Source organism: Scyliorhinus canicula, chromosome 4, assembly GCF_902713615.1.
Source record: "Scyliorhinus canicula chromosome 4, sScyCan1.1, whole genome shotgun sequence".
Lineage (NCBI taxonomy): Eukaryota > Metazoa > Chordata > Chondrichthyes > Carcharhiniformes > Scyliorhinidae > Scyliorhinus > Scyliorhinus canicula.
Genome location: NC_052149.1, coordinates 76,413,313 through 76,557,491, shown reverse-complemented (window position 1 = coordinate 76,557,491; position 144,179 = coordinate 76,413,313). Strand labels below are relative to the sequence as shown.

At 44.8% G+C, this 144,179-nt stretch overlaps 2 protein-coding genes across 5 annotated transcripts; both read left to right on the top strand.

The window, feature by feature from the left end:
• Positions 1–74,108: 74,108 nt before the first annotated feature.
• On the top strand, positions 74,109–76,026 carry foxd3 (forkhead box D3). Its single transcript, XM_038794503.1, has one exon. It carries the CDS (start codon positions 74,422–74,424, stop codon positions 75,553–75,555), a length of 1,134 nt encoding a protein of 377 aa, XP_038650431.1. The 5' UTR covers positions 74,109–74,421; the 3' UTR covers positions 75,556–76,026.
• A 5,177-nt stretch (positions 76,027–81,203) lies between these two features.
• alg6 (ALG6 alpha-1,3-glucosyltransferase) lies at positions 81,204–142,315 on the top strand. Of its 4 annotated transcripts, none has more exons than XM_038794499.1 (14): positions 81,204–81,348; positions 82,981–83,065; positions 83,912–84,001; positions 87,771–87,859; positions 93,254–93,333; positions 99,766–99,830; positions 100,823–101,008; positions 105,281–105,416; positions 115,496–115,581; positions 118,034–118,118; positions 127,152–127,222; positions 139,122–139,190; positions 140,452–140,650; positions 142,047–142,315. In XM_038794499.1, exons 1-14 carry the CDS (start codon positions 81,213–81,215, stop codon positions 142,242–142,244), a joined length of 1,575 nt encoding a protein of 524 aa, XP_038650427.1. In that variant the 5' UTR covers positions 81,204–81,212; the 3' UTR covers positions 142,245–142,315. The 4 variants fall into 4 exon arrangements, with proteins under 4 accessions (XP_038650427.1, XP_038650430.1, XP_038650429.1 ...); XM_038794500.1 differs by having other exon boundaries at positions 81,244–81,302; XM_038794502.1 differs by lacking the exons at positions 115,496–115,581; positions 118,034–118,118.
• Positions 142,316–144,179: the final 1,864 nt, after the last annotated feature.

The window sequence follows — 144,179 nt, the reverse complement described above, 5'->3', positions numbered from 1 at the left end:
TTGTAGCCAGTGCCCCCTCAGTGCTCCCTAATAGCCTTTTTTGAGACATTCTCAAAAATCTACCTCTGTGACCAAGGTTTTGGCCATTTGTCCCAGAGTTCCTCTTTGTGCCTGTGATTCACATTTTGTTTTATAATAGCCATGTGAAGCACCTGGGGAAGTTTTATTATGTCAAAGGTGCTATATAAGTACAAGCTTTTGTTGTAACTCCGGGTTCTAGGAATGAAATAATATACAGTGTGTAAATAAATCTCCACCTATTCATATGATAATATTCCCCTATTTCCCATCCCCAGTGATTTTAGTTTTCTCTCTTGTACGATGATTGACAACAAATGAGTACAATATTAATACATTAATCAGAATAGAAATTTTGCTTATGGAGACACCTTAGCCTTCATTGGAACTTTTTATTTTGCTTCTTTGAGCTTCTTTTAGTTAGAGTGGACTATATGTTTCTTTCTTATAATAGTGGTACTTGTGCCTGTTCTTGTTTGGTAACACCAGGGCAGCCCAGTGTCACCCTACTGGTTCATCAAAATAGGCCCAATTCCTGGTCTGTTCTGAGCTAACAGATATCTGCCTAGACAACATTAAGACTCTACAATTGATTTCAGTGTCATTGGAATATGCAATGGCAAAACAATGCAGATTATTGACATGCAGTCAGTAACTTCTCCTAAAAAGCAGATTTGACACTGCTGTCTCACGGCGCCGATGTCCCAGATTCGATCCCGGCTCTGCGTCACTCTCCGTGTGGAGTTTGCACATTCTCCCCGTGTTTGCGTGGGTTTCACCCCCAAAATCCAAAGATGTGCAGGGTAGATGGATTGGCCACGCTAAATTGCTCCTTAATTGGAAAAAATTAATTGGGTACTCTAAATTTATTTTTTTTAAAGCAGACGTGTGTGCACATCAAGTGAAGGGAGAATTGGATTCATCTGTGAAACCCCTGTTGCCCCAAAACGGAATTGCTGGCTGACCATCACTGCCCAAGCTGGCAAAGGATTTGTAATCCAGCCATTTTTTTTAAATCTTGAGAATCAAAAGGCGGCAGCTACTTAAATGACCCTGAAATGTGGCCAGATTTTCACAGAATCTCCAGAGATTATTAAAAATTGCTGCAGGACCTGGATATCCTGCCTCCATTTCTGACAGATCCCATTTCTGCCGCATTGATCACAGGTGGGTAACCCAAACTCAGCAGAGTCATTAGACATTTGTGCTGAGTTCAAACAAACCCTATTTTCACTATTCCAGAGGCCTTAAGTGTAGAAGTCACAAGTTTATGGAATGGATGTAAATGCTTACAAAGGGCAGATAAGGTCTAATAACCTGCCATGATCTGAAGCCTTTTAAAATCCCCAGCCTTTTAAACTTAAAAAAAAGACCGCAGGTGCAAGATAGAGTTTTAAAAAACCCTTCTGCTGGACTGCTTCGATTGATATGCCATCCAGTGAAGGTTATAAAAAAAATACCATCTGTTCCTCCAATTTAAATAGCTCTTTATTGCTGAGTTTATTATGAATGCCTGGCTGAGTTTCAAAAGTTTAAAAAAAACCTATCTAAATTGGTGGGGTGCAGGGGCTGAGTTCAGATTTTGATTGACTATTTAAAGAGGCTATTAAATGATTAGCTTTATTTTCTGTAATTACTGAATAGAACTTTGTTTATGTAACAGATTAAATACCTGAAGGGATTAAAAAATTTTGAATGGATTTCATGAATGTCATTTTTCTTCAATCTCAAGTGTTTGTGAGTGAGAAGTTATTTTCATCTCCTTATAGCTCCTGTGTGTGCCATAGTGGATACTGGGTGAGTGATATGGCGGAATGAGGTGGGATGGGGTTATGAGTTGACCTGGAGGCATGAGATGTATGATGGAGTGTGGACAACACTAACATTTCCTATAGAAATTCCAACAGAGAAATACACATATTTGTTACACCTACACCTTTTTCCAGTAACCCTTGCATACTTTCTTCAAAGCCATTTTTAATTATAAAATGTTCATCAGAGTGCTACAATTGGTCTTAATAAGTGAAGGAAGCAAAAAATATCAGCTAGGTTTCTTACTCCTGATTGCTATCTCGTGATCAGTGCAGGAAGGTACAAGATTAAATAGTCTTCTAACATTCGGCAGCATGGTGGCACAGTTGTTAGCACTGCTGCATCACAGCACCAAGAACCCGGGTTCAATTCTGACCTTGGGTGACTGTGTGGAGTTTGCACTTTCTCCCTGTGTCTGTGTGGGTTTCCTCTGGATGCCTAGGTTCACCCCACAGTCCAAAGATGTGTTGGCTAAGTGGATTTGCCATGCTAATTTACCACTTAGTGTCCAAAAGGTTAGGTTGGGTTGCAGGGATAGGTTGGAGGCTCTTTCGGAGGGTCAGTGCAGACGCGGTGGACCGAATGGCCTCCTTCTGCACAGTATCGATTCTATGCGATTCACTAAATTTACATAATAGTGATCACTTGGATGATTTACTGAGAGAGTCTCCCATCAAATGAGATGAGTCTCGGATCTTGCAAACTTAAAACCTCAAATTGATACAAATCGATCTGGCATACATGATATGGCCATGCTTGTTAGTGGCTGTGTCTTTCAGGTGTCAGGATTAACATTGCAACATTTTAAAATGGCTTTTGATGTGTCTTTAAAGAAACTTATCTGCTTCCATCTGTAAGAATATCCAGGCTGCAGTTCACCGTAAAATCGGCTTGAGGAATTCTACAAATCAGGCATGCAAGTGTGATGTCCAGACTAATGCAACTGGATCTGATTGATTGTGGCCTCCGTTCCAGTTACATTGCAGTGCTTGAGTGTGGAGCACTGTGTCCTGTTAGTTGGTGTCAATGGTACTTTGTAAATAATGCAAGTGGAAGTGGTCAAGTTGCTTGCTGTGGCACTGAAGGAGATCCATACAACATTATGTGGCAAAGTGGTCAGGATAGCAACTTGGTAAACTGGAGAGCTGCCGGCGTTGCGGAATGCATGTCTTCAGACGAAAAGGGGAAAAGGAGAGACGGTTTACAAAAAAACCGATAGGTCAGCACCGGAGTACCAATACCATAATGACATGAATGACTTTCTCCATGGTCTATAAACTTCTGGGAAAATTGCAGCAAGTTGAAGGAAAGTAGGCCTCACTTGTCAAAATGCTCTCATTATTGTTTCTTCAATGTCCTCTGATTAACTTTGCTAAGAACAGGCTCTTTGTTTACTGGAGAAGCTCAAGATATTGTTATAGGAGCAGAGGTTTCTTAGAAAGCCATTGGGATTATAAATCAAAACTGCGTTGGACTTTGACAGTTTATACTATTGTCAATTGAGCTGTGTTTCAGAGGCCTTTACATATGCAAACACAAACTATCCCCCCAGGGTAATTCTCCGTATTGCAGTTTAGCAGCTACAGTTGTTTCAATGCTGACACAGTAATGACCATTGATTCAGGTCATGTATTGCCCAGAATTGCCTTCTTCAGAGAGAGCAGACAAATTAACAAACTATGAAAAAAGGCTCCAGTGAAGCAGCAACAGACACTGAAATTCACTCTGACTCTTGTCCTTGTAAGACTCTCATTTCATGGTGGAGGTCAAAGTTAGTGACTGACATTTCAAAGAAAACAGAACAAGAATGAATTGTGTGCAATCTTAACGTAGGGTGCCTGTTGTGCTTTACACAAGAAAACCGAAAAAGGCTGTGTCTGGGCTCCTTTTTCAGGCTGAGGACAATGCAGAAAAAATTTAACTGCGATAAAAATGCTTAAGTACTTGAAATAGAGATATTATGCTTTGTGAGTGCCTCTTGATTTTCTTTTCTCCATCACTTTCCACCCAATTTTCCTTCATTCTTTCATGAAAGCTTGATACATTGGTTTTCTTCTGAATTAACACCCATTTTGAGGTTGCAAATGGAGTAAAGTAGGGCAGTGATGCCGACCGCCACAAATCTGTCAGGCTAACAGTGTGCCTGAACATTTTTGCCAAAGAATCATGAGGTCCCTTTATAATCAATAAGGAACCTGTCTTGCTGCATTTAAATTAGAACAAATGGGTACAGTTTCTGATCCATTGACCCCAACTCTTCCTGGTGTCCTTGGGTGGGATTCTCTGACCCCCCCCCCCCCCCCCCCCCCCCCCGCCGGTTCGGAGAATCGCCGGAGGGTGGCATGAATCCCGCCCTGCCGCCCCGAATCCGGCTGCTGAATTCTCCGGCGCTGGGGTTTTGGTGGGGGCGGGAATCGTGCCACGCCTGTTGGCGGCCGCTGACAGCGGCCCTCCAGCGATTCTCCGGCCCTTTCCTGCGACGTAGATCAAACCAGGTCCGTACCGGTGGGACCTGGCTCTACGGGCGGCCTGCAGAGTCCTCGGGGGGGGGGGGGGGGGGGGGGGGGCACGGGGGGTTTGGCCCTGGGGGGTGACCCCACACTGGCCTGGTCCGCGATCGGGGCCCACCGATCCATGGGGGGGGGGGCAGTGCCGTGGGGGCACTCTTTCCCTCCGCGCCGGCTGCTGTCAACCTCCGCCATGGCTGGTGCGGAGAAGAACCCCCCTGCGCATGCGCTGGCATGAAGCCAGCACATGCTGGCGCTCCCGCGCATGGGCCAACTCGCGCCAACTCACACCGGCTGGCGGAGGCCCTTCGGTGCCGGTTGGCATGGCGCCAACCCCACCTGCGCCGACCTAGCCCCTGAAGGTGCGGAGGATTCCGCACCTTCCGGGCGGTCCGACGCCGGAGTTGTTCACGCCACTCCTCAGCACCGGTACGGCACAGCCAGCCGGGTAGGGAAGAATCCCGCCCCTTATCTTTTTTAAATAAATTATAATTACAAATTCTTTTTTTTCCAATTAAGGGTCAATTTAGGGTGGCCAACCCACGTACCTTCCACATCTTTGGATTGTGGAAGTGGCATCCATGCAGACACGAGGAGAATGTGAAAACTCCACATGGATAGTGACCTCGGGCTGGGTTCGAACCCGGGTGCTCGATGCCGTGAGGCAGCAGTGCTAACCATTGCACCACTGTGCTGCCCCCTTTTTTCCTGGTGTCCTTATCTTGACTATCACATTCTGAAATGTCTTCTGCAGATATGTGGCAATATGTTGCAGATGTGGGTTAGTGGACTCCTCTCCCTTGTCTATCATATCAAAAAGATGCAAGGGAACCATTTTCACTACTTCTGCAAAAGGTCCATACCCCTAATCACAGTGCTTTTGAAAAGTGGGTCTTTGATAAATGATATTCAGCCTTCTCAGTCAAAGATTAAATTCTTCCATCCTCTGTGAAAGAACAGAAGCTCTCCCTCTTCCTCTCACAGGTCCTCTTTTGTGCATCACTCGGTGAAAACCCTTTCAGTTATTTAACTGCTTCTCAAAGTGCATGTCTCTGGGCTGCTGCTGCTGAAATTGATGGAGTTGGTGAAGATGGGACTGTGTTTGTGGGTATCAATGTGTTAGTTTGAATGGGCACCCGAATGATTATCTTCGTCTTCTAAGGCATCCCCAATAATGTGCAAAATAGAAAAGCTTGTTTAGCTGCACACAGCAACATTTGCCCTTGAAGCAATAACGGTTGGATGCTGGAGCATTGAAAAATTTGAGGTTTTATATTAGAGGAGAATCTGCACTTCTAGATTACTGGCCCGATGATGAAGAATAAATCCACCCAGCAGACATTACAATTGAGTCCACTGTTTTTTTTATTCGTTCATGGGACGTGGGTGTTGCAGGCTGTGCCAGCATTTATTGCCCTTCCCTAATTGCCCTTGAGGGCACAGTTAAGAATCACTATGCCACCCCTCCCATACTGTTGCCCAAACATGGTTGTGGGGGGGGAATTTTATGCCCTCTTTCGTGGTGTGTTTGTAAGTGGAACGGAAGGTGGGAGGGTGACGTACAAGTACCCCGCTGCATTCCCTCCTTTGCCAAAATTAAGTGAGGGGCAGGAAGGCCTGTGGTTGAACTGCCCACTCAGTCACCAATTTAAGCTCTAACGTGGCCATTTAAGAACCACCTAGGGGCCTCATTCTGCTGCCACTGCCAAGAAGTCAGCTGCAGTAGGCCTCTAACCATGCGGCATGCACAGCAGGGTACTTGTGGCCCCCTCCATGATGGAGGGGTTAGGGGGGACTGTCCTTCACTCAAAGACACTCAGTATCTGTTTGAGGGACCTGCCTGGCATCAGGAAGGGGAGGGCTAATTGAGAGGCACACCCCTGCCCTTTCAACCAACCACTCCTTCTCTATCTCCCCTCCAGTTAAAATCAGCTAACTCAGCGGAGAACGGGGATTAAATCATCTGAAAGTTCCTAGAGATAGATATTGTGGAGTCCGCTGGAGTGGGCAAGGTGGTGGGTGGACATGGAGAATTGTTCAGACATCAGACCTCCAGCAGAGGGAAACCTGTAAGTGATCAAGTTAGCGTTGGAAAGTTAACAAATCATTAGCAGCAGAAAGTTCATTGATATACTTAATTGACCACTTATATATCACTTAAATGCAATTCAATGTGATTTAATGAAACCCACACATATCTCTCATGACTTCAGTAACCCACTGAAGCTGGCAACTTAAATGTGGCTTCCTTGACTCAGTATTGAGGGTCCTTTGGACATCCAGGAGACTGAGTCACAGGGCATTAGACTGATCTTGGAGATGTTTTCTCGGTAAAAAAAAATGCTCAGCTGACACGCTGAGGGGGCGGAGCCTCGGGCAGGTAATTTGGAATCCAGAAGTCCTGTTGAATCTGCACTAAGTAAAACGCATAGACAAAAGTAGAAATTAATAAACAAGGTTTATTATAATAAAATTCTAATACTCCTCCACTCCCCTAAGGGTCACCTTCCCTGACCTGCACCCAGGCCGGGGATTTTAAACAGCTGGGACTCTCCTTGAAGTCCGCTTATAGGGGACGTTTATATTGGGGGGAGGTCATGGGAAACCGAATCGTGCTGATCCCAGAATGTCCATTGGGTTATAACACACTTTCTTGCCTAAGTCTGGAGCAACATCCACATAAGACCATAAGACATAGGAGAAGAATTAGGCCACTCGGCCCATCGAGTCTGCTCCGCCATTCAATCATGGCTGATATTTTCTCATCCCCATTCTCCTGCATGCTCCCCATAACCCCTGATCCCCTTATTAATCAAGATCCATGGGTAAGTGTGCCGGGTCTTTTGACCGTTTTGTCTATGGTCGCCGTTCAGGCGACGTGTATTGGACCAGGGAACGCCGGTTGTGTGACAAGCGTCCGGGTGATGGCGGCATTGCTGGTACAGTTACAGAGCCAGCACAGGTGCCTCCAGCACTGGCAGAACGTCCATCTCGTTTTTAGGCTGGTCTTCGTCCAGCATTTCAGTGTCCTCAAAAATGACCTCTGGATCCTCGACAACCAGCGAAGCCAGGGGAAGCGGCAGTAACAGGGATGGCAGGGGCAGTGGTGAAGATGGCAGAGCTGGCACGCCCGAATCAGTGGCTGGTGCTGCTGGCGTATCCAGTGAGTAGCTTCGGTGATTAGACTCATGGCCCTATAGGAAACTGGTCAACATGCACCCGGGATCCAAATGGTCCCATCACCAAAGTTCCAAACATGTATAGCGTCTCCTGGGACAAACTCACACAGTGGCCTGCGGCGGCCTGCGTCCGCCTCCATTCGGTCTTAAGCGTGGTGGACTTTCTCGGCAATATCCGGTGCGAAGGTGACAACCAATCAACATGGCATGCGGTGTTGTCCAGTAGCAGAATAAGAACCTGGCTAAGTGGGTCTCCCAGATGTTTGCTTTTTCATTCCAAGCTTAGAAGTTTGCAGCACCCTCTCCGCCAATCCAATCGAAGCCGGGTGGTACAGGGCTGGATCCTATTGGCGGACACAAATGCCGCAAATTCCGCACTCGTAAACGCCATATCATTGTCTGATACCAGCACCTCGGATATGCCGTGCATGTTGAAAATCTACCGGAGTTTCTCTATGGTGGCCTGGTCCATTGTCGCCTGTGTCTTGACAATCTCCATCCACTTGGAGTGGACATCGACGAGGATGAGGAACATTGTGTCTGTAAAGTCTATATGGAGATGAGACCACGGATATTTCCACAGGTGAAGCAGGGTTGCAGGAAGCAACTTCGGTTGTGCCTGACACTGGACGCAGCGCTGGGCCATCTGCTCGATGTCCGCATCGATGCCAAGCCACCAACATTAGCTGCAAGCAAACATTTTCATCTTGGACACGCCTGAGTGTCCATTGTGGAGGTCCATCAGGAGCGGGCTGCATCCACGTTTGGGGACCACCACGTGGGTCCCCAAAGGAGCACGCCATCCTCTGTGCGAAGCTCATGCATCTTTGTGGAGTAGGTCTTCAGATCCTGCAGTAAATCTCTATGCTGAGCCCCATACAGCACCATGTAGCGGACGTGAGATAGCTGAGTGTCAATCTGGGTCCACCTGCGGATGTGGGATGCCATGACCGGTAATGTGTCCATAAATGGAGGACAGCAATGACCTTGCTGGCTGCTGCTGGCGTAGGTGGCCTGGTCGGCAGAGGCAGACAGCTTAGCATGTCAGCATGGGGAATCTTGGCCACGGAGCGGTGCTCCAAAACATAATCATATGCTGCGAGCAGCAATGCCCATCACTGAATCTGAGCGGAAACAATGGGGGAAAAAAACATTGCTCGACCTTCCTTGAAGAGCCCTACAAGAGGCTTGTAGCTCATGAGAACAGTGAAGCGACGCCGTAGACACATTGGCAAAATGTTCTGACCCCAAACTCGACGGCCAAATGCTACTTCTCAATCTGATCATCTTGCTTCTCTGCGTCTGCCAATGTTCTTGAGGCCAATGCGATGGGACATTGAAATCCATCACCCATGCTGTAGGCCAACCCGGCCCCAAGAAGCATCGCAGGTCAACAGGAGTGGTCGGGGTGGGTTAAAATGTGTTAGCAGTCTTGATGAGGAGATCTGTTGTTTCACCTTGGCGAAAGCCGCCTGCTGTTCTCAGGCCCACCCCCAGTGTTGCCCCTTCTTTAATAGGTGGTGTAAGGGGCCTAAAGTGATGGCCGGGTTTGGGAGGAACTTGCCATAGTAGTTTACCATGTCCAGGAAGAAATGGAGTTCTGTCGGGCCACCTGGTACGGAGGCCTGCTGAATTACCAGTGCTTCTCTTCCGCTGGGTGCAAGCCATGGCGGTGTACACAGTAGCTGAGGTATGTTACTTCAGCGGCGTTGAAAACACATTTCTCTTGTCAAAAGCCGATGCTGGCTTCCTCAGCACCGCGGCCAGCTTTTGTCAGTGCTCTTGGTCTGACGAACACATGATCAGGATAGACGTCGTCAACATAGACTGCCACACGAGGTTAGCCTCACAGGATGTTCTCCATTACGTACTGGAACGTTGCGCACGCGGAGGAAACCCCAAAGGGAAGACAAGTGTATTCATAGAAACCCCTGTGTGTGTTCACAGTTATGAAAAGTCTGGACTCGGGGGCCAGCACCAAGCATGTCGAGTTTTGTAATTGTGTGACCTCCGCTGAGCTCCACATGAAGATCATTGATCCTAGGGACTGGATAGCGTTCCAGCTGAGACACAGAGTTGACCATCATCTTATAGTTACCACAGAAACGTACTGATCCATCCGCTTTCATGACCAGGATGGCTGTCGGAGAATTACAATGGGCGTACGATGCCCAAATTCTCCATCCAGTCCAATTCAATGTCCACCTTGGGTCATAAGGCATACGAGACAGGTCGGGCGTGGAAGTAGTCAGTTCAGCCATCGGATCCACGCTTCTTCGGGCCACAGCCCCTTTTCCATCCTGGAACACTGATGGAAACCTTGTCAGAACCCCGCTGCCAATCCAGCAGCAGCAGGTTTATTTTTTGATTGGTTCATGGCTGTGCTAGCATTTATTGCTCATCCATAATTGCCCTTGAGTAGGCAGTTAAAAGTCACCCACCTTGTCTGGGTCTGGAGTCATTTGTAGGCCAGACCAGGTCAGGATGGCAGATTTCCTTCCCTAAAGGACATTAGTGAAACAGGTGGGATTTTACAACAATCGACAATGATTTCACGATCATCATTAGATTTTTAATTCCTGATTTTTACTGAATTCAAATTTCACCACCTTGGTTATCCTGGGTTTCTGGTTTACTAGCCCATTGACAATACCACTATGCCACCGCCTCCCTTTGTTGTTGTCTGGTCATCTTAGAAAGCGCTGGGAGTCTTACTCTTAGTAAGAAGTCTGGCTTGGGGGGGGGGGGGGGTGCAGCACGGTGGCACAGTGGCTAGCACTGCTGCCTCACGGCGCCGAGGAACCAGGTTCGACCTCGTTCCCAGGTCAACTATCCATGTGGACTTTGCATATTCTCTCCTAGTCTGCACATTCTCCCCATGTCAGCCCCACAACCCAAAGATGTGCAGGAAAGGTGGATTGGCGATGCTAAATTGCCCCTTAATTGCAAAAAAATAATTGGGCACTCTTAAATTATTTTTTTAAAAAGCCAAAGATCCTTTTCAAATTGACCTTTATTTGCAGACTTAACTATGTACCGGATGACAAAGCACGAGGACAAAGCCACTGCTCATTTCTCAGATTCCCCTCAGTATGTCAGAATTATTACATAGATCCCTGTGTACATGCTTGGTAACTGGTGTTAGAGTTAACCCTTTATTCTACATCTCCAATCTCTACCTTACATAGATCCTTGTGTACATGCTTGGTAACTGGTGTTAGAGTTAACCCTTTATTCTACATCTCCAATCTCTACATGCTATCCTCACATCCTCCTATCAATGATGCTGATGTGGTGATGTTGGTCAAAGTATTTCCTCAGGACAGGGTTACTGGGAATATAGTCTGACCATCCATCAAGGCAATGTGTTCTTCATCTCACGTTTGAGCCTCCCAAAATTCTTGTAACTTCCATTGAAAAGATTGAGCAGTTAAGATCGTGAGGGCCTCGACCTGCTTGAAAATGTTCTTATCGTGTTATTCTGAGTAGTTTGTGGGTATCCATGATAGGGTGTCAGCAATAATTTGATATTTTCCCTCCACATATTCTTGAATAGTATTGAATCACATTCGCCTCAACCTCTGGATTTCGAGTGGCACCTCTGCTATTTTCCTGGTATTTAGTAAAGTTATCAGTGGTTTGTGATCAGTTTCAATCTTAAACTGTAGGCCTAAAAACGGTCAGAAAATATTTTAGTGAGCTGAGGGGCGGGATCCTCCTTTCCCTGATAGCGATTTTGTAATCGGCGAGTGGGTGGAGAAACCCTTTTTACGACCGAATCGGGGGCGGCGCCTGTTTGCGGATGCTCAGCCCCCTTCAAAACAGCATCATCGAGGAGTACGCCAATGAGATGGCCTCAGGACATTACCTGAAGTCCCTCCCCCAATGCTCCGCCCCCGATAGGCCGAATTCCGACCACTCGATTGACTCATGGTCTCAGCGGTCGGGAATCTGGCCTGGCGATGGCGGACTATGTCCAGCGCCATCAACAGTCGGGCGGGAGCTGTACTCCTGGCTGGGGGGTGCTAGTGGGGGTGGCGAGGGGGTGTCAAGGGGGAGCACTGTCTGGCATGCCGGGTCCACTCGCGGCCAGCACCATGTTGGACTGCAGGTAGTCGCCGTGCGCATGCGCGACCACGCACCCGGAAATTCTCCAGGCATTTATATCAGGAAGGCCGTGGCGCTGCTGCTAGCCCTACACCGGTTGGAGGATCGGTGCTGGGGCCTCACCGATTTTTCCCACGTAAAATGCCACGGATCCTCCGGACATAGCCTCAAATTCAGAGATATCAACAACTTTTTGATTTGCTCAAGTGATTGCTGTTGACACTCAGTCCTGCACCAGCCTGGTCTTGTCACAAAAATTGATTTAGAGATTTGTTTACTTGAGTAAATGGGGGAGGAATTTTCCCAGTTGGGTCACCAGACTTATCAGCCTTTGGAGTTCAGTGATATTCTCTTCTGCCTCTTTCTTCTGCGGGTCCATTGTGGGCCTTCTGTGTTTCCTGGATAATATGACCTAAGAATTTTATTGTGAGTTTTGAAAAGTCATCATTAATCCAGCCTGTTTCTGTGTTTTTAATCATTCTCTTACTCTTTTGTCATGTTCTTCCTTTGTTAAAACATGGATTAAAATGTCATCTGTGTGGCATATGAGGCCAACCATATCTTCTAATATCTTGGACATTGTCCTTTGGAAAATCTCTGGTGTGAAAGTGATGCCAAAAGGTATGCGGTTGAAACAATCATGTCAAACAGTGTTATGAAGATGATCAGAGGTTTTAACTTCTGAATCACCGGTATCTGCCAGACTCCACTGTTTGGAATGAGCTTAGTAACAATTACAATCTTTATGAGTTTTGCAAGGTTTTTGTCTACAGATACCATAAGATGTATCTCCCATTCTACCACCCTGTTTGATTGTGTTTGATTGACACATTTGTCTTTTTCTGTCTTTCTACCTTAATGTTGCATCAAGTTGTCCTTTCACTTTTAACCTGATTGCTCCTGGACTTGAAGTTGGATTGATGATGGTTGCAGAGTAAACTTTAACAGCCACTTAACTCCATCACTCAGAACTGAGTTTCCAGCTCCTGTATCCAATTTAAATTCTGTATGTCCATTGACTTCAATATTAGAGCCCCAGTATTGGCTTTTGTTCTCTTTGATTTTGCGGGGGAAAATGATTTCCTGGCCATTTGTATTTCTTATCTACAGCTTCCTTTTTTTCAAAAAATATCTTTATTCTCCTCCTTTTCCACATTTCCCCTCAAATTTACACCCAACAATAATCAGTAACAAATGTAATGTCAATCCCCATATCAATAACAACAATCCCACACCCCCCCCCCCCCCCCCAACCACCAAACCCCAAACATTAGCCCGCATGTTAACATAAACAAATGACATAGAGCTTCCTTTTAAGGATTTTTTTTTTCTGTTTTGCCAACAGGCTTTTTTGAATGATACACTGTTTTAAATTGACCATCTTTGCCATGTCCGTGACATTCTACGGTTTGGTTGAGACATTCTTCACACTTGTGGACCTTCCGTTGTAAAATGACAATTGCCGCCTTTTCTGCACGTGGTTGCTGCTGTGATGCACCGAATAAACCAAATTGTACCGAATAAACCAAATGGCTTCAAATGGTTTTCCGCACAGGATTTCTTGCTCACCCCTTAGGAACACTCAATTTTGCTTTCACCATTTGGTTTGCCGAGCCAGTCGTACTGCCTTGTTCAGTTTCAAATCTTCTCTAGATTGTGGTCTGACAGGGTTTCTTCCAAAACATTGACAACTTTTCTGTATCTTATTTAAATCATCTTTTGATGTTCTGTACTCACAATTGATCTAGTTGGCCTGAATGAGATACGTGAACAAGACAGAATTGTCCTCAGGAGAGAGAACACTACATGGGGCAGAAACCAATCCTCAGTCCCACCATATCAGGTCATAGAAATGCAGGGACCTTCCAAGTCAATGAAATAAATTCCTGAACTACCCAGTGAAGCGACCTTGCCAGCCCTCACAATATAGGTCCTGTGAGCACTGCCCAATGCTTCCACTGCAACAGGCAAGGACCCTCTGGCAAACTGGGCAGGCTAAAATGCCAGCACTGCACAGACATCCCAAAGGTAATCCATGAGTTTGAGACCAAAAGTCCTGAAGACAGGCAATCATGCTTCTTGGGTGATATCAGAGAATGCGGTCCTTCATTTGGGAATGCTGACATCCTGATAAATGATTGTCCAACAAATGTTAAATTAGATTCCGATTACTTCCAGCTACAGAGAGGAACAAGCCAGGGGGCTGCCCCCTGTCCCCACTCTTGTTCGCGCTAGCGATCGAACCCCTGGCGATGGCCCTGCGGGACACAAAGCGGGAAGGGAATCCGGAGAGGAGACAGAGAGCACAGAGACTGACTTTATGCAGGTGACCTGCTCCTCTATGTCTCGAAGGCACAGGAGGAACTGAAGGCAATGCTGCAAATACTGAAAGAGTTTGGAACGTTCTCGGGCTACAATCTTAACCTGGGCAAAAGCGAGACATTCCCAGTGAGCCCAAAAGGGGGAGGGACAGAGCTGAAGGGGCTCCCGTTCAAAACAGCCCAGAACAGATTCTGTTACCTGGGGATCCAAATAGTCAGAAACCAGACACGGATCCAAAAGTGGAACCTGACCAGCCTGGTGGAGGAAGTAAGAAAAGGCCTTCAACGGTGGGGCTCACTTCCACTCTCCCTGGCGGGAAGAGTGCAGACGATCAAGATGAACATACTGCTAAGGCTTCTCTTCCTGTTCAGATCCATCCAAATCTTCATCCCCAAGGCCTTTTTCCAAAACACAGACAGTCTAATCATGGCATTTGTGTGTGAGGGGGGTAAGAACCCGAGAATTCCCAAACCGACACTGCAAAGAGGGAAAATCAGAGGGGGCCTGGCTCTACCAAACCTACAATACTACCACTGGGCAGCGACGGCAGAAAAAGTGAGGGGATGGGTACAAGAACCCGACGCAGATTGGGTACAAATGGAGGAGACCTCCTGCAAAGGAACAACCCACTGGGCCCTGGCACCAGCAGCACTCCCATCCTCCTCAACAAGGTACACAACAGGGCAGCACGGTGGCCTAATGGTTAGCACAACCGCCTCACGGCGCTGAGGTCCCAGGTTCGATCCCGGCTCTGGGTCACTGTCTGTGTGGAGTTTGCACATTCTCCCCGTGTCTGCGTGGGTTTCGCCCCCACAACCCAAAAATGTGCAGAGTAGATGGATTGGCCACGCTAAATTGCCCCTTAATTGGAAAAAATAATTGGGTAATCTAAATTTATATTAAAAAAAACAAGGTACACAACGCGCCCAGTGATAGCGGCCACGCTGAGAACGTGGACCCAGTTGAGACAGCACTTTGGGATAACCAAAATATCCCCTATGGCCCCCATCTGCAGCAATCACAGATTCCCCCCAGCCATGCTAGATACCAACTTCAAAAGATGGAGGCAGGACGGGGGGCATACTGACGGCCGGGGACTTTTACGTAAGGTGCAGACTGGCGACACTGGACGAACTGACGAGGAAGTGGAAACTATCAAGAGGACAGGAATTAAGACATCTCCAAATAAAGCACTTCCTCCGCAAAGAGACAGTAGGGTACACCGGGGCCCCAGAAAGCACACTACTAGAGGACCTAATAGGCACAAGCAGAGAGAGAGGGGGGGGGGGGGCTATGTGGGAAAACATACGGACAGCTACTAGACAAAGCCCGAACACCACTGGACGGGACCAGACATAAATAGGAGGACGAACTGGGGACGGTAGAATAGGGACTCTGGAGCGAAGCACTGAGCAGGGTGAGCTCCACCTCCTCCTGTACAAGGCTAAGCCTAATGCAGCTCAAAATGGTTCACAGAGCACACCGGACCAGAACCCGAATGAGCAGGTTCTTCCTGGAGGTGGAGGACAAATGTGAATAACGCTAGAGGGGCACAGCCAACCACACCCACCTGTATTGGGCTTGCCCCAAGCTTGCTGGGTTCTGGACAGCCTTCTCCAAGGCAGTGTTCTGGACAGCCTTCTGCGAGGCAATGTCCAAGTTTGTGGGGGTGAGGGTGAAGCCATGCTCAATAGTGGCAACCTTTGGGGTATCGGAGCAGCCAGAGTTACACATGGGGAAGGGGGCTAACGGCCTTGCTTTCGCTTCCCTAATCGCACGCCAGAGAATCCTGCTCGGCTGGCGATCGGCAGCACCACCCACAGCTGCAGACTGTCTCGCTGACCTCTCGGAATTTCTCCACCTGGAGAAGATTAAGTATGCTACCCGAGGGTCAGAGGAAGGCTTCCTGGATACTTGGGGGCAGTTCGTCGGCCTGTTCCGAAACCTGTTCAAAGCCAGCAACGAGGAGTAAGCCAGGGGGAAAAAAAAGATGAAGAATCAAAGGACTGCGCAGCCCGGGAGAGCGGGGGGTGGGGGGGGGAATGGGGAAACCACAAGAGACGAGGAAGTGTGTTGAAACCAATGGGGGGGGGGAGGGAGGAGGAAAGGGGGATTTCATAGACCGATCCAGAGGGCAGCAAAATGTACATACAGTTAGTCAAATGAAGGACAAAACAAACCTCTGTAAAATAAAGCAAATTAGCGCGGGCAAGAAAAACGTAATGTATATAAGTAACAACTGTTTATAAATATGAGAAAAGCCAATAAAAAGATTTTCCAAAAACAATTGAGATTCAAATGTCAGCATGACATTTTAGCATGAAGCTAGGGTCCTCCTCCAACCAACCCCACAGCACAACACCTCTCCTCATCGCTGAAGATGAACAGTAAGGCTCCGGAACAAGTGCTGGAAAATGGGATGAGAATAGGCAGAAGTTTGAAGACCCACTCAGAAATGATGGGGCAAAGGGCCTCTTTCTGTGCTGTAAAACTCTATGATTCTATGGGTAAGACCCTGGACAATGCGGGCCATTTTCTGTATCCTGGGAACTTTCTCTTAATGAAGGCAGACATTGATGATAAAGTTCATCATTGCCTCCAATGTGTCAGCTTAGCCTTTGGCCGAGTGAGGAAAGAGTATCTGATGACCAGGATCTCAAACCTGAGACTAGCATTACCAGGCAGCAGTGATCCCCACTTTCCTAAATGGTTTGAAGACTTGGACAACCTACAAGAGACATCCCAAAGTACTGGAGATGATGCCCCAAATCCCATTTTTCACTCATTAAAATCGCCACTCCCCTTGATTTCTAATCAAACCCTGAGTGAAAAACCTGCCCGACCCACCCCTTCCTTTACACTAACCTGGTCCTTCACACAGAGGTGCGTCTCCTGCAGAAACACCAAGCCCGCTTTCAAGCTCCTGAGGCGCGCAAACACCCGCGACCTTTAAGTCCCTGGACATTCCACGTTACCAACCTTACCGGGGGGTTACGACGCCAATCCCCTCTACCGTCCGTCATCTTCCCCACTTAACTCCTGCCCCCTTAATTCCCTCTATACTTAGTCCATCCCAGATGGCCCCCTTCTCCACCCTGACCATGTCCTCTCTCATCCCCTGCCACATCGCAACAACTCTCACCCCCAACCTGATCTACCACCGGTACCACACCACCCTTGGCCTTGTTGAACCCTGCCCGCCTGTTTGCCAACTCGGCTCCAATGTCCTGATAAATTTGTACCTTGTTCCCCTCGCATTTGCAGGTACGCTTCCCCCTCACCCAACGCAAAATCTTTTCTTTCTCCACAAATTTGTGGAGTCTCACGATCACCACCTGCGGCGGCTCCCCAGCTCTAGGCTTCTGCCTCAGGGATCTCTGCGTTTGGTCCACTTCAGGGTTCTTATCTAGCACCCCTTCTACCACCAGTCCTACCAGCATTTTTGAGACGTTCCTCGTAACACTCACACCTTCCACTCCTTCAGGCAGGCCCACTATTCGCTGGTTCTGCCTCCTCGAGGTATTCTCCTGCTCTTCCACCTTTGCCTTCCACTTTTTACACAGGTCCCCTCGGAGCCCCACCTCCACCTTCAAAGCAACCACATGATCGCTGTGGTCCGCGATCACTCCTTCAATCTCCCAAATCTGTAATCCCTGCATCTCCAAACTCCTCTCCATCCGTTCCATTGAACTCTTCAGCAGTGCCACAGCTCCTTCCATGGCCTTCGAGTGATCCTCCCGCATTTCCTTCCTCTGCTGGCAGAATTCCTCTTTAATAAAGGCCGTCAACTGCTCCAGCTGGGGCCTTCCACCTTGCACCAGCCCTTCTTCCGCAACGATCCTTACACTGGCTGCTGCAGCACAGGTTTCCTCTAACTCTTTGCCCGGGTTTCTCACCGTCTTCTGCTGGGTTTGGTAAGCGGCAAACATGCCACTCCCGGGAGAAAACTACTACTCCAACCTTCACCGACGCCTTTTCATCAAAATTCCACCCAGAATCAGGTAAAAAGAGCGCTTTTCTGTACCTTCCAGCAGGAGCTGCCTGTGTATGACCACTCACATCATGGCCGCCACTGGAAGCCACTGGTGAACAACCATGTGTTCCATCTATAAGATGCGCAGGAATATAACAACGTTCCTTAGGGAGCATCTTCCAAGCTCACGATCACGACTATCTAGAAGGGCAAGAGCAGCAGGTGCATTGGAACCCCGCCACCTGGAGGTTCCCCTCCAAGTCACTCACCATCCTGACTTGGAAATATATCGCTGCTCCTTCGCTGTCATTCAGTCAAAATCATGGAATTCCCTCCCTAACAGCACTGTGGGTGTATCTACAGCTCAGGGCGGCAGCAGTTTAAGAAGACAGCTCACTACCATCTTCTCAAGAGCAAGTAGGCATGGCCAATAAATACTTGTCCAGCCAGTGACACCCACATCCTATAAAATGAACTTTAAAAAATGTTTGCACATTATTCACTATGGGATGCGGCTCCTCAGATGATTAAGCAGTGAATGTCTGCATTGTAATAACGCCTGGACAACATTCATTGGGATGATAAATGGTAAGCAACATGCACAAGTGCCAGGTAATAACCATCTCCAATAAGATAGAATCTCCCATGGAAATCCAATGGCACTACAATTTCTGTAATTCCAGCAAGCTGGAGTTAACATTAACTGGACCAGCCAAATGAGTGCTGTGCCTACAAGAGGCGGTCAAAGGATTGAAATTCTGCAGCAAGAAACTCACCTCCTAACTCTCCAAAGCCTGTTCACCATCTACAAGGCATAAGTCAGGAGAACACTCTCAACTTCCCTGGATGAGTGCAACTCCATCAACAAAAATCTTGACACCATTCAGGACAAAGCAGCCAGCACAGAGTGGCTCCAGTGTGTACCGTCTACAAGGTGCACTGCAATTACTCACCATGGCTACTTCAACTACATCATCCAAACCACAACCTCTACCTTCGAGAAGGCCAAGTGCAGCAGTTGCAATGGGAAAACACAACCACCTTCAAATTGCCCCCAGGTTCGATTCCCGGCTTGGGTCACTGTCTGTGCGGAGTCTGCACGTTCTCCTCGTGTCTGCATGGGTTTCCTCCGGGTGCTCCGGTTTCCTCCCACAAATTCCAAAAGACGTGCTGTTAGGTGAATTGGACATTCTGAATTCTCCCTCTCTGTACCCAAACAGGCGCGGAGTGTGTCCACCAGGGGATTTTCACAGTAACTTTGTTGCAGTGTTAATGTAAGCCTACTAGGGGCGCTAATAAAGATTATTTAAAAAAATAAAGATTATTAAGTTACAAACCATCCTGACTTGGAATTATATCACCATTTCTTCACTGTTACTGCGGCAAAAACCTGGAATTTCCACCTTTTTTTGTTTTTTTCTAATTTAGAGTAATCGATTCATTTTTTCCAATTAAGGGGCGATTTAGCATGGCCAATCCACCTACCCTGCACATCTTTTGGGTTGTGGAGGCAAAGCCTACGCAAACACGGGGAGAATGTGCAAATGCCACATGGACAGTGACCCAGAGCCAGGATCAAACATGGGACCTCGCCGCCGTGAGGCAGTAGTGCTAACCACTGCACTAACTGGAACTCCCTCCTTAACAGCACCATGGGCGTACCTACACCTCAGGGACTGCAGTTGTTCAATGGCAAGTAAGAATGGGTAATAAATGCTGGCTTTGCCACCGACGTCCACATCCCATGAATAAATAGAAATAAAAGAAAGGTTTAATTGTGTGTTCCTGCATTGCAATTAGCTTGCTTGAGATGTGACACAACTGGTCATGTGCTGGCATGATTTTTCCAGAGATGTGGGTACATAAATAATCAAGGCACTTAATGATACCAATTCACACCTTTAACAAAATAATCTGGATGAATATGTGGTTAGGTCTGATAAGGACAGGTCAGGTAAATACAGATAAGATTATTTTACTTTTAACCTTGTTAAAATTGTTAAAATTCTGGTTCAGTTTAGCTTCTCTTGTGGACTTCACTTCCACTTTTGAGATATAGGTTGAAATAGTCTCTGTAACGTTGTTGGGCTCTGTGTACACACCCAATAGCAAAGAACCGCAGAGTAACCTCTAATCTACCCACAGTCATAAATGGACATTTTAACCCATCCTATCCAGCAAGAATGAGCAAGTGGGAGTCTTTAAAATGGAGCATTCAGCCTTAATGCCTTTTTCCCACTGCAGCCACCATTTTAATTCTCACTTATATTCCAATGCCTGTGACACCTGTCCGAAGCAGGCAGGAGCCTTGCAAATCTATGCAAATCCGTGACCCATTATGTCGGGATCTCCTATTTGAATTTTAACCAGGGCCTGATTTGGGATAAAGTTGTGGCTTTTCCACCAGGAGGAGGTGGGTCAGCAGCAGTCAGGATGTCAAAGGAACTGCCCAAGGTAAGTCAAAATCATTGCTGTTTTCATTCAGGAGGAACTGATTCAAGAAAGCAACTGATTCAGGAAGTATAGAGAATATATAATATAAAATCAGACACATGTTCTGAAGCTTTTCTTGCATTACCTTGAGGAAGCAGGGACAAATTTGACAGAACTTTCCCTTAGGAAATTAAATGGGTTGAATAGAATCCGTGATGGAACAAATTGTGCATGATCTGTGGAAGAAGTAATTGGCAAATTCTTTTTTCTTGGTCCATGTTTCTTTCTATTCTCCAGTGTCAATGTTTTGATTGCTACAAGTTAAAGTACATTCACACATCATTAAATAATTCCTACTGTTGTATGCAGCTAATTGACAGGAACAACATACCACTGTGATAGAGAAGAAGCAACTGATAGTCGAAGAACATGCTTTGCAAGGAAGATGTTATACACCAGCTGGGAGGCTGAAGTTACCCAACACTGAAAAGTTAGAGGGAATAGTTCATTTGCAGTACGAGAAAATATTATGGTTAGACGTTTGCACGTATGAGTACCATATGCCTGAAGATTGGTATTCCCAGGAGGTGATGGAATGGATGCCACTGGAAAGATTTTAGTGGAATGCCAAAACTGAATGGGTGGAAGCACTCCAATTAAGGCCTAAACTGGTGAGAGATGGCAGAGAAGGATAACATGATCATTTAGCATCAGCACACAACCTGGTTGTTACAATTGACTGAATATTCTTTCACCAGGTAATAACGTCAAAAATATTTGGCCTTTAATCACTGGAGCAATAAAATGTCTTAAACCTTGAAATTATTATTGTGAATACTTGCAAATAAATGCACAACCCACATTTGTTAACTAATGGAGGCATTGCCCCTTTAAAATAAATAAGCTAATTTCTGCATTAAAATAGAACTCAAAGTAATGACAAGCACCTTTGTTAAATATTCTTTCTTTATTAATTCAGATTGTAATATTTATGCTGTAGTTTAACCAACAACACCAAATACTGTCCCCTAAATATTAGTTTTGACTTTCAAATGAATGGGATGAATTACATTCCTTGTTTTGAATCTACAGTCAGGTTTACTGCAAATAATAAACGTAACTTTCAGATTTAATTACTTTTTAGGTTGATCTGTTAATGTAGGTTAACAGAGTTCATACTACATTTGATCCAATGCTTTTCAAAAATTATATTGGAGGTTCAACATACACATTGCATTGCTCGAAGTGTATGTTTTAAAATCTCACCACTATTTTCCTCCCTTGAAGCATCTCTCCTGAAGATTCAAGCTGTGCTCACAATTAATTTAAACCTGCATAGTGAATGCAGCCAGCCTATTTGCCTCGCATAATTGGCTCCAATGTTGCCTTTACCACATATCCATATTACGAGCAGGGATTGATGGATAGAAATAATTTTTCTGTCCTTCCCTGAGCCAGAGCATTGAGGACATTCTGTAACTATCCCTGCTGACATTAATGTATACCACAGTAGCACACCACGTGGCACATTTGTTTACTAAGCCCTTGGAAGAGTTTTGCATTAGTGTTTCATGGTAATGGCTTACATTTAGCTGCGGTTAGAAAATCACATGGATCTGAAAAACGTTGTTCAGTCAGGTTTTGTGGTCCTCATTGCCCAGTGATTGATACTTGACATATGTTGGATGAAGGAAAGATGTGGCTCAGCAATTATATTCCTCAAAGGTGAATTGTCTGCTGACAGATAGGGGATTAAATTAGATAACCCCTGAAAACAGGGGCGAGGATCATGATGGCCGAAACTAGGAGAGGTGTCCTGTATCTTTATTTAAATTCATTTTTGTGGGGTGTGGGATTCACTGGTTAGGCCAGCATTTACTGCCCATCCCAAATTGTCCTTGAGAAGGCGTGAAAATAGGTAAGTCCCCTGGGCCGGATGGGATTTATCCCAGGATTCTCTGGGAAGCTAGGGAGGAGATTGCTGAGCCTTTGGCTTTGATCTTTAAGTCATCTTTGTCGACAGGAATAGTGCCAGAAAACTGGAGGATAGTTAATGTTGTCCCCTTGTTCAAGAAGGGGAGTAGAGACAACCCCGGTAACTATAGACCAGTGAGCCTTACTTCTGTTGTGGCCAAAGTCTTGGAAAGGTTTATAAGAGATAGGATGTATAATCATCTGAAAAGGAAAAATTTGATTAGGGATAGTCAACACGGTTTTGTGAAGGGTAGGTCGTGCCTCACAAACCTTATTGAGTTCTTTAAGAAGGTGACCAAACAGGTAGATGAGGGTAAAACAGTTGATGTGGTGTATATGGATTTCAGTAAAGCGTTTGATAAGGTTCCGCATGGTAGGCTATTGCAGAAAATACGGAGGCATGGGATTCAGGGTGATTTAGCAGTTTGGATCAGAAATTGGCTCGCTGGAAGAAGACAAAGGGTGGTGGTTGATGGGAAATGTTCAGATTGGAGTCCAGTTACTAGTGGTGTACCACAAGGATCTGTTTTGGGGCCACTGCTGTTTGTCATTTTTATAAATGACCTGGAGGAGGGCGTAGAAGGATGGGTGAGTAAATTTGCAGATGACACTAAAGTCGGTGGAGTTGTGGACAGTGCGGAAGGATGTTACAAGTTACAGAGGGACATAGATAAGCTGCAGAGCTGGGCTGAGAGGTGGCAAAGGAGTTTAATGCAGAAAAGTGTGAGGTGATTCATTTTGGAAGGAATAACAGGAAGACAGAGTACTGGGCTAATGGTAAGATTCTTGGTAGTGAGGGTGAGCAGGGAGATCTCGGTGTCCATGTACATATATCCCTGAAAGTTGCCACCCAGGTTGAGAGGGTTGTTAAGAAGACGTACGGTGTGTTAGCTTTTATTGGTAGAGGGATTGAGTTTCGGAGCCATGAGGTCATGTTGCAGCTGTACAAAACTCTGGTGCGGCTGCATTTGGAGTATTGCGTGCATTTCTGGTTGCCGCATTATAGGAAGGATGTGGAAGCATTGGAAAGGGTGCACAGGAGATTTACCAGAATGTTGCCTGGTATGGAGGGAAGGTCTTATGAGGAAAGGCTGAGGGACTTGAGGCTGTTTTCGTTAGAGAGAAGAAAATTAAGAGGTGACTTAATTGAGGCATACAAGATGATCAGAGGATTAGATAGGGTGGACAGTGAGAGCCTTTTTCCTCGGATGGTGATGTCTAGCACGAGGGGACATAGCTTTAAATTGAGGGGAGATAGATATAGGACAGATGTCAGAGGTAGGTTCTTTATGCAGAGAGTAGTAAGGGCGTGGAATGCCCTGCCTGCAACAGTAGTGGACTCGCCAACATTAAGGGCATTCAAATGGTCATTGAATAGACATATGGATGATAAGGGAATAGTGTAGATGGGCTTGAGTGGTTTCACACGTCGGTGCAACATCGAGGGCCGAAGGGCCTGCACTGCGCTGTAATGTTCTATGTTCTAAGGTGTTGGTGAGCTACCTTCCTGAACCGCTGCATTCCCTGTGATGTATATACACCCACTGTGCTATTAAGGAGAGAGTTCCATGATTTTGACCCAGTGAAGGAACAGCGATATTTTTCCAAGTCAGGATGGTGAGTGACTTTGAGGGGAACTTCCAGCTTAGGGTTCCCATATATCTGCTGTCTTTGCCCTGCTAGATGGTAGTGATCATGGGCTTGGAAGGTGCTGCCTAGGGACCGTTGGTGAGTTCTTGCAGTGCATCTTATAGATGGTACATACTACTGCTACTATCCACTCGTTCTGGAGGGAATGAATGCTTATGGAAGGGGTGGTAGTCAAGCAGGCTGTTTCATTCTGGATAATGTCGAGCTTCTTGCATGCTGTTGGAACTGTACTCATCCAAGCAAGTGGGGAGTATTCCATTACACTCTTTACTTGTGCCTTGTAGACGATGGACAGGCTTTGGGGAGTCAGGAGGTGAGTTACTCGTCTTAGGATTCCTAGCCTCTGACCTGCTCTTTTAGCCACAGTATGTATATGGCTAGTCCAGTTCAGTTTCTGGTCAATCGTAACCCCCAAGATGTTGATAGTGGAGGACTCAGTGTTGGCAATGCCGTTGAATCTCAAGGGGCAATGGTTTGATTCTCTTTTATTGGAGATGGTCATTACCTGACTCTTGTGTGGCACGAATGTTACTTGCCATTTGTCAGCCAAAGCCTGAATTAATGACATGGTCTTGCAGCATTTGCACACGGACCTCTTCAGTCTCTGAAGAGTCGCGAATGGGCTGAACATTGTTCAATCGTCAGTGAACATCCCCACATTATGTTGGAAGGAAGGTAATTAATGAAGCAGCTGAAGATTTAAAAAAAATAAATTTAGAGTACTCAATTATTTTTTTCCAATTAAGGGGCAATTTAGGATGGCTAATGCACTTAACCAGCACATCTTTGGGTTGTGGGGATGAAACCCAAGCAGACACGGGGAGAATGTGCAAACTCCACACAGACAGAGACCCGGATCTGGGATCAAACCTGAGTCCTCAGCGCTGTAGGCAGCGCTAACCACTGTGCCACCGTGCTGCCCCAAAGCAGCTGAAGATGGTTGGTCCTAGGACACTACCCTGAGGAACTCCGACAGTGATGTCCTGGGACTGGGACGACTGACCTCCAACGACCACAACCATCTCCCTTTGAGCTAGGTATGGCTCCAACCAGTGGAGAGTTTTCCCCCTGATTCCCACTGACCCAAGTTTTGCCAGAGTTCCTTGATGCCATACTCGGTCCAATGCTGGCTTGATGTCAAGGGCAGTCACTCACCTCTGGCATTCAGCTGTTTTGCCCATGTTTGAACCAAGGCTCTAATGACGTCAGGAGCTGAGTGACTGGCAGAACCCAAACTGAGCTTCTGTTAGCAGGTTATTGCTGAGGAAATGCCACTTGATAGCGCTGTTGATGATCTTTTCCATCACTTTACTGAGGATTGAGATAGACTGATAAGCTGTAATTAGCAGATCCGGATTTGTCCAGGCTTTTTGTGTACCAGACATAGCTGGGAAACTTCCCACTTTGCCAGAGTAGTTGCCATTGTTGGAGCTGTCCTGGAACAACTTGGCTAGATGTGCGGCAAGTGCTGGAGTACAAGTCTTCAGTACTATTGCCAGAATATTGTCAGGGCCCATCGCCTTTGTAGTATCCAGTGAGGTTGTATAAACTTGGTTTGTTCTCACTGGAATGACGGAGGTTGAGGGGCGACCTGATAGAGGTCTACAAAATTATGAGAGGCATAGACAGAGTGGATAGTCAGAGACTTTTTCCCAGGGTAGAAGGGTCAATTACTAGGGGGCATAGGTTTAAGGTGCGAGGGGCAAGTTTTAGAGGAGATGTACGAGGCAAGTTTTTTCCACAGAGGGCGGTGGGTGCCTGGAACTCGTTGCCGGAGGAGGTGGTGGAAGCAGGGACAATAGTGATGTTTAAGGGGCATCTTGACAAATGCATGAATAGGATGGGAATCGAGGGATACGGACCCCGGAAGTGTAGAAGATTTTAGTTTAGACAGGCAGCACGGTCGGCGCAGGCTTGGAGGGCCGAAGGGCCTGTTCCTGTGCTGTACTTTTCTTTGTTCTTTGTTCTTTGCCTTCAGCCATTTCTTGATATCACCGGGGGGGGGGGGGGGGGGGGGGGGGGGAATCAAATTGGCTGAAGACTGACATCTGTGTAGCTGGGATCCTTTGGAGGAGACCTAGATCGATCTTCAACTCGGCACTTCTGACTGGAAATTATTGGAAATATATTTTGCATTGATGTGCTGGGCTCCTCCATCAATGGGGATATTTGTGCAGCCTCCTCCTCCAGTGAGGCCAAATCACGGAATATATTTAAAAAGGAAATAGATAGATTTCTAGACTCCAAATGTGTGAAGGGGCATGGGGGGAGCGCAGGGGTATGATGTTGAGTTAGACGATCAAACATGAGAATGTTTCTATTTGCTTATTTGATTATTGTATGCAATATGGAAAGATTTAACTTGTAGGTTTGGTTTGGAATGTTTGTTTTGTGGTGGCTTTCATTTTCGCACTGTGACCAAGAGGTTGTGATGGTCAGTGCCAGAGGGATGGGGTTTAAGGCTCTTGGAGAATGAGGAATTGGGGTTGTGGTACCTGGTATTGCACTCGGATGTGCAGCATGTTGCAGAGTACACATATCTTACACTCAGCCCACCAGGCACTGCAAGGCAATGACCCCTGGCAAAATTAACAGTCAGACAAAAGTGGATTCATTAAGGAAAGGCAAACAAACTTGTTAAATATAAAAGCAAAGTACTCTGTGGCTGCTGGAAATCTGAAACAAAAAACAAAAAGTCTGAAAAAACTAAGTAGATCAGGCAGGATCTGGTGTGAGAGAAACAGAGTTAACATTTCAGGTTGATGACTTCATGTCTGACCTGATACTCAGACTGTAGTGAAGCTGCTGAGAGTGGGAAGTGAGGCGGGCAGGGGAACCTAACTATATCAGAGGCAAGATGTCAGCTTGCCAATGGTGGGGTGAAAGTTAGGAAGTAAATTGACAGCAAATTAAAGACAGATCTTGGTTCCCAACAGAAAGCAGCTAGAATCTATTTTTAGTGCTTCAGCATATCATGCATACACATAGTCACCAGATTAAATTGTATCTTTGCAATTAAATTGGCAACAAAGGAGAAATACGTGTCTTCCAATACACAACTTGTTGAAGATGATGTGCAGCAGGTCAGGTAAACATCATCGTAGATTTGGAGTGAGTAGAAGCTACTTTTTTTGTACTGTATGGAGAACTTTGTTAGTCTAGGGGAGAGGAGGCTGAGATGTTGCATTGACCTCAGGTGGCAGCTGTCCAGGGAGGTCAGGGGCACAGCTGTCTGAGGGAGGGAGGTCGGATTGTGGGGACCCTGAGAAGGGCTTTGGGGAACGAAGAGGGGAGCTTAATGGTAGAGAGAAGGTCAATCTCTACTGTAGGCAACACAAGCATGAAAGAGGGAAGAAATAGTGTTATTGAGGAAAGGTCAGTGGTGAGGCTGGGAGACTCAAGGATAACCGAGGGCAGGTTAAGGATGATCGGGAGGGTGATGGTGATGGTGAATGGTGATGAGCAGTTTTATGATGCTGGGATGGAAGCTTTAGGTTGGCAGATAGTTGATGGTGAGTGGCTCAAGGGTCACAGAAGGCAGGGCCAGGATATAATGGAGGGAAGGTCATAAGTTTTTTTTTTTAAATTTAGAATACCCAATTCATTTTTCCAATTAAGGGGCAATTTAGCATGGCCAATCCACCTACTCTGCACATCTTTGGGTTGTGGGGGCGAAACCCATGCAGACACGGGGAGAATGTGCAAACTCCACACAGACAGTGACCCAGAGCCGGGATTCGAACCTGGGACCTCGGCGCCGTGAGGCAACAGGGCTAACCCACTGCGCCACCGTGCTGCCCTGGAAGGTCATAAGTGATGGAAGGAAGGTCAATGGCGACTGAGGGATGGAGAAGGCTTGCAGCTTCAGTGATTAAGTGTCGCAGGTGGGGAATCTTTAAATTCTGGAAAAGTCCCAGAGGATGGAAAAACTGACAATGTAACACCATTATTCAAAAAAGGAGGGAGTCAAAAAAACAAGTAACTATAAGCCACGCTTAACTTCTGTCATTGTGAAAATGTTAGAGCCCATTATAAAGGATATAAGAACAGAACATTTAGAAATGTATAATATAATCCCTTCATGAAGGGAAAATCTGCCTGACAAATCTATTAGAATTCTTTGAGGTGGTAACAAGTGGGATAGATGAAGAAGAACCAGTCGATGTAATATACTTGAATTTTCAAGAAGTTGATGATAAAGTACCACACAAAAGGCCACTTAATTAGATAAGAGTCCATGGTATTGTGAGTAGTATATTAGCATGGATAGAGGATTGGCTAATTGATAGAAGACAGAGTTGGGAGAAGAGACGCATTTTCAGGATGGCAGCTAACTAGTGTAGTACCACAGGGATCCATGCTGGGGCTACAAATGCCTACAAATGTATATTAATGACTTGGACGAGGGAAATGAATGCTATTTCCAAGTTTGCAGATGACATAAAAATAAGTGGGAAGGCAAGTGATGCGGATGACACAAAGAGTCTACAGAGGGATATAGACAGGTTAGGTGAGTGGGGAAAATCTTGGCAGATGGAATATAATGCAGGAAAATGTGAAGTTATGCACTTTGGTAGGAAGAATAAATGAGCTGAATATTTTTCAATGGAGAAAAACTGCAGAAAATTGCGGCACAGAGAAATTCGGGATCCTCATGCATTATTCACAAATAGCTAGCATGCAAGTTCAGCAGGTAATTGGGAAGACAAATGGAATGTTCACCTTCATTTCAAAGGGAATGGAGTATAAAAATAGGAAATTCCTGTTAAAACTATACAAGGCACTAGTTAGACCATGCCTGGAATACTGTGAACAGTTTGGTCCCCTTATCTAAGGAAAGACATACTGACATTGGAGGCAATCCAGAGAAATCACAACTCGGTTGATTCCAGGTATGGAGGGATTTTTCTTTTTTTTGGTGCACCGTTCCTGGAGATACTGCAATACCAGGTCGATAGAAGGAAACGGTGAATAGTTTTGGCCTGTACTCATTGGAGTTCAGAAGAATGAAAGATGACCTTATTGAGACATACAGGCTGGGATTCTCCGAGCTTCCGTGGCGAAATCGTGCTCGGCGCGGGGATGGAGAATGGGGCGTTAGACACGCGATCGGGTCCAACGCCTTCCCACGATTCTCCATGGACCAGAGAATCGCCGCCAGTCGCACGAGCGTGGTCAACGCAGCGCCAGACGGGGGCCATTGAAAGGGGCAGTGGCCTTTTTAGTGGCGACCGGCTTGCTGTGTGGGTCAGCCGTTTCGGAGAATCCCGGCCTATATAGGATTTTCAGGGCAGATGCTGAAAGGATGTTCCTTCTTGTAGGAAATTCCAGGACCAGAGAGCATAACCTCAGAGTAAGGAGTTGCACATCTAAGACGGAAATGAGGAAGAATTTCTTCTCTCAGAGAGTAGTGAATCTGTGGAATTTGTTACCGCTGAGCGCTATAGAGGCTGGATCATGAAGTATGTTTAAGGCTGAATAGACAAGTTTTAAAAATAAATTTAGAGTGCCCAATTTTGTTTTTCAATTAAGAGGCAATTTAGTGTGACCAATTCACCTATCCTGCACATCTTTTTGGGTTGTGGTGATGAGACCCATGCAGACACGGGGAGAATGTGCAAACTCCACATGGACAGTGACTCGGGGGCATGATCGAACCCAGGTCCTCAGCACCGTGAGGCACCAGTCTTAACCACTGTGCCACCATGCTGCCCAGACAAATTTTTAATCAGTAAGGGAATCAAGGGTTATGGGTATAAGGCGGGAAAGAGGAGTTGAGGATTACATCAGATTAGTCACAATCTCATTGGATGGCAGAGCAGAGTCGATGGCTGAAAAACCTACTTCTGTTCCTACGTCTTATGATTATGGTCTTACGGACCCAGAGCCTGAAAGGTGGAGTGAACTGCGTGGAAGACAGTGATAGATTTCATGAAAGTATAGACAGATTGGTGGAATGGGTGGACGCACAGCAAATTAAATTTAATGGAATCTAATTGTCCTGATACCATGACCACTTTGGAGGTTCTAACACACAGCAAGTGGTAAGGATCTGTAAAGCACTACCTCAGAGTTTGGTGGAGGTCGCTTCAAAATGAAATTGCATAATCACAGGAAGAGAAGAAGATTTGTTGGGAATAGGACGGGGGAGTGGGACAAGCAAAATTGTTCTTCCAGAGAACCAACGTAGACATGAGGCCAAGTGGCCTCTTTCTGTGTTGTAGCTATGATTCTGTGATTCCTCTAAAGCAGTCCAGCTAGTGGAAGCATTGCTTCAACACATCTATAGCCTGCTCTATCAAATTTAGTGCTGCAGCAAAGCTGTGGTTGAATGCGTGTTGCACAGATGTAAGGGAAGTGCATGGTGACCAGAGTCATCAGTGGATCACCTTGTCACCCAGTAACGACCCTATACTTTGCTGTGTTGACACAAATGCAGCTGGCACAGTGGACCTCCACAGAATTAATGCACAATGATGGCTACCAGGATATTGTGCATTGATTCATTGTGTATGGTCACCAACCAGGAGCACCCTAGGGGAGTGGAATTCCTTTCAGCTTCACTATTGGCAGAGTTGACATGTGGTGCATGCAGAGCGAAATGTCTGCAGTATTTAACATTGAACACCATGGGGGACCCTGCAATCAGAGTAAAGTTACATGCTCGCTCCATCCGTTTCTTTCTGGCAAGAGAGAATGAAATGTAATTAACTCTCTGTCCACCTACTTCTCACCTACATGCTTCCCCCTCAGCAACGAGCACAGCGTTAGTTTTTGTCTGTGCTGACAACACCCATCTCTACCTCACCTCTCCAATTCAATAACTTGCCTGTGCTGAATTACCTGAATTCAACTTGAGCTGCAATTTTGGTGCTTCAACTGGCCTTGATACTCCGAGGCGAGGGAGAAAAATGTTGCTGTTTCTGACTACCATTTGCAAAACCCTTCAGGGAATAGCAAGTCTGATGAGAGCTTGATCAGACTCAGCCATGATATCCTCCATAGTCAAATGTCATGTCAATGCTCATTATCTAGGCTCACATTGGAGAATGGTCACTTAGGTGAGGCACTAGAGGACTGCAGGAGAGGCAAAACATGCAAATGAGTTTACATTTACTTAAGCAAAGATTAAGAATTCCGGAAAACATATAAGGCCTTCAGAATAACTATTGTTTAAAGAGAGCCCATGATAGGTGTTGAAAATTAATGACTGCACTGGGGACAGAACCAAAAAAATCATTAAATCTCTCCATGTTCATTCTGTCGAGAATATATTTACACAGAAATTATTATTGATTTTCTTTGATTAGTTTGTATATACAAAAGAAAACCACGCTGTTTTGAGGAAAATTAATTTCAGAGGCAGGCATTTTCAAGCTGCTTTTGACAAAAATTTATTTTCCTGCTCAGTTTACATGATGCAGTTTATTGATTATCTGGTTGGCCATGTCACTTAGAAAGCAAACTCCACCATAGACCCATTCATAAAATGAAAGACCAGTTGCTCAGGTGAAAAGGTGAAAAAAATAATAAATGGGACATTTCAAGGAATTTTAATGCCCTTACTTTTGGAAACCAATTTAGGAATTGAGTGCTTATGAAGTGTCATGGCACTTTCTTAAATTTTTTGTGGCTCTGATACGTTGTATGTATATTCATCAGTGATGATCATTAAAGTGAGATTTTATATTATGAGTGAGGAGCAGTAATTTATGGAAATGAAATCATTATATGGAAACAGTGGGGTTAAGTTATGGAAGCCACGACATGAGAGATTTCATTCCATAATCCAAATTCCTAATCTGAATACCAATTTGTACAAAAATCACCTTAAAAAGGGCCTCCTGCAGCTAGTGTCTTAGGTCACACAAACCAGGATGATCTCAAGTTCATGGTCCGATTTTTGCTAACTACCTGGGTACCGATAGATGGCGGTGTTGTGGTCATGTGACTGAACTAGTAATCCAGAGGCCCAGTCTAATGCTTTGGGGACTTTGATTCAAATCTCACTTTGGCAGCTGGTGGAATTTAAATTCAGTTAATAAATCTGGAATATAAAAGTTATTCTCAGTAATAGTGACCATGAAACTATCATTGATCGTCATAAAAAGCCATCTGTTTCACTAATGTCCTTTCGAGAAGAAAATCTGCCGCCCTTAACTGGTCTCGCCTACATGTTACTCCAGATCCATAGCAATGTGGTTGGCTCTTAACTGCCCCTTGCATTGGCCTAGCAGGCCAATCTGTTCACAAGCATTTGGGGATGTCAGTGGTGCCCACATCCCATGAAAGATTATAATGCAGCATTCCTGCTTTATGAACTCCCATCCCGATTTACCTCTACAAGAAAATGCGCATAAGTACGGGCAGCACGACAGCACAGGTGGATAGCACTGCGGCTTCACAGTGTTCGATTCCCTGCTGGGTCACTGTCTGTGCAGAGTCTGCACATTGTCCCCGTGTCTGCATGGGTTTTCTCCGGGTGCTCCGGTTTCCTCCCACAGTCCAAAGGTGTGCAGGTTAGGTGGATTGGCCATGATAAATTGCCCTTAGTGACCAAAAAAAGGTTAGGCGGGGTTATTGGATTACGGGGATAAGGTGGAAGTGAGGGATTAAGTGGGTCGGTGCACACTCGATGGGCCGAATGGCCTCCTTCTGCACTGTATCTTCTATGCTCTAAGTAGATATTCGGAGAGAACTGTTGGGTTTGGCTGGAGTAGTGTTGAGCCTCCTACCAGCAATTAATATTTAGGCTTATGTATGAGAAATGATCAAATGGGTGAGGAACTAACTGTGGCCAGCTGACATGAAACTTCCTTCACCAGATTTGTTGAGAAAACTGAGAATTTTGGTTGAAAGGATTATGTTTTTTTTATAAATTTAGAGTGTCCAATCATTTGTTTTCCAATTAAGGGGCAATTTAGTGTGGCTAATGCACCTACCCTGCACATCTTTGGTTGTGGGGGTGAAACCCACGCAGACACGGGGAGAATGTGCAAACTCCACACAGACTGTGACCCGGGACCGGAATCGAACCCGGGTTCTCAGCGCTGTGAGGCAGCAGTGCTAACCACTGCGCCCCCATGCCACCCTTGGCTGGCAGATTCATGAAGAAGCTGCAGAATGATGAGGTTAATTTAGCATTCCAATCAGTGTGTTGCTTGATGGACTCGAGCCACCAACTTGATTCTATAACCCGTACTTCCTTTCATAGAATCCCTACATTGCAGAAGGAGGCCATTCAGCCCATCAAGTTTGCACCGACCCTTTGAATGAGCACTTTACCCATACCCACTCCCCTATCCCAGTAGCCCATAGCCTAACCTAAGCACCCCTGGACACTAACGGGCAATTTAACATGGCCAATCCACCTAACCTTTTTTTTTACAACAGTTAAACTAAGCCTGCCTTCATTTACTATAATTAATCCTCAATGGTGAAGGAATAATCATAACGCACTGAACATAAAATAATCTACATTCAATCTAGCTTAATTAGTTTGTGCAAACTTATAAACACCCTTTTAAACAATCCATTGATATTCTAAAGTTACCAATCCACCTAAGCTGCACAGCTTTGGACTGTGGGAAGAAACCGGAGCAACAAGAAGAAACCCACACAGACATGGGCAGAACGTACAAACTCCACACAGACTGTCACCCAAAGCCGGAATTGAACCCGGGTCCCTGGGGCTGTGAGACAGCACTGCTGACCACTCTGCCGCGTGAAGCTCCCTTCGTGACTGCAAGAAATGTAAATTTCCTCAACAGTATGCATAATGAAATCATGTAAAAAAAGACTACAATCAGTAAATAATATTCAAATTAATTTTAATTTCTATTTTTATGTTCTAAATAATAAAGGAAAAAACATTGAGCTCATGGTATAACCAACAACTCATTTCACACTTTGTGACTCACATCCTTATACCACTGTTTCCTAAACGATTTCCACCCCCATTGATCCTTCCCTTACCCCATTTCTCCCAACACCCAAAAGAAGTTCAACAACTTCAGACCATGAACTCTGTCTTCCATTTTGGATTTTGTCCCCCCCCCAAGAACCAATCTGCACTTTATTTTGATGTTTTTGCTTTCAGGCAGCGTTGACCCTTTTCTGCCATTAACATATTCTACTATTTTGCTTTCAGACAGTGCTGACTTTTATTCTGCTATTAACATCTACTCTGTACCAAAGCTTTAGAGTTTAATACTTTCATTACCAGTCCTTTTGACTTGTGCTCCATGACAGGAGAGATTAAATGACAGTGACCCGGGGTCAGGATTGAACCTGAGACCTCAGCATCATGAGGCAGCAGTGCTAACCACTGCGCCACCATGCCGCCGTGAAAGGATAATGTTACATTGTTTAGAACATAGAACAGTACAGCACAGAACAGGCCCTTCGGCCCTCGATGTTGTGCCAAGCCATGATCACCCTACTCAAACCCACCCTATACCCGTAACCCAACAACCCCCCCCCCCCCCCAACCTTACTTTTTAGGACACTACGGGCAATTTAGCATGGCCAATCCACCTAACCCGCACATCTTTGGACTGTGGGAGGAAACCGGAGCACCCGGAGGAAACCCACGCACACACGGGGAGGATGTGCAGACTCCGCACAGACAGTGTCCCAGCCAGGAATCGAACCTGGGACCCTGGAGCTGTGAAGCATTTATGCTAACCACCATGCTACCGTGCTACCCACCTTCTCGCTGGCAGAATGATAAGGTTAATTTATCATTCCAACCAGTGTGAAGTCACAGTTGAAAAGTATGTTGCTTGGTGTACCAGAGCCACCATATTAATTCTCTAACCTGTACTTCCTTTCATAGAATCCCTACAATGCAGAAGGAGGCCACTCAGCCCATTGAGTTTGCACCAACCCTTTGCCATTTGTCATTTAATCTCTCCTGCACTCCAACCTATCCCTGACCTTCTATTTTTCTCCACTGGCCGCTAACCGTCTTTTACAGCAGCAATAAGCCCCCAAACTATGTTTTGACACCCTAGGCCAGTGCACAATCAATTCCAGCCCTACTTGATCTGAAGTCGCAACACAACTTTTATTTTAAAATAGCCAAGTTGTTGGCTGCCCAATAACTACAGTCACCAGGTTTTTTAAATTTAAGCACAATTCATTTTTATTGTTAACAGTAACTATAACTAAATTGGCAACAAATACATCTGGTTAACTAATATCTAATCTCTAAACCCCCCCCCCCCCCTTTAACTCATCCCACCCTTTACACACACACAACACACACACTAGACAGACAAACAAACACAGAGGGGAAAGGGGGGGGGGGGGAAATAATGCTAAAAGTAAAAGGATAACAGCCTTTGTTTCAGACTGACATCTTCCAGTTAGTTTCTTTCTTCATCTGTAGACAGGGGAGAGAAAGGCGGATTGATCCGAATGCAGCTGCAGCTGTCTGGAGGCTAGGCTGTTGTTCGTTTGCTGCCACCCCTTTGCGTTTGTGACCTGGAGTAAGGAAAGGGGGGATGTAAGATGACCTGTTGCCAGGGCTGGAAAAGGAGAGGGGAGCTCTTCTCTCTTCTGGTGTGCTCTGTGCAGTGTATTTTTTCCCTTGCTGAGGACTATACTGCTAAAAGCTGCATGAGGGAGAGAGCGCGGCAAATTGATCTGAATGAGCAATTTGATGAAGATGTTGAAGAAATGCTTTTGCAGATTGCTGGTGACTTTTTTGTATTGTTGACTATTTCATGATTAATGCTTGAAGGCTGTGTGTTTGTTTGCTGCCACCTCTTTTGCTTCTGTGGCCTGGAGCATGGCATAGGGGGATGTATGATGACCTTCCAGCACCGGAGAAGGGGAAGGGATGCTCTTTCTCTCTTCTGCCGTGCTCTGCGTCGGTGTCATTGTCAGGTATGACTTTCCACTGTTGCTAGTCTACTGTTGGGAGCTGCGGGGGTTGGGGGGAGGGGGCAGTGAGAGAGAGGTGGATTTATCCGAATGAGCAACTTGATGAACGTATAGAAGAAATGTGTTTGCAAATTTCTGATTACATTATTGTACCGGTGACTGTTTCATATTTAATGACTGGAAGCCACGTGTTTGTTTGCTGCCGCTTCTTTTGCTTCTGTGGGGTGGAGCAAGGAAAGGGAGGATGCATGATGTCCTGCTGCCAGTGCTGGAGAAGGGGACGGAATGGTATTTCTCTCTTCTGGTGTGCTCTGCATCGGTGTGACTTTCCAGTGTGATTTTCCATTGTTGAGACTCTACTGCTGGGTGTTGCAGGAGGGGGAGTGAGAGTCGGCTTGATTCAAATGAGCAACTTGATAAACGTGTTGAAGAAATGCTCTTGCAGATTGCTGCTGACTTTATTGTACTGTTGACTGTTTATTTGTTATTCTTTGTATAAATGAACTGTTGAGGTTTTGTGTTTGTACTGATATTCTGAAGTGAAAGGGTACTTGTGTGTGTATGGCACAGTGCCTTTTCCTTGTTGATAAATGGTTTGTGTGATTTATGGACTGTTACGTAGCTTGTTTTCATCTTTTTGTATAAAGGTAATGTTCACTATTTAATAAACAAAATATTCTCAAATGGCTTCTCGTGGGTGCACGTGCCATGTCTCAGACAATGATTATTGCATCGCATTTCAATCAAACTTTGAAGCCTAAACAGTTTGTCTGAACTTTAGAAATGTCAGCACCATAGATGCAACAGCTAACAATAAAATACTCCTCGTGACTATAGGGTGAGTGTGTGGATCAGGGGAGAGCATGTAAGCATGGTCTCCCTAATGTTCCCAGAAGGGGTCTGGGGTCTAGAGGCTCCTGATGTGGCAGGAGGTGAGGTTCTCCAGCACAACTGGCTCGGTGGATGACATTCTGAGAGAAGACGGGAAACGTAAGGGTGGCGAAGGCTTGGTGGATTTGAGGGACCCGGGATGGAGGCCCTAACTGATTATCGGTTTCTCTCCTTTTCCAGTTCCTTACAGATATAACAATATGGCTGATTATGTTGGTCCCGCAGAGGCTGCCTTTGTGGTCCTGGTGGAAGCCCAGGCAGCCAGACGCTGGAGAAGGGAGCAGCATTGATGCAGGCTGGAGATGGCACCCCATGTGCAGGGGACCACCGCAGACCTGAAGACCCAGCTGCCCATCAAGCCAAGGAGGAACCCAGAGGATGATGCCAGCGACGGCCCAAGGTGTTTAGGCATTGTTGGTGTTTCGAGGAGATGACGAACAGCATGTGAAGCAGGGGACTCCATCTGAACAAATAGACAGTGCGGCAGCTATGCCACATCCTCGCGGACTTGGCATCCTGTGGAGGAGGAGTACACAGGCTCCTGGTGGCCATGAAGGTCACCGCAGCCCTGAACCTTTATGCAACCACCTGGGACTTGTGCAGCATTTCCCAATCTACTGCCCACAAGTGAGGTCATGGAAGCCCTTTGTGCCCAGGCAGCTGACTATATCAACTTTGAGCAGCACCAAGTCCACCAGGATGCCCGGGGCTTCAAGATTCTCCACCATCACCAGGATGCCCCAAGTCCAGGGGTAATGATGGCACGCATGTGGCCTTGCATGCACCAGGGCATCAGAGCATGCCCTTCATTAAAAATTGCCCGTAGTGTCCTAATAAAAGTAAGGTTAAGGGGGGGTTGTTGGGTTACGGGTATAGGGTGGATACGTGGGTTTGAGTAGGGTGATCATGGCTCGGCACAACATTGAGGGCCGAAGGGCCTGTTCTGTGCTGTACTGTTCTATGTTCTATGTTCACTTCCTGAACGTTGCATTCATGTACACCCACCAACTCCAGATCATGCACGTATGTGCGCGCTTCTCATAAAGCGTGCATGACTGCTACGTCCTGGGACACTCGGAGATTGCCAGAGTCTTTGAGGACCAGCCCAGGGTGACGGGTTGGCTGTTGGGGGATAAGGGACACCAGTGACGTCCTGGCTGATGGCACCAGTGTGGAGGCCAGAGACTGAGACGGAGATCCAATATATCAAAGCCTATGTTGCCACCTGTGCTGTCATTGAGCGATGCATCGCACTGCTCAAAATGCAGTTCCAATAGCTGAACTGCTCTGATGGTGCACTGTAGTACCCCCCTGCCCCAGCACCCGCCACAAGGGTCTCCTGCTTTCTGGTGGTCTGCTCTGCCCTCCACATCCTGGAGCAGATGCAGGGCAATATGCTGGAGGCAGAGGAGAAGGGATATGCGGCCTTGTCTGAGAAGGAGGAGTTGACCAGGAAGGATCAGTGGACGGATCCGGGGAGAAGCCGCAGGAGGAACCAAAGGAGGAGCCAGAGGATAGAGGACAGGCGGCAGCAAGGGTCCAGCATGCCTTGAGGACCAAGGAGGCCCTCATCCTCACCCGCTTCACATAGGATGAGGCTTTGTCCGTCAGTTCACACCCTCCCCCCCCCATTCTCCTCCTTCCCTCAATTCACATCCTTCCCCCCACCATTGCCCTCCTTCCCACCCCCCACCCCTCCCTCCCCGACTACCTTGCTCCAAACACTCAGGGCCTGTGAAACATCATCCCAGGGTGATAACCCTGTGTTGGCACTGTCAGTGGGTCAATATACAAGGCAGGAGAGTGATGATAACTTGAGGTAAGGTAATCTCTGGTGCTCCTCAGTTTATGCCAAAGTCTGACTGCTGTCTTTCTGCTGACAGCGTGCTCACACATCCTCTGAACAGGGTCTGCATTGTAGGCTTTTCATCTTGGACCATTGTGCTCGGGGGGTGGGGGCTGGGGGGACTGAAGGGCAATGGGGGTAGGGATGGGGGTGCAGGCAGGCCTGCTGTGAAGATTAACATGGCAGAGGCTTCACATGTATCAGGTAGTAGTGAACATTGGACAATTTCATTTCCCCTAGCTACAGAGAGTACCCCCTGATCCCACCCTCCATTGCCCATCAGTGATCCTCTCTCTTCATGATCTTTTGTGGTCTACTGCTATGTCTAGATGTGTACCCAGAATGCACATCAGGGGCGGAGTCCACCCGCTACGTTCCACGCCCTGTGGCCTTTGATGCCCTTGGCGGACGCCCTCTGGAGGATCTGGAGCCGGAGAGCCCGGATGACTTACCAGGGTCACAGGCATCGCCATGCCACCCTGTTCGGCCGCTGCCCTTGAGGTGCGTCGGTGTCAGGAGGGGGGGATTCAGAACAACTGGAGACCACTGTCGTCTCCTTGGTGACAGGCCCCGGGTTGGCCTCCAGCGCTTCCTCCTCCATAATGGTGCCAATAGGGCCCTGGGAGTCTCTATGGGACTGAGGGGCAACTGGAGCTAGTCCTGGCCCTCATGGTTGTCTGCACACTGGTGCCAATACCCTTAGCAATGCTCTTCAGTGACTGGTCCATGCTCTGCAATGCCCCAGCAATGTCCACCTGTAATAATAATAATCGCTTATTGTCACAAGTAGGCTTCAATAAAGTAACTGTGAAAAGCCCCTAGTCGCCACATTCCGCCTGTTAGGGGAGGCCGGTACGGGAATTGAACCCACGCTGCTGGCATTGTTCTGCATTGCAAGCCAGCTATTTAGCCCACTGTGCTAAACAAGCCCCTGGGACACGTCCCTCAATGACTGAGATATGCTCTGCAGTGCCTTGGCAATGTCCATCTGTGAATGGGACATGTTCCTCAGCGACCGGGACTTGGTGTTGTGGTGGTCAGCCATGGATGTCACAAACTGAGCCATCCCTTGGATAACACCACTCAAGATGCTGACCTCATGTTCTAGGCTTTCCACTGCAGTCACCACCATTGAAATCTTGGCCTCGGTGCCACGCATTGTTGGCATCATCTCCTGCATCCTTTGAGACCCCTCCAATTGGTTATAGACTCACTGGAATGTTGCTGACATCCCCTCCTGAATCTCATGGCTGTGTCCTAGCATCTGCATCAGCTCTGTGATAACCTGGTCCAGAGGCATCTGACTGAGACTCAGCAGAGTCCTGGGATCCAGCAGACTTCCCATTGCTGACTCTCTTGGATGTTCAGGTCACCACCTGATGTGCCTCAGCATTTGTGTGGTGCTCAACAGATTGTGCCCAGAAGCCTGTCTACTAAGGTTGCCCACTGAGGTGTGAGTCTCTGCGGTAGTGGAAGGTGCCAATGATAGGTGTGATGCCTCGATGGTGGTCTCCTCGGAGCACTCCTCCGAGGCGTTCTCTTGGGTGGCAGGGGGTAATGACTGGATGGCCCTACCCCATCAGTTGGAGATCATGCGAGAGAATGGACATATGGTCAGTGACAGCGAAGGATCATTTTGTCTGACATGAATAATTCACTTGAGATATGTGGGTGAAGGGCAGTGGTTCCTCACCTCTGCAGTGCAGGCCAACCTCGCTGTCGGTGACTGCTTTCTCCTCGGTCAAGCCTGTGATCTCTAGGGATCAATCCTCATAGCAGAAGAGGACTCAGATTTTGCATGTTTCGTCACCCTAACTGGACATGAAAGGGTTGTGCTGGTGGGTGCCAGGGGTTGCTGAGGAAGATGCACAAAGACCGGATGTGGGGATGGGTGCGAGACGGCAGTCAGTGGTTTGTGGAGGGGAAGGTGGGGGTTGGGATGTTGAGGGGTGGCAGGCAGAACTCATGCAGGGAAGAGGTTGTTACTTATCCTTGCAACTCGTTGGAGGTCATTGGTCTTCTTCCGACATTGGTACTGGTCCTCCTGGTCATGCTGCCCGCACTGACAGCCGCTGCCACTGCCTCCCAGGCAGTATTGGTGACCCTGCTGCTGGTCCTCCCACCCCCTTGGGGGAACAGGATGTCCCATCTCACATCTACAGCGTGGAAAAACTTGGCCAGGTCGGCATCCCCAAAGCGTTGAGCAGGTCTGCGGCTGCCATGCTTGTGTGTTGACTGGGAGTGAGTGGTGAGGATGTGTTTAAAATCTCTCCCTTGTTAGCGTTGAGATGCTGAGGCACGAGTCTGATGCTGAGACAGGAAGCAATGGCGAGATACTGGCGGGGGCGAATTTTCAGCCCAAGTGCCGTTAAATATGGGCCTCAATCTTGCCAACACAGCCATCGCGAAACACCCCGTCAATCGCACTCAAAATGACATTTAGAAATGTTTCCGTTAAATCGCACCCTACATCAATGAATTTGGCACATTGTATTTGTCTAGTATTGGCTTGTATGTAAATATTAATGGTGTAGGCTAACATTCTGTACATCAATGCTGATTATTTCTTGCGAGAACAATTTGTCCTATTTGCTGCAGCAATGGTCCAAGTCCTACTCTTGATCCTGGATGAAGAACTGAAAAGGGAAGCCAGAGTTCCCACTTATGTTCAGTATCCAGGAACCCTTTGCTGGAAAGAGTGTATGTATAGAAATTTGGTGATATTGGGATTAAATTAAAATGGAATACCTCCTCCTCCCCATGCCATCCCCCTTACCCAAATGTGGTCAAAACACGTGCCACTGTCTGCCAGACACTTAATGAATGACCGTCAATTACAACATATCTAACTGCATTTGTGGAAATGGGTTGAAGTTAGGAACCAGAATAGGCCATTCAGTCCCTCAAGCCTGTTCCACCATCCAATTAGCTCATGGCTGATCCGCCCTTAACTCCATGTCTTAACTCCTTGACTTTGTAACCTTTAATATGCTTACCTAATAAAAATCTAGCAATCACAGTTTGAAATTTTCAATTGGCCCAGCCTCAACAATGTTTTGAAAGAAGTGAGTTCCACATTTCTACGATGTGTGAAGAAGTGCTTTCTGAACTCACACCTGAACAGCCTAGCTCTATTTATGCCCCCTTGTTCTGAATTTGCCAACCAGAGGAAATCATTTCTCCCTACCTGTTCTATCAATGCCTTCAATCACATCATCCACCTCAGTTAGATCACGCCTTCATTTTCATGCACAACGGAATACAATTCTAATCGATGCATTTCAAACTGACCCCGCCTGCCTACAACCGGTTTTAAGGGAGGCAGATTTGGGGCACTGTACACTGATCCCTTGTCAAAAAGTGGGGCGCGATTCTCCGCACTCACGACGGGGCGGAGAATAGCGGGCGGCGCAAATTTTTATGGCGACGCTGGTCCGACGCCCTCCCGCTATTCTCCCCCCCCCCCCCCCCCCCACGCCCGCCCCCCGACACAAATCGCTGCTCGCCGTTTTTTTACGGCGAGCAGCGATTCTCTCCTGGCCGATGGGCCGATTTCCAAGGCCTTTACGGCCGTTTTCACGAATTTTAATACACCTGCTATACAAGTTCGTGAAAACGACGGCAAAGTGCCGTTCTGCACAACCATGCCACCGAGTGCCAAGGGTGGCATGGGCCCCCGATCGGTGGGCCCGATCGCGGGCAGCGGGTCCGATTCCCGCGCACTCTTTCTCCCTCCGCCGCCCTGCAGGATAAGTCCGCGGGGCGGCTGAGGGGCATTACGGACCGCGCATGCGTGGGTCTGACGCATATGCACGGATGACGTCATCCGCGCATGCGCGGGTTGGAGTCGTCCAATCCGCGCATGCGCGGCTGATGTCATCATATGCGTCAGCCGTCGCTAACTTTGGCGCGCGGGCTTACCGAAATTCGTTAAGCCCGCGATGCCGTAGTTCACGGGGCCGCGATGCTAGCCCCGACCGGGGAGCAGAATCGGGTCCCGGGAGGGGGCGCGGAGGCTGCCGTGAAACACGTCCTTTTCGTGGCAGCCTTCACGACTCTCCGCCTTTGCGGAGAATCGCGCCCTGGGTTTGTCATAAACATTTTCTAAGGAAACTGCCTGCCTGCACTTTAACTGATGTTTTTATATTTAATTTTGTTTTTGGTCATCTGGCCTAATATTTCCTTAGGAGGCTCAGAATCTAGTTTTCTTTGTTTTTATAAATTTAGAGTACTCAGTTCATTTTTTTTTCCAATTAAGGAAAAATTTACCGAGCTTGCACATCTTTTGGGTTGTGGGGCGAAACCCACACAAACATGGGGAGAATGTGCAAACTCCACACGGACAGTGACCCAGAGCTGGGATTGAACCTGGGAACTCGGCGCTGTGAGGCCGCAGTGCTAATCCACTGCACCACCATGCTGCCCCAGAATCTAATTTTCTGCTGTAATACTCATATAAAGAATCTTGAAATATTTTATTACATCAAAGATGCTATATACATGCAAATTGTTGTTGTTGCTTCCCTGGACTTCAGGTAAAAGGACCAGAACAGACAGATCCATAAGGTACGTGTAAAAGACAGTTACAATGAAATGGGATGAAAACAAATGGATTGAGGTGGGGTAGAGCTAATCATCTGAAGTTGTTGAATTCGATGTTGAGACCGGAAGGCTGCAGCATGCCTAACCGGAAGATGAGATGTTGTTCCTCCAGTTTGCGTTGAGCTTCACTGGAATATTGCAGAAGGCCAAGGACAGACATGTAGGCATGGGAGCAGAGTCTTGTGCTAAAATGGCAAGCAACGGGAAGGTCAGGGTCCTGAATGTGCACAGACCGAAGATGCTCAGCAAAGCGATCACCCAGTCTGCGTTTGTCTCTCCGATATAGGGGAGGCCACATTGGGAGCAGCGAATGCAGTAGACCAAATTGGAAGAGATGCAAGTGAAACGCTGCTTAACCTGGATTTAGTGTTTTGGGCCTGGGATGGTAAACATGGAAGAGGTAAAGGGTCAGGTGTTACACCTTCTGTGATTGCATTGGAAGGTGCCATGGGTGATTGGAGAGGTACTGGATATGGCGGAAGAGTGGACTAGATTATCTTGGAGGGAACGGGCTCTGCGGAATGCTGACAGAGGGAGTGAAGGGAAGATGTGTTTGATGGTGGCATCAAAGTTGGCGAAATTGACGGAGGTTTATGCTTTACATACGGAGGCTGGTGGGGTGAAACTGGCTTTTCTTTCCATCTGTGTATTTACATTTCATTTTGATTAAAACTTCCAGAAACAGGACAAGGTGTGGAATAAGAAATATGATTTTGTAAGATTGTAAGGAATAGGGGCAGAAAAATAGGCTATTTGACCCGTCAAGAATGCTCCGCTATTCAATACGTTCATTCGACTGTGGTATCAAATCTACCTACTTGCCTGTCCCCATAGCCCTCGATTCCAGTGTAGATCAAAAATCTGTCCAACACAACGTTAAGGATATTTAATAACTCATTCTCCACTGCTCTAAGTAGAAGAGAATTTCTTTACATGTTTTTTTCCAATTAAGCGGCAATTTAGCAGGGCAGGTGCTCATGGTGAAGACCATGGCGAAGGCAGAAGAAAAAGAATGCCCCCACGGCACAGGCCTGCCCGCCGATCGGTGGGCCCCAATCACGGGCCAGGCCACCGTGGGGGCACCCCCTGGAGTCAGATCAACCCGCGCGCCCCCCAGGACCCCGGCGCCCGCTGGCACCGCCAATCCCGCCGGTCAGGTAGGTGGTTTAATCCACGCCGGCTGGAGAGAGCTGTCAGCGGCGGGATTTCGGCCCATCGCGGGCCGGAGAATCTCCATGGGGGGCCCGCCGACCAGCGTGGCGCGATTCCCACCCCCGCCGAATCTCGGGGGCGGAGAATTCGGGACACGGCGGGGGCGGGATTGACGCTGGCCCCGGGTGATTCTCTGACCCGGCGGGGGGGTCGGAGAATCCCGCCTGTGATTTCAATACAGAAGGACTCAGAGCTTTCACTATGAAAGACTGGTTTCATAGAATCCCTCCAGTGCAGAAGGGGGCCATTTGGCCCATCGAGTCTGCACTGGCCCTTGCTCCGATAGAGCACGCTACCCAATTCCCCCGCCCTTCTCTCCGTAACCTCATCTTACCTTTTTTGGGCAATATTAGCTTGGCCAATCCACCTAACCTGCACACCTTTGGACTGTGGGAGGAAACTGGAGTACCTGGAGGAAACCCACACAGACACGGGGAGAAAGTGCAAACTCTACAAGTTGGAATTGAACCCAGGTACCTGGAGCTGTGCGAAAGCAATGCTAACTACTGTGCCACCGTGCCGCCCCTTCGACTACTGAAAAACACAAGATCAAACAATGGAACAAATACTTCCAAGATATTCTGAACAGTCCAAACCATAAGAAAAGTTGAATATTTCAAATATCAAAATTTAAGGGTAAAATGGAAGCTTCAAAATTTGGTTTTGCAGTAGTTCACACTACCAAATCCATGAGTCTTGAAAAGGGTGACCTATCCACTTCTGGGGTGGTCCACCTTTGGGCATTAGCGTGGTGTGCCACTGGGGCATCACAATCATACAAATTGAACAGATTGTGATGCCACCTAGTGTCTCATACTAAATTGGCTCCTGACCTGCCATTTTTGACAACACAGATCCTCCCTTAAAAACTGCCAGATGTACAAAAAACTCCCCAGTAGAAATCTCTGAAGGGATCAGTTTGAAACTTTCAGTCGAGGCCTTTGACTTTCTTTCGCTGCTGTGATGTTGGAAGAGTTCTGAAAAGTCAGAAGGAATGGTGCTGGGTTTTTCTGAGCAGTTCAGTGTGGTTTGAAAGCCTGTCAGCAGAAGGCTTGCTGGCACTAATAGGGGATACAGTTCAAGTCCTTATCAAGTTGCAGCACAACAGGGAGATGGAGACCAGCAGGGTCTAATAAGTTCTGGGCAGAGGAAGGAGGGAGTGGAGAACTATCAGTAGAGGTCCATGTCCACCAAGGGTTTTTAGAGATTGCTTCTCCAACCTCAACCTCATCCACAAGCAGTGGTTTAGGTGGTTACAATTCACCAAGGAGATGGCCACTAAGCTGTGCACCTCCTGCAATCAATCTTGCTGCCACAGCAGGGCACGAGCATTGTTGCCAATTTACATCAAGATCACCATTGCCCTTAATTCCTGTGCCAGTGGATCTCCCAGGCTGGAGCCATTGACATTGCCAACATATCATGGTTTGGCATACATCATTGCATCAGGGGGATAACAGAGGTCCTGCGTGCCGGGTCAGGGAGTTTCATAGTCTTCCCTCTAATGAGAGAGAAGCAGTAGCCATCCCAAGCATGTGGTCTTGCTGGGGTAGCAGGAACCCAGTGTTACAGAGAGCCATTGAATGCCTCCAAATGGCTCTGTGGGTGCCACATATCAACGATACTGCAGCCGCAAGGGGAACCACTCCCTTAATGTGCAATCAGTGTGCGACCATGCACAAAGCATCATGTTGGTGAATGCCCACTATCCTGGCAGCAGCCATGAGACCTCACTGATCCAGACAGGCTGTTGGTGAGCCGTGCTGCAAACTCTGCTTCCCCTAAATCTTTTCCACATCACCATTGCTCCACAACTTCCCATCTCTCCATCGCTCCACAATAGACTATCACAGCATCCTCTCAGCCAAAACTAACAACTTCTTCCCCGCTGTTACCAGACTCCTAAACGACCCTCTTGTGGACTGACCTCATTAACACTATACCCCTGTATGCTTCACCCGATGCCAGTGTTATGTAGTTACATTGTGTACCTTGTGTTGCCCTATTGTGTATTTCTTTTATTTCCTTTTCTTTTCATGTACTCATGATCTGTTGAGCTGCTCGCAGAAAAATACTTTTCATTGTACCTTGGTACATGCGGCAATAAACAAAATTCAAATTCAAAAGAAATGACACCCCCAAAATACACTTCCAAACAACTATATCCAACCACAATTTCAATAATACGTACAATACTAAAATACTCACCCTGGTGATTTCCCATAGAGCCTGCCTTGCGAGGCCTCGGCCTGGCTTTGTGATCCTTACTGTGCTATCCCAGTGACTTCACAGGGCTGCAGGGCTGCTGGAAGGCTGTCGGCTTTCACTGGCGGTGGCTGCAGATGGCCTTGCAGGATGTCTTTGAGCAGCTCTGCATCTTATGGAGCTGATTTCAGACAGAATAATCTCGGCATGGATGCCTTGGATGGCTGATAGACAATAGCAAGGGCACTGGCAGAGTGGCAGTGGTGAAAACAGGAATGTTGTCTCCCTGAGAGAGGGTAGCAGACTCCTGTACCACAAAGCCACAGATAGCCTCCTGGGCAGATGCTTCAGCAATCCTAGTAACCGGATAGAAAGTATATTGCTGGACGGCTGTGAGACCGTGCAAGCCCCTTTAAGTACTGGCATGCCCGGCCATGAAGGCAGCAAGCAGTCTGGGCCTCCATGGCACCAAGCTGGCTTGCATGGCAATAAACATGGAATCTCATGACCACAATTCTGAGCTTCCACTGCAGCACCGAGACACTGGTTGGCTTCTTTCTGTGCCGCAATGAAATCTGAGACACCATTGTGGCCATGTGCAAGGTGTTTTCATGGAGCTGACCACTATTTTCATGCTGGAAAGGATGAGCTGCGGGCTCACTGTGAAGCCCTGTGCCAACTTGTTGTCAGACTCCTCCATGGTCCTGGAGAGTGATAACTCTGTTGAGCTAAGCCTGCCAATACGTAAAGTATCCCAGTGTGTATGCTCACTTGTGCCATCATGTACAACACTTCATTAAAGTCTGCAACCTCACCCTCCGGTGTGCTGGAACATGTGCTATCCTCTCCCTCTGGTCTGGCCACAGCTTACTCATGCCCAGTGACTCAGCACGTACATATCCTTTATCCTCTAAATAACTTCACAGGACCAGTATCTGATCTGGTGGCTGCAAGTTTCAAATCAAATGACGATGCTCCTTCATCAGACATCTACTGTTGCTCACGCCATTCATTGGCCAAGCAGCAATTCTTGGGTATCTGAAATCAAAAATGAGGAAGAGGGAGTTGGGCTGAGGGCAGGGGCAATGTGTGGAAAACAAGAGCCCTGTGGATACATCATCTGCAGCTTGCACTCCAGGCTGGATAGCAGGGCAAGAGTAAAGTGGGATTTGAGGTGCATGTTATGTAAGGCCCCAGTCACTGCAGGCCCTATAATTTACAGTACTCTTTCATCTGGGGTACAGTGGTGCCTGTCCCCTACTGATTCTCTTATGCTGACTCTTCTTAAGTGCGACCTTGCCCTGGAAGAGAGGGGGAGGAATATCAACAAGTTGTTTCACAACTGAACAGGTAGAAGAATAAGGAATCTGCAAGACATGGGTATGGAGCTCACAGCATTGCTAAGTATATGACGGTGAGGTAGAATATCTGAATGTTCTGCTTGTTGATGGCTGTGTGATGGGAGTGTGGTGCATTAAGCGGTGAGAGGTTGATGGTCCAAAGATTTGGTGCTAAACCCCTCACTATTTCAACTATGTCTAAGCTGTAGGTGATTTCATTGTGTTCTATGAATCCTCTTATAACTGAAGAGTCTGATGCAGGATCGGTAGCATTGGTAGTTCGTTGGTGCTTGGAAAAATTCTACAGCTCCTCCACATTTGACTTTCCTCTGGGCATGTCAGATGCTATGAGTTTGGCACAGATGGCCCTGGAAACATGGTGAACTAAATTTCATTGCTTGCCCCTTGTAGGCCGGTCAGGTACAATGTGTTCCCAGGAGAGGTAGTCTGCAATGCAGAGGTTTGTGAGGCTCTTTTTTCGGGTGTCTTTGAATCATTTGTACTGACCACTTTGATGTCATTTGACTTGACACAATTCCCAATAGATGATCTGCTAGAAGATACTGTACTCACTCATGCAGGAGACATGTCCTGCCCATCTAAGTTGAATTTTCTGGAGGGTGGTCTCCATAATGTTGAGCCCAGCATGATGAAGGAAATCTCCTGATGGACTTCAGGTGTATTTGATGTAAGAGTTCCAGAGCTTTGATGTAGCTCCTCTTGAGATTCAGGAGACTATTGCCATGAACGGTTATGTCCCGTGCAGAGGATAGATGGCTTTCAAAGATGTGTTCATTAACCGTGGCCACTGGTGTGGGGTCTTTGAAGTTACCCAACATTGCAGCCAGGTCCTCAGGGTCAGATTATTTTGATTAACCTTGGTGGCTACCTGCTCCAAGTCTCTTCACAGCATGTGCCTAAAGCAGGCATTGTCAAACTCAGGGGTGCGACCCGCGGGTGGGTTGCGGGCGGGTGTCAGGAGGTTCACAGAGCCGTCCGTCACGGCGCTGCCGATTGCGCAAATCCGCACGCAACAGCCGCAGTAGCCAGCTTTTAATAATGCCGGCTGCAAGCGGCCTTCAAAATGGGCAGGAACAGATTTTTAAAAATCGGCCGCACTGCGCATGCGTGCCCAATCATCGGTGCGCATGCGCAAATCAGGCACGCATTCGCTGTGCAGCCGCATTATTTTTTATATGGCCGCAGCCTTTTTTTTTTCAAGTTCGGGGGGCCAAAGGGACCAAAGGGACAATGGGACCATTAGGATCAAAGGGACCAAAAACCATTTCCTCCATTTTTGTCAGCAACAAACAAGGTAAGAGAAAATGGTGGGTCGCGCAGGTCGGCCGGCGTGGGCCCAAAGGTCGGCCAGCATGGGTCGCGAAGGTTGCCCAGTGTGGGTCGCAAAGGTCGGCTGGCGTGGGTCCCGAAGGTTAGCCGGTTGGTAAAAATGGGTCCCCGGAAAAAACGTTTGAAGAACACTGGCCTAAAGGGCCTCCTGTGACAATCTCTCTCCTGCTTTCCAGGTGATCTAAAAGCCCTCTCTCTGGCCAGCTGCCCCATTAGTAGTCTTATTCCTTCCCTGAAAACCTTTGGAGACAGTTCCTCCAGCTGCTGCTTCCTGAATAGACTTTCTCTTTAAGAGATGTGTTGGTGGGCTTCCTGCATCAACTCATCAAGTGCAGATAATCATGCATTACAATCCCGTGCCCATTAATGGACCTTATTACATTTTTAACCAAGAGTCATTTGAATTCCATGAGGCCGGGAAAGCTATACATAAGTTAGACTGAAAGGCCAGTGGAGTTGACAAAATAGTTGCTGCACATCCCAGGAAACATATCTAGCATGAATAGGATTAGTAAATCCGGAGACAAGAGAATGTCTGAAGAACAGACAGGATTTTAAAACGGAAGACTGTGCAACAATAGGTCATTTGTACTACATAATATCGTTCTGAAAGTTATGAATAAACAAGATGACAGTTTCATAATGAAGTTCATTGATTTTAAATTGGCCTTTGATAGCCAAGATAGAGTTACACTGACAAATTGTATAATGTTACAGATTTTTCACAAGTACACAATCATCATTAAGGAACTCCATGATGAAATGGAATGTTGTGTTAAAGTGGAACATGGAACAATGGAATGGTTCATGACAAAGAACAATGTATGACAAGGATGTTCGTGCTGCTCTTGCTATCAGGAATACCAGTCTAACTGAATGCATACAAGGCAGTAGGAGGATAAATAGTGGGTTCAGTTGGAAAAGATAGGGAACACTTGACTTCATCGCATTAGAGGTAGAAATGGAAGACGAAGTGCAAAGGTAAACATAGTCAATACATTTGGGCAAAAAGGCCAGACACAATAAAAAAAGATCATACCTAGTTAATAAAAAAGTAAAATACTTCAAATACTGGAACAACTCAGTTCAGTCCATAAATGTGACCCCAAGATTCTGGTAGTTTGTCATTTTAATTCTCCACCTTGCTCTAATGCTGATCTCCCTGCCTTTGGCCTCCTGCGGTGACCTAGCGAAGCTCAACAGAAGCTCAAGGAACAACACCTCGGTATATAATTAGTCACTTTACAGCCTTTCAGACTTAACATTGAGTTCAACAATTTCACGTTGTAATTTCTTCCGATACTTTGCTTTATACTTGCACATTTTGATTTTAGTCTGGTTTTTCTATTCTTTTTGCTTTCGGCAGTGGTTGTTCATTATTTTGCCATTCATGCCTCCTCTAGACACATCCTTGATTTCTTTATTTTCCTCATTACCATTCTCTTTAGTCATTTGACCTCCATCCTATTACAGACCTTTCCATTTGTTCTTTCCCCACTCCACCCTCCCCCTTTTCACTTGCTTAAAATCTATTGCATTTCTCACCTTTTCTAGTTCGATGAAAGGTCATCTATTTGAAATGTTAGCTCCCCATTTTTCTCACTCCACAGATGCTGCCAGACCTGCTGAGTATTTCCAGCAATTTCTGTTTTTTTAGAGTATCCAATTATATTTTTCTCCAATTAAGAATTTTGAGTGGCCAATCCACCTACCCTGCACATCTTTGGGTTGTGGGGGTGAGACCCAAGCAGACACGGGGAGAATGTGCAAACTCCACACGGACAGTGACCTGGGGCCGGATCAAACCTGGGACCTCGTCGCCGTGAAGCAGCGGTGTGAACCACTGCATCACCGTGCCACCCCTCTATTTCATACTAGTTAATGGTATGGTAAAGCTCAAGGACGAAACACTGCAAAATATAATTCCCTCCATTGAGGTTAGAAGTGCAATTTGTGGCAACATTAAAAATGGACGGAGGCTGGTAGTTGCAGTTAGCAAAGCAGCTAAGGTGTTTGACAAACTAAGTAACTAACTGAGAAAAACTCAGCTGTCCCTCAAAATAAAGATCAGACTGTACAGCAGAAATCTACATTTAAAACTGGCAAAAGGTGAAGGCTGTTAGGAAAAAAATGTAACACTTTTAACGTCTAATATCTTCACAAGATATTCAGTTGGACAGGGAAGGTAGTGAGAGATGGGAAAAGACATTACCCAATAGATTAACAGCAAAGTAAAGGCTGGGTAAGTCATGTGTTAAGAAATGTGTTAAGGGATGTAGAGGAAAGGATGGCGAAGATGATCCTGGAAAAGAGCGAAAGTAACAGGGTAGTTGTTATGGGAGACTTTAACTTTCCAAATGTTGACTGGAAAAGATATAGTTCGAGTACATTAGATGGGTCGTTCTTTGTACAATGTGTGCAGGAGGGTTTCTTGACACAATATGTTGACAGGCCAACAAGAGGCGAGGCCACATTGGATTTGGTTTTGGGTAATGAACCAAGCCAGGTGTTAGATCTGGAGGTAGGTGAGCACTTTGGAAACAGTGACCACAATCCGGTGACCTTTACGTTAGTGATGGAAAGGGATAAGTATACCCCGCAGGGCAAGAGTTATAGCTGGGGGAAGGGCAATTATGATGCCATTAGACATGACTTAGGATGTGTAGGTTGGATAAGTAGGCTGCAAGGGTTGGGCACACTGGATATGCGGAGCTTGTTCAAAGAACAGCTATTGCATGTTCTTGATAAGTACGTACCAATCAGGCAGGGAGGAAGGGGTAGAGCGAGCGAACCGTGGTTTACCAAAGAAGTGGAATCTCTTGTTAAGAGGAAGAAGGAGGCCTATGTGAAGATGAGGCGTGAAGTTTCAGTTGGGGCGCTTGATAGTTACAAAGAAGCGAGGAAGGATCTAAAGAGAGAGCTAAGACGAGCAAGGAGGGGACATGAGAAGTCTTTGGCAGGTAGGATCAAGGAAAACCCAAAAGCTTTCTATAGGTATGTCAGGAATAAAAAAATGACTAGGGTAAGAGTAGGGCCAGTCAAGGACAGTGGTGGGAAGTTGTGTGTGGAGGCTGAGGAGATAAGCGAGATACTAAATGAATACTTTTCATCAGTATTCACTCAGGAAAAAGATAATGTTGTGGAGGAGAATGCTGAGACCCAGGCTATTAGAATAGATGGCATTGAGGTGCGTAGGGAAGAAGTGTTGGCAATTCTGGACAAGGTGAAAATAGATAAGTCCCCGGGGCCTGATGGGATTTATCCTAAGATTCTCTGGGAAGCCAGGGAAGAGATTGCTGAGCCTTTGGCTTTGATTTTTATGTCATCATTGGCTACAGGAATAGTGCCAGAGGACTGGAGGATCGCAAATGTGGTCCCTTTCTTCAAGAAGGGGAGTAGAGATAACCCCGGTAACTATAGGCCGGTGAGCTTCACGTCTGTTGTGGGTAAAGTCTTGGATAGGATTATAAGAGATACGATTTATAATCATCTAGATAGGAATAATATGATTAGGGATAGTCAGCCTGGTTTTGTGAAGGGTAGGTCATGCCTCACAAACCTTATCGAGTTCTTTGAGAAGGTGACTGAACAGGTAGACGAGGGTAGAGCAGTTGATGTGGTGTATATGGATTTCAGTAAAGCGTTTGATAAGGTTCCCCACGGTCGTCTATTGCAGAAAATACGGAGGCTGGGGATTGAGGGTGATTTAGAGATGTGGATCAGAAATTGGCTAGTTGAAAGAAGTCAGAGGGTGGTGGTTGATGGCAAATGTTCAGAATGGAGTTCAGTTACGAGTGGCGTACCACAAGGATCTGTTCTGGGGTCGTTGCTGTTTGTCATTTTTATAAATGACCTAGAGGAGGGCGCAGAAGGTTGGGTGAGTAAATTTGCAGATGACACTAAAGTCGGTGGAGTTGTAGACAGTGTGGAAGGATGTTGCAGGTTACAGAGGGACATAGATAAGCTGCAGAGCTGGGCTGAGAGGTGGCAAATGGAGTTTAATGTAGAGAAGTGTGAGGTGATTCACTTTGGAAAGAATAACAGGAATGCGGAATATTTGGCTAATGGTATAATTCTTAGCAGTGTGGATGAGCAGAGGGATCTCGGTGTCCATGTACATAGATCCCTGAAAGTTGCCACCCAGGTTGATAGGGTTGTGAAGAAGGCCTATGGTGTGTTGGCCTTTATTGGTATAACTGCACTATACAAAATACAGATGAAGTATCAGTAATTAGGATTTAGAGTCATAGTGCCATCGAGAGAACAGGGAAGGCCATTCAGCCCATGGATTCCATGGCCACCCATTGCAGAGCAATTTTGTTAGTCCAACTCCCACGCTTGAGTTCCGGAGCCATGAGGTCATGTTGCAGCTGTACAAAACTCTGGTACGGCTGCATTTGGAGTATTGCGTACAGTTCTGGTCGCCTCATTATAGGAAGGGCGTGGAAGCTTTGGAACGGGTGCAGAGGAGATTTACCAGGATGTTGCCTGGTATGGAGGGAAAATCTTATGAGGAAAGGCTGATGGACTTGAGGTTGTTTTCGTTAGAGAGAAGAAGGTTAAGAGGTGACTTAATAGAGGCATACAAAATGATCAGAGGGTTAGATAGGGTGGACAGTGAGAGCCTTCTCCCGTGGATGGAGGTGGCTAGCACGAGGGTACATAGCCTTAAATTGAGGGGTAATAGATATAGGACAGAGGTCAGAGGTGGGTTTTTTACGCAAAGAGTGGTGAGGCCGTGGAATGCCCTACCTGCAACAGTAATGAACTCGCCAACATTGAGGGCATTTAAAAGTTTATTGGATAAGCATATGGATGATAATGGCATAGTGTAGGTTAGATGGCCTTTAGTTTTTGACTTCCCATGTCGGTGCAACATCGTGGGCCGAAAGGCCTGTACTGCACTGTATCGTTTTATGTTCTATGTTCTATGTTAAGAAAGCAAAATTCCAAAGCACCACACTAAACATTAATAAGGCAATTGGAAATGGTGAAAGGGCAAGAATTAGTTATAAGACACTGAAGAAGCTCTTAGAAACTGAGATCACCTGAGAAAAGGAACAACGTCTGACCAAGATAGTTTAGCATATAACTGCACTATACAAAATACAGATGAAGTATCAGTAATTAGGATTTAGAATCATAGTGCCATCGAGAGAACAGGGAAGGCCATTCAGCCCATGGATTCCATGGCCACCCATTGCAGAGCAATTTTGTTAGTCCAACTCCCACGCTTGATAGTCCTGCAACTTAATTTTTTTCAAGTGCATATCCAATTTCCTTTAGAAATGGTGGATTGTTTCTGTTTCCACCATCCTGTGACAGTGAGCTCCAAGTCATTACCACTTGCTGCATAAAAGCATTCTTCCTCACATTTCCCCTGCATCTCATGCCCAAAGTGTTAAAACAGTATCCCTTAATCCTGGTATTATCCACTGATGGGAAGAGTTTTCCTTGTCTATCTCCTCTTTTCCTGTCATAATATTTTACACCTTTATCAAATCTCCCCTCAATTGCTCTTGCTCCAAGGAGTACGAAACCAGCCTTTCTAACCTAACCTTGTAACTAAACTGCCCTCTCCCCACCGCCCATCCTTGGAACTATTCAGGTAAATCACCTCTACACATCCTAAAAGACTTTCACAACTCTCTTGAAGTGTGGTGACAAAAACTGTATGCAATGCTCTATTTAGTGTGAGAGAGTGGGTTGTTGGCATGCCTCACACCCATGAAGGAGATGGTGCTGGCAAGCATTTGAGTGGCTGTCTCTGAATCCATGGCCAGTGGCTAAACCATCAGAGTTGATGGTACATCCCCACCTAATACACCTTCTCAAAAACTCTCCCTGCACCCCCCCCCCCCCCCCCCACCCACCCAACCCACAAATTTTATGATTTACATTTGGCATACTGTGTAACCATGCACCTCTTTCTTTCCTCCCTTCTCTCACCTCAACCTTCTCCTAGTGGCTTTAATGTTTCTGGGTATCCAAGAAGTGCTGCCTGCCCTGGCAGTGGGGTGGGAGGCTGAAGGCCTGGATGCAGACGAGGAAGAAGAAACACTGTCACTCTGGCTGGATAAATATATGGGCTGAATGGTCTTTCTCACCCATAATGACCTTACAGTCTTCATTCTGATCGCTGTAAGCGAAAGTAGAATGTATATAATGAGCAAAGAAAAATGAAGAGATTCTGAAGTAGGCCAAATAAAATGATTTTATTTTATTTTTATTAAAAGTAATATTACTGGTCTTCGGTCAGTACTTCTTGTTTATTACGTAGTTACTCTATTTTTGTAACATGCCAAGAGGTTCTATTGTCAGCTAAGACAGGCTACTCTGTATAAAAAGGCATTTTAATGAATAAAAACAAAATTCTTTTTATACAAAGTTAAAATTCCTTTTCGTCAACTTGGCAACTGCTGAAGGAAAGTTAAAGTTCAACAGAATGCTTGAAGCTTGAAGTTCACACGGACCTGTTCCAATCTCCTAAATTGCAACTCTCCAGTTCTTCACACAGGAATAGCATCTTGTTCTGGAATTATTTCTCTGTGCAGTATTCTTCGTAGCTCATTAGGGTGTAATTCCATGAGTACCTACAGCTCTTCAGTACCTCACAAGAGTGACCATACCTTCATTAGTGAGCCTGAATAGTGAATGTTCACTATTCAACTGGGGTAGCATTTCTGCTAAATACACAGAACAGCCATGAGTGGAAATCCTGGCTGATAGATATTTATCTTGCTGTTTGAGCACAGGTTGGCCATTGCCACAACTGTCAAAATATTTCCCACAAATCCACTGGGAGGGGGGACAGAAATAATATATTTGAGCCACTCCCTATTGTGGAACTGCTGTGACAAAACCAAAACATTGGTGAACATGTAGTTGTTTGTGCCAATGAATTCTGACTCCACATTCTATGTAACAACCAAAAAATTAATCTCTTCAAAACTTCCAATCATAGAATCATATCATAGAATCATAGAATTTACAGTGCAGAAGGAGGCCATTCGGCCTATCGGGTCTGTGCCAGCCTTTGGAAAGAGCACCCTACTTAAGTAGATGCCACCACCCTATTGCCCAAAACCCAGTAACCCCACCTAACCTTTCAGACACTGTACATCTTTAGGCTGTGGGAGGAAACCAGAGCACCCAGAGGAAACCCACGCAGACAGGGGGAGAAAGTGCAAACTCCAACAGTCACCCGAGGCCGGAACAAAGGAGAATAAGGGAGAATCCTCCTTCTTAAGGAAGTAAATCAAGGTTAAGTTCACACTAGATGAAGCTGGTCCATTTACCATTGTCTGGCAAGAGGCAATCCACTTTTCTTGCCCAACGCAGCCTTTGGAAAATCATCAGAACTGCATTCTCTGGCAGCAGTAAACCTGGAAAAAGATGGGACTGGTGAGGGCTCTCTTTCAGAGTGGTCGCTTATGATTATTATCAAGTTGAGTAATGATTTTAAAATGGAGTTGAATGAGGATAAGGAACTCACAGGGTTATGGACAAAAAGTGGGCACCTGAAGGGCCAGCACAGGCAAAATGGTCTCTTGTGCTGTAGGTTTCTATGATTGTATGACTGCTGTTGAAAACTATGCCTTTGTAGACATTGGATGAGAACAGAATCAACTTGTTTGTAATTCCACCCCCCCCCCCCCTCCTACTCTCCTGTAAAACTAGAATAACCTGCCAATAGCCACTGTCCAAGCAGAAATGTAAGGGGGTTTGGATAAGTTTGTGGAAGGCTGCCAGAACCTATGGAACCCACCCCACCAGCAGTCACTACATTCAAAAGAACAAAGTAAAGAAAATGGAATAATGAATTGTGTCCTTTGACCCTTAGCACTTCATACTAACACACCAGGTCTTGGATAGATGAGGTCTGTCTCCGGGTGGATCCTATGATCACAGTGGAACTAGGTCTGTGGAGCTAATAGAAATCATTGCCAACAAATCCACAGTAATTGATTTAATTGAAATTATTCAGATCATGTCTGAAATAAATAGTATCATGGATGATGGAAAAGCTAATTGATCTTCATTGTAAAAGCAAACAGCACAAACCAACTGGTCTGACAAAAGGGAATAAATTAAAGTGCATATTATTCAGTGACCAGAAAGTAATTGCTCTGCTGTTCTTAATTATTCAATAAATGACCTTTATTTGATTCCAAACAGTGAAGACAATACAATGGAATTATTTTTCTCGCCACAAATTTTCTCCACGTCTTCCTTGAAGAACCGTACTGACTCGAGGGTACAGATCCACAGGTGTTTGTCGCACTTTAACACTTCCCTCAAAGAGCATTGGTGGCGGGTTTCTTAGCTGGCACAGGGTAGGTATTAGGAGGTTAGGGAACCTGTTTGTAGATGGGAGGTTTGCGAGCTTGGGTGAGTTAGAGGGGAAGTTTGGGCTCCCCCTGGGGAACATGTTTAGGTACATGCAGGTTAGGTTGTTTGCCAGGCGGCAAGTGGAGGGGTTCCCTCTGTTGCCCCCACATGGGGTACGGGTCAGGGTGCTCTCGGGGGTGTGGGTTGGAGGAGGGAGGATTTTGGACGTGTACCACATAATGCAGGAGGTAGATGAGGCCTCGGTGGAGGAGCTGAAGGGTAAATGGGAAGAGGAGTTGGGTGAGGAGATTGAGGAGGGGACGTGGGCGGTTGCCCTGGAAAGGGTGAATTCCTCCTCTTCTTGTGCGAGGCTTAGCCTCATACAGTTCAAGGTGCTACATAGGGCTCATATGACCAGGACGAGGATGAGCAGGTTCTTCGGGGGCGAAGACAGGTGTGCTAGGTGCTCGGGGAGCCCAGCGAACCATGCCCACATGTTCTGGGCATGCCCAGCGCTGGGGGGATTTTGGAAGGGGGTAGCAAACACGGTGTCGAGGGTGGTAGGATCCAGGGTCGAGCCAGGCTGGGGGCTCGCGATATTTGGGGTATCAGTGGAGCCGGGAGTGCAGGAGGCGAAAGAGGCCGGTGTCCTGGCCTTTGCGTCCCTAGTAGCCCGGCGGAGGATTTTGCTTCAGTGGAAGGATTCGAGGCCCCCAAGCGTGGAGGCCTGGATCAATGATATGGCGGGGTTCATTAAATTGGAGAGGGTGAAATTTGCCCTGAGGGGATCAGTACAAGGGTTCTTTAGGCGGTGGCAGCCTTTCCTTGACTTCCTGGCAAACGGTAGGAAAATTGGCCGGCAGCAGCAGCAACCGGGGAGGGGGGGGGGGTTGGTGGAGGGGAGGGGTTTGGTGGAGGGGAGGAATGTGTACATGTGTTTGTTGAATATGCCGGGTGCTAACCTATTTCTTCTTTTTGTAATTACTGGGGGGTTTGGTTTTGGGGGGGTTTCTTTTTTTTTTGTTTTTGATGTTAATACTGTTTTCTTGCTGATATTTTCTGTTTTTGATATTTTGTGAAAATCTCAATAAAAATTATTTTAAAAAAAAACACTTCCCTCAAAGAATCGCCAATGATTCAATCAGTTTTTAAAAATAAATTTATAGTGCCCAATTCTTTTTTTCCAATTAAGGGGCAATTTAGCATGGCCAATTCACTTACTCTGCACATCTTCTTAGGTTGCGAGGGTGAGACCCACGCAGATATTGGAGAAATGAGCAAACTCCACACGGAGAGTGACCCTGGGCCAGGATTGAACCCGGGTCCTCGGTGCAGTGAGGCAGCAGTGCTAACCACTGCACCACCGTGCTGCCTCCAATGATTCAATCATGAAAGAGCTGTATGTGGGCGGCATGGTAGCGCAGTTGTTAGCACTGCTGCCTCACGGCGCCGAGGTCCCAGGTTTGATCCCAGCCCCAGGTCGCTGTCCGTGTGGAGTTTGCACATTCTCCCCGTGTTTGCGTGGGTCTCACCCTCACAACCCAAAGATGTGCAGGGAAGGTGGATTGGCCACGCTAAATTGACCCTTAATTGGAAAAAAAATCGGGTACTCTAAATTTCTTTTTAAAAAATTAAAGAGAATTGAATAGCATCATGTTGTTCTCAATATCCACACACATGCCTTTTCCTTTGCTGAAAGGGTCATTTTGGGAGAAGAAGGCAGTGGTGGTTGTGGATTGTGGGTGGGTTGGGGGGTGTGCAGGGAAAGTGGGCAGTTTCCATCTGTCAACATGAAGAAATATAAAGTAAATATAATTACGACAGCACTATTTTATATTTGTAGTGCTGATGAAGCCTAAATTTTATATCCAAATTATTTCCACATATATCAATGTTGGTTCCATCCATTATTTAGTTGCACTGCCCAGAGCATAACAAAAGCAAGCAAACCAGGAGATTCCTAAATTCTATCCTTGAGCTAGTTGCTCTCATCTGGGACACTGATACCCAATGCAAGCAGGATAATCTCCTGAAAAGTATGCATTTATGGATTAAAACAGGAAGTGCTAAAAAAAAATACTCAGCAGACACGACAGCATCTATGGCGAGAGCAGCAGAGTTAATGTTATGATGCAAACTTGAATCTTCTTCAGAGTGACTCTAGTTCTGATGAAACGTCATACTTGACTCAAAACATTAACTCTATTTCTCACTCCACAGTTGTATTTTGCATTTCCAGCACTTGCTGTTTTTAGTCCAGATTTCCAGGTTGTGCAGTATGTTCCATTATTGCTTGTATGTATGGATGGTAAGTGAGGATAGGATTCTGCTTGGCTTCGACATCCTCCCATACTGCTCTCCACAAGTCAAATAACCTGATAATGCAATCAAGGGAAGGAAAATCTGATGGATTCTGTTATCGATTTGTGAACAACCCTGCTTGAATTTCCTTTCTATGCTGCACTGAGGCAGGTTTAGCGCCTCGAAGTAAAGGTGAAAATCTGCCATTAGTGCCATCACAAGAGGTGAGTGAAAATTGATGGAAAAAAAAACAAAGGGATAAACGATAATGGCTGCCTGTGTTGATCTGCATATTCTCTTCAGGTCACCAGCTACATTATCTTAAACTCCAGAAAAAAGTCAATAAATTATAACTGCAGGGAAAAATGGTCCATTATAACCTGCAATTAAAAAGTAATTTCATGCAACCTTGGGAATGACAATGTCAACTCATGGAGATGCTGCTGATGTCGAATTCTTCAAACACAAGCTGCAAAGTTAGGCTAAGATTATTATTATTATAATCATTATCTAAATTAGCTTGTGTAGTTTAACATGTATAAAATGCTCATTGTCATACTATGCAGAGGAAGACGTTTTAAATATGACAATTTAGAAGCTATGGTTGAGGTCTTTTAACCTTTCTGCCTCGTCTGAAGATACTGGCTTATGCTGGAGTATAATTCTACCCATGATCAGGGTTTCTCCACCTTGCCCAAGTGGTCATTCTTCATATGTGAAAATTGGATGTTAACGGGTTATTCAGTCATGGGAGGAATCACAGCAAATCCATTTCTGACCTCATTAAACACCCACACACACCATTGTTGCAGCAAAAGTCACTGGCTAGCATTTAGTGTTATAATCTCAGTAACACTTTGCCTCTGTAATATCTCTGTTGTTACCAGGCTGGAATCAATTCACTCAGTACAGAGCAGTGATTGAACCTGAGGACTTCCTGTTTTGGGTAACCCATTTCTAAATTTAACAGCGCATTTACTCATTAAGGCAGAGCAGAAAGATTTCTTAAGTATGTTTTTCACAGACAAATTTATTCAGGTTCACCATTTAAAAACTAGTTCCAGATCCCATATATTTTCACTCACCATAGAAGCCCAGTTCCTTTTGTCCCTTATCTTTTTAACCTGATTCTGCAGCTTGTCTCTGACATATTATCACATCTCTTAGAAACATCCCAAAGTGCTTCCCAAAAAATCAAAAGCTTCGAAGCCCAGTCTTTGTTGTTATTTTTTAAAATAAATTGAGAGTATCCAATTATTTTTTTCCAATTAAGAGGCAATTTAGCATGGCCAATCCACCTAACCTGCACATCTTTGTGTTGTGGGACAGACACGGGGAGAATGTGCAAACTCCTCACGGACAGTAACCCAGGGCTGGGATCGAACGCGGGTCCTCAGCGCTGTGCTAACCACTATGCCACCGTGCCGCCCCTTAGTCATTGTTGTTATATAAGTGAACAAATACAGTGTATGACAAATGTGTACTGACAGTAATATGGAAAATTAGCAATCAACCTGTTCAATATCTGCAATATCCCTACTCAGTTGTCAACACAGGAAGAATGTTAGGAATAACACGTATAATCAACAGAAATGGCATTGATTATATTTAAACATATGAAAATGTGTTTAATTTTAAAACATAAATATGTCACCTTTCAGAATAAAATCAGGGATTGTATACTGAGCCAACCTTACTCATCTTGGTTCAGTGAAACTTATTTCCAAGTAGCTCACACTAAGACAGGAGCAACTTTCCGCAAGCACATTCCTCATGAGTTGCCTTGATTGTACACGTCATATATCGGAAAATGATAGGCACATTTTGCACAAATTTACAATTTACTCATCCATGATTTCCCAATACTCTTTCTAACAGGAGGATGCATTTAGAAACTCGGCCTTGATGTGTTTAAAAGGGTAATGCAATAGGTCTCACTCTTCATTATAATAGTCTGGAAATTAATGTGAGTGACATTATCATACACACATTTGATATACTTCTACCAAATTCCACTATTTTATTGGAGACATTAACCCATTTAAAATAAACAGGTTAACACCGCCAGTAAAATAGCGGAGAAGAAATTTGTTAAGAGCACATTAAGTGCTGTATGATAATATTGCTCATAGTAATTTCCAAGCTAATATCTTCTACTCATTAAAGTTTCCTAATGTTGGCAGCTCTGTGATGGTCATTCTCAGTGCCTTCCGATGTGAACGTGGTGCTTCTTGTTGGCTACACCTACCACAAGTCATTCATCGGGAGTTCAATCCACTCATTTTGATTTTAAATTATGTCTTTTTTCATCTTTGCGACTCTGAAAAATAACTCTATATACTTTATAAATGATTAAATGTTTTGTATCTGCAATAGTGCCAGAATGTATGGTAATAGTGTCCTTTCAGTCCCCAGAACCGGAGCCCATTGCCCAATCTCTTGATCCCTTTCCAGAACTTTATGCACCCAGATCATGTGGACCATTGCTCCTCCTTGAATCAAATTCAGGAAACGAGGGTCAGCTACGCTTCATGCCCATGACCAATGATGAATTAAACCTTAAAGTCATATCTATCATGTATTTTGTAATGAATTTACAAAATTCATAGTCTTGCAAAAAAAATAGTATTGTGGCATAAAACAAATGTATCATTTGACATTACTCCTTATAAAGTTAACTGGTTGTCTCATCCTCTCTCCCATATCCTCTACTTTACACGGATCCAGCTCTGCTTGCATCTGCTCCCCACACTAGAACCTGTTATTATGCTTTTCTCAGCTCCAGGGCCCAGTGTTTCATATAATCTGTAGCTCCAGCCCCACAGTTGCTAATCTCTCATATCACGTGAATTCCCCAGTTCAAGCCTTCATTTACTTCCAACTCATGAACCTCAATGTCACTTACTCCTATCTCTTTACAATGCAGCTCCAACTTCCCAATTATGGCCTTCTCCCCTGCTGCTTTTCAATTCTAGAAACCACCGGTATTGCCCTCTGATGGCAAGTCCTGCGATAGTGACGATAGGAAAAAACAGGAAGTTACAATGATATTCAACCCCCAACAACACAAAGATAGTCTGCGGCCCTATATTGATATCACCACAAAAGAATTATATTAACAGTGCTTTAAAAAAATGAAACCTACTTTATCACAATTACTAAGGCCTGTAGGGACTAGTTAAATAAAGTGGATTGCAGCTGCAAATGTTCTGATGAAATGAATATTACACTGTACTCTATATTCATATGGAGCGCAAAGGGCTCTGCACTTTGCCATCATTTCCTCATCCCACATTGTGTGCCACCATCTGGTGATATTACAGAATCCAAGGCCATAGACAATTAGCTTTATGGTTTAGCTGGTGAAAATACTGAAGGCATGAAAAAATGTCAGAGGTATGACATCACAACAACAACTTGCATTTATATAGCACTTTATGTGTAGTTAAAACATCCTACACAGATACCGGAGACCCACACGGACACCGGAGAGAATGTGCAAACTCCACACGGACAGTAACCCGGGGCCGGAGAGAATGTGCAAACTCCACACGGGCAGTCTCCCGGGGCCAGGATTGAACACGGGTCCTCGGCACCATCAGGTAGCAGTGCTAACCACTGCACCACTGTGCTGCCCCAGTGTTTTGAAAAATGTTGCCAAGAGGCAATATCTAGATGAGAAATAAAAGGGGTCAAGGATGGTTTCTTGTGTAACTCCAGAGGTACCTCTGTTGGGGTAGAAGTTAAGCCATTTCAGATGATGATTATATGGCTATGACTGGACAGACAGGAATAGGATCAGGTGATTACATCTGGATGACATGGAGAGGTTACCTTTATCATGGGATGCAGACAGGTCATGGAGGATGGTAAGAGATGGTTTACCATGGTTGCAGTCATGTAGGATGTATTTTATGATTTTGATTGTTACCTTTTAGGTGCAATGTAAGAGTGGAAATATTTTTTTAATGTAAATTTTGAGTACCCAATACATTTTGTTTCCAATTAAGGGGCAATATAGTGTGGCCAATTCACCTACCCTGCACATCTTTTTGGGTTGTGGGGGCGAAAGCCATGCAAACACAGGGAGAATGTGCAAACTCCACAAGGGCAGTGACCCAGAGCCGGGATCGAACCTGGGACCTCGGCGCCGTGAGACTGTAGCACTAACCACTGCGCCACCGTGCTGCCCCGAAAGAGTGGAAATCTGATTAGAGGGATGCAAACATGGAGTTGTGCAAAAGAAGGATTTAAGAGTCAACAAAATGGAATCATAGAATGGTAGCAGCGCAGAAAGAGGCAGTTTTACCCTTCATGTCTGTGCTGGCTCTCTGGAAGTGCAACTCAGCTAGTTACACTCCGCTGCCTTTTCACAGTAGCCCTACAAATTTTCCTCTTCACATATTTATCCAATACCCTTTAAAAAGCCATGATTGAACTTGTCTTCACCACATTCTCAGGCAGTACATTCCAGATGCCAATCATTGTCTGTAGAAAAGGTTTCCCTCATGTCGCATTTGGTTCTTTTGCCAATCACCTTAAATCGGTGTCCTCTGATTCTTGGCCTTCTGCCATAAAACACAATTTTCTCCCTTTTTACCCTGTCCAGATCCCTCATGGTGTTGGACACCTCTGTCAAACCTCATCTCGACCTTCTTCAATCTAGCCTCACAACTGAGGTTCTTCACCCCGGAAACATTCTCGTAAATCTTTTCTACACCCTCTCTAATGCATTCACATCCTTCGTAAAGTGTGGTGAAAGAGTTGAACAAAATACTCCAAATGAGGTTGAATCAATGTTTTATTCAGGTTCACCATATCTTTCTCACAAAAGTAGACGTGTAAGGTCATGCATCATGGATGTTTGTACTTTCATAGACTGATCTATGGAATGAGTAGAGGATATGATAGAACCAGCATGTACTTTAACATATCATCAGATATGAGCTCAACTACGAATGGATCGGTATTCAGCGACAGTGCACCTGTAAACTGGGTGAAGGGTTAGTGGCACATGTTTGTGTTTATCAATGATATAATTGGAAGACACCTTGGGACACATTGAGTGTAATATTGTCCAAACATTGAACCTTGCTCATAAAGCTCAGTGGCAATGACATTTGATAGGGTTTACAGGTCAAACTCTTATTGCAATCTAATGGTTTCCAACATTTAGGAAGAAAGAACCAGCAGTTATATAGCAACTTGTTATTATCCACAATATGTCCCTAATTGCTTCATTATGAATAACATTTGAAATGTAATCAATGTTCTCATTTAGGCAAATGCAGCCGCCAACTTGCACATAGCAAAGTACCACAAATCGTAAACAGGATGAATGATATGTTCATTTGCTTTGTACAAGCATAGGTTGAGGTAGAAATACTGGCCAGATTACCATACTCTCCTTGAAAGTGTCCAAAGAATCCAATATTACTGGGGGAAAAAGGGCAGCATGGTGGCGCAGTGGTTAGCATTGCTGCCTAACTACGCCAAGGTCCCAGGTTCGATCCCGGCTCTGGTTTACAGTCCGTGTGGAATTTGCATATTCTTCCTGTGTTTGCATGGGTTTCGCCCCCACAACCCAAAGATGTGCAGGATAGGTAGATTGGCCACGCTAAATTGCCCCTTAATTGGAAAAAAATTAATTGGGTATTTTAAATTATTTTTTTTTAATTACTGAAAAAGAGACAGGCTATTGAAGCTTTTCATCTTACACACATCAGGACAGATGGAAGAATACCAAATTTCAAAGGAAGCAACAATTTATACTGCATGAAAAAAGGGTGCTAATTTGTTGGCAAGTCGACTTTGATTGATCAAGATTTGCCATGGAGAATGCACCAGGAAATGATTATCCCCCACTCTTGCATTTAATTCAAACATGGCGTAATGCCTTGACACATTCTTTTTGCCTGTAGAGGACAGGTCCCTGCATATGATTATATGCAGCTTCTAGCAAAGGTAAATAAGCCACATGGTTCTCTGGTGCATATTCCATGGCAATGCCTCAGCCAATCAAATTCAACTGGCCAACCAATCAGCACCACTTTTCTCATGCAATATAAATTGGTGCTCCCTTTGAAATTTGGCATTCTTCCATCTGTTCTGATGAGTGCAGCATGACAAAAAACTTCAAAAGCCTGTCCCTTTTTTCAGCAATACTCCAAGTTCCGTATTACCCAATGATTTTTAATATCCATGGGATTCACCAGAAGTGACAGATAAAGTCTTGGTTTAACCTCCCATCCAAAAACAGCACCTCAGATAGTGCAGTGCACCCTCAGTTCTGCACTGAAGTGACAAAGTAGATCTTCTCATCAAATATCGATGAGAGCCGAACTTCTGTCTTTGCCAAGTCAATTCATTTTATGTACATGCGTATTCTTCATTGGAGTCAATGACTGCATTACTTTTACACTCAAAAGGCATGCTTGTCACATTTATTTCCTTGCTGTATAGTGACACACAAGATGGTATAAGCCATTTAAAGTTTTGTGGACACCTAAGTGAATGTAGGGCCAGAATTATTTATGCAGGGCACTAATATCGTATTTGTACATGTGATGTAGGCATTGCTGTGAAGAGCAGCATCTATGACCCATCCCAATGGTGGCAAACCACTATCAGCCTGTGTGCTGAAGATAAGCAATGCTTTTAAAACAAGCAGCAGAAAAGAGATAATTGAAAAAGCAGTGGTTCTCCAATGCCAAGATTGGGTTTTAAGTACCTGAAAATTACAGGGGGGCGGTGGATCAATGAAGACAAGAAGTGACGTGATTATTTATCCACTATCAAACCTTGTGCAGAAAAATCAAATGCCGTGGCACAGAGTAGATGTCTCAATCCAACAGTGTCAATGGATGGGGGCCCCCATTTCCCTGGACTTTGCAATGACATTGTTGCATGCCATTTCAACTAGAACGGGTCTGTCGCTATTTATGCAATATTATAGAACTGCTCCATAATATATTTAAATCAGCTTCGGCTACATCCCCATTGTTTAAACCGTAAACACATGTTGTAAACAAATCCACACGATAGACAAAAGCAAATATAATGCGCCCTCGGTTGCCTCTTGGGATCAGATCTGTCCTTTGGATGAATGTTGCCCTATATGAGGAAAAGTCTCTTGTTGTAACTTGTTCGATTCATGCAAAACGGAAAGGCCGAGGTCTGAGATGGTCGCTCATGACATTGAGAAGTGTCAGCACTGAGTCCATGTGTAGCAGCGACCAGCTCACAGCGGCATTTAGACACTGCCTTCGCGATGGGGCGGGAGAACTTTGGAATGATTCCACATTTATGGAAGAGCTGGCAGGAAAGGCTCTTGTGCCGTTCGGAAGTTACAAACTTCACCGGCAGTAGAAGGTGGGTTAGTGGAGGCATTTCGCCGCTGTGTGCGGGTGCTCTGTCTGCCTCAGGAGACAGAGGCGAGAGCAAACTGTACTGGCCACTGCGAAATGCTGCCAGAACTAGTCAATAAAAGCGGACCACTGGTTCAAAGCTGGTTCGATCATTCTGCTGTTCCTGGCGCCTCTGACCCAATGATGATCGTGTCTTTGATTTCTGCTCTTTCGACGGTTCAGGGAGGCAGGAATCGGAGAGTAAAAAGAAACACAAAAGTTCCCGTCAATATTTCTGTGAACCTGTCTTATCTCCAGTGCAACAAAAAGCCTAGAAAAAAAGGACATAAAAATAATATAATGTCTGCGGAAAATGGACAAGGACATATCGCGCTGGAAATGTACCGGCGGGATGTGAGCAGCACACAGTGTATTGTGTTTACAGTTTCATCAGGATTGCTGACTGAATGACAACCTTTACTTCACATAATGTGCCTTTTAATAATAATAATATTTATTATTGTCACAAGTAGGCTTACATTAACACCGCAAGCTTAATGAAATTGGCACTGTCAGAAACAAACACAATTTAAGATACTTTCTCCTATCTGTCTTGACACTTCACACATACACTTTATAGATTCCCCATGTATTTGTAGGTGAGAGCGTCCATTCAGAAAAAAGTTTGATGCATTTTGAGATGAAATGGTTCAATTTACACTGGGACAGCGATTGCTGCAGTAAAACAGATAGTGGATAAAAGATGAGAAGTAAAAGAGCCAGACCGCCCCCTCCCCCCCAAAAAATAAATCCAACATGTTAATTCCCATCATCAAAAGGTAACTTAAAGCGATAACTTTCATCTGCAGGTCTTTACACGATTTCAGTAGTGTTCTTCCAAATGGGAGCAAATCTGTTTTCAAACACAAGAAAGGATGTAAGTATCTGAAAATAAAGTTGAGGAGCAGGGGTGTTTTGGCAGGGTTGGATTTTAATGCAATGAACAATTTGAATTTGGGACTTCGCCGTCAGGGTGCAAAATAAAATCCAGAATCTATACTAGAATTCCGGGTGGAGAATAATGGGGGGGGGGGGGGGGGGGGGGGGGGGGGGGGGGGGGGGGGGGGGGGGGGGGGGGATTAAATAAGAATCTCCTGAAGACAAACTGTAAAATGCGATCGCTATCTTCTGCCTGGTTTGCTTCTGTTTCCAATCTCAGTAATATCGCTTAATTCTGCTTGAGCCAGATCTCAATAAGTGACCCTTTTCTGGAGGTCTGGCCGCCTTCACTGATCTCCCCGTCTCTTGTCTCGCTGACACCTCCGGAGTTCGTGCGGTGACAGGTTAGCAACAAATACAACTAAATGATGACAACATTGGGAGCCCCGCGTGAAGATAGTGTACAATTTAAAAGAGGGGCCATTTTATATTGTACATTGATTATATTACTCTGCTGGTTAAACCTGTAAATTATGACAGGTAATGCGGAAAGGTAACAGGGGTTTCGATGTCATTAAAACGATGGACCGATTAGTACACAGAACTAATGTGAGTGGGTAAATGCGTGAGGAGCGGGAGCAATAGTATTTAGACTTTTAAAAATTATAGATTGTTTTATCTTTGAAGATATCCCCCCTCTCTTAATTATAGGTGCTGACTACCGGAGTCGTGTTTGGATATTAAAATTCGCCTTGACGCTTTGTGTGAACAGAACTTGAGCACAGACTGACAGTGCTATTGAATATCTCTTTTGTTCAGACCACCTCTCCCTGCTTGTGAAAGCGGGGCTGTCCGCCGTCGTATTTGCAAAAAAAAAATATCAACAGATAAAAATGAGCAACTTCATGTTGTTTGACAGAGAGTTACACGTTGATGGAGTAGGTTCCTAAAGGGGGTGATAATAGCGAATCCAGCCCTTTTAGGAGCTGGAGCCTGCGGGCTACATGAGATCAGACCGTACAAAACCAAATTAAACATTTCTTTCAATAAAAAGTCATTTTTTATATCTTTAAACAATAAACCCGCATGATGTAGATTTTCACATCGCAGAATAAAAGAACAGTTTTCTGCAGAACACTGCATTTTGATTAAACCTGACATGCTGATAACTTCATGCTAATGTAAAATAATTAACATAATAACTATAATTAAGAGCGCGCCAACAATGCCATTAATTCATCACGAATTTCACTCGCATTCTAAACGCTGTCCAAATGCTGGATCCGAATTCTTTGAACCTTTAATTAAACGAGTTGCCTTTTTATTAAGCACTGTTTGATTTGTATAAATTGGAGTTATCCTACTTACATTTTCCTATCCATTATCACTGCAGTTTTTACCCCCTCCCCCTTACCGACCTAATTGGTTAAGTTACAACGTACATATAGATGAAATATTCTGTTTTGCCATTTCCCCCGTCTTATTATAGTTAATTGGAGATTCAAATAAATACGTGCAAGGATAAAGAGCCGCTAATAAAGGCAGCGCTTAAAATGTTGTGAGCAAGATATTGCAATCAATTTATTCAAACATGTCGTGAAAAATTACAGTGCCAACATCAAAAGAGTTAGGTAGAACTTGTTTTTTTAATATATGTATATATATAAATGCATTTTGAAGAAGCTAATTAAGCCTGCCGTCGCTCGTTGAGCAGTGTCGAGAAATACGAGTGGAAGTGATGTTAATGGGGTGGGGGGGTTATTCTGATCCAGACACTGTATATAGTTGGCAAAAAAAAGGTTTGATGTTGTTCCTCCTTTTATTTAGCCGGCTGGTAAATGTATCGATTTTACTGGATGTGCAAGAAGGGAGAAGAGAATGCCACAGGTAAGACTCTGCTCTCCCCCGGCTGTTTGGGTGGGTAACATTATCACCGGTAATATTTCCAATCGTTGGTCGAGGGGGCTGCAATCCTATCACCTGGAGGTAAAATAGATTGTATTCCTCAAGTGATGCACCGTGTGATGGAGCCGAAGTTTGGAGGCAGGCCACGCACACTGAGTGCGGAAAGAATATCTCCCTCCAACTCGCTTTCCCCTTTCGCCCTGTACAGCACACTGGGATTCCTCCTTTAATAATCCGAGTGTAAAATCGAGATTTTACATAATTCATCGGGGGAGGCTAATAGGGTTTAAGGGGTGGAAATAGGACGTCTTTGATACCATTCCGGTGTAAAGCGATTAGACCCCTGACAACCACACAGCCTTAAGGGATGCCGTGCTCGACTGACATCTGATCGCAATCCCGTCAGATGGGTCCAAACCTTGGCTCTATTTGACTGGAAATGAGTAAAAGACGGACAAGTGTATTTTAGTCGGATTTAAAACGCAACGTGTGCAATGAATGGGAAGGGGCTGGATAAATACCTGTAATAAAAAAAACATTCCCTCCATTCTTAATGATCTGTTATTTCCCGTTAATTCATATATTCCTCTCCCCCCCCCCCCTCCCCATTTTAAATTTTCCCGACATTATTTATTTTCATTGCTTTTAATTTGACAGATTCTCATGTAAACTCTTGATTCCTATCCTCTGCTCTTTCCTCCTTGCCTCGGCGCACCATCTTGACTGGATTAGCTGCCGGTTCCTATTAGGGAGACACGCTCAGGATCCTGTTATTATTTTAAAAGGGAGCTGAGACGCCCTCGCTCCGCTCAGAGATTTGCTGCTTCGCGCGATTAGCGACCTGAAATTAAATAAGATTATAGACGCTCTGAAATCGAAATCAGGTCGTTGTGAAGGGGAGAAACGCGCATCTTATTTATTATTTGCTCAGTGCAACTTTCTGGGGGTGGACCGGGGTGGGGGGGGGGGGGGGGGGGGCTAGTTCACGTTTAAAGTTCATCGGTTTTGCCGCCTCGATTGCCAAATGAGAATTGGCGAGGAGGTTTCAATCCACGTGTGTCTTTGATGCTAACCTGGGCCATTCTGAAATTCTTGGGGGGTTTCTCTTGAAAATGACATAGAATTGAAAGAACCGCGCTGATAGCCAAGTCACTATTTCACCCTAAACATGCCTAATTAAGATTTGCTAAATTGGTCTGGAAAGGCTTTCTATAGAAATGATTGTAGAACAGACAGTTCTCTGTGTCAACACGGGGATTAGCACAATACATCCCTAATCGAGGGGAAACAATCCTTTTCACGCTAAGGGTCATAATTAATGGTATGATTTAATTAATTTGACTTTTATTGTGTTTAAGAAATACGCATCAAAGGGACCTGCGATCTGTGGTTGTTTTTTCTTTAAATTCCCTGCCCAACTCCTCTGAGAGTTAAGAAGATCATCAGAAATAAATAGGATGATGTTTTTGGAACAAAGACCGGGTTTTATACTCCCTCTTAACCATGTTCTTCCGACCAGGAGGCTGATCGCAATTGAAAGCTACAGTGCAGATGGTCGCCTATAAGAGTCTTTTTTTAAAAATCAAATAGTGTTCAGAAATGAAATCACTATCTTATTTTGCTGCATTCCAGGCTCTGGGAACATTTAATTCATCTGGAAACCAGGCAATAGAACTGTCATTATTTTATGGTGGAACTTTTTTGAACCCCACATTCAAACAGGAAGACGGGGTGTGTAGAAAGAAAGATGAAAAAAGGAGATTTTGTGTGGTGAATTGAGGTTGCCATTGATGGTTAGCCTCCCAACGTAGCCTGTTTGAGATGGAGAGCGATCATAGAACCCCCTGTGACAGGAACCTCACCTGCTGCCTCATTACACTAAAATCAGGATATTCTGCCTCAACAGTTAAAAGCCGCTTTCAGCAGCAGAATGTCCACGGCCTTCCTCAAATGTGAGGCACAGAAAGTTGATCGCCTCATTATAACGAATAAAAACGAAAAATCTTTAAACCAAACAGACAATATGTATGCCCAGATTGAATGAGTGGCTAGTCTATGCTCGGGAAAATCCGATTGCATTAAACATTTGATGGAATCATTTATTGTCTTAAATAAAAGTTTTGATTGTAGCAGTCGGACCTGGATGAAGTAAACAAACGAGAAAACAATGTGCTTTGTAAACGGAGATGTTCAGCAGCACTTACACAAATGGAAACAGCAACCAACAAACTCACCGCCAATTTACAAGCACACAATCTAAGCCCCCCCCCCCCCCCCCCAGGCTTGGTTCAATCTTTCCTGTCCTCAATCATTGCTTAACATATCTTAATTCGTTTGGATTCAGCACTTGTTAAAACACACACTAAGCTATACATCTTAATTGTAGTTCATTAATTGAAGCAAATAGTATCTAATTTCTACAAAAATAAGGGCAGGTGCCGTTACAAAATATTATCGTTTCGTTTGCATCGAAACGCCGTAACGTTGACAGCTTATATAAACCCTCTCTGAGTAAAATAAAATCCTGACACAAAATAATAAGGGCGCCAAAACGAAGTGAAATTCTATTGCCGGAAAATGCACCTTTAAAATGGAGAGAAGCAGCAGTTTGCTCTGTGGGGAAATCGCTTACAGTTTATAATATCATTTTCTGTCATAGAGAAGCCCTGTCAGGTTTAAATGGTTATTCATTTCTCCCATCGAAAACATGTCGTAAACCCATTCACACGGTTTTGTTAGTCTTAATAGGAGGGTGGAAAGAATAATTGATTCTTTTGTCACTTAAAGATATTTTGATTTGAGTAGGAGGAATTGGGAAACAAATCAATTCCATTTTCACCTCAGATCAAAAAAAAACATAAATTAAACCGAATATTCACGCGCAAAACTTCAGTGTTGCCGGAAAAATAAAGAGTAAAACACCAGATTTCCATCAAGACGTCGCTCTGGGGAAGGAATTATGGCGTTGAAATTAGGCTTTTGTTTAAAGGACGGTTGTCAGTTCCTGTTAAACTTATTTGGGAAAGTAGTTTCGACGATGTAGCTTCAAAAATCTTCTTTCCTGAGAACAGTATTGAGACAAACGCTTACCTTCAGCGCTGTGAATGGCTTGTTCCCATTCACCCACTCTCCCGCATTTCCTAGTTTTTCATATGCTAACACATTGGGATGATTAGCTCGTTAACACCTCTGCACATCCTGGTTCAAAGTTCTTTATTTGTAGCTATCCTTTTGTTATGGCGTATCTCCCCCCCCCCCCCCCCCCTCCCCACACGCACAACCCTTTTCTTTCCCTCTTTACTAAATCTAACAGATTAATCGATAGCCATTTTGCTGTATGTGCGGCAACCAATCTAAAGCGGTTATAATTCGCCTTTCTCACCAAAAAATGTCGTTTGGACGCTGATGCCTCACTGCAAGTCAATGTGAAGCAAAAATAAAGACAACGATGAGGGAAAATTAAAGTGATCATTGTCTTTGCAAAGAAAGCTAATGTCACGCTAATCTATCCAACATTTGCTAAACTAAATAGCGTCACATTCATTAATGTGGTTGTTTTAATAACTAACCAGAATAGTTATTTTCGCAGCCTGATTGGGACGGGAAAATGCCCTAAAATACAGGAAAATCAATAAACAAACATCCTAACATAGTTGTGCGTTTGCCCAAAAAGTGCAACTGTAAAAAAATGCGCCCAATTATATAATTTGAGGCCTCTTGCTCTATTCTGCCACCAAGTTTATTGACAAAGAATGCTTTGAGCATCTTGATGAAATGGTGCTTGTAGGAATGAGTGCTGCTACTGTTGTCTTGGCCGGATCTATGTTGACGATTGCACGAAATAACTCGAGTTTTGCATGGCTTAACAGGGGGAAGTCTGACGTTAGTCCCTCACGTGACAGAGCTGAGAGTATATCTTTAACTGAAACAATCTTCACACAGTCTTTTTATATATAAAAAGGAGGCATAAAAAGCTAAAGAACTGCGCGCCTGAAAGCGTTTTAAAAAAAAGAAAACATTGAGAGGAAATACAGGGAAAAGTGAATAAGTTGCAATGTGCAAGTTGAAATAGGCTGTCAAAAAGTTAAAGGTAACTGTTATTGACAGCCCTTTGACCTGCATTAAAAAAAAGCGTTGTCATCTGATCTACCAGGGACTGCCAGCTGAGACAGTGTGTGTGTGAGAGAGCGAGAGAGAGAGAGAGGAGAAGGAGAGAGGGACAGAAGTTTCATCAGAAAAGAAGCCGAGTTCTCACCTTTTGTTTGCTGATTCGTGAAAGGGAAAGCGTGATGACCCTGTCAGGCAACGGCAGTGCGAGCGACATGTCAGGGCAGACGGTGCTCACAGCCGAGGATGTCGATATTGATGTGGTGGGAGAAGGAGACGAGAACATGGGAAAGGACAGCGACTCGGAGAGCCACGCCACCCACGATCAGGGAGAAGAGGTGGAGGAGATCGGGGCCAGGGAAATCGCGGAAAGCCCTTCCGCTATCTGCCAGGCTCCCTCGGAGGGAGAAGTAACCAAATCGGAAAGTCAGGAAAGTGGCTCTTCGAGCGGCAACGCCGCCTCCAAACCCAAGAACAGCCTGGTGAAACCACCTTATTCCTACATTGCTCTCATCACCATGTCTATCCTGCAAAGCCCCCAGAAGAAGTTAACCCTTAGTGGGATCTGTGAGTTCATCAGTAACCGTTTCCCTTACTACAGGGAGAAATTCCCCGCCTGGCAGAACTCCATCAGGCACAACTTGTCCCTGAATGACTGCTTTGTGAAGATTCCCAGGGAGCCTGGTAATCCGGGCAAAGGGAACTATTGGACCCTAGATCCACAATCTGAAGACATGTTTGACAATGGGAGCTTTCTTCGCCGGAGGAAAAGGTTCAAGAGGCAACCTGCAGACCATCTGAGGGAGCAGACTGCCCTCATGATGCAGAGCTTTGGAGCTTACAGCCTAAGCGGTCCTTACGGGCGCCCCTATGCGCTGCATCCCGCCTCCTACCCTCATCCCTCAACTCTCCAGTACCCTTACATTCCTCCTGTGGGTCACATGCTGCCCCCAGTAGTCCCACTTATCCCGTCCAGTGAACTCAGCAGGAAAGCCTTCAACTCGCAGCTCAGCCCCAGCCTCCAGCTCCAACTCAGCAGCCTGAGCTCCACGTCCATCGTGAAAACTGAGCCCAGCAGCAGACCTTCCTTCAGCATCGAGAATATCATCGGGGTGACTAGCACATCAGGCAGCTCACCAACTTTCCTGCGGCCGCCAGCCACCGTCCAGTCCGCCCTCATCAGCCCTCAGCCATTGTCTTTAGCGAGAAGCACCGCTGCAATTACCCCTATCATCAGTGTCCCCACGAACATAATCTCCGGACAATTCTTACAGTCAGCAGCTTCGGCCGCCGCAGCGACCAAATGGCCATCTTAATACCTCCACCACTTCCAACTGCTCACTCACCATATCTCTTTTTTTCCTCCTGTGGTAGTGAGTCGCACTGAACTTGACTGCGAATCATAGACTAAAATCCTATGTTATATATAAAAAAAGGAATGCTTTCTGTACAGGTAAATACGTTTGTAAATATTTGTATAAAGAACCTATCGGTTCATAGTATTTGAGTTTTATTTTTTAATTAGACTGTTTCACAGTTGTAGTATGGAGCTCTGGGCTTTCACACTTAATGTCTTTTTGAAAGGTTCATTGCCAGTAGCTTATTGACAAACATGTACAGATATTAAGAAAGACTGAATCATTCTAAAGAATTAATACAGCAGGAGAAAAAAATGTCAATATTGTATACGACTGCAAACGCTTAAAGCCCTTTATATGAATTAAATATATGTATTCTATGTAGCGCTGACGTCGTGTTGTACAATGGGAATTAAACAACTTTGTAAATAAATTTTACAAATTGCAAACGTTTCTGTCCTCGCTTATTTCTAAAAAAAAAGACGATGCCTTGCAGAATTGGAGGGTTTTATTTTTCAGTCAGGATTGTATTAAATATTGAGGGTTTCAGACACTGTCATTGAAAATGAACCTGTAAAAGATAAGAGCCGTGACAGCTCAGCAGATTATTAGAAATGAAATCTCTCTGAAGTGCCGCCATAGAGGTCATTGCTGCTCTTTTAAAATTAAAAGCCATTTAATCAGTAAACATTTTGCTGAAGGCATTAGTTGTGAAATTTGAGCTGACAGTAACCACTGTTTAACTTCATGGAAGAAGGGTTCGCAAGAGCAAATTGAAAAGGGTTCGGCTGAAATCTGTTTCAATTCCGTTTTAGTGGCGAAGCCAAATATGTTATAGTGAAGATGTCACCATTTTAAAAGGTTGTACAGCACAGACATATCAAACCAGCTATGTCCTAAATTATCTATTTGATATCCAAATAAACATAATTCAGTGTGGACGCAGTCGCTTTTTAAAATGTTTTTAGAAATCCACAAATTATTAAAGCCAAACTCTTTAAACTGGTCCAAAAGGTTTGTCTGAACAAATTTAAAAGAACCCGCCATCTGGAGTTGCTGTTTTGAAAAATAAAATCACACTATTTACATAATAACACAATTTAAAACAGGGTGCAAGGGCGCATCAGCAATCCAGATTCGATTGTCTGCAGGTTACCTGAACAACTTAATGCCAAGAATATTGATGACAAAAGGGGTGATATAAAGGGGATGAAAAGGCAATGATGACCGCTGCGCTACTGAAGTGAAGATTCCAGGTGTTCCAGAAATACTAAACTCCGCTCTCAATCTCGTCTTTTTCTTGTCTGTCCCAGTTGCAGCCACGGGAACGAATGTTCAAATGAATATTAAACAAACCCACTTTACATAAATCGGGAAATTCGAACTGATCAATTATCCCAGTTGGGAAACTAGCGCGGCCTGCGGTGTATGTGGGAGGGGGGGGGGGGGGGGAATGAGCGCTTTATTCTGGGAACGTTGAGAATACACCGGGTGTACATTTCCCCACCTTGTGTATTACGAACTCCAATAAATAAAACCCCGCGCCACGTTAATCTGACTTTTTATTCCTTGGGAAGCAGATCCGAGTCTTTGGGAAACTTCTGGGCTTGTATAACTTGGTCTAAAAGCTGGTGAAGTTGGGTGAGGGGGTGCGGGGGGGGGGGGGGGGGGGGGACATCTTGCAAGATCGTTTTCCCTTTTAATACTTTGTAAGTGATCTCGGGCGACGAGGTTGATTTTAGATCACCAGCCTTGCTCCCATGACTGTTTATCTATGTGTCGCGGCTTCAAGTGTCGCTGCCTGTATTAAATTTCCTTATTTACTTCACACTCTGTGCTTAAAGAGTTTTGCGAAATGTCAGACCCCGTCCAACTTGAACAGCATTTGCGCTCCCGGCTTGGACGCTTTCTGTAATTGTAAATATTATTTTACTGAGTGTAAACATTTATACCTCAGTATAAATACACCAAATGAAGCGAGCCGCCTTGCCTGTCGGGGTGTGGTCTGGGCGCATATACATATATATTTGATAATCGTTTGACAAGACGAAAGAAATTTCCCCGCCCCCACCCACCCAACCTCACTTGAAGGGCAACCTAATAACACCAGGTCCTGTCCCTAAATTGAATCTCCCTCAGTAATCCTTTTACAAGGAAATTGAAACTGATCTAAAAATGTTTTGTCTCCTGCTTCTATAAACGTAACAAGATGTTAGGCAGTTGTGACCCTGGTTATGAGTTACGTTTACACAAAACTAGCAAATGGCGGGTGGTTAGTGAAATACGAGCGGGAGTTCTATATTTAGCTGATACCCCTGGGAAAGTAGAAGGCGACTGGGAAAGTCACTTGTCCGCCTCAGGAACCTGCTGATATAACCATTCCGAAATGACGAGACATAACAGGAGCTCATTCCAACACTGATCCTTTGTTGTTTGTAACTTTTACTGATTCGTATTTATCGGCAATCGCAGCTTTTGAGTCATCCCGCTGTCAACCGTGAGGTTCAAGTGATTTGAGTGTTTTTCTTAATAAAACGAAACTTGCACGGGTGAGTGTCACAGAGACCACTACAGAAGTGAACGGCAGAGATGTTTAACAATGCCAGTGTACAAATTAAACTGTTCAAAACATTGAATTTTTTAAAAGAGGAAATTATAGGAACTCAGGTCCAGTGGAAGAAACTTCCTTTTTTTGCTGAAACCCCAAAGGGAACACGGTAAATTGTGGGGAATGGAACTGATTAATCGGCATCAGCAACGAGGCGACACGTATGCAACCAGCATTTTCGTTCTTATTTCGCTGAGAGTTTGGATCGCAGTAAAGCGCTGAGAACGACGTAAACAGCACCATAACAATTATTGCAACTTAACCAAATCTCGTTCCATTTGGAAGCTCGGGGTTGGATTTGGGCTGGAGTCTGCCATACCGCAATGTAACACTAGATGGCACTTTCGGAATGTGCTTAAAATGTCTGAAATGTTAGCAACTGCTCGATAGTTACCTCCTCCCAAAACACAACAGCAAATTAAAACAAAAAAATGAATCAGTAAAGTTTGCTTCTCCACTTGAAGGGGAACTCTCTCGCTTTGTGTGTGCCAATGTCAGAATTATGTTTCCAGTTTATTCTGGAGCTGTTCCTCTTTGTAAAATGTTCCTATCTACTTCATTGGGTTTTGCGCAGTTATTTTCAGTTTGAGTGGTGAGAGAAGTAATGGCTTCTGCTCTAACTCCTCGGGATCCCGGCTATTTTTGCAAGTGAACACGTCAATGAAACCATCTTTCACCGCGCTCCTGCACCACTCGCTTTCTGTAATAAATCATTGAAAACAAAACAGCCTCGTTCCCTACTTGGGTTTGGGCAGGTGAAAGAGGAAAGGACAATGTTGTCAGTGACCAAAGTTAGGTCCAAAATTATTCAGACACAGGAAACACACTTCACGGTAAATAAGTTATAGAAGCAATATTCATTGGCAATTTCGACTTTTGTTCAGTCACAATATTGCTGAAATGAATTGAATTCAAAAGGTGAATGCGCCACTATTGTGAAATAAATTTTAAAAGAGAAACTTCAACCAACACCTGCTATCCGACAAGAACATCGATTTTATTTTTATTTAGGACTCCTGTGCGGCTAATGTTATCTATCGTTTGCCTATCAGCCCTTTGCCAAATTACAGTGACAGGCAATCCGATTTAAATGAAATCGTAACATTTTAATGCGCGTTATCAAGTTATGGTCAATTTTTCGTTTTGTTCACATTCCCTGCAGTTTGAATATCTTATTGTCAAAATAAATAGAAGTCCGGGGATCCCAGATGTGAATGAATCACCAGGAGCACAGATTCACCTTGACCAACTCATGGGTCGAAGTCACTGTCCTTCTTTGCTCGAATATGCAATCACGAAGTATGACGGCAGATTATTTGAAATCTTAACATGCATGTTAGATCTACAAGTATTGGGCAGCGATGGTTTAAAACATGTAATTACAGCTTTTGTAGTGCAGAAACCTGGGGTTAATCTAGCTGAAGACTTCTTGTGGGATGGCTAAACTCTGACATTGGTTAACAATGTCTCTTGTATTAACTTCATTCGTCGAGTGGATTCTCTTTCGAAGATATAGGTACAGCTATAAAAATACATATTTATTTTATAATGTATCTACACCATAGACTTATATCAGAAATACGACATTTTACATGCTTAGCAAGATTATGAGATTTAAGCATCTTTTTAAATAATATACATACAGCGGAGACCACAATGCAATATACCGAATGTTTTGAACTGTCCGAAACTCACGTTAACATTCATGGAAAACATATTATAATAATAAAGAATGTTTAGTTTGCAATTAAAATCGAAACAATCAAAGTGTAGGTATTACTGATTGAAGAGTGTTGGTCAAATACATTCAAGCAACAAGGAATGGTTCCTCATACACATACGCAACAGAGTTGAACATTTGATTTAAATGATTATTTCAATTGTTTTAATAATTCACAAAAACCCACTGCATTGCTGCTTGTGTGCTTCTGACCAATTCTTTACACGAGGAATGATCATAAACGCAGAAAGCGAAAAGTAATAAGCCAGCACAGCCTCATCAGAATGAGCAAAAACGAATCCAATTAAATCGTTTTACTTTTGTATTACAGCAAAGGAATCCAATTAAATGCTATACTCAAACCTTGTCAATATTCAGTTCAACTTAAATATATTCGAGATTATGTATGAGATATCTAATTAAATAAAACTAATTGCCTCAACTGGTTCCATTATAACGTATGATGACAAATGAGGCTGTAATAATATTAATTTTGGCAGCAATACAAGGAAGGGAGCAAAGCAGAAAGTCTGAAAATTGATGCTGTTCGTCCAGGTTCACCAAAACACAATATTTTTTGTCAATTACTTGGCAGCACAGGGATATGAACTTGTATGACCATAAACTACGGCATCGTGATATTTTCCTGACCAATCCAGTCTAATTCTTTCCAGACCTATAGTGTAGATTGTTTTATATCTGCGAGAAAGAAATATAAGTCCACACTTAGGAGGATTTACCTCCACCCCTTTCCAATAAGTGAGTTTCATTTCTAACATTGCCCTGTATTTCTGTTCCTTTTCAGTACTTATCTCCTTCAGCATGTTTGTGATTGCAAAGGACAGCATATAATTCGGACTATACCCAAATTGGAAACGAAATGTTAATTCAAATAACTTTATATTTACCCAAATTAATGCAGCCAGGAATTCTTTCCCTCAATTATAGCAAGCAGTTTGACAGCAAACTAGAACAACATATTTATAAACTACGGTAGGCTATTGCAATGGGAGCTGAACCAACTTCTGAAATGAATCGAATGCAATTTAATTTAAATAAATATAGTTTTATGAAATACATATACTGCAGTCATCCGATGAGGATTAAAATGATTTTATCGTTTAGTTTTGGAAGCGATGTATTTGTTTAGTGTCTCCCCAAAACTTAAGTGCAGTAACTTCACAGAGAGGAGAGTAATTTCTCCACTGACAACTGCACCAACTCTTGAGTTGGCCAAGGAGCCTTTACGTCATCAGACAGCGTCGGCCCAGTGCCGCGGGACAGCGCATGCGCAGCGTCCAGGAAGTGCCCGGTGAGACAGAGGGAGAAGCGCGCCGTAGAATGGAGAGATGGAGCCTCATCACCATGATACTCGCGGTCAGCCTGACGGTGCGCTGGACAGTGTCTCTGAACCCTTACTCAGGTCAGTTAGTGAGCTGCAGATCACCCCGCTTCTTATCATGCAGCTTCATACAGCAATGCAACCAAAAGGAACCCCCCCCCTTCCCCTTCCCCCGGCCCAAACCGGACCGGTCAACTGTTGTCTCAATTGCAACGGTTGGTGACAGCCTTGACATTTAATGAGCCTATTGGAAATGACAATATTGAGTGGCTTTAGTTTGTGGACTTGTTAAGAAGGGGAGGGAGGGGAATGTGAGGTTCTTTGAATAATGTAGTTGGAAGACTGCGGTTTCTTTTGAAAGTCTGCAATGTTGTGATGTCATAGGTCTTAGAAGTTTACAGCATGGAAACAGGCCCTTCAACCCAACTTGTCCATGCCGCCTAATCTTTACCACTGAGTTAATCCCAATTGCCCGTATTCGGTCCCGTTCCCTCTGTAACCCATCCTACCTATATAGCTGTCTAAATGGTTTTCAAAAGGCAACATTGGACCTGCCTCTACTACAGCCCCTGGCAGCTCGTTCCAGACACTCACCACCCTCTGTGTGAATCAATTGCCCCTCTGAACCCTTTGGTATCTCTTTCCTCACCTTAAACCTATGCCCTCTAAAGACTCCCCTACCTTTGGGAAAAGAAGTTGACTATCTACTTTATCTGTGCCCCTCGTTATTTTGTAGACCTCTATAAGATCACCCCTAAACCAATGTGGATTAAGAAATTCTGCTGAAATGGCTTTTCTATGGTTTATCATCTTTATTATTGTGACAGATAGGCGTACATTAACATTTCAATGAAGTTACTGTGAAAATCCCCTAGTCGCCACACTCCGGTGTCTGTTTGGATACTCTGAAGGAGAATTCAGAATGTCCAAATTACCCAATAAGCATGTTTTTCGGGACTTGTGGGAGGAAACACACCACCCGGAGGAAAGCCATGCAGACACGAGGAGAACGCGCAGACTCCGCACAGGCAGTGACCCAAGCCAGGAATCACACCTGGGACCCTGGTGCAGTGAAGCAACAGTGCTAACCACTGTGCTACCGTGCCGCCCACTTGCAAAAAATGGTGGATTTCTTTTGCCAAGCAAATTTTTCAAATTGCAAAGCAGATGTCGTCCTGCTTTCTTTATCTTTCAGATTCCAGAATGACTGGAAACTGCTCCACCTTGGTCATTTGTATGCTTCCTTTTAGTTAGTCATGCCCTTGATTTCTCTCAAAATGTCTCCATTTGTCTCCTATTAATGTTGTAGCTGCAGCTTTATCTTCACCTGTTCTCTATCCAAGTAATTTTTCTAAAACTCCTGCAATTCAGGAGCATGTTGCTGTTGACTTGTCAAGGGGTGGGAATGTGTTTTGCAGATAAGCTCAATCCTCTTCTCACTCAGCTGGCTTTATATACCTTTCAGCAAGGTAATGAAGAGTCCAGAAACCAGGAGACCTTCAGTGCCTCCGTAGTGCAATCATACTGTGGCTAATTGTTGCATTGCTGCAGTAATTGAAATTAGCTAACTTCCCTCTGCGACCTTCTTGTTTCACGTCATTCACTTTCCACATTAGGCATTATGTTCAGGTGGGAGAAATTTGCTAACAATTTTTTTATGGAAGTAGTGCCCTCTAACATTTTCTGTTCTACTGTTTTTATCTATGTCTGCAGGTGCTGGGAAACCACCTATGTTTGGAGATTATGAGGCTCAGCGACACTGGCAGGAAATTACCATCAATCTACCCGTCCATCAATGGTTTGTAATCACATTCAATTGATTTAAAATTTCAGGAGGTATTTTTAATAATAACCTTTATTGTCGCAAGTAGACTTGCATTAATACTGCAATGAAGTTACTGTTGAAAGCCCCTAATCACCACGCTCCGGCGCCTGTTCAGGTACACAGAGGGAGAATTCCGAATGTCCACATTACCTAACAGCACTTCTTTCGGGACTTGTGGGAGGAAACCGGAGCACCCGGAGGAAACCCACGCAGACTCAACAGGGACCCAAGCTGGCAATCAAACCTGGGACCCTGGAGCTGTGAAGCAACAGTGCTACCCACTGTGCTATTTTAGGTGTCTCACCATGGAATTTCTTTAGATTATTTGCAATTCAAGTGAAAAATTTCATCCTCCCTCCAACACCTCCACCTTTCTTACTGCCAACTGCATTAATGTTGGCCACTGGCAAACTTTCAGTGTTTCAATCAGGTGTCCACTCTTTGCATGCAAACCTGACAGGAAATGCTGGGGAGTGTTTCAATCCTTAAAACAACTGGGGCTGTCCTCCCAACTGACCTCTGCATTTTCAATTTATTAGTTACCAATTGTGAGTACAATCCTTGACTTGCTTTCCTCTTTGCTAGACCATGGCACTGAGGTTCATTATAGCATCCTGATTGCGGCAATCTTGAGATTGGCTAGCCCAGCAGAGACCTTGGAATTGAATCTGGGGCTATCTTGGTTCAGTATCGGGTGATACAATTGCTACATACAGAACAATTGAAAGTATGTTGCCAAAATATGTACATTTAGTAAATTAACTATTTCTGAATGCATTCTCCTCATGGTTAACATGTAATTGATTTGTTTTACTTCAGGTACTTCAATACAAGCAGCAATAATCTCAAGTACTGGGGTCTTGATTATCCACCCCTCACTGCTTACCACAGTCTGATTTGTGCCTATGTGTAAGTTTAAACTGCCATAATTGTTAAGAGAGCTATTTAGAATTAGTGTTCAGAAATCTCTTAATATGAAATATAATTAGTTATGGTTCCAGCTGCTGGTCGGTGCCCACCTTCTTCCTCTCCTTACAGCAGGAAAGTGGCGTGGATGTTGGGTGAGATCAGGATTGTTCTTGGCTTTTAAAAAAATATATTTTTATTGGCATTTTCCAATTTTAACAGTTTGACATTTAAAGCACATAATAATAATAATCTTAGTTTCACAAGTAGGCTTATATTATATTAAGGCTGCAATGAAGTTACTATGAAAATCCCCTAGTCGCCACATTCCGGCGTCTGTTCGGGTAGACTGAGGAATTCAGAATGTCCAATTCACCTAATAGCACGTCTTTCGGGACTTGTGGGAGGAAACCCACGCAGACACGGGGAGAATGTGCGGACTCCAAAGATGTGCAGGTTAGGTGGATTGGCCATGCTAAATTGCCTTAGTGTCCAAAAAGTTCAGGTGGGGTTACTGGGTTACGGGGATAGGGTGGAGATGTGGGCTTAAGTAGAGTGCTCTTTACAAGGGCCCGTGCAGACGTGATGGGCCGAATGGCCTTCTTCTGCACTGTAGATTCTATGATTCTCCGCACAGACAGTGACCCGAGCCGGAAATCGGACCTGAGACCCTGGTGCTGAGAAGCCACAGTGCTAACACGGGGCAGCACAGTAGCACAAGTGATAAGCACTGTGGCTTCACAGCGCCAGGGTCCCAGGTTCGATTCCCTGCTGGGTCACTGTCTGTGCGGAGTCTGCACGTTCTCCCCGTGTCTGGGTGGGTTTCCTCCGGGTGCTCCGGTTTCCTCCCACAGGTTAGATGGATTGGCCATGATAAATTGCCCTTAGTGACCAAAAAGGGTTAGGAGGGGTTATTGGGTTACGGGGATAGGATGGAAGTGAGGGCTTAAGTGGGTCGGGGCAGACACGATGGGCTGAATGGCCTCGTTCTGCACTGTATGTTCTATATGTTCTAACCACTGTGATATCGATATTTACAATGTTTGATGTTTCTTGTGGACAATTTTATGCACACATCTTCTGTCACGCCTCCCCCCCCCCCCCTCCCCTCTATTGATAGTTGGGCTCCCTCCTGGCACCACCTTTCGCCCTGGTGTTGTATTGCTTTTCTTCTTTCCTTCATTATGCGATTCCTTATGTGAATTCGATGGCGGGGGGCGCTCTCTGCTCCCTTCCTCCCTCATTTTCCATGTCTCTCCCTGATACTCCCCTGGGTTCCTTCCTTGCCTGCCTCCTCCACCCCGATTCTCTCTGCTTTGTGTGCTCTGGTTTGTCTCTCTGTCTCTCTCTCTGTCTCTCTCTCTGTCTCTCTCTCTGTCTCTCTCTGTCTCTCTCTCTCTGTCTCTCTCTCTGTCTCTCTCTCTGTCTCTCTCTCTGTCTCTCTCTCTGTCTCTCTCTCTGTCTCTCTCTCTGTCTCTCTCTCTGTCTCTCTCTCTGTCTCTCCCTCCCTCCCTCCCTCCCTCCCTCCCTCTCTCTCTCGCTCTCAACCTTCATCTCTGGAATCAATCTAGTGAACCTCATCTGCACTGCCTCCAATGCCACTACATCGTTCCTCAAATAAGTGGACCAAAACTGTGCACAATACTCCAGGTGCAGTCTTACCAATGCCTTGTATAGTCCCAACAGCACTTCCTCACCCTTATACTCAATTCCTTTTGCTATAAATGCCAATATTCCATTTGCTTTCCTTATTATCTGCTGCACCTGCATGCTCGTTTTCTGTGACTCATGCACGAGGAAACCCAAATCCTTCTGCATCACAGCACCACAAAGTCTATCCCCATTTAGATAATAAGGTTCCTTCCAGTTTTTTCGACCAAAATGCATAACCTCACACTTATCCACGTTAAACTCCACCTACCACATTTTGGCCAATCTCCTAACCTATCTGTGTCTAGTTGTAAGGTTCTTATTTCATCATTGCAATTTACTGTCCCACCTATTTTTATATCATCTGCAAAATTGGCTATTGGACCTTCTAATCCCTGTATCCAAGTTGTTAATATAGATTGTAAATAGCTGGGGCCCAAGGACCAAACTCTGTGGCACACCACTAGTTACATCTTGCCATCCAGAAAAATACCCATTTATCCCAACTCTCTTGTCTCCTGTCCATCAGCCAGTCTTCTATCCAAGTTAATAAGTTACCCCTAATCCCATGTGATTTCACCTTGTGCGGCACTTTATCAAACGCCTTCCGGAAGTCAGATATACTACATATACAGAATTCCCATAATCCACTTTGCTTGTTACATCTTCGAAGAACTCAAGCAAATTAGTCAAACATGATTTGCTCTTCATAAAACCATGCTGACTCTGATGGATAGCACTTTGGCTCTCCAAATGCCCTGATATTACATCCTTAATAATTGATTCTAACAATTTTCCAGCAACCAATATTAAACTAACCAGTCTGTCATTTCTCACATTCTGCCTCCCTCCCTTTTTGAATAAATTAGCATTTTCCCAATCCTTTTCCGTGTCCATGGAATCCTTTAACACCCTAGGATGTAGGCCATCAGGCCTTGGGGACTTGTCTGCCTTCAGTCTCAAGAGTTTGTTGAATACCATTTCCCTATTGATGCTGATTGTTTCAAGTCCCACCCTTCCTGTTACCTCCTGAAGTGCCTGTTTCCTTAGGAATGGTACTAGTGTCCTCCACCATGAAAACTGAGGCAAAGTATTGATTTAGCATCTTTGCCATTTCTGTGTTCCCCACTATTAACTCATCAGTTTCATCTTCCAAGGGACCAACATTCACCTTAGCTGCTCTCTTCCCTTTTATGTACCTGTGGAGGCTTCTGCTATCCTTTTTGATATTCTGTGCTAGTTTTTTTCGTAATTTACCTTGCCTTTTTAAAATTATTTTTTTAGTATCCCTTTGTTTATGTTTGAAAGTTTCCCAATCTTCCAGTCTGCCACTGGCCTTTGCAATATGATATAATGTAGTTTTTCTCTTTATAATGTTCTTGACCTCCTTGTCTAGCCATGAATGTTTTTTACCCCTCTTCCCATCTTTCTTCCTCACTGGGATATATTTTAGTTGTGAGAAATTGAGTATCTCCTTAAACAAATGCCACTGCTCATCAGCTGTCCTACCTTTTAGCCTTCCTGCCAAGTCTATACAGGCCAAATCTGACCTCAAGCTATGTAATTTCTTTTATTTAATTCCAGAACACTAGTGTGGGGCTTCACTTTCTCACCCCCCAACTGAATCATGAATTCTACCATACTATGGTCACTACTCCCTTACTGTCTCTGTTTGAAGAATAGCCACTGGTGGTAGAATCACGCTACCAGCATAAATTACAGATTGCAGATGTAAGTTTTAGATGTTGCAATGATGCATTTGCTCACTGGCTTGAGAAGTTGTTCAGTCCACCTAAGCCAGCTGCCACAATGTTGCAGTTTGAGACTTGGAAAGAAAGCAGTTTGTGTGAGCTGCTCTGATTGATGCGGACAGGATGAAGCTCAAGTTGCACTCTCCATTGTCAAACAGCCTGTTGACATTCGGAGTTCAGGCTTCCCTATGTGGAATACATACTTGGGTAAGGTGTCGAAGCCAGTAATTTCCTTTGGGAAGGACAGGGAGTTAGATGGAGAAAAGTAAATTGTACTATCTGTCATTGGGTATCTTTTATTGATTATGTGTACATTTTACATAAAGTGAAATGCAATTTTATTCGAGAAATAAACCTTTTTTTTTACTCAGAGCTAAATCGATAAATCCTGAGTGGATTTCTCTTCATACATCTCGTGGGTTTGAAAGTCTTGGGCACAAGCTATTCATGCGAGTAACAGGTAATTAAGAATTTTATTAAAAAACTGCAAAGTTTAAAAAAAAATTTTTGAAGGAATGAATAGCAGGTTGATGGTTATGGTTGTCAGCAGCCAGTCAATCCAGCTCCAGGATTCCCCAAGAAAGCATCTTCAAACCATCTCCAGCTGTTTCATCAGTGACCTTCCTCCATCATTATTATCAGGGGTGTTTTACAGATGGCTCCATAGTGTTCAGCTCCATTCCCAAGTATTTTGATCATGAAGTAATAAAATCTGAACTTGGGCTGGATAATTGCCTGGGAATGACCACCTTGATCAGTAAAACATCCCCCTGAACCTTAAATGTCTAATCATACCTGTGAGTGAAGTGATTACTCTTTCCAGTTGTATAATACACCATTTGTGCCATTTGTTACCAACCAGTGATGTGAGAGAGTTTCTCCAGATTTCTACCATCCACTATGATGGCTGACCATGAACCCTTGTTGTGTGATAGGATCAATTGGCATATGGTGAAACACTTGACACCCTGCTTTGAAACAACAGACTAAATCCTTGACCCATGGTATTATGGGATGGGCCACACCTGTGATGAATCAGAACTTAATGTGACAGAGTGAGCATGTGGAGGAGGGCGTGTGATGAAGGGGGGGGGGGGGTGCTATGGGATGTAGAGTAGGTCTGTGGCATGGTGGGGCTGCAGAGGTCCCACGGGAAGGCGAGGGGGATGAAGGGCAGGTGAGGTTGAGTGGGCGGTGGGGGTCCTGTAGATGCCAGAAATTTGAGATACAAGTTGCGCATGTGCTGGAAACACTAAAGAATACACCTTATCACACCAATAGGATTGTTTTTTTAAAAAATAAATCCCACCAGCCATCTCCTGTGACCTCTTAGTTCCAATTAGTTCTAAACTCCTGCTTTTGTTGGCAGGATTTAGACTTTTCATTTCAGAAAGGGTATTTCACTGCCAGTAAAGACTTGCATCCCATTAGTTTGGGATAGATGAAAACAGCAGCAGAAAAAGTGTAATGCCCATTACTGAGGAGTAAGTGCACAGTAATCTTGGCCAAGATTGACATCCCAGCTTTCCTCAAATGTTATCCTGGACATTAGCACTCCAGCCTGATGTGTCACCCTAATTTCTTGACATGACAACTGCAGAGGTTCAAAACTAGGAGGATTGGACACCTTGCTCAGAAGATGAGTAGGAGGAGAAGTCCGATGGAACTTTTATGGTAGGAGGAGCAATAGACTGAGCTACTGAAGCAGTTTTCCCACACAATGGGTCATGGAAATCTGGAACTCTTTCCAAAAGACAGTGATTGCCGGGACACTTGAAATTTTCAAGACTGGTAGATTTCTATTACATAGGTCTGGGATATGGAGCAAAGGCAGAAGAATATTTTCGATTTAGGAATCGATCATGGTCTAATTGAAAATAGAACAGGCTCAAGGAGCTGAATGGCTTATTCCTGTTCCTATGATCTATCCAAGTCAAAATGCCCTTGGATGTTTCCATGGTTTAGAACATAGAGGAGTACAGCACAGTGCAGGCCCTTCAGCCCACTATGTTGTGCTGACCATTTATCCTAATCTAAGATCAACCTAACCTACACCCCTTCAATTTACTGCTGTCCATGTGCCTGTCCAAGAATTGCTTAAATGTCCCTCATGACACTGGCTCCACCACCTCTGCTGGCAGTGCATTCCACGCACCCACCACTCTCTGTGTAAAGAACCTACCTCTGACATCTCCCTTATACCTTCCTCCAATCACCTTAAAATGATGTCCCCTCATGACAGCCATTTCCGCCCTGGGCAAAAGTCTCTGGTTATCCACTCAGTCCATGCCTCTCATCATCTTGTACACCTCTGTCAAGTCACCTCACTTCCTTCTAGCTCCAGTGAGAAAAGCCCTAGCTCCCTCAATCTTTCTTCATAAGACATGCCCTCCAGTCCAGACAGCATCCTGGTAAATCTCCTCTGCACCCTCTCCAAAGCATCCACATCCTATAATGAGGCGACCAGAACTGGACACAATATTCCAAGTGTGGTCTAACCAGGGTTTATAAAGTTGCAGCAAAACCTTGCGGCTCTTAAACCTAATCCCCCTGTTAATGAAAGCCAACACACCATACGCCTTTTTTTTTAATAAACATTTTATTGAGGTATTTTTTGGCATTGTAACAGCAGCAATTAAAAACAATGTACATGAAAAAATAAACATAGTGCAAATACCACCTCCCTCCCCAACAGATCCCACTATTAATTAACCCCCTAATCTACGCTAACCTCCTCTTTCTCTCCCCCCCCCCCCCCCCCCCCCCCCCAAGCCTCTGCTGACAATTAATTCTCCGCAAAGGGACCCTCTCAAGGTGAACTTAATTTTCTGCAGACAGAGAAAGCTAGCCATGTCCGATAGCCAGGTCTCCATGCTAGTAATATCCACCTCCGGGCTACCAGGTAAGCAAAGGCCAGAACATCGGCCTCTCTCCTCCTAGATTCCCGGATCCTGCAACACCCTGAAAATCGCCACCTCTGGACTCAATGCCACACTTGTTTTTGATACCTTGGACATGACGTCAGCAAACCCCTGCCAAAATCTCCTCAGCTTTGGACATGCCCAGAACATGTGGACACCATACTCCTCCTTAACTACCCTATTAACCTGGGTGGCAACTTTGAGGGATCTATATACGTGGATCCCAAGATCCCTTTGTTCCTCCACACTTCCAAGAATCCTGCCTTTAACCCTGTATTCCACATTCAAATTTGACCTTCCAAAATGAATCACTTCACATTTATCTAGATGGAACTCCATCTGCCACTTCTCAGCTCAGCTCTGCATCCTGTCAATGTCCTGTTGTAAACTGCAACAGCCCTCAACGCTATCTACAACTCCACCAACCTTTGTGTCATCGGCAAACTTACTAACCCACCCTTCCACTTCCTCATCAAAGGCATTTTTAAAAACCACAAAGAGCAGAAGTCCCAAAACAGATCCCTGCGGGACACCACTGGTCATCAACCTCCAGGCGGAATACTTTCCATCCACTACCAGTCACGGTCTTCTTTTGGCCAGCCAATTCTGTATCCAGACAGCCAAATTTCCCTGTATCCCATGCCCCCTAACTTTCTGAATGAGCCGACCATGGGGAACCTTATCAAATGCCTTACTGAAATCCATATACACCACATCCACTGCCCGATCTTCATCAATGTGTCCCATCACATCCTCAAGAGAACTCAATGAGGCTTGTGAGGCATGACCTGCCCCTCACAAAGCCATGCTGACTACCTTTAATCAAACTATGTTTTTCTAAATAATCATAAATCCTATCTCTCAGAATCCTTCCCAATATTTTGCTCACCACATATGTAAGACTAACTGATCTGTAATTTCCAGGGATTTCCCTAGTCCCTTTCTTGAACAGGGGAACAGCATTCGCTTCTCTCCAATCATCCGGTACTACTCCAGTGGAGAGTGAGGACGCAAAGATCATTGGCAACGGCGCAGCAATCTCGTCCCTCGATTCCCGTAGTAACCCTGGCTATAACCCATCTGGCCCAGGGGACTTATCTATCGTGATGCTTCTCAAAATTTCCAGCACATCCTCCTTCTTAATATCAACCTGTTGAGTCTGTTAACCTGGTTCATGCTGTTCTCATGAGCAACAAGGTTCCTCTCTCTCTCGTGAATACTGAATCAAAATATTCATTTAGGGCCTCCTCTATCTCCTCAGACTCTAGACACAAGTTCCCTCCACCATCCCAGATCGGCCCTACTCTCACTCTGATCATCCTCTTATTTCTCACATGTGTAGAATGCCTTGGGGTCTTCCCGAATCCTTCCCGTCAGGGCTTTTTCAGGCCCCTTCTAGCTCTCCTAAGTCCATTTTTCTGGCTACCTTGTAACCCTCTAGAGCCGAGCCAGATCCTTGCTTCCTCAACCTTACGTAAGCTTCCTTCTTCCTCTTGACTAGCTCCACTTCTCTTGTCATCCAAGACTCCTTCACCTTACCATTCCTTCCTCGTCTCAGTGGGACAAAACTATCTAGCACTCGCAGTAAGTGCTCCTTAAACACACCCACGTTGCTGTTGTGCATTTCCTCGAGAACAACTGTTCCCACTTTCTGCTCCTCCGCTCCTGTCTAATCGCAGTATAATATCCCCTCACCCAATTAAATACGTTCCCATACTGTTTGTTCCTATCCCTTTCCATGACTATGGTGAAGGTTAAGGAGTTCCCGTACCAGCCCCCCAAACAGGGGCCGGAATGTGGCGACTAGGGGCTTTTCACAGTAACTTCATTTGAAGCATACTTGTGACAATAAGCGATTTTCATTTTTCATTTTGTGTCCACTGTCACCAAAATGCTCTCCCACTGAGATATCTAACGCCTGACCTGGTTCGTTGCCAAGCACAAAATCCAATAGGGCCTCCCCCCTAGTCAGCCTATCTACATATTGAGTCAGGAATCTTTCCTGTACACACCTGACAAAATCTGCTCCATCCAAACAATTTGGAGGTTCCAGTCAATATTAGGGAAGTTGAAGTCACCCATGACAACAACTCTGTTACTTCTGCACTTTCCCAGGATCTCCGCCCAATCTGTTCCTCCATCGCTTTGCTGCTATTGGGGTGGTCTATAGAAAACTCCCAATAAAGTGACTGCTCCTTTCTTTTTTTTCTGACTTCCACCCATATGACTCAGTAAGCAAACCCTCCTAGACACCTCCTTTTCTGCAGCTGTGATGCAATCCCTAATTAACAGTGCCACCGCCCCTCCTCTTTTACCTCCCTTCCTATTCGTCTTAAAACATATAAACCCCAGAATATCGAACAACCAGTCCTGCCCCTGTGAAATCCATGTCTCCGTAATGGCCACAATATTGTGGCCAGTTTCTTCATTCCTGCACAGGATTGTGCAGTCAGTTAGCTGATCCCAGTGAAGATGGTATTTGAGATTCCATGATTAGAGGTGGAGGGGAAGAGGGAGGGAAAAAATCATTTGAGGATGATATTTCCTTTTCTTTGATCTTGTATTTTGTTACTTATGCAAAAAAGATCCACCCACCCCCATCCCTCCATAGTAAGAAGTTTAGATGTTTATTGAGTGTTAACCAGTTGTCTCAAATCACATGATCAGTGACCATTGGATGAGGTGCCTTAAGGCAGCTGGCATTTGTGGAATGGTACCAGAAATGTGTGGAACAAGTAACTCCGGGAATCCACTGAAGCTGGGTTGATATAAATAGGTTCAAGAGTCTAATCATGGAATTGATGAATATATTGAAAAGTTGGGAAGGTAGGATTGATCTCTTGAGCCGAATTGCCCTTTTTAGACCTTGAGGCTTTTTCCTATTTCTAACCATTCTTCTGTTTACAATTCTCTGACGTTTTGTCAATTTTTAGTGTTTGTTGCAGACCTTGTCGTATATATCCCTGCGATCCTCTGTTACATTCATCACTGTGAAGGACCAGAGAGGAAGAAGGTAGGCATTACAGTCAATATAACTATGCCAATAGCAAAACTGACAATGTCAGACTAATGGTAACTGAGAGATTTTTAGTTATGAGCCGGGTGGGTACCTGAGGCATCAATTTCACACAAAACTTATGAGGCATAGGTGTGAAAGTTGTTCCAGGTATCACCAATTTCCCCAAGTGACATCAATTTAACTTCTTTCCTCTGTGATTTCTAGTGCTGCGTTTTGATAAGAAAATCATGTTTATTTAATTCTTGAAAAGTCTAGCTGAGTCAACAGAATGACTTTGCATTTGTATAGTAGTACCTTTTAGAAATTCCGATGTACTGAAGCAATTGACCGCCAAAGATTTAATTATTTTTCTTCAGGCAAAAGTGACAAATAATTTCCGCAGAGCAAGATCCCACAAATAACAGTGAACTACATACTCTGTTTTTCATTCTCCTTGGTGAGGAATAAATGTCAGCCAGGGATTTGGCAAGCCTCCCTTTGCTCATCTTCGCATGGTGCCAGAGAATGCATTATGCCCATCTGAGGAGAATGTAGAGCCGACAGTTTTAGCACCTCATCAAAAAGGTGGCACCTTGGGAAATGTAACAGTCCTTCAGCACTACGATACTTAGATTACATACTGGAGTCCTGGAGTGGAGTTTGTACTTGCCAACTTTTGCCTTGGAGGTAAGCGCACTACCACTGAGCCAGAGGATAAAAGTGCATTGAAATGCTCCAATTTTCCAAGACTAGAAAGACGGTGGGAAAGGTGCAGAAAAAAGCCGCATGTTTCATGTCCAGACTGCTATCCGGTAACTATAGTTCTGGAAAGCCACGTGTGTAAGCGCAGGATAAATATAGGATCATACTGATTATCTCCACCACCTGCCACCAGTCAAGTAGCCTATCAACAATTGTCTGGAATTGTATTCAAAGAATAGTGTGACACTGGAGAGCAGCCAATGCCTACAAGACCAGGAATTGATCCTTGGGTCTGATCTGTATGACTCAGCATCACGCTTGACGGTATATTTACCCACAAGGCCATCAAATGAGCTAACATTTTTGAAAAAGAAGGCTTCAAGCATCGTCTTCACATGTAATAGCAAATGTTTATTGCAACCGGAAAAATAAAGTTAAGGCCTTTTATTTTAAATGATAGAAACATGAACAAATAGGGAGATTTTAGTAGAGGTGTTCAAATTTGAGGGATTTTGCAAAGGAAGAAACTGTTTCCATTTGAGAAGGGGTTCAGTAACCAGATGGCAATTAAGATAATGGGTGCAAAAGCTTGTGGGAGGTGGTGGGAAGATGAGGAGAAATTCTTTGACGTAACAAATTGTGCTCTGGATTGCATTGGCTGAAAAGGAGGTGAAAGCAGATTCAAAAGTAAGGATAAGGACCATCCCTATCTTTTTCCTACAATTAACTGCGAATCTGATTTCCCTTTTCCATCCCTTGACTCTGACATTCAATTCAAAGAGATTCCAATCGATTACTCTGCATCTTTTGGCCCCAGCACAGCCCTAAATGGCACTACCACAGCCTTCGGCCCAAGCCTGTATCATTCAGTTTCTTCATTTCAGCACCCCAATCAGACCATTTTATCAAATTACTGCCTGCTCTTTTAATCCCCTCACTCTTAATCCAGCTCTTCAGCAACATGGCACTTTTACAGCCACTTTGCTCCAACCACTTCCTTTTGTGTTTTGTTTACTCCTTCATCTCCTCCTTAGAAAGCATCCCTTTAATTTCTTTTCCCTGTCAGAGCTAGGTCAATTCCAAATTCCCACTAATTTGTAGTCCTCAAATGGATCATTTTTGTTCTGTCCTATGCACACTGTCTCCTTGGTCTGATTTGCATGCTAACCACAGCACCAAGGTTCTGCTGGTCATTGACTAACAACTTGTGCTGCGATTATTGCTCTGAAGGAGAGTCGTACGGGCTTGAAACATTAACACTGTTTCTTTCTCCACAAATGCTGCCAGCTCTGCTCACTTTATCCAGCATTTTCCATTTTCATTTCAGATTTCCAGCTTCTGCAGTATTTTGCTTTTCATAGGAGAAGTATCATAGAATCTTTACAGTACACAAGGAGGCCATTCGGCCCATCGAGTCTGCACAAGCCTCCAAAACAGTACCCTACCCAGGTCCCTCCCCCATTGATCCCACCCCATCCTTGTAACCTAGCCCGCACATCTTTGGATTGTGGGAAGGAACCGGAGCACCTGGAGGAAACTTTTATTATCTCTAATCAGTTTTCTTGTAACCTTTAGTACAGTCAAAACACTTTGTTTTCCTTCACTATTCCTTTTTTATGGTCTGACCTCACAGCACTGCTCTCTTCTGATTTTATTCCAACCTTTCTGAAAGCAATGATCCAAAAATAAGGAAAAATAAAAGTGTTGTTCTCAATGTGCAAGTCGTCCTGTAACTTGTGGCAAGGAAGAGAGAGCCTGTGAGTTGTGAACTGCCATAAGCTACTAGTTGATTTACACACCTCTCCAACATTAGGCTCATGAAAACAATATTTCTCCTTTAACCTCCCAGTGATTTTCAAGTTTCTACATTTGTACATTAAATTAAACTCGACACAAAGTTAAATTAAACTCGACTCAAAGTTAAGTCTACACTTTAACAACAGAAGTACCCTTATAACAACGTGATAAATTGTTAACTGTCAATCAATCTCTCTTGCCCAGAAAGTAAATAATTAAATTGTGGAGTATCATGCCTTTAAGTTATGAATTGTTGGAGATCTAAAAATTGTCTGATTTGATATATTTTACTTTTTCTTCCTGTCTTTATTCTGTCTTAATTCAATCTTCCTTTCCCATTTTTTAAAGTATCTGATTTGGTGTTAAATTCCATCCACTCTAACTGCCCTCCTCCTCGTTTCTTCATCTGCTTAATTCTCAATCGCTAAATCTCATTTGGTTAATGTGAAGCACTGCTTGTCCCATTGCATAGCAAGCTCTCAAATTACCTATTGCCCTCGCCTGTGCTGTTATTAGCGTATACGTCTAGTAACTTCATGGGAACTTTTTTTTACAGCTGATCAATGCTAGGCCCACTGTGAATTGCCTCATTCCTTCAAATTCTGGGCCATAAAATCTTCTCTGATAACTCTTGTTCCCATGTTCATGTGGTCATTTCCCGTGTTCCCAAATCACCATCCCTACTTGAAACCACTCCGAGGATTTAAATTCTGTCACATTACGGAATCATCGTTAGATTTACTGGTATGTTTGTATACTGAAACAACAAAACCAAATCATTAACATGCTCTAAATACAAATAACATGCTCTAAATACAAATAAAAAGGCTGACTACTTTTTATTTTTTTAAATAAATTTGGAGTACCCAATTATTTTTTCCCAATTAATGGGCAATTTAGTGTGGCCAGTCCACCTACCATACACATCTTTGGGTTATGGGGGTGAAACCCACGCAGACACGAGGAGAATGCAAACTCCACACGGCCAGTGACCCAGGGCCAGGATCGAACCTGGGTCCTCAGTGCCATAGGCTAACCACTGCGCCACCGTGCTGCCCCTACTTTTTTTTAACCCATGGCATCAGACTCAACTAACCTGGGCCGTGTTTCACTTGCATACCAGTGACACTCAACTGTTGTCTCACCAGGCCTACATTCTGGAATTTTGTCCTTAACTATTTTTACTTTCTACCTTTATCCCTGTTGTCAATATTTTCATGTAAATTCTCTTTTTTGATTTGAGTCCACCGCTCCTTTTTAATGTATTTTGGACTTTTTGTAATGAAAGGTGTTACATGTTGGCTGTTTTTATGTAGCTGAAGTGGACATAGAACAACACTTCATACATCCGCCTTTAATTATTCCCAATTGGTAACCTCACTCTTACATACCTTGATCCTTAGCACTTGAATTTCATCACTGGTTAGCTCAGGCGAAGAATTGATAATGTAATGACGTTCATTGCCTGGTATAGAAGCAAAGTTGGTTTCAGATTCAAAGTCCCTGCCTGAACTGTGTTGACAAATTTCAGTTTGGTCTCTGTGCCTGTGCTAGGTAGGGAGTTGAGGTAATGGCGAAAATCAGTTTCAGTTCCTGATCATTATCTGTCCTAGTGCATGTATAATAAGTTTTTCTGCATTTGCAGACGCGTTTTGGGTGATTGCAGGGTAAACTGTGATAAGTCACCTCCCCATGAGGAAACACAACCTTCTGGCATTGGTGTGTTGACTTTTGTGAAGAGTATCTACGTGTGCCAAGGACATTTATGGAAGCACACTGCAGCAAGTCTGTATGCATTCAGGAGAGGAATTATTTTGGTTGGGGCAGAAGGAATTGACTAGGAGTAGCTTTTATGGTCAGCGGAACATCCGGTTTTCTTGATCGAGTGGCTGATTAATTTGCTGTGATATTTTAGTGAAGATGACCAGGCTTAGGATCCAGATTAAATTTCAGTTTCAGTGAAATCCTTTGGAACGTAGCCGTTGAGTAAATGAAGTCCACGCCATCATGCAGCAGAGACTTGCATGACTTGAGGATACTGTTACTTGAAACCACTCCGAGGATTTAAATTCTGTCACATTACGGAATCATCGTTAGATTTACTGGTATGTTTGTAAACTGAAACAACAAAACCAAATCATTAACATGCTCTAAATGCAAATAAAAGTCAAGGTGAAGGCTTCCTTGATCTATGATGGGTGCCTCAAGGTAACGCGCAAAATACGTATGCCATGAAACCAGATATATTTGGCTGGTAAACAATTTTGAAATTGCTTCTCAAGAAGCATGCAGAAAAGCCGGTTGGAGAGGTGGGCGGAGACCATCGGGCAATCAACAGCTGAGAGGGAACAGTAATGACATTTATTCACTGTTCGTCCCATGTAATTATCAGAGTACTTCATATAAAGGTAACAGCTGCAATTGCGCATTAACTGCCCCATGTTCTTCGTTTTGCGCAGTGAGTAATGTTCCTAAATTAGCAGCTCCGCTACGTGACTAAAACCACACAGGAGTGCAATGCATTGATGTCATAGGATACAAATCCATAGTAACGTCTTTTTAAACAAAAACAACACAAATGCTTCATTTCCATCTTTACTGCATCTTTTACTTTCCCCAACTTCACCTGAAGATACTAATTCATAATGAGCTGTGATGCCTCAAGCAAGTGACTAGACAACAATATATTTGACTGTGGAGGGCATCACGGTCAAGGCTGATGCTGCCAAGGTCTCATGTCTACACTTGTTCACTCTCCAGCAATCACTAAATATTTTTTATGCAGCTGCCCTGATTGTTGAGATCTCAACTGTGCACAGACAGAAATGAAACCTGTATCGTTCCAGTGTATATGCTTAATCGTTATATTGCTCGATCAATTAATCACCATGCAATGGTTTTGTATTTTTACGGACTGCATTTTGTATGATGAGATGTAATTCATGTGCCATCACCCGTAGCCTATGTTTGAAGGTAATATTTACTTGACCAGTTATTTGTATTACTTCAGTATGAGAAAACGAACTATTGACTTGGTTAAATATCTTTAATTTCAAGTCCAATTAGTCCAGTAGATAAATGCACCATGCAATTCGCTCGAGAATCATACAGACCAAAATAATCTGAGGTTCAATCTTTTGTCTGAATTTGGGAACTAGTCGCAGCTGAGAGTTCCAGTTTCCCTCTGTGATCCTGTATAGTGGAAATGGGAAGATTAACAATTAACAGCCAGTGTTCCAATATTAAAATTAGTGCTAGACCAGTTAGAAGAGACATTTTTTGACGTACGTGGGGGATACCTGGAAATGAAAAAAATCAAAATGTTTTCGATACTGGGTCAAGTGAAGCTCTCCAGATTGCCATCAATATATTTTTGTTAAGTATGGGTATTGAGGAATTTAGGGATAAAAAGTAGATAAGTAGAGTTGAGGTGCAGTTATGTCAGGATAGAATTGAATGATAGAACAGGCATGATGGGCTGAATGATCCCACAGCTACTTGCTGCCAAAGGGGCCCTGCTGGAATATGCGTGTGCCTGATGTCTAGTGAGGATACGATTGGGCACAGTTGTGATACTCCCTGTGGTCAAATAGCCCGGGCAGGATTTGGCCTGACTGTTTCTAGTCTGATCAAACAGTCGGCTTGCACTCACTACCTAGACTGACATGGGAAGAATGGGCACTTTGTGATATTATTAAAAACACCAGTGAGACCAGTGTGAAACAACACCTTCAGGGGGAAATGGACAAATAAAAGTGCACAGGGTTAGAAAAAATTATTCTGGGAAGGCTGCTTTAGGTTGATATTTCATTGTGATCCCAGCATGAGTTTTAGCATTTTCAGGATAACGGGAAGAAAATTGACTTGGGAAAATAATTAATTGCTTATGATTCTGTGTATTCTGTATAATTGTATTGCAAATGTACAAACTTCTTTTACTCTTTGCAGGTGTCGTCTCTGCTGTGTGTATTGCTGTATCCTGGACTCATTCTTATCGACCATGGCCATTTTCAATATCCTTACTGATAGCGGCTTTGAATTTTAACAAAAATGTTAAAGCAATGCATTTGACTCTCCCAGTGGTTCAGTCAGTGACAGTCATGATAGGAACATAGGAATTAGGAGCAGAAGTAGGTAATTCAGCCCCTCAAGCCTGCTCCGCCTTTCAGTCAGATTATGGCTGATCTCTTCTTGGTCTCAAATCCACCTCCTAACCTGTTCCTCTTATCCCTTTAACCTGTTCCTCATATCCCTTTGACCCGTCTTTTATCAGAAATATATCTATCTCCTTGAAATCATTTAATGACTCAGACTCCACCATACTAATGGGGCAGCGAGTTCCAAAAAATCACCACCCTCTCTGCGAGACGTGGTTCCACATCATCTCCGTTCTAAAGCTAGCGCCCCTCAACCTATAAGAGTAGGATGATCCTACGTTCACTGGCAGGCCTTTATTGAGTTAACTTGATTTCAGCCAGATAACTTCAGTAACCCCAGGGCTAAGGGAAAGAAATATCAGCCGGCAAGCAGTCTGTGCCACTGATTGCACTTCATGGATTCCGACTGGAAAATGTGTGAACATATTCAATGAGGACGGAACTGTGCGTGGGTGCAATACTGCCCGTGTTTAAATAACCGGCTGGTATTTTTACTTTGAGGCAGCAAAATGTCATTGAACAATACCTCAGCACGAGCCAGCATCTTAAAGAGACGGCAGGGGAAACAGTACACCCGCAAATAAAATGTCTGCCTTGATCATAAGTATATGGAAATTTTGTTGGCTGTTATTCAAACTGAATTTGAAAAGGATTAAATCAATCTATCTATTCATGTAATAAATTCTAAACATTTTGAATTAGGTTTTTTAAAAAAACATTTTCTTAGGTGGCTTTGGCCTAGTTTCTCAGTATTGGCACAAGGCTATAAAACATGTGGTGAGAGTATTAGTTTGGCCATGTATGCTGTCTGGTTGAATATCTGTAAGTTATCCTTAACATGAAAACACATATAACTCTATCAGTTTGGGCCTTGCCGTGTGGGGGTTGCTGGGCCTACTGTTTGACCGAGTCCTGTTTGGCTCTGTGGCATTTTGCCTGGCTCTTAATTATAAGCAAATGGAACTTTACCATGCACTGCCTTTCTTCTGCTATCTCCTTGGAAACAGTTTAAAGAGGGATCTGAAAGGTGAAGGGTGAGTAACTGAAACAATGAATTAAATAGACTCACGGTCCTTGTCATGTCATATGGATCAAGTGAGGTCTATTTTTAAGACTTGAAAATTATTCTCGTTTGCCCTCCCATGTAAACAGCTTAAAATAAACATGCAAGCTTTTTAAGCCTATAAGTTTTATTAAGAAGGGAACATTTTCTTAACATTTGGCTTAAAGTTCGATTTTCTCTTCCATTATCCTTAGAATCCCTATAGCGCAGAAGGAGACCATTCGACCCTCGAGTCTGCACCCACCCTTCAAAAAAAACACACTGCTTAAGCCCACTCCCCGCACTATTGTCATAACCCCAGCTAGCCTACACAGCTTTGGACACTATGGGGCAATTTAGCATGGCCAATCCACCAAACCTGCACCTCTTTAGACTGTGGGAGGAAACCGGAGTGCCCAGAAGAACTCAATGTAGGCACTGGAAGAATATGCACAGTCACCCAAGGTCGGAATTGAACCCGGAACCGTGGCACAAAGGTAGCAGTGCTAACCATTGTGCCACGCCTTTTGTAGATAACTGTTAGGTGATTTTGTGCTGTCGCATTGGAGTTGTACAAAGCCAAGCACTCTTAATAATGAATACAATACTCTGTGTGGGACAGAGTCTGCAGTTCAGGAGCGATCCAAACTGTGTTACGTGACTTCAGCTGGAGCAGTGACAGGAATGTGGTCATTTGTTTCTGTACCTGGGATAGGGAGGGATGAAAAAATCGTCAGCCTTTTTGTCTACATTGAGATCCATTAACATCTACATGTGCTAGAAGAAGTATGTGTGAGTTGTTATGAAGGCAGAATTGGATTTGCTGAACTGACTCCCAAAGTTGAGTGCCTGCCAAAACAGTCTGAAGATAAAATGGCCACCGGGATCTTGTGGCACAGTGGTAGACTGCCTCTGAGCTAGAATCTGGGGATTTGAGTTCCACGGATGATATGTTCATAACTGGGCGAAACAGGTTGATTAGCAACCTGCAAGTCCTTCCAGTATGCTTATGGCAGGTTGTAAGAGTGGGAGAGTCTCCTGGTTAGCCGGATCTGCAGAAGGCAGCGGCAAACCACTGCAATACCTTCCCATGCATAACCACGGACCTGTCTTTGGCACTCACTTGCTAATGGGTATGATGGACCAGCACAGGAGTACATGGCCATCAATGCCCTGTTACATGATACCTGAAGAGAGAGGACATGGCCGCCTGTAGAAGATACTGGAGAGCTGGCACTGCTTGTAGGAGTATCTACTGCTATGAGTCTGTACTGAGCAATAGTGGAGAAAATTAGGGGTGGAATATATTAAACATTGTAAGAAAATAACTAAATTGAAGACTTTTAATGTGGGCTACCATGACGACCAATTTATGTACAAAAATGTCCCGCAAGGTAAATACGTGCATTGTTTTATTGATTAAGGGATAGATATTGGATGGGACACTGGAGAGCTGTCCTGATCTTCAGTAGTACCTGAGCAAGTGGCTGGGCTTTCAGTGCTATCCGTCATCCAAAATACAGCACCTCCTTCAATGCAGCATGCCCTCTACTTCACTGGAGTGTCAGTCTAGATTATGTGCACAAGTCCTGGAGTGGTTTTTATCCAAACCTTTTCATTCAGGTGAGGTAGTTACCATTTGAGTCCAGTGAGGGAGGAACGTTTGTGGGTAGGTTGTTTGCACAGCTGAAAGATCTTGGGTGCAATAAATTTGTGTTCCATCTCAGCTACTAGTTGATTGATATTTTAGTATTTAATCACCTTTTGAGTTGACATAGATGAGTATTCTTCTTACTTATTAAATCAGTGCTCATGCTCATTTACCAATTCGAAGTACGATAGGAATATCAAAAGATAAGATTACTGACAGGCAAAGACTGCATACGTTCTGACTTAGCGCTGCCACAGTGACAATTACAGTTCATATTTGAGTTAAAATATAACCTTGTGGAGCGGGGGGGGGGGGGGGGGGATGAATTGGAGGAGACATTGAAGAAACCTTCAGAGATTCCTTTATAGATATTTCACTGCATCTATAATGTATTGATGGACCCACGACTAGTTTTAACAGATGTATTTCTGTCAGTCCAATTGTGTTGCTGTTTTTGTTAACACATGCATTGTGGAAGCTGTCACAATTTTGTTTCTATATTTTTGGGATGTGGGTGTCACTGGCAAGGCCAACATTTAAAGCCCATCCCATCATCGCCTTCCCAAACCATGTGCTGTGAGGGAGGGAATTCTGGCATTCTGACCCAACAACGGTGAAGGAATGAGTATATAGATTAGTATATAGTATTTAAAGCCCATCCCATCATCACCTTCCCAGTCCATGTGCTGTGAGGGAGAGAGTTCTGGCATTCTGACCCAACAACGGTGAAGGAATGAGTATATAGATTAGTATATAGTATGTAAAGCCCATCCCATCATCGCCTTCCCAGTCCATGTGCTGTGAGGGAGGGAGTTCTGGCATTCTGACCCAACAACGGTGAATGAATGAGTATACAGTTCCCAGTCAGGGTGGTGTGTGACTTTGAAGGGCACTGGTAGGTTGTAATGTTCCTAAGAGCCTGCTGCACATGTTTCTTTAGATGGTAGAGGTCTTGGGTTTGAAAGGTGTTATTAGGGGAGCCTTGGGAAGTTGCAGATTCGTAGATATGAGAAGCCATGTTTCCCTGAAAGATTGAATGTTGGAATCTGATCTGATGAAAACCTGTTGGCTCCCCTCTACCTCTCATGACTCTAATAGCTCAGCCAAACTAGCTGCCATTATGGGTTGAAACCATGCAGAATAGAGGATGGGGTGGGGTTGTTGGACAAGGCGGGGTGGACTGGGTGTTAGTCACTATTCTCTGCTAAATTCATTGATCTCAACTAGGAAGATGATGGAGATCCTTTTGATGTTTTTCAGCTGTTGAGGTGAAAAATTAGCCAGCATTCTTCACCTGATTACTGCCCAGTGTCCAATGCTGAGAGGTCCACATATACATATCAATTGCCATATAAGCCAACTCCAGCGTGATCCCACCACCAAACACATCTTCCCTTCACTCCCTCAGTCAGTATTCTGCAGATACCGTTCCCTCCGAGATAATCTAGTCCACTCCTCCACCATACCCAACGCTCTCCCATCACCTATGGGACCTTCCCATGCAATCGCAGAAAGTGTAACACCTGCCCCTTTACCTCTTCCATGCTTAACATCCCTAACCCAAAACACACATTCCAGGTTAAGCAGCGTTTCACTTGCATCTCGTCCAATTTGGTCTATTGCCTTTGCTGCTCCCAATGTGGTCTCCTCGATATCGGAGAGACCAAACGCAGACTGGGTGATCGCTTTGCTGCGCACCTTCGGACTGTGTGCATTCAGGATCCTGACCTTCCCGTTGCTTGCCATTTTAACACAAGACCCTGCTCCTATGCCCACATGTCTGTTCTTGGCCTGCTGCAATGTTCCAGTGAAGCTCAACGCAAACTGGAGGAACAACATCTCATCTTCCAGTTAGCCTTCGGTTTCGACATCAAATTCAACAACTTCAGATGATTAGCTCTAACCCACCTCGACCCATTTGTTTTCATCCATTTTAACTTTCTTACCATTTCTTTCTCTTGTCTTTCTATATATATTTACACCCCCCCCCCCATCTTGTCCATCTTTCGTTACCCTTTCTCCACTTTGCTTTTCCCTTCCCCTCCCCCCACATCTACATCTGTCACAGTTTACCCTTTGATGCTAGTTTCTCTGCTGTTTGGCCTTTCACACCTTTTGTTCTCTCTGGGGACATGCCATTAGCACTCTTTCCCCTTGCTTTCTGTGGCTATTAGCACCCCGTTTCCCTGGGTTTCTGTGGCTATGACTCATCTTTCATTCTCACTCCACAGTATAAATATTTCCCACTTTCTCTATCTTTAGCTTTGACAAAGAGTCATCTGGACTCGAAACGTTAGCTCTTTTCAACATTGATCTGCTGAGATTTTCCAGCATTTTCTTTTTGGTTATACATATCAATCGAGGGCAAAATGAGGGTGTGATAGCCTCCGTTGCTGAATAACGAACTGACGCTCAATCTTGTAGAACAGCTGCCCAGTTGACAATTCTGGAAGTTCATTGTGAAACTATCCCTGCACCCTCGGCTTAGGTGGAGAGAAAATGTGGTGCTATGTAGCATAATTTTCATTCTCCTTTCACTATAAATATTAATGTTAGAGAGGAGGAAGTGAGTCTTGCTTTTCAGGAGAACAAATCTTTTCTCTTCTGTTACAGGATGATACGGTTGATCAAAATTGCCCTCACTGTGCTGATTTCATTTGCCTGTTGCTGGCTGCCCTTCCTCACCAGTCTCCAGCAGTCCCTGCAGGTGCTTCAGAGGCTTTTCCCTGTTGATAGAGGCTTGTTTGAGGTAAGTTTGATATATATAAAACAATTTGAAATATGCACAATCTTCCTCCACGTTATCTATGTTTGTGTGGCAGGTACTGTAGCACCAAGTTGCCTGAAACACTGGAACTCTGGGTAAAAGGCATTTTAAGAATTGAGCAAAGGTTGTACATTCAATTAGCCAACTAAACCCAAGACACCGAGCCTAGCGTCCTCACCCAGCACTAAGTTCATTAGGATATCTTCCTGACTTTTCACTGATAATATTAGCTCGGCATCCGTTTAGAAGTCTGCAACGGATGACTTATTTAGAAGTAGGGGACGATGAACTTGAGAACTGGTTAGTGTAAGCACCCAACAAATTGACTGTGACGTGTTGGCGATCTCCAATTTCTGTTTTAAAAAAAAATATGCTGATAAGTGTAAATTAAATGATGAGCTATACAGTTGATATCTTGTTCGGTTTGTTCTTAGAATGCATCTTCTAACATTTCTCTGCGTCCTCATCAAATTCAGGGCCGATATTCTATATGTGCCATTTAGAAGAGAAATGGTTTTGACGGTCTGGGGTGTGATGGGTTTGCTGTTAAGTTATGTCCCCTCCAGTTGTGACATTGACAACTGTCTCTGCTGTTTCTATTTCCTGTCCTGAACAGAGGTATCAAATATTATGTTCTTGATACTGATATCACAACCATCCACGGATAGCCCATTTATAGAACCAATCTGCCCCAAAGTTAACCCTTGAAATTGGTGGTGCACTTGCATTATAAACATCACACTCTGGTTGCTGTTAACACGGTAGTGCATGTTAAAGACTCACACCAGACGTCTGTCTTTGGTATTTGGTACACTGTAGACCACATCTTTGCTGAAATCAAAGTTACAGGCAGCAAAAAACATTGTGAATCTTGGCCTGAGCAGATTTGCTTGTTCTGGTCCAGACAGGTTTCAGCAAGATTCACCAATCTCCAGCAACAGGAGCAATTATTGGAGCAAAAAACAAGTTTTCAAATGTTTTCTGAAACAACTGTATCAACAGGAACCATTTTCTGCGTGCAAGTTTTGTTTTAAAATCTTGTTTAGGAGTTTTTTTTGCTTGAACAAAGCCAAAGCGATAAGCACACTGCCTGTACACGGCAAGAGTGGAAGTGCTTCAGTTACTGTAGGGCTCCATATATTTGTCATAGATCATAGAATTTACAGTGCAGAAGGAGGCCATTCGGCCCATCGAGGCTGCACCGGCTCTTGGAAAGAGCACCCTACCCAAGGTCAACACCTCCACCCTATCCCCATAATCCAGTAACCCAACGCTAAGGGCAATTTTGGACAATAAGGGCAATTTATCGTGGCCAATCCACCTAACCTGCACATCTTTAGACTGTGCGAGGAAACCGGAGCACCCGGAACAAACCCATGCACACATGGGGAGGATGTGCAGACTCCGCACAGACAGTGACCCAAGCCAGAATCAAACCTGGGACCCTGGAGCTGTGAAGCAATTATGCTATCCACAATGCTACCGTGCTGCCCCTTTTCTACTTCCCTTGTCATTTTTTCTACTTCCCTGTCTTTCTTTTTAGAAGCATTGGTTTTGGAGCAAGCAAGAAAGGAAATGGATTAAAGGCTTGCCCTGTCCACTCTGCGCATTGACGTTGTAACTCTGCGCATTGACGTTGTAACTCTGAGAAAGGAATACATTTAAAAAATGATCTGTACAGTAAATGGGATGCTTCTAAGTGTACAGGTTGGGTCAAAGCAGAAGCTATTACAATTTTTTTTCTTTTTACCTAATTATCTTCTGTTCCTTCTCTGAAGTTGTCAATCTATGCTGGCATTTGGTTCTACAGTTGCTTCCCACCTCCGATATTTTTCAAGTGTGACTCTAAATATTAAATATCAACAGGCTACTTAACTGGCATGTGGTAACTGTTGATCGTCCCTTTAGGGGCACACAGCAGAGTAAGGGTCACTTGGTCTCCGTGACCAATTGGGACTGGAGGGGGGGGGGGGGGTGAAATCACACCCTATGGGTAGAGAGGCATCTAAGCAGAAACATTTTGGACGCTAGCTGCAGCCATGTGGCTACTGTACAAATCTTACTAATAAACCGTTTGTGTTCACTAACAAAGTCTGTGAAAGTGCATCTTTACAGTATCTTATCCAAACCCACTCTTATATTTGTTCTACATTAACATGCAAATACTTTACATTGGGTCTACGAGCGGGAGTTGGAGGCTCGAATCCACCTCCTCTGGCCTAATTGCCCTTCATAGCAAATAAATTTCAGATTCTCCTGCCCACCCAAACCAACTGTGTAGCAACTCAGCCCTAATGAGGAATTGAACTTGACTTCCTTGGTCTATATGAACCAGTACCACATCTGAAAGAGCATTTATTTGTTAGGTTTTGTTTATAAGTTCTTAATACTCTATTTAATATCAGAATGTAATAAATATGGTAATGCAGTAAATCTCTAGGGTGTGATTTTAAAGGAAAAGTTTCAGTGTCATTTCGGGTGGCGTTTAGGCTGGATGTTTCCCACTGCCTTTTTCTGTGAGATCAACACCGGTATTTACCCACACTCAATCAATTTTTGGGGTCTTGGAGTTTCTCCCTGGTCCAGCCCACACTTAGAAATGTTCTCAGTAGCGGGGAGCTGAACTCGCTTGTGAGATCGGCTCCTCTGAGATTGGACCACTATTTTAAAAGGGTGTCCCAATCTCTAAGCGAACTTGAGGGACCCTCTCCCTTCCCCTCAATGCCCCCCCCCCCCCCCCCCCCCCCCCCTCCACCACCACCACCACGGACAATGTCACGCACTGGGCACTACCCCCCCCGCCAAGTGTGGGCACGCCACGTTAGAGGCGCTGAGCTCCCCCCCCTCGCCCAATCCTCCCATTTCATGGGCCTGGCCCCCTCAGGCCCTGGCCCTTGGCAGTGCCACCCGGGCACCTTGAGCCAGGGTGGCAGTGTCAAGGTGCCCAGATATCAGAGGGAGAGCCAGGGTGCCACCCTGACCACCCAGCGGCCTCCAATGCCCTGGGAAGTTCCCCTCCCCTCCCCGCAGGTGACTTTATGCCTGGTCCAGGTTTGTGTAGATCAGTGCTGAACGATGCCCAAATTGCCTCACTGGGGAGCTGATTCATTCCCGGAAAGCCGTTAGCTAGGGCGTCCATCTCATCAATGAGATGGAGATTGTCCTTAATTGGTGACAATTGACACCTTGCCACATTTTGGCGGGATCTGGAACATGCCAGCGGGAGCGAGCCAGTTAGATCATGGACCAGTCGTGCCCAGCGCAGATCCTGATTTAGGCCGCTCCCTTGATTTAACTGGGGTGCATAGATCCACGCCGGGCACCATGCAGCCGTTAAATTGTGCCCATGGAATTAGGTAATGTAGTTAGTTTCTTTGAGTTGAGATGTTTCAGTGTTAAAAATTTACAAAACTTCCAGATAACATGTTTTAATTGACTCCAGTGTGGCTTTTGCAGGAGGCTCAGGGCAGTATTGTGTGCATTCTGGTAGGGATTTGATTCTAATGCCCATACAAGAAAGTAATAAATGATTTTTCAATTACATACACCCTTACTCTTTCCTATATCAAAAGCACTTCACGTATGATAACTTTGAAGTTGATTAGCCACTGTTGGACAAATATAACAGTCACTTTGTTTGCAGCAAAATCTCACACAGCAGTGAGATGAATAACTAGTTAATTTATTTCTGGTGGTGTTGGGTTGGGGTGGGGTGTTGGTCAGGACGCTATGAGTACTTGTTCATTAAATGGTGCCATGATAATGTAAATATGTACTGGAACAAGTAGAAGAGCCTTTGGTTTGAATTTCTCTTCAAAAGATGGTACCATCAATGCAGCAGTGAAGTGTCAGCCTGGACCATATATCTTGCATAACAAAGGCAGTGTGCTCCTTATTGGTCTTGGGTACTAGATGACTAAACCAAATCGTCTGGTTTCTGGGCTATATATACATACACCATTTTGACAGCTGACAAATTTATATTAGTACAATCTCTAGGCATTACAGCTGAGCCTCGTCCCAGATTACCTGTATGCACACTTCTCAACGCTGTTCTATTTTCAACACTTTTTTTCCTGGTGGTTAGTGGCTCTAGTGTTTAGGGAAAAGCAGGACTCCTTTATTTCTGGAAGAAGAGGTAAAGGGGTGATACTTGTGATGTCTTTGTTTGAACTTCTTTATTTTGGACTCCTGTTTGTAACCGCTAAGCCCTTCTGTCACCTCCAGAATGTATTTTCATTGCAGCCATCATGTCTTCCTATTTTATTGATATTAGTGTTTACCACAGAATTGTTACAACCCAGAAGGGGGTCTTTTGGCCTATCGTGTTTGCAACAGCCCTCCAAATGAGCAATTCACTTAGCAGCATTCCGCCACCTTCTCTTCTTGACCCTGAACATTATTTCTTTTGAGATAGCAACCTAATTCCCCTTTCAATTCCTGGATTGAATCTGTCTCCACCACATTCAGGCAGTGCATCCTCGACCCTAACCACTCGCTGTCTGAGAAACGTTTTTCCTCAGGTCGCTGTTGCTTCTTTGCCAGTTAAACTTAAACCTGTGGCCTCTCGTCTTGATCCTTATGAGTGGGAAGAGTCTCTCCCATTCTGCTCTGTCCAGACTCCTCATGATTTTGAATATCTCTATCAAATCTCTCAACCTTTTCTTCAAGGAAAACAGTCACAACCTCTCCAATCTCTGTGTCTGAAATACCATTCTTGTGTGCACTCAAATGACTTCACATCTTGCATTGAAGTACAGCACCCAGAGCTGGAAGTAATACTCCAGTTGAGGCTGAACTAGTGTCTTATACATGTTTAACATAACCTCCTGCTTTTGTAGTCTATGCCCCTATTACTAAAGCTACTATGTGAACTTCCATATTCTTCCTTTGAGGCGGAGGTTATTCCTGTGTTTGTTTTGCGGACTGAGGAAGTTTGCCTTTTTAAGTATGTCACTCATTGCATGAGATCAAGATGCCTACTCTATCAGAAGACCCACTGTTCTTTATTTTATATTCAACTTTCTTTAAATATTTTAAGTAATTTCTGGCATACACATCTATGGGTTTCAGGACTGGCATCTTACTCAACTAGATTTTATATGTAATCTCACTATGATGTTTTATCAGAGTCACCCGATTAAGTCTAATCTTCATCATTTACAACCCACGTGAGTACTGTCCAACCAGGGGAAAATCCCTGAATAGAGTTTTGGAACAGGAACCCTGGGCATCTCTTTCCTTCTGAACAAGTGTCACCAAAGTCTGTTGGAGCACTGCGAATGTCACCCTCACTGATCCCCAACTAGTTGTTCAGGTTTTGGAATCAAACGGGAGATCTTCCAAGTTTGCATTCCTCAACGTCCATTGAATAGACTCACTGGGCCAACTGATGTAACAACAAAAGCTCAGCTTTTTCAGAGAAAGCTACTGGGTTTTTATTGTGGACCTAATAGAGGAACTGCATATGTGTTTGTAATGGTTTCTATAAAGCTTTGCAGCACCATTGTGATAAACACCTTGAAATGTGAAGAGTGCAGAGAAAAATTGAGAAATCAACCATTGTGAGGGATAGAACAGTTTTCTCAGATACTGTATGAATGTTCGTAGATTTGAGATTGCTTTGATAGCTGAACTTTATACTCTTCGTGCATTTGTAACCATTAGGCCCTACCCGCCTCCTGTTTCCAATCTTTCTTTCCATTCCAGCCTTGTCTTTTATTAATATTCGCGTTTATCTGAATTTCTTCATTCTTCCTAAGCTCCAGAAATGTTGCTTACAAGCTCTCTTCCTCTCCTCTACATTCTAACCATATTAAAATGAAAATTCATTACACAATAAACTCTCGCTCATTTGTTCTTTGAATTGTCTCCTTCCTCCTACAGTCAAAAAGTTTATAAGCTGGATTTCATCTATTCAATGCCACTTAATTTATTCTGCTCTCTCTGTTACTCTTCAGTCTCTGTGTTGCCAAAACTGATTAGCCTTTTCCTTGGTTATGACCTACTTTAAGATTCCAGGTTACAGATTTATGACGGTTAAGTGGACATATTTTCTGTGAATGACCACTAGTCTGTGCTATTGTATAGTTCAGTTGTAATCTTCACAGATGTTAAAAAATTAAGGGGTGGAATTTTCCCAAAATTGTACAGTGTTGGATCAGGTGGGAAAAGGTGTGTGAAAGTCGCTTGCTTCACAGGTGCCTTTTCTCGCTTGATCAAGCATCACTATCACCCTGTGCAATTTCAAAGTGCTGACAATGATTACGCAGCCAGCTGGGGGGGCGGGGCCTAAATTCACCGGCAAATAAAGTTAAAAGCCCCCTTCCACCCACCCACTGACACCAGAACCCCACCATCGGGAACCCCGGTGGACATGAGGAACACCCTGAACCCTTGCCTGCAGAGGGGCAAACCACTCTTTCCCTCCCCCCTCCACCAGGCAATCAGCAGGGTGACTGAACCCACTTTCATTTTTGAAAACTAGTAGTGATTCCTGCTGGCGTGACTTCAAGCTAGTAGAGGGGAACATCTAACACTGCTGAATTCATGGAAACATGCCCCTGATTATATTACTGGAGGTGGGTTGACGGGGAAGATCTCAAACTGAGGTCTCGCCGCAGCCGCAATCCCAGTATGGCCCTCTTAGGGGATTCACTGGCCATAACGTGGTTTGGGCTTGTAGCGAACGGATCCTGAGAATTGCGCCCAAAATTTTAACTTTTTTATGGTGCTTGCAATAGTTCACAACTGAAGTTGTTGCCCAATAGCAGCAAGTGATTTTATTATTTCCTTGGTGTTTAGTAGCTGAGGATTCAGAGAACGGAAGCATGAATTGCAGATTCAAGTTTTCGGCCTCCATTGAATTCCATGGTTTGTATTGCTGTGCAATGGAATGTTTCAGAGCATCATATTAAGAGACTGCTACAGTGGCCTACCCAAGAAGGCTATGCATTGTTCGAATTGATAGGTTAGAACAAAGAAAAGTGCAGCACAGGAATTACTAGGGGGCATAGGTTTAAGGTGCGAGGGGCAAGGTTTAGAGTAAATGTACGAGGCAAGTTTTTTTTACAGAGGGTAGTGGGTGCCTGGAACTTGCTACCAGAGGCCCTTCGGCCCTCCAAGCCTGCACCGACCATTCTGCCCGTCTAAACGAAAATCTTCTACACTTACGGGGTCCTTATCCCTCTATTCCCATCCTATTCATGTATTTGTCAAAATGCTCCTTAAACATCACTGTCGTCCCTGCTTCCACCACCTCCTCCGGCAGCGAGCTCCAGGCTCCCACTACCCTCTGTAAAAAAAAAAAAAAATTGCCTCGTAAATCATCTCTAAACCTTGCCCCTCGCACCTTAAACATATGCCCCCTAGGAATTGACCCCTCTACCCAGGGAAAAAGTTTCTGACCATCCACTCTGTCTATGCCCCTCATAATTTTGTAGACCTCTATCAGGTTGCCCCTCAACCTCCGTCATTCCAGTGAGAACAAACTAAGTTTATTCAACCTCTCCTCATAGCTAATGTCCTCCATACAAGGCAACATCCTGGTAAATCTCTTCTGCACCCTCTCTAAAGCCTCCACATCCTTCTGGTAGTGTGGAGACCAGAATTGAACGCTATACTCCAAGTGTGGTCTAACTAAGGTTCTATACAGCTGCAACATGACTTGCCAATTTTTATACTCAATGCCCCGGTCAATGAAGGCAAGCATGCCATATGCCTACATGACTACCTTGTCCACCTGTGTTGCCCCTTTCAGTGACCTGTGGACCTGTACACCTAGATCTCTCTGACTGTCAATACTCTTGAGGGTTCTACCATTCACTGTATATTCCCTACCTGTATTAGACCTTCCAAAATGCATTGCCTCACATTTTTTCTGGATTAAACTCCCATCTGCCATCTCTCCGCCCAAGTCTCCAAACGATCTAAATCCTGCTGTATCCTCTGACAGTCCTCATCACTATCCGCAATTCCACCAACCTTTGTGTCATCCGCAAACTTACTAATCAGACCAGTTACATTTTCCTCCAAATCATTTATACATACTACGAACAGCAAAGGTCCCAGCACTGATTCCTGCGGAACACCACTAGTCACAGGCCTCCAATCAGAAAAACACCCTTCCATTTCTACTCTCTGCCTTTTATGACCTAGCCAGTTCTGTATCCATCTTGCCAGCTCACCTCTGATCGAGTGTGACTTCATCTTTTGTACCTGTCTGCCATGAGGGCCCTACTGAAGTCCATATAGACAACATCCACTGCCCTACCTGTATCAACCATCTTTGTGACCTCCACGAAAAGCTCTATCAAGTTAGTGAGACATGACCTCCCCTTCGCAAAACCGTGCTGCCACTCGCTAAACTTGCTTCCAAATGGGAGTAGATCTTGTCTCGAAGAATTATCTCCAGTAATTTCCCTACCAATGACGTAAGGCTCACCAGCCTGTAGTTCCCTGGATTATCCTTGCTACCCTTCTTAAACAAGGTTAGGTAGAGTGTGGAGACAGGAAAGCACAGACACAGATAGAACAACTAGATTTGACAACATCCTCTTTCCTGGTCCAATTATGTCACTTGGTAACTACCAAAGAAAGCAAAAGTAAACAATATGCAGCGACTCACAGAACTAAAATTGTTTTTATTAAGATTGAGAAGATATGATCCCAGAGCCTGGTGGGCCATGCAGTTATAAATTGTGGTGTTATGCTGCTGTGCAGAATATATAACACCTCATTGATGCCTTGCTTTGGCCTGCTAGATGTTTCCTTAGTCCATCCCTTGTAACACAGTGATGGGACCACACCCCACATTGCACTGTTGTGTAGTACTATTGTGCTAAGTGGGACATATGAAGAGAATGGTGGGGAGAATATAGCCATAAAGTCAAAATCATTATGGCACAGAAGGGGGCCATTCAGCTGATTGATTCCATGCCAGCTCTTGTCGAGCAATCCAGTCAGTCCTATTCCTCCGCTCTCGCTCCATCGTCATTCAAGTTTATTTTCCTTGTCATTTTGACCACCCTCTTCGACAACAAAGTCCAGGTTATAAGCACTTGCTGTGGGGAAAAAAACTCTTTCTCATGTATAGATCTCTTGCCCAAAACTCTAAATCTGTGCCCTGTAGTCCTTATCCAATGAATAAACTGGGACCTTTAGGCTCCACAGCAGGATCACTAAACTTTAGTATATATTTGAAAAAATAAGTAGTCCAATATTAATTGGAAGTAGAAAATACCCACACAACGTATCAATCTGTAACCACAGGACATCCCTGTATGAGAACAATCTGAAGATTCTTAACATATATACTTATTGTAATTCTAAATTTCATTCTCAACCAGGATTTACCCAACTCCTTACTAAAGAAAGCAAAAGCTGATGAAGCTGAATAAATTAACTCCTTCACAAAGGATTCAGGTAAATATCTGGTTGGAGCTGTAGTAACCAACCACAATGGCTCCTGTCTTGCTGGGTGAGAAAAGGCTATTGTCTGTAGGTAGTAATAGAATAGATAAATATTCTAGAATGTGTATGCCTCACTACTGAGTCCATGATTGCACAGATTATATACGGAGTGGGCTTGATGAATTCTTTGGCCTTTTCTCATTCCATACTTTCAAACCTAATTTTTTTGGCAGTGGAAAATAATGTTAGTTTTTGTGAACATATATTTTCATTATCTAGTGTTTTAAATCCCAGGATCATCTTTGTTGTGTTTCTCTAGAACTTCTCTATCTTTTAGAAGGCCTTGTCTCAATATGCATTTTATTAATGCATACTCGCTGGTGAATGGTAACCACTATGCATGCACTGTTCACAATTTACATGGTCCACAGGATCCCACACTTTGAGTCACTATGTCGGTGGAAGAGCAGGCAAGTAAGCAAATGGCTGCTGTGGTCATGTGGCACCACTGAGGTGGAACTGGTTAACACGTAATTAAAAAATTGGAATTTAACTTATTCTGTTTCTGATTCTTCGTAATGTTTTCAGGTACTCAATGAAATAACTTGCACATTGTGCCCGATGATAATTTACATGTGTTTTCTAAATAGGATAAAGTCGGAAATGTGTGGTGCAGTTTATCTGTGATATTGAAAGTGAAGAAGGTTCTATCGCCTTCAACCCAGGTTTGGCTCAGGTAATGTTTAGCCCCTGTTGATCTATTTTGCATCATGAGACATTTCATGGTTTGCCTTTCATCACTAACACCCCCCCCCCCCCCCCCCCCCCATTGTAGGTAATTGTAACGAACATAATTTAAAAACTCAGTATGTGTTTATAACTCCCTTCTCCTCCTCTTTACTGAAGATGTTCAGATCCGGGATGGGAATGCTTGTGGGAAGCACCTGTCTGGAGGCCAAGCCCCATTGCCATTGGTATTCAATCAGCAGCGGGCAGAGGCTCACCATCTGGGAAGACTGCTCAGCAAACCCTATAGAGTTTGCCAGCAGCCTCCCAGATTGGTGCCTCATTTAGGGACATTCTGTGCCCAATCGAGGGACTCCACATTGGGAAGGGGGAGGCTCACAGGAAACCACTTCTGTCACCTCTGCTTCTGACCCCCCCCTTGCAGGGTGATACCTTCGCCGCAACCCCCACCTACCATGCTCACCTTTGCCTGGGGTTCTATCAGTAGGCCCCACTGTGGGACTGATGGTGGTCACAGCTCCCAGTGTCGTTGCTGGCCTCCGATTGGCTAACACGTCTCGGGAGGGAGTTCTGCCGTATTGGGGGGTTAATCCAAGCAGAGGCCTGCTTCTGCCCAGTTAAGTGTATAATTACCTTGGGATAGCACTGTGCCTCCTGGGAAAAAACGATGCGGAGGTCCCACCAGTTCAGCAACTGCTAGGTAAGGCCCCAATCGTCCACATAAATCCACAGTGTGACCAATGTTTGTTTAAAAGAGCCATTAAGTGAGTAGGTGACCTGAGTTGTTGAAAGGTTTAAAGAAGGGAGAATAGGAAAAGAAGAAACACAAATAAAATGTCAGGTAGGTTGATTGATGAGAGCCAGTAGCATTTCACGTGAACAAATACAGAGTACTATGATCAAGAAAAGGAAATAGACAGTGGAAATGTAAAATAAAATCCGATCTTAAAAATCACAGACTTTGGGGCATTGATGTGTAGGTCACAAAAGTCAACAGCACGATTAACCAACTGGACCTTGGTATAGCCAAAAAGATAGAGCATAAATTCCAGGAGGAGGTAGTGTCTGCACAAGGCCGAACTACAACTGTACATGGATTAGTGTTTACAGTTCTGGCCACATATCTACGCATTGATGGCAGTTGAGAAAAAGGCAGCCATGTTAAGGCATCTTGTCTACAAGGAGAGATGCGCGTGCTGAGGCTTGTTCTGGAGGCCTTGGAGAAATATTTTTAAGGGAATAGACAAATTGTACTAAATTTCGAACCAAGGAACTTGGGTTCAAGCTTAGAAGAGGGAAGGTGTACAGGCCGTTAGCAGGGCGGCATGGTGGCACAGTGGTTAGCACTGCTGTCTATGGCGCTGAGGACAAGAGTTTAATCCTGGCCCACTGTCCATGTAGAGTTTGCACATTCTCCACGTATCTGTGTGGGTTTCACCCCCACAACCTAAAGATGTGCAGGGTTGGTGGATTGGCCACACTAAATTGCCCCTTAATTGGAAAAAACATGATTGGGTACTCTAAATGTATTTAAAAAAAGGATCTAACCCGTTTGCGCAGAGCATGTCGAATATTTGGAACATACTATTCAAGAACATGGTGGAAGCTGATAGTGTCGGGAAAAGAATGAAGAGAGAATTGGATAAGCGGTTGATAGGGGGTGATGGCTTTTCTGGACTTGTACTTTACAACATTCCTATTTCCCAAACTGATATCACACATCCACCCCTTTAGAAACACAAACATTTAGAGAAAAAAAACTGCATCCTATTTTTATCTCCAGTGGATTTTCCTCAAAATTAGTTCTAAAGTGGTAGAGTGTTCATTCTCCCTCGCTATGGATAAAACTCTTGGTATAGATGGGATTTGGCATTAAGTGCCGGTGCCAATTTCCTATCTTTGGTAATGTGTCAAGAAGAGACAGAGGTGATGTAGGGCCATTCTCAAAATAAAAGGGATATAATGAGGTAAGTCAGCCCCGCCCACTCTTTCACTTCAGCGCTAATTCATTTTGAAATATTGCTTTATTTTGCATTTGATATGTTGCCATCTTATGTGGGCAGCACGGTAGTGTAGTGGTTAGCACAGTTGCTTCACAGCTCCAGGGTCCCAGGTTTGATTCCCTGCTTGCGTCACTGTCTCTGTGGAGTCTGCACGTTCTCCCTGTGTGTGCATGGGTTTCCTCCGATTTCCTCCCACAGTCCAAAGATGTGCAAGTTAGGTGGATTGGCCATGCTAAATTGCCCTTAGTGTTCAAAAAGGTTGGGTAGAATTACTGGGTTATGGGGATAAAGGAGATAGGGTGGAGGCATAATGGGGCTTGTGTGAGGTTCTCTTTCCAAGGGCCGGTGCAGACTCGATGGGCTGAATGGCCTCCTGCACTGTAAATTCTATGATTCTGTGTTAGTGGTATAACAACTTTTTATTTTTATTTTTGTCAGTTTTACTGCCACTCTTCTGACACTATTACCTACGTGTATAAAGCTGACAATTAATCCCACACTAAATGGGTTCAAACTTGCACTGGTAAGTCTTGAATTTACTTTATTTAGGACATTGTAATGTAAATGCGTGGTGTTATTTTATTTTTTCAAATGAGCTTTCCTGAGGTTAAGTTGGTAAGTGGAACTAGGCTAAGGGACCAGGATCGTCCTTGATTCAGTGCCTCTGGTCAGTACTGGGTTTGCTGCTCCCAGCCTGAGCAATAGTGGAGGAAGAACAGCTTGAGTTTGTTTCTTTAACACCATCCAGTGATTCCAGTCAACTGCATGTGTGTGGGCATCTGGTAATGGCAGGATAGGGTTCGCTCCTGCCTACGATTAAATGGCTGATGCTCCTCATTTTCTCGCCTCTTGCGTGACGAATAAACATTTGGTTGAGGCATCAAAGGGCTGGTGTCATCTGAGGAACTGTATCTCCCCCCACCCCCCCCAAGTCTGGAAGGCATTGCTGAACTTTTCCCGTGTTTTCTATACACTCCCACTTACTAACTGGACAGTAATCAGGAATGGGAATGCTGGCTGGGTTTTCTCCTTCGTAGCCCAAAGGACACCGGCACATTCATTGTGGCCCTGGATTGGTTAACTTGCATATAGGACCTACCTTCTCTGTGTCAATGCATCATGCAGTGCATTTACCCAATTATTAGGAGTTCCAGTTTAAATTAGAAATATTTAAACACAAATTGTTTGTCCTTTAATATCGGCTATAAGAGAATGTTAAAAATACTACAAATAGGAGAATTTTAATCTTCACCTTTAGATTTTGACCTTCTGGAAGTTTGGCACTTATTCAGGGAATGTAACCCAGTGTATTAAGAGTGAAAGTGAAGACAGATAATGACAGGATTCCATCATGTCATAAGATCCCTCCACGGCTGGTTGGGAACATGTGCTGTGGAATGTGAGCTGCACTCTGCAGGCACACCAGTTTAAAACAAAATATCAACAGAATTCTGTGGTCCTTGACGGCCTCACTCAGTGAAGGTGCTGCTCAAGTGTACGCTAAGTTACGTAGATGGGATGACTCCAGGTTCTATTGCTCATCTACTTAGTTAGCTAATCTCTCCCGGGACAATAGTTATTTTGTTATAATTGGCTTCATTGCCTTACGAGGGGCAGAAAACCAACTTGTGTTCCCACCCCTGATTGCTGTCGAATGACTCTTCCCGGATATGTGCCTTTTGGGTAAGGACACGGCCTCAGCTGTAATGCAAATCCATAGTTGGTTGATCCACCAACACTCATTTTTCAGCCACAAATGACTGCTTGGGTCAGATTCCAGAGGGTAACCAGCAGCTGTGGAGCAAACCTGAATTCAGTGAAGGAAAAGAAGGGCAATTATTTTTTTCTGGGCCGGTGGGGGGGGGGGGCAAAGTCAAACATTAGAGAATACACTTGACAGTACTAATTCAACTAATTTGTTTTAATGTGCGCTTATAACTTGGAATGTAAAATATTTGCTTTTTTTCTAAGTGTTTGTGCGAGAATGAATTTATGAATTGGTTGTTCGCTAATAATGTTTTAAAATGCAACAATAATTGACTCAAAAACGCTCTATAAATCTTGTGATTCATTACAAGTCTAAAAGTGCTGACAGTTTTGGGAGGATCAGAAATGCAGATTTATGCTTGGGAGTGCAGAATAATTTTCACTGTGATCATATAGTGAAGCTTTAGCCATTTATGAACAACCTAAGCCAATTCAACTCGTTTTATTTCAGACTACATTACAAAGGAGGTATTCCCAACCAAAGTCTTGCTTAAAAGCTACAGTCAGGAATGGTGTGCTATGGTGTGATTGATTGGGAGGTCTGTAACTATCATTGCTTACAGTGTGCTATATATTGCACGTTTGTCTTTTCTTTTTCTTCCTTTCAATCATGCCACTGGAGGCAGTTGTTGCCAGGAAGAAAGGGCAATAATTGTCCTGTTTTGATTGAACCCTTTCACTCTGGGATAGGAATTGATTTAGACTGGCCTCCAAATAGAATCTTGTTTTCTCCTTTGCTGGAAAGCAAGAAAGGGCAAGACTTTGGTCAACATCCCAATCAGATAGCCCATGAACACAGACTTGGAGTATTGGGAGAAGCATGTCTACTGAAATTTCAGGTGAATAGTAGCCAGACCATACTACTTTTGTACAAGAAGTATCTTGGTTTATTCATGATGTTGAGGAGAATGGACCATAATGTGGTATCAAGACACACAGATCAGCAAATCCTCATTCAAACTTTACTGTAAGAGTTAGCTGATCACTGCCAGTGGAGTGATACAATTGACTGTACTTCCTTCCTAACCTAGGATACTATCAGCCAGTTCCCCCTCTTGATCGCAATAATATGTCTAAGATTTGACGCTCTCTCTTGTGGAATAGCCTGGCTGACATTTCCCTCAGCTGTAGACCAGGTATTCCTTGTATCACTGGGCCATCTTTCACCATCTGTTTGCCTGTTGCATTTTGACTGAGCAGGGATTCAGCACAGACCCCTCTCTATTCCAAAAAAAAGGAATGCAAGTTACCTTAATTAGGAAGCAGTGTTATTCCAGTTTTCCAGCACCACGTGAGGGCACTATTAAAATGCTGTTGGCTGGTCCTTATTCCACTTGGCAATTGCCCCCAGTTGTATAATTAAAATTAGGAGCTATGTTTATAGGAAATCACAGGAACAAACCTGGACCCAACATCTCTGGATTGACACATTCCTCAGAGTTGTATGTTAACTGGGCGTGACTAATAATTATTGACGACTAATAATTAACATTGGATTAAGCCCAAACAGAAATATCAGAGGGCTGCTGGTATTGATGAAATTTTAATTTAAAAAAGTGCTGGAAATTCACAGCAGGTCTGGCAGCATCTGTGGAGAAAGAAGCATTGCACGATACAAACAGAAGAAATAGGAGCAAAAGTAGGTCATTCGGCCCCTCAAGCTGGTTCTGCCATTCAATACGATCATGGCTGATCTGTTTGCTTGAGTTCTACATTCCCATCTACACCCAGTAACCATTAATTCCCTTGAATAACAAGAATCTATCTATCTTTGCATTAAAAATTATTCAGTGACCCTACCCTTCCACCACCTTTCGAGGCAGAAAGTTCCAAAGTCACAAAACCCACCGAGAAATGAATTCTAGTCATCTGTCAAAAAGGGTGACCCCTAATTTGAAAACCATGTCTCCTAGTTCTTGACTCACCCACAAGAGGAAACATACTTTCCACGTCCGCCATGTCAAGACCTTTCAGAATCTTATATACTTTATCAAATCACCCCTCACTCTCCTAAACTCCAATGGAAACAAGCCCATTCTGTCCAACCTATCCTCATAGACAACCCGCTCATTCAAGGTGTCAGTCGATTAAACCCCCTCTGAACCCCCTCAAATGCATTTATATCCTTCCTTAAATAAGGAGACCAAAATTGCACATAGTATTCAAGGTGCAGGCCTGCATAACTGAAACACAGTGGGCGGAATTCTCCGCTCCCGAGGAAAAATCGGGAGGGCCGTCGTGAACTTGGCCGAGTTTCACGACGGCCTCGGAGGCCGCTCCTCACCCCCTATTCTCCCCTCCCGGCGGGGCTAGGAGCGGCGCTCCGTAAATCTCGGCCGCGGGGGCGTTGCGCCGAGAATGACGCGGCCGGCGTGCCTAATGACATCAGCCGCACATGCGCAGGTTGGCCGGCTCCCACCCGCGCATGCGCAGCTGATGTCACGATGCTGACAGCTCGAACCCGCGCATGCGCGGTGGCCGTCTTTCCCCTCAGCCGCCCCGCAAGACGTGGCGGCTTGATCTTGCGGGGCGGCGGAGGGGAAATAGTGCGTCCGATTGAGATGTCGGCCCGATGATCGGTGGGCACCGATCGCGGGCCTGTCCTCTCCCGAGCACAGTCGTGGTGCTCTTTCCCCTGTACTCCCCCCACAAGCCCCAAATGGGCATATCTCACCCGTTTCACGACGGCAGCAACCAGGTGTGGTTACCGCCGTCGTGAAGCAGTTGCGAACGGCAGGCCGCTCGGCCCATGTGGGTCGGAGAATCACCGTTCGCCGTGAAAAACGGCGAGCGGCGATTCTTCCGAGCGGGGTGGGGTGGGGGGAGAATCGTGGGCACCAGGGGGGCGTAAATTTTGTCGGGGAGGCCCTCCCGCGATTCTCCCACACCGCGTGGGGAGCGGAGAATCGCGCCCAGGATCTTTGCTTTTATGTTCAATTCCTTTCATAATAAAGGATAGCATTCCATTAGCCTTCTTGATTATGTACTGTACCTACATACTAACCTTCTATGACTCGTGCTTGAGAGCACCTAGATCCTCTGCACCTCGGAATTCTGCAGTCATTCCCCATTTGTGTAATACTCTGCTTTCTTATTCTTCCTGTCAAAGTGAACAACTATGCATTTCCCCACATTATACACCCTCTGCTAGATTTTTGCCCACTCACTCAGCTTATCTGTATCCGTCTGCAAACTTTTTATTTTTCACAACATATTTTCTTACTTATCTTTATGTCATCTTCAAATTTAGCTACCATCCCCTCACTCCCCTCGTCATTGAAATAAACGTAGTGGCCTCAGCACAGACTCCTGAGGGTCTTCACTGGTCACATTCTGCCAATCAGACAGACCCATTTATGCATACTGTCTGCTTCCAGTTAGCTAGCCAATCGTCTATCCAGGCTAAGATGTTACCCCGCACACTGAGCTTTTATTTTCCACAATAACGTTTGATGCCTTCTCTAAAAATCCAAATATAGTACATCTACGGACTTCCCTTTATTCACAATGCATGTTACTTCTTCAAAGAACTCTATTAAATTAATTAAACATGATTTCCCTTTCATAGAACTATGCTTACTCTTGTCGATTTCTTTGTCCTTTTCTATGTGCCCAGCTATAATCTCTTAATGGTTAGCGCCAGCACCTTCCCCACAGCAGACATCAAGCTAACTGAGCTTTAGTTTCCTGTTTACTGCCTCCCTACCTGCTTGAATAGAGGGATTACATTTGCTGCTTTCCAGTCTGATGGAATCTTTTCAGAATCTAGTGAATTTTGGAAATTTAACACCAGTGAATCTAATACCTTATTTGCCACCTTTTTTCAGTCCCTAGGATGAAGGTCAACTGGACCCGGAGACCTGTCAGTTGCAGCTCTTCTGTTTGCTCAGTACAGCTTCCTGGGTGATTGTAACTTCACCCTTCCACCTCCCGATTTATAGCTATTAATGGAATGTGCTTTGTATCCTCTCTAATGAAGACAGAAACCAAACATTTGTTCATTTCATCCGCCATTTCCTTGTTCTCTACCATTAACTCCTTATTGTCACTCTCTAGAGGACCAACACTCACTTTGTCTACTCCTTCCTGTTTCAATACCTAAATAAACTCTTGCTATCTTTTACTGCATATCTAACTGGCTTCCTCTCGTACTCTAATTTCCTTCTCCTGATTAACCTTTTAGTCGTTTGCTGCCGTTCTGTATATTCTGACCAATCACCTGACCTGCCACTCGCCAACAGTGACCAGGATGCTGGACAGAAACCCCAATATTTTATTTTAATTTTTTAAGATTGTGAGGAAAGGATACCTCATTCCAGGAGTGATTACAAGAAAAATAGGATATGATATAATAAAACAAACTTCATTACTAACACAGTATTAAAATATCATCAACATCATACTAGAAAAGAGCTTACAATTACACCTTCAACAATGCTAATTAATACAGTGAATATAGTAACCCTCAACTGCTATCTTTATTCCCTCAAACAACAAAAACAACAAAACAAAAAAAGTCTTGACTCTCAATCCACTGTTAAAATACAGTTAACCCGACTTCCAATGGCGGCTATGGAGTGAAAGGTCACACATTTGGCAGCTCCCGCTCTTGGTGGTCTTTTTGTGGCTTTTAAGCTGGATTTCTACAGGAACTTTTCAAAGTAAAGGTGTAAAAGCGAGAAGAGAAGGAGGTAACCACAAGTTTATGGAGCTGCGCCCAGCGAAAAAGGAGCAATCAAAAGTTGGTTGGAAGTGAGGACCAGAGTTCAAGGGAGGCAATGGCAGGGACGCAGGGTCTGACCTTGCCAGCTCAGTGGTTGACGGACCAGTTGGTGAGCTTCTTGACCGAGAAGTTAACTCAACATCGCAGGGAGTGTGCGAAGGACTTGGCCCGGGCGGTGGACTCGATCAGGGCTGTGGTCGACCGTGTGGAGGTGAGATTGACGACCCACGGACAGGCAATCCAGAAGCTGGAGGAGCTGGCGACGGAACGAGAGGTGCAGTCCACCGCGATGGCAGCAGAGATCGGGGTGTTACAGGAACAACAGAAACAACAGAGGACCTGAGAACCGTTCTTGGAGGCAGAATATCCAGATCGTTGGTCTGCCAGAGGGGAAGAAAGGATCCGATGCTGGTGCGTATGTGGGGAAGATTTTGGAGAAGCTGATGGGGGAGGGTTCATTCCCCAAGCCACTGGAGGTGGACTGGGCCCACAGGGCGCTTGTGCTTAAGCCCCAGGGGAGTGAGCTCCCGAGGGCGATGATGGTACGGCTGCATCGGTTCATAGACGAGAAAGGATCATGAGGTGGGCCAGGCAGACAAAATGGTAAATGTGGGAAGATGCTGAGATCCAGGTGTATCAGGACTTGGGAGCAGAACTCGCAAAGAGGAAGGCGAGTTTTAATAAAGTCAAGTTGGCCCTGTATGACAAGAAAATAAAATTTGGACTGCTTTACCCGGCCTGTCGATGGGTGACCTATGAGGGCCGCTGTACTTTGGCTCGCCGGAGGACGCGACGGACTTTATGAAGGACAATAATTTGATGGGAAAGTAAGGACCTTGAACCTTGACTGTTGGGAACTGAGCTAGGAGTGATGTTTGAAAAAACCTTAGACTTTTAACTTTTAATTTAATTTGCGATGTTTGAAAAGGTGTTTGAGATTCTGCATGTATAATTCTTTTTCTTTTCTCTGGTCTTTTTCATTTGGTTCTGTTTGAAGTTGTTTGACCAGATAAGATTTTGTTAAGGGTGATGGGGTGAGCCTTTGTGCTCGGACCTTGGGAGGGACAGTTTGTTTGTTTTTCTTTGCTCTTTGCCATTGTTTTTGGAACTTGTACTACGAGTGGGAGGGAGGAGAACCAGCAGGTGGCAGGATGCTAGGCGCCAGGGGCGGGAGCTGCCAGGCTAGCTGCGAGGGGGCATAGGGGGTGATGGGAGGTAGACTGCTGATGAGGACGGGACTTTCAAGATGTTGGAGGAGGAGAGTGGACGATGGTAGCTGCTGGGGGGCGGGCCAGGTGAGGTGCGGGGCGTGGGCCAAGGGCTGGCCTAGAAATTATCATGGCTGATCGACAGGGGAGGGGGGTAGAGTTCCCCATACCAGGTTGATCACGTGGGACGTACATGAGTTGAATGGGCCAGCCAAAAGAGCCCGTGTGTTCGCACACTTGAGGAGGCTGAAGGAGGACATGACCATGTTGCAAGAGACACATTTGAAGCTGGGAGACCAAGTTAGACTGAAGAAGGGATGGGTCGGACAGGTGTTTCATTCAGGACTGAACTTTAAAACAAAAGTGGTGGCAGTTATGGTTAACAAAAAGGTGGCATTCAAGGTGGGAAAGATAGAGGCAAACCCGGAGGGTAGATTTATTATGGTTAGTGGGATGTTGGAGGCAATGGCTGTGATGTTGGTGAATATATACACCCCAAACTGGGATGATGTTGCATTTGTCAGGAGGGTGCTGGGGAAGATTCCGGACGTGGACTCGCACCAGCTGATTATGGGGGGAGATTTTAACACGGTTCTAGATCCAAGACTAGACTGGTCAAGTTCCAGGTCGGAAAAGGTATCAGCAATGGCAAAAGAGCTGCGGGAGTTCATGGAGCGCATGGAAGGGGTGGATCTGTGGAGATTCGGGAGGCCTAGGTGCAAAAACTATTCATTTTACTCCCATGTGCACAAGGTGTATTCCAGGATAGACATTTTCGACTGGACAAAACGCTGTTAGTGGGGGTGGGGGGCACTGAATATCCAGCAATTTCGGGGGGGGGGGGGCTGAAGATAGATGAGGAGGCTGCTGGAAGGCCTGAAGATCCCAATTGGACTCGGGGAGGTGACAGACGGATTGGGGGCAATGCAATTGGGTAAGGCCCCGGGACCTGATAATTACCCGGTGGAGTTCCACAAAACGTTTTCTGGGTTACTGCGGCTTCTCCTGGTTAAGGCTTTTAATGAGTAAATGGAGTTGGGAGTGCTCCCCCCAACACTATCACAGGCATCGATCTCTCCCATTTTGAAGCGGGATAAGGACTCGGAGAGCTGTGGGTCATAAGGCCGGTCACCCTTTTGAATGTAGATGCTAAATTGCTGGAAAAGATCTTGGCTGTACATATAGAGGACTGTGTCCCGGATGTAATCGGGGAGGATTAGATTGTGAAGAATAGGCATCTGACGTCCAACATCAGACGGCTCTTAAATGTTATAATGATGCCAACGTAGGGACGCGAGGTTGAGGTGGTAGTAGCCATGGATGCAGAAAAGGCCTTTGACCGGGTGGAGTGGAAGTTCCCATGAGATATTCTAGGCAGATTTGGGTTCGGGCAGGAAATTGTGGATTGGGTCCGGTTGCTATACCAGGCTCCGGTGGCGAATGTAAGAACCAGCCGGGTCTGGTCTGAATATTTTAGTCTTTGTAGGGGGACAAGACACAGATGTCCACTCTCTCCACTGCTGTTTGCCCTGGCCGTAGAACCCTTGGCAATAGCCTTTAGGTCATCGAACGCCATCCCAGCGGTACCCCTATTTTCCCCAGTATTGGTCCCAGTGCTCCACAAGCCAGAACTTACTTCTCCCACACCAGTCTTTGAGCTACATGTTCATCTCTCTAATTTTATGTACCCAATGCAAATTTGCATGTATTCCCGGTATATTTCTCCAGAACTGGCGAAACTGCACTCTAGCGTTTAGAAACGTTGAAGATTGGAGAGAAAAACATTGAAGATTTTTTGCAATTTACTATTGACAAAACTGAAATTAATATCCTTTTTCACATTTTTTTCGATTTCTAGGTAAATTGTTCTTTGTCATTCTTCCTGTTTTCCTTTCAAGTTCACGAAAAGTCTATACTTCTGGCCGCTCTGTAAGTTTTGAAAATCTATTATTTTAACCACATGTAAGTTAGAGACTTTAAAACCATGTAATGAACAACGTAGTAGATAAGGAGAATTCCCTTGCTGCCACCTCTGTCAGGACTTGTTAAGGAATTGCTAATTTAAAAAAATAAATTTAGAGTAGCCAATTCCTTTTTTCTAATTAAGGGGCAATTTAGCATGGCCAATCCACCTAGCCTGCATATCTTTGGGTTGTGGGAGCGAAACCCACGCAAGCACTGGGAGAATGTGCAAACTCCACACGGACAGCGAACCAGAGCCGGGATCGAACCTGGGACCTCGGTGCCGTGAGGCTGTAGGGCTAACCCAGTGCGCCACCGTGCTGCACCAGGAATTGCTAATATTGTTGGTAAATTAGTTAATACTGTGATAAGTTTAAAATAAAAATTCTTAACTCTTTTCCTGCCTTCAATTTAAATTTTTTTGTTCAAAGTGTTGCCTTGTTTGGGTTATGATTCTGTCGGTGCCAGCAAATTTACAAAGCCTCACTCAAGTGGCTGTTTTTATTTAAAAGTGTGAATCTAAATTGTGAATGCTGATGGATTATTCAACTCTAGGGGCAGTGGAATTGGGGGTGGGCAGGGGAATTTGGGCATCACAACCTAACTTGCAACCCCCTCAGTTTGGTTCACACTTTCTGGCAGGGATTCACAGCATAGCAACCAGAGTGGCTTTTTTATCCTCCCTTACATTAACTGTGGCCTTATTACAGCTCTGTAATTGTTAGCTCAGCTAGTTCAGATAAAGCATAGATCAGAGATTGAATTTGGGGCCTTCCTGGTCTGTCTGGCTTAGTACCTCAGCAGGCAATTGAATCCACTTTTTACATCAGGGGCTGGCCCTTATATAAGGGGCTGGTTTAGCACAGCAGGCTAAACAGTTGACTTGTAATGAAATGAAATTAAAATCGCTTATTGTCGCGAGAAGGCATCAATGAAGTTACTGTGAAAAGCCCCTAGTCGCCACATTCCGGTGCCTGTTCGGGGAGGCTGGTACAGGAATTGAACCGTGCTGCTGGCCTGCCTTGGTCTGCTTTAAAAGCCAGCGATTTAGCCCAGTGTGCTAAACCAGCCCCTGGATGCAGAACAAGGCCAGCAGCGCGGGCTCAATTCCCGTACCGGCCTCCCCGAACAGGCGTCGGAATGTGGCGGCTAGGGGCTTTTCTTTTTTTTTTTTAATTTTAGAGTACCTAATTCATTTTTTCCAATTAAGGACCAATTGAGCGTGTTCAATCCACCTAGCCTGCACATCTTTAGGTTGGGGGGCGAAACCCACGCAAACACGGGGCTAGGGGCTTTTCACAGTAACTTCATTGAAGCCTACTGGTGACAATAAGCTATTATTATATTATTATTATTTATCTTAGTGCGGTATTATTTTAAAAGGTATTTTCTCATTTTTGTTTGTCTCCCTGTTCCACATGGACATTGCCAGTTTTAGAGCCCTTTCTGTAACGTGTTCCATTCCATTGACATGAATATAAAATCTGGGAGCTAGCTCATTCATAAAGTCCTGTCTGCCACAAGAGGAGATTTACATAAAACACCTTCCAGACTGTGTCGAAACCATTATTTCAACATTGTATTGAGGGCTGAGTGTGTCAATAACCCCCATTGTAACACTAACTAAGCAAGTAAGCTTCTCCTTCAAGTTCATTGAGGCCCCTGTACAGTCATAAGATGCACAGGGAGTTCACATCTTTAGATTATCATGTGCTTTGGTTTAGTGTTTAAATTTGGTTAGTTGTGATCTTTAAATTTAATGGATTCAGACATTAGAGTCACTCAGCTGACTTGAAAGGAACATGTAATGTGACACTTAATATTTCAGCTTCAGGATGTTGGATAACTGTGGTATAATGAGAGGGACTTGCACAATTTATTCCCAAACAAATTGTCCAGAAATATTTAATTAAAGACCAACTTGATTCTGTTGAGCCCCTAGCATTCACCAGGCAAACATCTTGTCTGTTTGATCTTCCTCTATTCTTGTTGATATGTTTTTTTAAACTATTGATCGAGCTTTTCCAACAGTTAAGTGATTAAATGCTCAGCCTGGTGTAATATTGAGATATAAAGGATTTGGAAGTTCCCATGTTCACTCCATGATTTATGCTGTTAGTTGGTCTTGGCTCAGGCCGCAATTTTCCAGGCTAGGGAGAGATGAAATGTAAATAGAGCAGGTCACTAAGCAGTGCCCCCTGCTGGAACACACACCTTTATTGATGGCTGGTGAGGACAGTATTGTGTTTGGGATACTGCAATCTCATAGCTGAAAATTCCAATAACATTCACTCACTATAAGGGGTCAAACATGAAGAACGGTTAGTTACCTGAAGAACTATGGCTCAGTTAGAGTTCCTGCAGTCAAGACAAACATTGAGGCATCATTGGTTGGCTATGGGTTGGGGAGTTTGCACTGAAGTTAAAAGTTGCCCCTGACAGACATGTTTATAGAATGTCATATCGTAAGATTTTTTAATTCTTTCATTTTTAAGGGAATTTGCAGATGTTTCTCTATAGATTAGTTTAATTCTCATCCTTGTGGAAGTGCAATATTTTCAGCAAACTTAATAGACATTAGTTTGCTATAAAAAATGACATGGGAATTATTCCCTCAAAGTCAACAATCACATCCCTTTTTGAAATACCCAACCTATTTACCCAAGATCAACTTACCTAACTTCCTAGCCTTAACTTTTTTTAAAAATTGAGAGTACCCAATTATTATTTTCTAATTAAGGGGCAATTTAGCATGGCCAATCCACCTACGCTGCACATCTTTGGGCTGTGGGGGTGAAATCCATGCAGACACTGGGAAAATGTGCAAACTCCACACGGACAGTGACCCGGAGCAGAGATCGAACCGGGTCCTCAACACCGTGAGGCAGCAGTGCTAACCACTGCACCACCATGCCACCGTGAAAGAACAAGAACAAAGAAAATTACAGCACAGGAATAGGCCCTTTGGCCCTCCCAGCCTGTGCCGATCCAGATCCTTTATCTAAACCTGTCACCTATTTTCCAAGGATCTACTTCCCTCTGTTCCCCGCCCGTTCATATATCTGTCTAGATGCATCTTAAATGATATTATCGTGCCCACCTCTACCACCTCCGCTGGCAAAGCGTTCCAGGCACCCACCACCCTCTGCGTAAAAAAACTTTCCACGCACATCTCCCTTAAACTTTCCCCCTTTCACCTTGAAATCGTGACCCCTTGTAATTGACACGCCCACTCTTGGAAAAAGCTTGTTGCTATCCACCCTGTCCATATCTCTCATAATTTTTTAGACATCAATCAGATCCCCCCTCAACCTCCATCTTTCCAACTAAAACAATCCTATTCTACTCAACCTTTCTTCATGGCTAGCACCCTCCATACCAGGCAACATCCTGGTGAACCTCCTCTGCACCCTCTCTAAAGCATCCACATCCTTCTGGTAATGTGGCGACCAGAACTGCACGCAGTATTCCAAATGAGCGTCCGCTCTGGCGCCTGGATGTGGGGATGCTGGCGGAGGAGGAGGTGTGTAAGAGGGTTCGGAGAAGCATTGAGGGGTATCTGGATACCAATGATACGGGGGAGGTCCGGGTGGGGATGGTCTGGGAGGCTCTGAAAGCAGTGATCCGGGGGGAGCTGATCTCCATCCGGGCCCACAGGGAAAGGAGGGAGAGGAAGGAGAGGTAGAGACTGGTGGGAGAGCTCCTGGATGTGGACAGGAGATATGCGGAGGCACCGGAGGAAGGGTTGCTGGGAGAACGGCGCAGTTTGCAGGCCAAATTTGACTTGTTGACCACCAGAAAGGCGGAGACACAGTGGAGTAGGGCGCGGTATATGAGTATGGAGAGAAGGCGAGCAGGATGTTGGCGCATCAGCTCCGTAGGCGAGATGCGGCTAGGGAAATTGGTGGAGTGAAGGATGGGGGTGGAAATGTAGTGCAGAAGGGGACAGAATTAAACGGGGTCTTTAGGGACTTTTACGAGGAACTGTACCGGTCGGAACCTCCGAGGGGGAGAGAGGGGATGGAGAGCTTCAGAACAGGCTATATTTCCCAAGGGTTCAAGAGGGGCTGGTAGAGGGGCTGGGGGCGCCGATAGAGCTGGAGGAGCTAGTCAGTGGGATCGGACAAATGCAGTCAGGTAAGGCCCCGGGGCCGGACGGGTTCCCGGCAGAATTTTACAAAAAGTATGCGGACCTGGTGGGTCCCCTGCTGGTGCGAACCTTCAATGAGGCGTGGGAGGGGGGGGCTTTGCCCCCGACGATGTCGCGGGCACTGATCTCTTTGATCCTAAAGCGGGATAAGGACAGGGCCGGCTCAAGGCACCGGCAACTCAGGCAGTCGCCCGGGGCGCCATGTGCTAGGGGGCGCCAGAGACTCGGATCCCGCGCATGCGCAGTTGGGCCGGTGCCAACCAGCGCATGCGCGGTGGCCGCCCTCCCCCAGGGCGGCCCCCCCCCCCGCTCGGTCCGCCCCCCCCCCCCCCCCCGGTCCCCCCCGCTCGGGTCCGCCCCCCCCCCCCCCGCCCCACCCTCGGGTCCCCCCCCCCCCCCCGCCCCGCCCTCGGGCCCGCCCCCCCGCCCCGCCCTCGGGTCCGCCCCCCCCGCCCCGCCCTCGGGTCCGCCCCCCCGCCCCCCCTTCGGGTCCGCCCCCCCCTTCCCTCGGCCCTCCCCTCCCCCTCGGCCCCCCTCCCCTCCCCTCGGCCCCCCCCTCCCCTCCGCCCCCCCTCCCCCCCCTCGGCCCCCCCCCTCGGCCCCGCCCCCCTCGGCCCCGCCCCCTCCCCCCGCCTCGACCCCCCCCCCTTGGCCCTGCCCCGCCCCCTCCCCCCCCTCGGCCCCACCCCCCCGCCTCGGCCCCCCCCCCCCCAAGGGCGCCGAAGTTCAGCTTGCCCGGGGCGCCAGCAACCCTAGGGCCGGCGCTGGATAAGGACCCCTTGCAGTGTGGATCATACAGGCCTATCTCGCTCCTTAACGTAGACGCTAAGTTGCTGACGAAGATCCTGGCTACCAGGATAGAGGATTGTGTGCCAGAGGTGATTCACGAAGATCAGACAGGATTTGTCAAGGGGCGGCAGCTCAACACGAATGTTCGGAGTCTGCTCAATGTTATCATGATGCCGGCAGTGGAGGGGGAGGCGGAGATAGTGGTGGCGCTGGACGCAGAGAAAGCGATTGATAGAGTTGAGTGGGGGTACCTGTGGGAGGTGCTGGAGAGGTTTTGATTTGGGGAGGTATTCATCAGATGGGTGAGGCTGCTCTACGCGGCTCCAATGGCGATTGTAGTCACAAATGGAAGGAGATCGGAGTACTTTAGGCTCTATCGTGGGACCAGGCAGGGGTGCCCCCTGTCCCCCCTGCTCTTTGCACTGGCGATTGAACCGCTGGCTATGGCGTTGAGGGAGTCAGGGAGATGGAGGGGTCTGGTGCGGGGTGGGGAGGAGCACCAGGTATCGCTGTATGCGGACGACCTGCTGTTATATGTGGCGGACCCAGAGGGGGGAATGCCGGGGGTGATGGAGCTGTTAGCGGAATTTGGGGGCTTTTCGGGCTATAAGCTAAATTTAGGAAAGAGCGAGGTATTTGTAGTGCACCCGGGAGATCAAGAGGAGGGAATTGGGAGGCTCCCTTTCAGGAGGACAGTGAAGAGTTTCAGGTACATGGGGGTGCAGGTGGCCAGGAGTTGGGGGACTCTCCATAAGCTTAACTTCACCAGACTAGTGGAGCAGATGGAGGAGGAATTTAAAAGGTGGAACATGGTGCCGCTGTCGTTGGCGGGCAGAGTGCAATCCGTCAAAATGACGGTTCTCCCGAGGTTCTTGTTCCTCTTCCAGTGCTTGCCCGTCTTTATTCCTAGGGCCTTTTTAAAAAGGGTAACCAGCAGCATCATGGGATTTGTTTGGGCGCATGGCACCCCGAGGGTGAAGAGGGTCTTCTTGGAGCGGGGTAGAGATGGGGGGGGGGGGCTGGCGTTGCCCAATCTCTCAGGGTACTACTGGGCGGCCAACGTGTCGATGGTGCACAAGTGGGTGATGGAGGGGGAGGGGGCAGCATGGAAACAGATGGAGAGAGCGTCCTGTGGAGATACAAGCCTGGGGGCCCTGGTAACGGCGCCGTAGCCGCTCCTTCCCACGAGGTATACCACGAGTCCGGTGGCGGCGGCTACCCTCAAGATTTGGGGGCAGTGGAGGAGACATAGGGGAGAAGTGGGGGGCTCGATGGAGGCTCCGTTAAGGGGGAACCATAGGTTTGTCCCGGGGAACATCGATGGGGGATTTCAGGGTTGGCACAGAGCTGAGGGACCTGTTTATTGATGGGAGGTTTGCGAGCCTGGGGGAGTTGGAGGAGAAATTTGGGCTCCCCCCAGGAAACATGTTTAAGTATCTGCAGGTAAAGGCATTTGCTAGACGGCAGGTGGAGGGATTCCCTGCGCTCCCCACGAGGGGTTGAGTGACAGGGTGCTTTCGGGGGTCTGGGTCGGGGAGTGGAAGATGTCCGATATCTACAAGCTTATGCAGGAGGTGGAAGAGGCGTCAGTAGAGGAGCTGAAAACGAAGTGGGAGGGGGAACTGGGAGAACAGATCGAAGACGGGACATGGGCTGATGCCCTGGAGAGGGTTAATTCTTCCTCCTCGTGTGCGCGGCTTAGCCTCATTCAATTCAAGGTGCTGCATAGGGCCCACATGACTGGGACGAGGATGAGTAGGTTCTTTGGGGGTGAAGACAGGTGTGTCAGGTGCTCGGGGAGTCCAGCGAACCATGCCCATATGTTCTGGGCGTGCCTGGCACTGGAGGAGGTCTGGAAGGGGGTGGCAAGGACGGTGTCGAGGGTGGTGGGATCCAGGGTCAAGCCAGGATGGGGACTCGTGATTTTTGGGGTTGGGGTGGAGCCGGGAGTGCAGGAGGCGAAAGAGGCCGGTGTGCTGGCCTTTGCGTCCCTAGTAGCCCGGCGAAGGATTTTGCTACAATGGAAGGATGCGAGGCCCCCAAGTGTGGAGACCTGGATCAATGACATGGCGGGTTTCATTAAGCTAGAGAAGGTCAAATTCGCCCTGAGAGGTTCTTTAAGCGGTGGCACCCTTTCCTCGACTTTCTGGCTCAACGATAGGCTACTGGAACAGTAGCAGCAGCAACCTGGGTGGGGGGGGGGGGGGGACGAAACGATGACTATGTTTGTTTATTTTATTTAAATTTGATTTATTTAATTTTAATTTATGGTTAAGTTCTCTTGTTGGGGTGGGGGGGGGGGTGGGATACATGTGTTATTACGGTTTGGGGGGAGTTGCGGGTGTTATGGGGCAGTTTGTTGCATATTATTACTTGTTATGTTTTTATACTTTCTGTAAAAAATTCCAATAAAATTTTTTTTAAAAAAGTATTCCAAATGAGGCCTAACCAAAGTCCGATACAACTGTAACATGACCTGCCAGCTCTTGTACTCAATACCCCGTCCGATGAAGGCAAGTATCCTGTCTGCCTTCTTGACCGCTCTATCGACCTGCGTTGCCACCTTCAGGGTACAATGGACCTGAACACCCAGATCTCTCTGTACATCAATTTTCCCCAGGACTTTTCCATTGACTGTATAGTCCGCTCTTGAATTAGATCTTCCAAAATGCATCACCTCACATTTGCCTGGATTGAACTCCATCTGCCATTTCTCTGCCCAACTCTCCAATCTATCTATATTTTGCTGTATTCTCTGACAGTCCTCCTCGCTATCGGCAACTCCACCAATCTTTGTATCATCTGCAAGCTTGCTAATCAGACCACCTATACCTTCGTCCAGATCATTTATGTATATCACAAACAACAGTGGTCCGAGCACGGATCCCTGTGGAACACCGCTAGTCACCTTTCTCCATTTTGAGACACTCCCCTCCTCCATTACTCTCTGTCTCCTGTTGCCTGGCCAGTTCTTTATCCATCTAGCTACATCCTGAACCCCATATGACTTCACTTTTTCCATCAACCTGCCATGGGAAATTTTATCAAACGCCTTACTGAAGTCCATGTATATGACATCTACAGGCCTTCCCTCATCAATTAACTTTGTCACTTCCTCAAAGAGAATTGAACCATGCTGCTTTTCCCCAAAGGGAACTGAACCGTGCTGCTGGCCTGCCTTTTTAAAATTTCAGTGATCAACACAGTTCCCTTGTCATAACTGCAGCATTGATAAATTTCCAACACAATTTAAATTCTGTATTCAATGTCATTTACCAGAATATGGCTTGAACTTAACTTTTTGACCCAGAAATGTTACCAACTGAGCCCAATTAATACTTTAAGCTCATGAACAGATGATTTGTACAGGCATTAGATAATGGTCTATGTAATGAATTTTGACGAACCTGCACAGTAAGTAAATGCATCAAGTACCCAGATATTAGGCTAAACTAAATTAGGATGGGTTCCAGTTTCACCTCTGGTCTTTACGGGGTTATCTACCGGGGCAGTGGTGCTACAATTCAGTTACCTAGGAGGGAATATTTAGGCAGGGTACCTGCTCCTAGTGACTATCCAGGGAACCTTGCTTTAGGAGTTGCATGTTTTCAGACAATAAAATCAGTCTTACCTGTGATGCTTCCATCCCCAGATAGACACTCATGCATGCAAGCGTACAAGTAAATCATCTTTTTAAATTACTGTCTGGCCTCAAGAATTAGAAATAAACACTGGGATGAGGGGTAGGCAGGTGCCAGCATTTGAGTATGAATCGCCCCTGTCTGAAAAACATTCTTTTTTTAAATATTTAAACTAATGTACGGTTATGTGTAAAGGAAATTGGACAGAATATGTTGTGCAACACTACATGGAGTAGCCAAAATGAATAGAGCATTTATTTATAAATATATATATTGTTTAACTAAAAATAGCGAGAGATTAAGTTATTATTCCATGGTTTCGGACTAATCTGATCACTGATATTTCTCCCAGATAACTTATCAACCCATCAGTTTGTTCAAACACAGCCTTCTGCTCCATCTCAGTCCGACCTTGAGGCAGTCAGTAGGCAATTTGGCTGCCATAAAATTAACGGAGCAGTCTTCTGCCCAAAGTACATTTTGCTGGGAGTAATTTATCAAACTTGGCTACAGTTTTTTGCCTCCCTAGCTTAATTTCTTATTTTAAAATTACATATTTTTTGTTCAAATTTTTGCTTTCCCTTCCTGAAGGCATGGACTTTTGCCGGGCTGGGCTATGATTCTACAGAAATCGGCCATTCACTGATGTTTTACTTAAGTGGCCATTCATCACATGTGAGTTTAGTCAGATTGTAGACAGCCTACTGAATGGAGGAGGGGCAGAAACATGTACTTAGAAGCCATCCCATTCCATCTTAGAAATACCTCAAGCACTTCACTTACTATGTCTGTTATATAGCCAAATGTAACAGCCGTTTTGTATATAAATTGAATAATGCATTGAATAACAAATTAATCTCTAGGGTGGACTATTGACAAGATGAACGTATTGTATTTAAGTAAAGGATTTTTAGCATTCACATTGGAACATCGGAAGAAAGTGCCACATTTCAATGTCTATCAGAAGGGCAGCACCTCGGAATGGAGTATTCTCTCATTACTGTCTTGGCATAACAGCCTAGATCATCAAATTTTGGAGTGGACTTGAACTCACAAGCTTTTGACTAAGGAAAAAGTGCCAGCAACCAGATCGAGCTAATGTGCCCAGTAATATATCATAGATGGTCCTAGCCCTTTCTCATTCAAGCAAGCACTTTCGAGCCTTCCTGGGTCTTTCCTCAGCAATAAGGTCTGTGGCCATGCTAAATTGCCCATAGTGTCCAAAAAGGTTAGGTAGGTTTACTGGTTTACAGGGATAGGGTGGAGGTGTGGGCTTAGGAAGGGTGCTCTTTCCAAGGGCCGGTTCAGACTCGATGGGCCAAATGGTTTGGATTGGATTGGATTTGATTTGTTTATTGTCACGTGTACCGAGGTACAGTGAACAGTATTGTTCTGCAAGCAGCTCAACAGATCATTAGAAAAGGGAATTAAACAAAATTCAAGAAAATACATGAGAATACATAATAGGGCAACCTTCTGCATAATGGCTTCCTTCTGCACTGTAAATTCTACGATTCTATGATATGGGCTGAAAATTGATGAGGTATTATGAAGGCTGGCTGTACATGGAGTTCCTAAGTCACCAGGATCAGGTGGGTTGTATTCAGGGATACTGAGTAGGCTAAGAGAGAAAACGGTGGAGGTACTGGCCATAATCTTCCATTCTTCCTTAGAAGGGTTGTGCCAGAAGATTGGAGAATTGCAAATGTTGCACTTTTATTCAAAAATGATTGTAAGGATAAACCCTAGCCATGACAGGCCAGATAATTTAACTTAATGGTAAGAAAGTTTTTGGAAACAATAGTCGGGGAGAAAAATAACAGTCACTTGGACAAGATTAATTAAGGAAAGCCACCATAGATTTGTTAAAGGTAAATTGTTTTTAATCAACTTGAATTGAGTTTCCAGATGAAGTACAGAGTGGGTTGATGAAGGTAATGTGGTTAATGTGATGCACAGGGACTTTCAAAAGTCATTTAATACATTTCCACAAAATAGACACACCAGCAAAGTCAAAGCGCATGTAATGAAAGGGACACTGGCAATATGGCTAATCACTTCATTGAATGACAAGAAACTGATGGGTTATTAATGGTTATATTTTTAGGCTGGAGGAAGGTAGACAATGAAGTTCCCTCAAGGTCAGTATTTAGAACGACTGCTTTTAAAAATTTATTTCAATGACCCAGACTTGGGTGTACAGGGTGCAATTTCAAAATTTGCAGATGACACAAAACTTGGGAAGTTTTATGAACTTTGAGGAGAATTGCGATAGATTCCACAAGGATGTGGACATGCTGGTGGAATAGGCAGACACACGATTGATTAAATTTATTGCAGAGAAATGGGAAGTGAGGCATTTTGGTAGGAAGCACAAAGAGAGGCAATCTAAAATTAACGGTGCAGTACTAAAGGGACTGCAGAGATATGGGGTGAATGTGCACAAATCATTGAAGGTAGCAGGGTAGATTGCAATATGTGGTTGGAAAGGCAAAGAGGATCATAGGCTTTATAAATAGATGTATTGAGTACAAATGCAAGGAAGTGATGATCTCTATGAAACATTGGATGAGCTTCTACTGGAATATTTTGTCCAATTCTGAGCGCCACACTTTGGGAAGAATGTAAAGGCTTTTTTAGAGAGGGTGCAGAAAATATTTCTGAAACTGATTCCAGAGTGAAGGACATCAGCTACCTGAATAGATTGGCGAAACTGGGGTTGTTCTCCTGATGGAAGAGAAAGCTGAGAGTAGATTTTACAGAGATGTTCAAAATCATGAGGAACTGGGACAGAGTAGACAAAGAAAGATTGCTCCCATTGGCAGAAGGGACAATAACCAGAGGATACCAATATAAGGTAAATGGCAAAATAACCAACATTGACTTGCGGAGAGCTGGCGCGGATTCAATGGGCTGCATTGCTTCCTTCTGTGCCAGTCTGTGATTTAAGTGTGAGGTAGGTAGAGAATGTACGGTTATTTGCCAGATAGTGAATGCCAATATTGACTGAGGTCATCACAATAAAGCTCCACCAGTTAAAATATATGTACTTTCAGCTGGGCTCACCCTACCAAAAATATTGAAAGACCATTTCTAAAACCCCTAACATTGCCCTGGCTAAGATCAGCTGAAGGAGTACAGGCTGAGAACAAACCTCTGACCTTCCTGATCTTTATTCTTTGGGACCACAAAAGGCAGACAGTGTGTTTACCCATGTATCCGTTGCCCATATTTCAGTTCAACTCTGTGCAAGTTTCCAATCATCTTTAATTTGGTTTGTTTTCAGACCTGTATTATTGCTCCTACATGAAATTCCTTTCATGGCAACCTGGTTTTTGCTCGTATCAACTTTTAGGTAAGGCCAGCTTTTTTTGTGTCACTTCTCTGAATGGATGATAATTAATAGATTTTGTGGATATGTCTTGGCCTTATTGTAGGTGATTTTCTATTTCCTCTCCTGTTTAAAGTGATAAGGAACTCCTGATTTTAAAAAGCCTTTGATAAATCATGCCTCATGCATATAATTTGAGTAAACATCAGTCATATTTTTCTTTTTAAACATTCATAACATATTTGGGCCACTATGTTTCCAAATTTTGTGCTGTTATGATCTCCATGCAGACCAGTAACTTGTAAAATGAGAGATGAGTTTTCCAGCAGAATGATGTTCCGTTATATTGTCATAACCAGGCTAAAATCGACATTGACGGAAAATAACTTAGTTGGCAACAATTACACTAAACTACAGAAAAGGCACTTTCCCCATGAACCAACTAACACAACTGAAAACTCCATTCCACATTTATACAATACAGCACACTTTCAGTAGATATATAGTTAAAGTCCCAAGTTCCTCCCAGCTATTCAACAAATTTTCTTCTCCCTTTTACACCAGGGCAAGTTTTCTATGGTTCTTTCACTCTCTCTCCTGAGTATAAACAAACTAATTTCCAGCATCAAGACACCCTGTGGCGACTCCTTCATCTTTTAGTCTGCAAGTTCCATCTCTTCAAACAGGAAAGCTGTTGTCACCAGCATTTTCTTGGTGGTTAGCACAAAAATAGTCTCTCCCCCTGCTTGGCAGAGCAGCCACCAGTTTCAGCCGTCCTCTCCAGGTAATCTGGCTGAGACGGAGTCTGTATCCAGCAAGACCAGCTTCCCTCCCTTTTTGTTAAGGTGTGAAACCTGGCACTTGAATTTCTGAGCTTCAACCTGGACCTTTGACCTCACGACAACCAAATCACCCGGGCCTGTTTCCAGGCAGAGTTCAGCATGGTTACCATGTTCCATTCCAGGACACTCTTGTTTTACCTTCAATTTAAAAGAGACAGTTTAAACATATATAGTCTCTCTTTCACAGTGCTGAAAGTCATTTATTTATTAAACTTTGGACAACCCCTAAATTTTGAGAGAAAACGTTCAGCAAGCTTGCTGTTCGTAGATCAGCCCAATTTATCATTGTTCTTGCCATACGTCATTAGAGAGTTGCGTAATCTTCAGATGCCAATACTAAGTCCAGGGATGGGTTTTAATGTAATGAATTTTATATATCTTCACGTGTAACGGAGTAAGAATGAAGCTTCTTAATTCACACTTATTTTGTTGTATCCTTGTAGCATGTTTCCCCTGTTGTTGAAGGATGGGCTACTCCTTCCTTACACTGTTACTTCTTTGGCCTTCCTCCTCATCACAACAACATTGTTGTCAGCATTTGATAAAGTGTCATTGGAGGACCTGCAACTCCAGCCATTTTCCCAGGGTGTGAGGAGGTACATTCCACAATTTACAATTCCACCACAATTTGCAAAACTTACAGTAAGTAATTTTGAAAATTATTGTTTTACAATTTGTTCTCGGTTGTGAAATATTATAACAGTGGAATCACGCCTCATCCTGTCAAATCCAGATTAGACCAGTTGGATGACTGGAGGTTCGTTCATTAGCGGTAAATTGGCCATTAAGATGTCTGGTGCAGAAAATATTAAATATCACAGGGTGTTTTTCCAAGTCTGAAGTTCTGATGCTGAGGCAGGGATACGAGAACTTTATTTTGCATATAATTCATAGTACTTAATGGTAGTGCTTAACGTTGATATCAGATGACAAAAATGGGATCAATCATTTAGTTCCCCCAGTTTGACACTCTACAATCTCCATGAATTACCAATGGGTCATTAAATAAGATGAATGTGAAGATGTTTTAGCACAATTCTACTAGTTATATACCCACAACCCTAAAACAACTCTGCTGTTGACATAAACCAGTACTAATCTGGCTATCTTGCTCAAAAGCTGTAGAGCTGGCTGTAGTAAAAGATGGAATATTAGTATAAAATGAAAGATGGGAAGACTTGCATTCATATTGCACCTTTCAGGATGTCTCAAAGCTGCCTTGAAATACTTCTGAAGTGTGTTCACTGTTTTAATGTAGGAAATGCAACATCCAATTTACAACGGGCAAGATCCCACAAGCAGCAATGACCAGATCACTATTCGAAAAAGGTTTTTGGTTGAAGCATAAATATTGACCGGGATATCGGGAAGAATTCTCCTGATATTTTTCAGACTTGTATGAGAGAATCTTTGGCAGGACAGGCAGGGCCTCTGTTTAATGTTTCATCCGAAAGATGACACTTCTGAAAATGCTGCACTCCTTCAGTCATGCATTGGAGTGTTAACTAGATTTTTGTGTTCAGGTCCCTGGAGTGGGGCTTGAACCCTTAACCTTCTGACCTCGGGTGAGATTGCTACCCAATAAGCTGTCATCAATAAATTAATCAAATTTAGAGAACAGTTTTTGATCCTTTTGTTTTTCCTTCATCAAGAAATCTAGTTGAAGTGTTAAATGCCAATGACGTAGGACACCAGCAAGGTAGAAAAGCGAACAACATGTATCAAAAAACTAATGCTGGGGTAACAATAGACAATGTTTTTCCTTCTACTATCTACAATCTCTTAATCCAAGAGGCAGGGAGTTCCACAGTTAATGGCAGCCTGGGAAACATTGAGTCAACGTAGGCGATCTTTGATGAGCGTTAAAACAAAGTGAAGGTGCAGGAAAATGCCGAATGTACAGGATTTTATATTCAAATAAGAAAGCATCAATGGTTTCTAATTTTGGGGCTCCAGCCTTAAAAGCCAAAAGATGTACTGAAAAATGTGACTTAAAATATATTAAAAAGTGAAACTGCTTTTTCTTTTATTCCGACAGTTCCTTCTATCTATAATTGCCATGGCAACACTTAGTATGATAAGTGCAACACTATCTCCTCCCCCACAACTTCCAGACTTATTCCCTGTTCTGGTGTCTCTATTTTCCTGCATCCACTTCTTGATTTTTCTGATGTACTTCAACATTCTGCATCTTTCGGAGCCTCTCTACAAAAAGCATCAACGGAAAGTCAAGTAAAGGACAAGTCACAGGAAACAGTATATTGTCTGTAAAACACAGTAAATAAAAGCTGCTGTTTTAATTCCTAATGCCAAAAACTACTTTTTTAATACTCTATCCATTAGCTGCCTTAATGGATCACTTTGCACATATGATATGAAGCAGTCTGTGTTCACATGTAGCACAATCTGGGCAACATTCCGGTTTTGGTTTATAAGTGGCAAATAACATTCAAACAAGTACCAATCAATGGTCATTTCCAACAAGAGAGAATCTAACCATTTACCCTTAAATTTCAATGTCATTACCATCACTTTATCCCCCACCACCAGTATCCTGAAACTAAACTAGCCGAGCTAAATAAATACTGTGGCTACGAGAGCAGATCAGGAAATTCTGTGGTGAGAAACTCACCTCCTGAGTCCCCAAAGCCTGTCCATCCTCTACAAGGTGCATGTCAGGAGTGCAATAGAATACTCTCCACTTGCCTGGATAAGTGAAGCTCCAACAACATTAAAGAAAATCAACACCATGCAGGACAAAGCAGCTTGCTTGAATGGCACTCCATCCAGCATCTTAATTATTCACCTCCTCCAATTCACCAAGACTCCTTTCAAACTTGCAGCCTCCACCACATAGAAAAACAAGTGCAGCAAAGGCATGGCAACAACACCAGCTGGAAGTTCCAGTCCAAGCCACCCACCATCCTGACTTGGAACTATATCAACCATTCACAGGTGGGTGAAAATTCTGGAACTCCCTTTCTAACAGCACTGTGGTTGTACCTGCACCACATACTGAGACTGCAGTCAAGGAGACGAGAAGCTCACCACAATTTCTCAACGATAATTAGGAATGAGCGACAAATCCTGACCTCACCAGTGACATTCATATCCAATGAAGGAATTTTTTAAATGTATTTTTAATTATTTATTTGCATGAGCTTCGACTTTGGACCGTTCCTCCTCCTTATTCTTTTGTCCTCCTTTCGTCTTGCTGTAGTTGTTGTGGCCGTTGTCTTCTGTGTTTTCTACCATGTTTGTATTCCCCTCTCTTTTCTCCTCCATTGTTTCTACCCACCTCCCCCTCTCTTCTTCCCTACGACCTCCTTTTCCTCTCGCTGCGTTTGGCTACGCTTTCATCTTCCCTCTTTCCCCCCTCTCTCCTATTGTGTCTTAACTACCTCTTCCTAGCTACTTAGTTGTTGGCCACAAACAGGTCCTGGAACTATCGGGTGACTGGCTCCCATGTTTTGTGGAAGCCATTTTCCGACCCACGCATGGCGAATTTTATTTTCTCCATTTGGACAAATTCCGTTAGGTCGGACAGCCAGTCTGCAGCTTTGGGCGGTGCTGCTGACCGCCAGCCGAGCAGGATTCTACAGCGGGCGATCAGGGAGGCAAAGGCAAGGGCGCCAGCCCTCCTCTCTATGAGCAGATCTGGCTGGTCTGATACGCCGAAGACTGCCACTTTCGGGCATGGCTCCACCCTCATTCCCACCACTCAGGACATTGCCTTGAAGAAGGCTGTCCAGTACCCAGCAAGTCTGGGGCAAGACCAGAACATGTGGGCGTGGTTGGCCAGGTCTCCTTGGCACTGTTCACATCTGTCCTCCACCTCAGGGAAGAACCTACTTATTCGGTTCTGGTAAAGTGGTCTCTATGTACCACTTTTCGTTGCGTTAGGTTGAATCTTACATAGAACGTAGAACATACGGTGCAGAAGGAGGCCATTCGGCCCATCGAGTCTGCAACTTAAGCCCTCACTGCCGCCCTATCCCCGTAACCCAATAACCCCTCCTAACCTTTTTGGTCACTGTGGGCAATTTATCATGGCCAATCCACCTAGCCTCCACGTCTTTGGACTGTGGGAGGAAACCGGAACACCCGGAGGAAACCCACGCAGACTCCGCACAGACAGTTCGCAGCGGGGAATCGAACCTGGGACCCTGCC

Bases quoted from the DNA above. Each gene is read 5' to 3' on its own strand.
- foxd3 (XM_038794503.1), top strand. From the start codon at position 74,422: ATGACCCTGTCAGGCAACGGCAGTGCGAGCGACATGTCAGGGCAGACG.
- alg6 (XM_038794499.1), top strand. From the start codon at position 81,213: ATGCGCAGCGTCCAGGAAGTGCCCGGTGAGACAGAGGGAGAAGCGCGC. The intron at 81,349-82,980 runs GTCAGTTAGTGA...CTATGTCTGCAG, and splicing joins GTCTCTGAACCCTTACTCAG to GTGCTGGGAAACCACCTATG. The intron at 140,651-142,046 runs GTAAGTAATTTT...TTATTCCGACAG, and splicing joins CACAATTTGCAAAACTTACA to TTCCTTCTATCTATAATTGC.